Raw genomic sequence first — 121,896 nt, 5'->3', positions numbered from 1 at the left:
TCTCCCCTCTCGGCAGGGCCTGCAACATGAGCATCCCTGACTTCGTGCAGTGTGCTGAGGAACACCAGACGCTTCCCGTTGTGGTCAAACCCATGGGGATCATCTCAGAGGAGAATTTCTTTTGCATCAATAAGCGAATCTCCTTGGTGAGCCATATCAACCCTTGTGGCCCCCAGTGGGCATTCTGTATCCACTAAAAGTACCACTATGCACCCGAGAATGTGTGGAGTGGCTTCCAGAATCACCGCAATGTCGTGGGCCTTGTCACCATTACCGACTGTCTCTCGACCAGGGCCTTTGAGAAGCTCCACATGCAGACGAGCTTTATGGCACCACGCTTAATGACTCTCAGCTCTTTGTCTTTGTGCTGCATGGGGAGGTAACCGAGCAGCCACCCACCGACTTGTCCTTCAAACTACGAGGACTGCAGGGTGGTGGAGAAGAGGGTTGAAGACTTCACTGAGTCACTCTTTATCTTGCCCAAGTCCAAGTGGCTGGATGGGGCCCCCAAGAAATCTGAGGAGAAGATCCCCCTCGTCTACATCCCGTTCGAGAAGGAGGACGTCATGGGACTGGACACAGACAGCAGGTAAGTCTACCTGGAGGCCAGTCCACCCTGGCTGTGTTCCGGATTGCTTCCCTACATCTAGAAAGGAATCAGCAAGGAAGAGAGCTGTCTTGTAGCCAAGGGGGGAGGGAGGTGCAGCCCGCCGGTTTACAGACATTTCAAAGTGAATCCGCCTTTGTTTCAGAGAGATTCTATTAGGGTTAGTGTGGACACTTAATCCCGCTTTTCAGCCAGGACCATGATGGGACCCCTGGAGTTGCTGTCCAATAGAGTAGCCACAGCCACTGATGCTAGGAGAGCTGGGGACGAGGCTGCTCTGAGCTGAGATGTGCTGTAGTTCAAATGCTCATCAGACGCTGAGGCTTGTCTAGTAAAATTATATAAACTATCTTGTTACTTCCTATATTGATTACATGTCAAAATAATAGAATTTTACATACAGTAGATTAAGTAAGATCTGTTCTTAAAATCAGTTTCTAGTATTTTTTTTTTTGTTGGTTGGTTTGTTTCTTTGTTTACCGTTTTAATTGTGGCAACTTGGAAACTTCCTTTACATGGCTCCCATTTCATTTCTCTTGGGCAGCCTGTCCTGAGACAGTCTCATCCCTTTGCTTATAGATGAGATGCTGAATCCCGAGAGGCAGCGCTGGTTGAGCTGGGGATGGAGCTGGTGTCTCCTGCCTCCCAGGTCCAGAAGTTGATTGGCTCAGGCCCTCTCTTCCTGCCCGACAGCCAGCATGCCAATTTAGGACATCAGAAACACCACCAGGGACTTCCGAATGAACTCCTTATGCAGGGAAAGGCATATCATGAAGTATGGGACAGAGCAGGGAAATGTTCATCCTCACTTTGTCCCTGTGATTAAGTCAACGGCCCCACTTTGCCTCTGAAATACAGAGGAGCTCTTCTGGGCTGCCTAACCCCCACCTTCTGCTCTGTTTCCCCGTGTGTCTATCATGATATTCCTCGGGAAGAAGAGGGTGAGATGCCTTTGCCAACTGTTTGTCCCCCTTTGCTGTAGAGAGTGAGGGAAGCTGTTTCCCCCCGGCCTACGGCCTCGGGACTTGAGTCTGGAGAGCGCTCATTGCGGTCCCACAGGTGACGGTCGGAGGACCTGGCACGTGCTGCCTGGCCCGCTGTGGAGGCGGTGCTCTGTGATTATTGAACTTACCTAGGATCAGATCCTACTTTCTGGTTGTTGGTAAATTGGAGGAGAAGATGCTAGAGAATTGATAAAAAGAAAGTCCAGAGAAGCCCTGTGTGTGAGAGGCACAGGGTACCCAAGTTCCACCTGTGAGAGCCCACCTAGCGGGCTCTGGATGAATTTTCTGTTCCTCCCGGACATACCTCTATGGCTTAAGGAAGGGGCAAGGCTTGTCGTGACCATGATCTGTACTTGTCCACACAGGGCCCTGTGATCTACATGCCCGCACTCCCGTTCTGCTTCTTGGAGATGAGCTGGCATGTTTATGAGCCTGGGCACTGCTGAGGGAATAGCTGCCAGCACTGTGCTACACCGAGGCTGGCTCTGTTCACCTCTCATGTCACCTCCTGCTGAGGCCCCAGGCATTAGTCAAGGTAGGTGCATCAGTGCAATGTAAGCAGCGACTGCCATCTTCCCCTGGACAGGCTGGTGGTTGAGCAGTGGAAGCCTGGAGCCCTGCCCCAGTCCCCTGGCCAGTGCCTCGTCTTTTATCATAGGAGGTACTGGTGACATTTTTGCTCAGCAACTGCTTGGCTCTGAGTCTACAGACCCACCAGAGAATGACAGCTTGTTTTTGCCTTTTGAAGTCTGCCCTTTGGATTTGGCTTAGTAGCTGGATGTGTACTTAGCCCATAGTGGTTGACAGTGTCACCATTGTTTACCAAGAACCTCGTGTACCAGGCATGGCTTCCAGCATCAAAATACAGCAGCGCATTAAAACTCCTTCCTTGTGGGACTGTCTGTTCTGATACCATAAGGGCTCAGACAGCATCTAAATGTCAATGAGATAACGAGGCCAGTGAGCTCGGGTCAAGCACATTCTCCTCCAGTCTCTTTTACTTCATTGTTGCTTTTACTATTCCACAGTCATTAATTTTTTAAACAATGCTTTGGTGCAGGAGAGGAGACTAATTCTCTCCTGCTACTCTTGGTGGAAGTGAGTTCAACTGTCAAGCCTGAAATGCGACCATAATTTGTAGCTCTAAAGCTGCCTAGACGCATGTAGGTGGAGTTTTGGTTAGGGGTGCTGAGCACGTTGGGGTCCCCGGGCAGCACCGCTCCCCTCAGGCCCTTGCCTTCCCTGGAGCAGGAGGTGAGGTTGGGTCTCATCGTCCCCGCGTCCCTGGCCTCACACACCCACGTAAATCTTGTACATGCTGTGAAAATCATTTTTGTTCTTGTGTGTTTCTAATTTTCTCTTGTTCCTCTTTTCCTTTTTCTTTATTCCTTTTTCTCTTGTACTGCCCAGTGAGCATGTTGTTGGGTCTGAAAATGTGGGCTGTTCACACCCTGCATATGAAATAGCCAGATTTCCCTCCGTACTGTCTCCATCTCTTTTAAAAGTAAAAACTTAACAGCTGCCTTGATCCATGTATTATCCTGGTCATCTTTTTATTTTCTAATTTTTTGGAATATTTGTTTTGTTAGCCCATCACCCACTGGAGATTGATACCTGTTAAAATCCTTGCTTTGAGGAACCTGTTTGGTCCTCCTTATATTTGGTGACAAATGCGCCCTTATTAAATTTGTTTGAATGTTTTGAAAAAGTGAAATGCGAATTGGTTTAGGCAGCTGCTGAGGAATTCTTTTCATGAAGTATTTAAACTTGGAAAGTCAAAGTCTGCAGGATCTTGCTGTATTCCTGCTTTTACACAAACGTGCTCGGCATGTGGTTCCTGGCTGTCGCTGTGTGACGTGCGTGACGTGCGTGACGGAGCTTCCTGGCCGGGGGTCACTGGTGAGAAAGTGGCTGGATCGGGGGTGAGCAGCTGTAGGGGACGCTGTTGGAGGAATCAGTCATCATTTTGTTATTTAATGTTTTTTTTTGCGTTCAACTTCCCCATGCCATTTACTTTACTTTGCCTTCATAAAGGGGCAGAATTGTGTCTAAAATCCATGCCACTCTTTTGTTCCCTTTACGAGGCTTGTTTTTCTGAGTATCAGGACAACATGGCCTTCTCCTAACTAGCTGGCTCACCTGGATCTGGTGGACACAGGGACCGCTAAAAGGGACCGTAGCTTCCTCTCTGCTTCAGCCAGTGGGCATTCAGAGCCGGGTCTGTGGTTTGCCTCAGCAGCCGTGCAGGCCTCCCTGCCCCAGCCTTTACTTTTAACCCATGGTGGCAGTAAATAGCTGTCTCCGTGTCTGTTGCAGCTGACGTCCACCACTGTCTTGTCATTAGTTTCCGGTAGTGAGTCTCCAACACCCCAGTCAACCGTGAAGGAAGATGGTTTGACCGACCTAGGAACTTGCATTCTCACCTCTACCCTGGTTCATCTCACCCGGGGGAAGGGTTTCGCCACCACCATCATGCTGTCCATGAGGCCTTGTTTGTCCTTTCATGCTCTGGTCCAAAAGTGGACACTTCATTTTTCACTGAATTTGCCTCGCTTGAGTCAGGCCAGAATATCTGAATGAGTCCATTCTGGGTGGGGAACAGAATAGAAGTAAATGTCTCAAGTAGATGGAGTCTAGGCTGTCCAGGTTGGCAAATGAAGGCTGGGATCTGTGATGGCCAGGCTGCACCCTGGACACAGGCCTTTCCCGTTGCTCCCGAGAGTCCAGGGGTCGGATTGAGAACAGACTTTCCTGGGATCCTCCATCCTCATCTGCTCACTGGCAATTGTGTCTGCTAATTAGGAGCTCCCCCAGACCTCAGGCCCTTCAAAGCTCAGACCACGGGAGAATATTGAGTCCCTTCTCCTGGGCCTCCTTTGTGAGAATCCAGTGCTTTTTGAGGTGACCCGTGCTAGGAGATGCCTCCCCCTCCAGGGAGCTCCCTTCGGAGGACTGTGACTCAGTGCTGTGAGCTTCTGGGGTTCCGGCCGTTGTCCCTGCAGAACCAGACTTGATATGGGCTTAGCAATGGAAAAAATAGGACTGATTCCAGGGCAGGGCTTGGGGGAGGGAACAGTGAAATTGAATGTGACCTCAAACAACTAGGTGGGTGCTGGGGCTGTTACTAAAATGGGGAGCCTGGGAGGTACCTGCCAGGATTCGAATTCCAGAGTAAATGGTGGACATGAGGCATTTTTAAGATGCCATTTCTCATTCAAGTTAGGACTTCAAAGAGGCACTCGTGTCTATGAGACTGGGGCTCAGGTGAAGGAGCCGGACTGGAGATTCACGTTGGGAGTCGTCATTCTCAACTGGTGTTCACAGCCTTGCATGTGAATTAGATCATCTCGAGAGGTACAGACTTAGGCTGAGGGAGGGCAGGGCTGTGCCTGGGTTGGAGGAAAGCCCAGGCCATGCAGCTATGGTGTGTCAGTCAGCGGCATTTGCGATTTTCAGACAAAAGCCATTTATCTTTAAGGGGACGGGGGAGGGCAGGGCCAGCCAGGAAGAAATCTGAAGGGAAGGTTGTGGCCACGTGTGTGTCTTGGGAAGCTGCAGAGGCTGCAGGGTCTGGGAGGGGAGAATCCTCAGAAGCTGGAGTCGGAGTGGGGTGAAGGTAGTCACACTCACCTATGATGGGGGGAGTCCTTGGGAGTCCCCACCCTACCGGACTCGCTTTCCCATGAACAGAAGCAATCATGCAGAGTTTCTGAGGTGAGAAAGGATGGGCGCTGGGAGGGGAGCCAACCTGGAGAATGGTGCTTGGAAATTTCTGGAATAGTCTCATTGAAAAATACAGTTAAAAATACCCAGACTTTTAAGAACATTGATAGTGACTGGGGACGAGGCTGTTTTTCTGGCCTCCTAAGCGTAAGGCATGTATCCGGGGATACACAGAAGATACGGGCAGTCTGTTCCGGGGGCTTGATCCTTACTGGGGGAACAGTGCAACTTTAAAGGGGGAGAAGGTCAGCGGAGATAAACTAGCCAGGCCCCGTGTCAGGTACCAGTCGGCCGCCCTACTTGCATGTTGCATTCACATCCATGCCTCCCAGGTGGGCGGTGGCAGCCCCCTTTTGTGGATTGGGAAGCCTTCTCAGAGGGGTTAAGGAATTGGTTCGTTTAGCGGCTAGTAAATGCTGTAGCAGAATTCAAGCAGGGCCTTGTCAGACTTCAAGGGCGTGTTTTCTCTACTAATTCCAGTACTTCCCTATTGTACCTGGAATGGTGAAGTGGATCACTTTTGGAACCTTTCAGAAAAAGTGCGATTTAAGTGCCTCAGGACTGTTGCACAAAGCGCAGTATTCTTTGATGATTCTGAAGCACCGCAGTGCTTTTCACCCCACAGATGTAAGGTCTCACTCCTTTGATGATGACGTGGTTGCAAATGACGTACAGGTGCAAAACCAGACTTAGCAGCTTCTGAAGGGAAACTCTCCAGTTCTCCCTTGATCTGCTTTCTTCCACGGGATGTAGCTGTGCTGCAGCATAAGGCTGAGCTTTACTTACGGAGTCAGGGTTAAATATCCAAAGTTAGCAGAAAATGGTCAGATGGAGAAAATCGACGTTGACAATTTATTTTGGGTTTCATTAGTCAAGATATACAATCAGTTAATGGCCCATATAACAAATGTTATTGAGTACAGAACATTGCATTTCTTACTTTCTAGTTAGAGTTCTCTTACAACATATGGTTGCCCGCTTTGGAACATCAGCTCCACCACAAGGGCTCCTGTCAGTGTGTTGGTGTGATTGCGTTTACACAGTGAATATGATCTGGGCTTCCTCAGCCCCAAACACTCCAGTGTAGAATCACGGTCTGTAGCCACCTCTTAGTCACGCAAATACTTCTAAAATTATATGATGCCAGAAAAGAAAGAAGAGAGAGAAAGAGAGAGATTGCCTTTATCAAAGTTCCTTTCAATTCTAACTGCAAACTGTTGTTGAGCATCTCTGGTTTCCTTTGGATATGAATATATACATTTATTTGCATGTAATCTGGGCTTTGGACTAGAACACCAAGTTCTTGCTGTCCAGAAGCCACAAAAATAGGAGCCAAATTGCACAAGTGTGAAATAGTTTATACTTTTTCCTGAGAAAGTATCCTTGAATTTGGGACTTGGGCTGTGATTTTTGCTTTTTGCTTTCCCCACCTCTCTTGTAATCTCTCACTCCTTCCCACGTGGCCCCCAAGATTTCGTGGTCTCAACGTAGCGGGCAAAGTCCCAGTTGGTCACCATGTACTGCTACTATACATAGAGCCCAGCCAAGACCTAAAGGACATTATCAGAGAGGACTTCCTGAAAGAAATGGGCTCTACATTCAGTTGTGAGGACAGAGTAAGAGTCAGCCAGGAGAAGGAGTCAAGAATGTGGCTCAGGTCACAGGTGCAGCCCGGGCAGAGGCCTGCAGGCTTTTGTTGTGGGGACCCGGGGAGAGTGCCCTGTGTGGTCCAGGGTGGAGGGAGCCCCTTCTGGGGAGGACACTGGAGAGTGTCTGGGGTGTAGGGCTTTGGAAGAATTTGGGTTTTTCTAGAACTGACATAGTAGACAGTGAAGGGTGTCATCAGAAATTGACCTTCAGGAAAGGTACTTCTGGTTTTGCTTCTGATATTCTACAGACAGAAGGGTCGGGACGGGCGACAGCAGGTATGTCTGTCCCTTTGAGACCCACCCCGTCATTCATTTATTCATAACACGCACACTACTGTGAGTCTAGGGGAGAGAGTGTGTATCCACATTAGTAAGCAAAATATATTTGCTTCTTGAGAGCTTAGCATTGTCAGAAGTTGACTTAGCCTAGAATGTTCTAGGAACAGGGGAACAAATTGTGGAGTTTGGAGGGAAGGAAGTCTTCCTTGGGAAACAGTCAAAATAATCTTGGAGGCAAGTGTCAAGTAGGAGCAGGTCAGGGGGCCCCTCAGTTCACTGGGGACCTGGGTACTGATGTGAGGCTGGGCGAGCAGGGTCAGTGGTGGGGCTAGAACTCCACCAGGGAGCCTCTGAAGGGTTTGAAGTGGGGGTGATGTAATCAAATTTGTGATTTGGGAAGGCTGCCGTGGCTCTGTGTGTGTGTGTGTGTGTGTGTGTGTAGCGGGGAAGAGGGGGTGGGTGCCACCAACTGGGGTGTCATTAGAAGACCATTCACAGGCTGGGAGAAGGGCGTCGGGGCTGCTTGGGGAAGGCAGGGGCAGTGTGGATGCTGGATTTCCTTATGGGGGCTTGTTAGCAGGGCCGCCCTAGAGGCACCTTGTGGCTGGAAGAAAACCGATGGAGGCCACCAGGTGGACTTTCGTCTTCTCTCCTTCCCTGCCTTGTGCGATGATCTTAGCTCAGCCAACATTTGGAACAGAAGAGCTAATTTTCAGTGTAGCCCAGGACTTTGTTGAGCTCGTTCGAGTGAGATCTGATAGGATATAGGTTTGTTTTCAGATCTGGATGTTTACTTAGCTAGAAACGTCCTGTCATTTTGATTTCCATAGTGGTTTTTATTCTTGATAAAGATTGCTTTCTTGCTGAGAGGAAATTTAATACAGCTGTTGTCTTTTTCAAAAAAAAAATCATATCTTTTAAGAACTTTAATACTCAAAAGAACAGAAATATATAAAATTGTTAAAGTAAGTGTTTGGTGTAGTTTCTTTGCTTTCTGAGCTAATGCGGAGTTAGAGCCTTTGCATTACTTAATAGCACATCCTTGTCAGTATTTAAAGAGCTGTTACTGAGCGCCCTAGGCCCCACCTCTCAAAGAATCATTAAAGTTTGCTGTGAAATAGTGAGGTCATAAAGGTCTTGTTTGCAGAAATCAAAGAGTTGGTTTATAATCCGCAGCATAACTCCATTTACAAAATAATAATATGTTCAAAATTAAGAAAGTGGAGGACAATTAATTTTTTTAAAGCTGAAACATAAACTTTCTTGTGATAATGTTGCAACTGGAGATTTTGAAAAGAAAAATCCTACTGCAATATCATCTACGTGGTATACATATATGAGTTTCAAGTTTGAAAAGTAACTGCGCAGTGGTTTTCAAAGTCAGGAGCATTCCAGCTCAGATACTGGCAGTGATGGTTGCTGGTTTTCAACGGTAGAGCCTAAATTTGCCTTCTTAGCTTTTTTTTTTTTTTTGTAGTGAGCGGGTTGAGTAGTGCTTTGCCAGCATGATTTTGAGACAATTTGAGGGCAGATGTCGTGTACCAGCAGTGAGATATTTCCATACATTTTATTTTCTGGACATCATCAGGGCACATGTGGGGTTTGTGCCTGCAGGCTGGAATGCTGCAGGACTCCCTGATCCATCACCGTTATGTCCTGGAGCTACTCCGATTAGTGAATGATTTTCTGTGGGTTGGGGTTAATGCGGTCTGATGGAGATGATCAGATGTGCAGTTAAAGTGCTATTACTTGAAATAACAGTAACCTAGAAACATGGCTCTAACAATACAGGATGAGGGAGGAGAATTGGTTGAGCTGCTTGCAGTGGGGAGTCTTCTCAGGTGTCTCCCTCACCGTGATTCCTGCCAATATCCGCCCCAGCCCTGCACGGAAGTCCTGCCGAAGCAAGCACGCACTTTATTCAGAAACGCACTGAATTTCCTTGTGTCTCTGTTGCTGGCTTTTTTTTGAAAGCACATCTTGCCCTTTGCTTAAATGCCATCCATGCTAGTCACCCCTTAGAGTCATTCTTCTGGACTTCGTCCATTCATAGCTGCTGAATGGATGAACAGAATGTAGTATCTCCATGAAGTGGAACATTATTCACACGTAAGAGTGAATAAAAAAGAAAAAAAAAGAGGAAAATGAAAAAGGCCACCTGTTTTGGGAAGTCCACCCTGACAGTTCAAACCGCCCTTTTCCCTTTGAAACCCAATCACTTATGCTCCACTCTACTCTTTTTGATAGTAATTACCACCTTCTAATAATCTTTAACGTTTTCAAAAAAAATAAAAGAGAGAGATACTGATACCACTTCAAAATGGACAAACCTTGGTAACAGCATGTTAAGTGAAAGAAATCAGACACAAAGGGCCACATATTGTTGATTTCAGTGATCTGAAATGCCCAAAATAGGCACATGCAGAGGCAGAGAGTAGGTGATAGTTGGAAGAGGCTGGGTGGAGGGGTGTTAGGGAGTGACTGCTAATGACAGGGGGATTGTTTTGGAGTGATGAAGTGTTCTGGAAATAGATGGTGGTGAGGGCTGCACAACCGTGAGTGTGCAGAAGACTGCTGAGCACTGTCTCTGGGAGGGCCTGTTGTAGGGCGGCTTTATTTTGTTCTCACCCTGCAATGTGAAGAGTCATCTGCTGTGGCCGTTCTACTCCTGTGAGAGGTGAGGTTCAGAGACTTTGTAGAGTCATGTTTCTTTTTTCCCCCTTGCTGAGTGTAGGCAAAAAAGGTTTAAGCCTGAGAAAGTGCTCCATCTGCAGAAATGTCTTTTAGTTTTGCATGGTGTAAAAATCTTAAGAACTTTTAATCGTTGAGGCCAGTCTGTGGGGGTAATAGCCCGTGAAGCCTGGGTGAACCCGGGAAGAGCCGCGCTTCCCTCCTGGACACGGGTGGGGATTTCACCCCCGTTTAGGCAGTGAAGGACCCAGACCCGTGAGCGGAGTTGACAGTTGTGAATATTTATGTGTATCCGCTGCTTCATCTTGGATATTAATTTCAAGCTGAGTCAGTTTATGTCGGCAGCATCATCCTACATCAGGAATTTATAGTATCTGCTCTTTGGGGTGAAGACCTGACAGACTTGATTATTTAACAGTCTCCCTTGAATTGATATCTCAGATTCCTTTGTCAAAAGCAAAACAGCAGTAATACAGACATCCTTTAATGCCGATGTGACCTGGAACTGGTTTAGTCTCTGTGCCTCAGTGACCTTATCTGCGGGTGGGGAAGATGATAACAGTGCTTCCCTCAGAGGGGCTGGTGAGGGGAGAGTGAGGAGCACAATGGGAGGACTTACACGCGATGCTCATGAATGACCGAATTTAGTGCTGTCAGCCTGGTGAGGCCTCAGGGGCAGAGATGTCAGAACAGAGCAGTCCTAGACGGAGCTCGATCCGTGATGGCAGCTGTTATGATCAGTATCACCACTGTGCGTTATCAGGTAGTTTTAAGGCTTGGTAATATGAATTCATGAATAATGTTAGAAGACTAGACATCTCAGATCCAGTTTACATAGTTCTCAAGGTTTCTTCTCAGAAATGGATGGTTTCTTCCCCATCATAAATCTGAGATGAGTCTCTAAAAAATTCTGTATTCCTCCATCTTTTTGCTTTAATTCTTCACTTCTTAAAAAACAAAGCTTTTAAATGGAGTTAATGGTGACTGAACTGAGGGCCTCATGCATGCTAAGCACATACTTTCCCAAATGAGGTATTATCTCCCCCTTGATTTTTTTTAAACTTTATTTTCTTAGTATTCAGAGGTTAGAGGCCTCTAATTCTTTTTCTGGAGACTTGTCCATGAAACTGTAAATCTATAATTAGTTTACAAAACTTGGTTTATTATAAAAATCAAAAGAATATCCTGCAATCCATCCAAAAAGAAATGCTCATGGACTTAAAATGTTTCTCCTTTAAGGTGATTTCTCCTTTTTGGTCTATCTTAATTTATTAACAGCTATCCTCATCATCATAATGACCAAACTCGCTCTGAGTGGACACGTACCTAAGGCTAAAATGCTTTCCTCACGTTTTACTTCATAGCAGGTGTTTGCGGGTTGGTATCTGTGTCTCCTTTTTTGCAGCTGAGGGATTGTGAGATGGAGCAGCTTGTCCCAAATCACACGGAGCTGGCGGTGGCTAGCTTGGTGCTGGAACCCAGGCTGCACAGGATGCATTTTTAATTGCTCCTCTAATCAGCCTCCCGTTGAGTGGTTACCCGAACTCCTGTGACTCCATAAATGGCCGATTATAGTGATCTCAGCTTGATGAGGCCTTCAAAAGAGAGACACCATTGAGAATGTGAGACAGAGTGGCATAAATTAAAATTGTACAGTTTCACAAATATTGCATTCTCAGGTAATTATTTAAAAAGTTAATTTTTTTTATTTTAGTGCTCTGTAAGCACTAAAAACAAAATATTAAAAATAATTATAGTGCAAATGAGAAGTGGGCTTTGAAAGTCCAACCACTTCTAATGATGTTACATGTTTTTCTCTAGTGGCCCTTATTGACAGAAATACTTAAAAAGACTGAATAGGTTTTATGTAGCCTTAATAGGGAAGAAAGTTTGTCAGTGAATATTGTAAGTAAAATCTTTACTCTTTTGTTTCCTTTTGATGAAAATGTAAGTTGTTTTCATGGCTTAAGTACATTTCCTCATTTGTGAAATTTGAGTAATATCGTTTAAAGTGTCTGACTGTGAGAGTTAGACGCCTTGTATACAAAGAACCCAAGAGGTGCTTAATAAAAATGTGCTGTCACAATGAGAGATATTTTAGAAGTATCAACTCTGAATACTGAAGAATGTCGCTTATTTCTGATGCATATTCAATATGTATATATATGTTATATTTGAATATGGTTTAAAGTAACAAGGATTCATTTTTTTTTAGTGTAGTATGAAGTTTTAATGAAATCTGTATCATTCTACTGAGACAGGGAATAGTTAAATAGCCTTAATCAGATGACCTTGAAGATTATTTACACAGAAAATGTGTTGTTGCAACTCAGAATTCATGTTGCCGTGTAACTATCCACTCAGACATTTAAATTCGTGGGATTCTGACCAGATCCATTAAGTTTGGTAAAATCCATATTGATCATTTTCAGGGAATAAGCTTCTCTCTTTTGTGATTAAAGAAAATTTTGATTTTTTTTCCTGCATTCTTAACAGGTTTAAAATATCAAAAGATTGATTTGACATGTCACTTTTTTAATAGAAAGAAGCTCATGCTGTTTTATTATGTAAATAAATATTTCTGTATTTCAACAGACTTTTATGATATCCTGGCTCTTTGAGAACTATTTTGCAAGATACTTAGATAACCTACTGTTGGAAAAATACAGACGTGACTTTTATGAATATAGGTCTAGTACAAATCTGTTGGTTTTTGCTACAGTACAAGACATGAGGCCTAGGAGAGCTTTGCTGCCGATTGCCAGGAGGACAGATTCCATGTCTCAGTTTCCCCTCCTGTAAAATAAAGTGGCTGGACTGTATTCTTTCCTCTTCTAAGATGAGTTTCCATGAGCCTATGTCTTCTGTTTATATTCAGGAGTATTAGCAATATGAGATTAAATACTGAACACCCCACCCTTCCCCGAAGCAAAGTGCAGTATGTGCTACATAAGCTTTTAGTTATCTGATTCTCGTTTCTGATCCTACAGGCAATTTTTGTGTTGCATGTTTCCCGGCAACCTGGAAGGTCATTTTAGCCATAGGTGGCGCTGTTGCACCTTCTTACAGTCTTAATTTACCTATTTGTAATAGAAGGTTTAAACAAAGTTATTTTATTTTGATTTCTTTGCTTAATGCTTCAGAATAGCACAATGTCCATTACGTATGTCTTCCTCAAAAAATTATTCTGCTTATATGTTAGTTTTATTCTGTTATGTCACTGGGAACATTTCAGACTTGTTGTGCAAACAATGGAAAACTTGGAGTTTTCTTCCAGTGTTAGAAACCAGTGAGCTGGGATTTTATAAAACAGCTAGAATCGGCCTCTGGAGCACCTTAAAGCTGAGAAGTGTATTGAGTTCCCTGAGTATTGACCCCGCCGCTGTGCGTTAATTGGTCGTAGGAGATTTGGTACATATACGAAGGTGTGTAGTTTTTTGACTTGGGTTTGCGTGCACGCACTGCCACTGAGCCATGTGAGCCTGAGTCAGTTCGTTTGAGATTTTCCCTCGTCTGTGAGACGGGGACATTCGTATCTGCTTTGTAGAATTGTGAGAATTAGAAATCATGTAAAGTGTTTACCTCAGTGGGTATGTCAAGAGGGCTCATAAACTTTAGCTGCTCTTTGGTGTGAAGTCATCATTTGAGAGTCTTTGGCAATTACTAAGAAACAGGAAAATAAGAAAAGCTGGTTTTATGATGAAAGATATTTGAGGAGGTTCCATAGTTCCTATACACATAATTAAGAATCAGCAGAGTAAGAAATGTTACACAGTCGCCCTGAACCAACGTTAAGCCACAGAATTATTTGTTACTTCATATATGTTGGGGCCTAAGGAGATCCAATACTTATACACATGTTGTCTCCGGCAGCCAACTGAGAGATGGCACAAAATAGTAGACAGTTGATAAATGTCTTCTTTGTTACTGATGAAGCCACGTTCTCCATGAACTTCAGGGCTGTGCGAAATGCGTGTCATGATAATGTGTCCCAGAATTAGAGATTCACCCTATCCCATGTAGCTCTGGGCCACAGCGAGCCTTCCCTTGAGAGGACCTGCCCCTTCAAGCACAGGGCTTTCCTGCCATGGAGCTGAGCATCCCGGGTGCTTCCCACTGGTGACCAACACTGGAGGGGAAGGAAGGGTTTCAAATACCCTGCTTGTCTCCCCGGACTCACACCTCACTCTGTTAGTGTGATGAGTGCTAGGTGTGGGCCAGGGGCCAGAGGTGTGAAGGGAGAGGCACTCTCGATGGCCCAGAGGAGTGGTTAGGAGGCATCACCTCCCTTGGTTTAAACAGGTGGTGGGATGGAAGAGAAGGGTGCTCCCCAAGAGTTTATAAAAGTAGAAATAAGGATTTTCTTTGGGACTTAGACTAGCCAAGAAACACATAAGATGATTAGAAGGGAGACTTGTAAATCACTTTGATATTAAGTTGACATTCGTCGAGCACCAAAAGTGTGCTACATTCTTTTCTGGGAGTTTTACAGAAATGAATCCTTCAATCTTCTCAACAAGCGAGTAAGGAAGGTTTTATTGTTGTCCCAGGTTTACAGTGTGGAAATTGAGGCACACAGAGGGTAAGTAAGTTGGCCAAAATCAGAACCAGCAAGTGGCACAGCTGGTATTTAAACCCTGGCTGTCTGGTTTTGAGGCTCCCAGAGATGGGCTTTGGGTGTTTAGATGTATCTGCATCCCAGAATCTCTGTACCTCTGTGCATCAGTTAGCCCAGAAAGGACAGGGAAAGGAGAGTTACACAGGTTCTCATAGTCGTGTCTCGGCCACTGTCCACGGATAGTGCACCGTGATTGGTGTTAATTGTTTTCCAGGCAGTATATCTGTTCTTATAACAGAAATTTAGTCCATTGAGTTAATCTAGAAACCCTTCCTGTTTTGCTTCTGTCCATGCTTGCCATGTGACTGCCTGCCCGTGATTGGGAGGTGGAGGAGAAAATGTACTCATGGTTGAACTCTGATATTTCAGTCTGGTTCATAGTTTCACATCTTCTGTTACACTAATATGTTAAGTTTCTGGTTTCCTTTCATCAGTGTGTCATGAGTTTGGTTAATGGGAAACCAGTCAATGGGAGCCCAGGGGTGCTGACGGTATAATTTCTGAGCACGTTTGGCACTTCTACCCATGCAGACCTGGCTGGAGGATTTCCACCATCCGCACTGATTTTCCCCAACTGCAGGGTCCTCTCCCAACCCCGGATGTGAGGCTGGGAGCTCTCTGAGTAAGCCAGTCAGAGGCCAAGTTCACCAATCAGAAAATGATGAAGTACCTGGAATTGGGTTTAATAGAAGAAAAGGGCTTCCAGGTAGTCCGATGGGCTGTTCGAGTCCGTTTGGTGAAAAGCTGTTACTGTCTGTGGTTGAGCTACTTCTTTGCTCTTGAAATGTCTGGATTAGATGAAGGGATTTTAAATAGAAGAAAGGAGTGATTTCAGGTGGTACGTCAACACCGGTGAGAAATGATGGATGACCGCCTGTGTGAGGCATAGACAGAGTCTTACAAACTTCATAAAATAACTTTAAAAGCTCTTCCATCTGAGTGCACTTCATATGGGGTCTAGTTCATCACTGGTCATGCTGAGAGGGCAAATAATTGATGATGGCAGAAAGGACACGGAGGCATCAAAAAAGTCTCAGTCATGTTCCCTTTTTAAAGGATGAGACACAGTGTAATATATTTGAGCTGGTTTTTCACTGAAAAATTTTTAGTGTTTTCTAGGACTCCACAGTGCCCCAAGGTTCCATGCAGCTGGGTGTCCCCTCAGAGCAGCTCCGTCAGCGCTTGCCCTGAGCTGACGCGGTGTCACAGGGAGCAGGACGGTCAGCGTCCCCGGCTCCTCCGAGGTCCATCTCCTCTTCCGCAGTGCCAGGTTTCTCATCCGTGTCTACGTAGTAGGGTTGCTGAGAATCACACGTGATGGTTGTCAGGTGTGATTTGTGGTTGTCTCTGTGATTGGCATATAGTCAATATTTGATAGAAACACTTGTTTTTTTAGTATAATTGTAGCACCTAGATTGCAGTGGTTTTAAGTCTGCATTTTTTTATAACTGTATTCTTGTTTTTCAATATGCACTTATTTTTATTAATTTTTTTGGAGGTACTGGGGACTGAAGCCAGGACATTGTGCATGCTAAGCAGATGCTCTACAACTAAGTAATACCCACCCTCCTTGTCTGCACTTTAAAATAAATATTGCTATACACAAAATAGCTCTTAAACACCCTCATGGGATCTAGTCTCTGTATAGACTGTTGAAAACGTATGCTATTTCAATAAGAATAGATGTTGTTGGGACATACATTTCTGAATCTGTTAATGTGCTTAAAAAAAGATCATAGGTAGTGATAAACACGAATCTTTGATCCAGTACTTCTTAGGGTCCCTTTTGCCATCAAGGGAAATTACATTCTACAGAGAAGGCTAATTGGGTCTCTTTGATGTTTGGATGGTTTAGCAGATGATCTAGGCTTTCAAAAGCTGACAGTTTTGTATTTTAAACTAACTACAAAGTTATCTTCTAGAAGTTGTAAGTACTAAGCTTGTGAAGTGCCCAGTAATCCAGGGTGTATGTGTCTGTGTCTGTGTGAACGTTTTTGTGTGTGATTTCAGGAAGGTAGAAATAACTTCCATAAAGACTTCTGATACCTTTCTCCTCCAGTTCATGGTGTAGTCATATATTTACACAAATAAATTGATATTCTTTTGTCATTTGGCATATTGGGAATAAGAGGTTCTCATACTTGTTTCAGAAGGGTTGGGGAGCATGAGCTTAGAAAATGGGAGGAGATAGAGGCAAGGAGGCACTTCACACTTTGTGCAGGATATGAGAAACTGTAGCTTTTCTTTTCTCTTTTCTTCTAAAGCAAACTGGCACTGAATTGTAACCTACTATTTCTCAGAATGGCTTTTCTGATCAGATACAAGTGCCTCAGATTTTTCAAGGCAACATGAATGATGAAATGTGTTTCAGCAGTTATCATTAAAAGTAGTTTTATTTTTCAAGTAAAAGCTGTAGACTGTTCTTACTTCCAGCCGTACAAGAAATTCTCATTGATATATGTACATGATCTATGTGCTTAGTTTCTCTGTTTTTTTTTTTTAAGTGCTGGTTTCATTGTGGTTTGAATGAATGTTTAAAATTTCTGGATGTTGATCTTTAGAACATGCTGAATTATCAGAACTGTTAAAAACCTGATTGTTGTTTGGTCCTTGTTTGGTGGGGCACCCTATTGATTTCTGTTGTCGGTTAAAGAGGAAAATTCTTCCTCTAGCCTGCAGATCATTAAGTGAATGCTTTGCAGTGTGCCTTTAAAATTCTTTGAATGCATTGAGCATGTTTGTCCAGTGAATTTTTTATTGACTCATAGTAATGACGTTGCATTGATTCTTTGGATTTTCCTCCTCTCCACAAGAATTTGAATTCTCTGTTGCATTTTGTATACGTGTTCTTCAGAGGGGAAGAACTATTGTTTATTTACAGAGGTGGATTTTCCTATCACCTCTGAATGCCTTCTGTAATTAATACAGCAAATATCTGTTTTTGCAGTGCTTAATTATTTCATAAACTATTTATTGGCTTAAGGAGAAACAATGACAAAGAGTGATAATAAAAAGTATGAGAAACTTCCTTCCTTTGAAAAATAGAAATGAGGTGGTCAGCCTCACCCATGCTTTGTGCCTGACACACTCTCATGTCATTGTGCATCTTGATTCTTAGATGGAGTTGCTTCAGGTTTGTAGATTATTGTTTGAACACTTTTGTTGAATTCTTTCTCGAGGCTGATGTATCCTGTTGGGTGTGTGGAAAGAGTAGAAGGGAAACAAATTCTTTGTTTTGTTTTCAGGAGGCGTGAGTTGATGAGAAAAGAGTTGAGGGTGGGCTGAAAAACAGAGTGACACTCCCTCTCCTCCCAGCTGAAATTGATAAACAAAAAAATCAATTAAGTGTATCAGTAGTTGACCAACAGAAGTTAGTGAGCCCAAACTGTCTAGATATGCCCAAAGGAAAGTACTGAATTCAGCTGCAGAATTATGTGCTTTACCAAGATGAAGCAGCTTAGAGCAATCAGAAAAATCAGTAATATGCTGAAATATAAAAAGGAATATTATATTTTTTATTTCTGAAACTTTTCTACGATAAGTTGTGTAGAGCTAAAATTAAGTTTCAAGCACCAGGAGTTAAGAGTGTGGGTGGTTCTGTATGATCGTTATTCATGGATGTGCCTAGACACTGCTAGAGTGGCTGAAGCTGGCAGGAAAAGACCCACAATAAGGATTTGTCACCCTAAGTTGTCCTCCATAATGGTTCCATGTGGGAGCCCATGATTGGGTTAACAAATTTTAACACACCCCAGTCGCCTGTAATCTTTAAGAAGAAAAAAATATGCTTTGAAACTGCTTTGCAAGCAAGTGCCTGTGCATCCTCTCTCCAGCCTCCTTGCCTTAAAAAGCAGAGACAATGCTTCTCTTGCATAGTTGAGGTTTTAGATAGCACTCTGCTGGTTGCAAAGCAAGGACCGGGGCCCTAAGGTATAAACGCTGGGATTGTGTGCTGTTAGATATTCTATTATCCTGAAAACAAGGACCTGGCTGGTCTGGTAGTCTGCTTTGTAATTCACATATCTTAAAATATATCTTGTTCCCCTCACCCCATGACTTCCCTAAAGATACAATAATCCTTTGTACTCATTGTGTATTCTACAATCTCTGCCTCACCCTGTCTTTCCCGGAGTTCCTCCTTACTATCACACAACTGTTAATGAATATTTCCTTTGATTATACACAATAAATATGGGAGAATTTGAGAGGCTCTTGGAGTTGGCTCCCTAATCCCTCTCAATTTCTTGTCTTTTTCCACAAAGTCTGGAGTAATCATTTCCTGTAGGTAAGACTTCTGCCAGCCAGAACCCACAGTTCCAGGTGAGAACGATGCAGGCTTTATATCTCCTACCTGAGGGAGAGAGAGAAGGTAATTGAGATATGCTCCCCTGTGTTCCCTTCCTGCCCCAGGGCCACAGCAGTTCACCTGCAGACTTCTGGCCTCTGCTCTCAGGGCCTCTGTCCCAGGACTGACTGCAGCCTTTTCTTCCCTTGTTAACATATTCTGTGCCTTTCAGAAGTTGGTCTCTTCTTTGCAATTCAAACCTGGCAGATGTGATGGTGGTCAGCGTGCTGGTGGGCAGTAACTTGGGGACTCCCAGGAGCCATGCTGACTCTCCTGAGTCTCTCAATCGGGGTTACAGAACAATCGAGCACCGAAGGAAGCCCATTCACGTGAGGTCAACAGAGCATTTCATCACTTTCATTTTATTTTTAAATTTTCAGTGGAGAAATTATTTGTAACAAACTGTTCCAGATATTTGTCCGCCTGCTTTCCTCAACACCATTTCCTTGTTGGCTCTGGTGCTTGTTTTTAGAAGCAGGTTTCTTCTCTGGCCATTTCTAGCAGCTGCGCTTGCCGAAGCCTTGATCTGCATTTGAAGCAGAATGCTTCTCCTTGATGTGAAATTGATTTTCCTATTTCTGAATATTTCGTTTACACTCAGCAACTGTTTGAAGTTAAATGCTCTTGTCCAATTTCGGTTTACTCACATTTGCTGATCTCCTGCTTTCATTCTGAGGGCAGTTTCTTCTTCCTCTAATAAAAATTAGCAATTTGCATTTACTATGGAAGGTACTCACCCGAGGTGCTTTTTTTCTTAACAGTTTTAATACAATTCACCCATTAAAATGTACAGCAGTTTTTACTCTATGCCCAGAATTGTGCATCCCATTCAATCTTAGAACATTTTCATCCCCTCAACAGGAAGCCCCGTATGCATAAGCAGTCATTCCCATCTTCCCAATCCTCCCCCAGCCGCAAGGATCCACTCTTCTCTCTCTGTGGATTTGCCTGTGCTGGATATTTCATGTAAATCGAGTCACTTTATGTAAGTGGAACCGTCTATTGTGACTGACTTCTTTCACACTGAGTAACGTTTTCAATGTCTGTCAACATTGTGGCCTGGGTCAGTGTTCTATGCTTTGCTATTGCTGAATAATATTCCACTGTATGGCTGGGCCACATTATTTACCCATTCATCAGGTGTTAGGCATTTGGGTTGTTTCTGTTTTTTGGCTGTGATGAGTAGTGTTGCCGTGGATATTCTTTTAGGAGTTTTTATGTGGACATTAGTTTTCCGTTCTCTTACGTGTGTGCCCAGACAACAGAATTGCTGGGTCATTCAGAAACCAAATGTTCAACTGTCTGAGGACCTGCCAGGCTGTTTTCCAAAGTTGCCATGCTGTGTTTCGACCTCATCAGCAAGGGCTGCGTGCTCCGCTTCCTCTGTGTCCTCGTTAGTGCTTGTTATTCTTTTTTTATTATAATCTGTTTTTGTGAGTGTGAAGCGGTTTCTCCTAGAGGTTTTGACTTGATTTCCCTTATATCTAATGCTATTGAACATCATTTCATTTTGCTTATTGGCCATTTGTATATTTTCGTTGAAAAATAAATTTTCAGATACTTTATTCACATTTTAATTGAGTTGCCTTTTTATTGTTGAGTTGTAGAGTTGTTTGGTTTTTTTTTTTATTTGGAGATACAAATTCCTAGTCAGATAAATGATTTTAAAAAAATTTCTCCTGTGTGCTGTTTTTTCACTTTCTGGATGGTGCACTTTGAAGCAAAATTTTAAATTTTGATGAACTCCAATTTATCTGTTTTCTTTGTTCCTTGTGATTCTGGGGTATTATTTAAAATCTGAGGTATTTTATTTAAACTTTTATATATAAAATAACTTAATTTGTAGGACCATTCTCGTAAATGGGTGCAGTTGTTGTCACCAGTCTATGGATAGGAGACTCAGATGCAGAAAATTTCACTGAAATATCAGTGTCACAGCTACCCAGTGCTGTGGGAATTCAGACCTTCATGTTTGTCCCCAGCATCTGTGCTCTTCACCAACATGCTCCACTACTGCCTGGAATCGTTAATGAAAACATCTGTCCTTTTTTGATTTCTTGTTAGTTTGTTTTCTCATTAGGGACCTCATCTCCTTATTTGCATTTCAGATATCAGTGTTGATTTATTTTAGGTCTCATGTAGGCAGAAGCATTGCTATCACTTAACTTCTTTATTACTCACTCTCCAGTGATGATTGTTGCTAGTTGACCTAATCAAGTCATGCTTAAGTCCTTCCTGCTCATGACACTAAAAACAGTCATGACTTACAGAATGCTCAAAGAAGAAAGTACTTGATTGATTTAATTTTGATAGCCAATCAAAACAATCAAATAAAAACGAGGTGTTGACACGGCTTATAAGCCCTCCAGAACAGGGTCACTGTCTTCCCTGTGTTTCATTTGTTTGGTCACAGTGTCTGGATAGTGCCTTGCTGTCCAGCAGTTTTGTGAGGATACGGTGCTCGTGAATCATTGTAAGGACTGAATATTTACAACAGACTGTGTTGTTCATTTCACGGGGGAAAAGATAATATAGAATTTCTGCTCAGATGTATTTTAAAATTAAGCTTGGAATTTTTAAAAGAATTCAAGAAACCATACAAAGAACTTTGTCACTAATTTTAGACCTATTTTAGACACTTTATGGTTACATAGCAGGGTAACTTACCAAGTAGTTTTGACAACAGGAGTGTAGTATTGATTTTTTGTTTTAGTTGAAATATTCTATTTGGTATAAAGTAATCAGTGCCTATAAATGAACAAATATGTTTGTATTTCTATGCAACATGGGAGCAGGCTTCATATGTTTCTATGTAATATATCTGACTGTGTGTTTTAATCTGTCTGTCAGTGTTTTTATGGTTTTTCAGCAATGTTGTAACTTTAGAATTCTTCTAAGGAATTCACGCCCGATACTACTGCAGTTTGTACTGTGTATCCTGTCTTATGCATGGGATTCCACTGTCCCCTCAGTGAGGAATTTCCTCTCCTATTGAGTTAGTAGCAGAGGTAAAGGAACTGTGATTTCTAGGCCTTTGCTCTCCATGTGTTTCCAGTTGGTTGTTAATCACGAATTTCCCTTTCTTGAGTTTTCATTGTTCAATTAGAATTTTTGAAAATAGCTATTAATATGTTTCACCAGTCTCCCTAGAAACTTGATGTATTTGTGCTTTTCAGTTTTCAATTAATGAAAATTGTAAATGCACACTTGTTTTTAAGTACTCCTTTTTCACTAGATATGTTTTTACCTCTTTATAGTTAAAATAATTTTTTCCCAATGAATGAATCGGTGTGCATGTTTTAGAAGATACTTTACTTTTTATTTTTCTTATTCTAACAGATATATTCATTGTACACAATTTAGAAAATAAGGATAAACACAGTAATAACTTAAAAATGGCCTCTAATCTCACCTAGAGATACAGTTGTAAGGTTTGAAATTGAGAATTACAAGTCCTCTCAAATTGTTCTTGTTTTTCAAGTACGTTTTAGTTACTGAGACCCTCGAATTCCCATATGAATTGTAGCAGCAGCTAGTCAGTTACTGCAGAGGAGCCCGCTGGGATTGTGATCGAGACCACGTTGAGTATACGGATCGCTCTGGGGAGCACTCCCATTCCAAGAGTGCTGTCATCTGATCCATGAATGTGCATGGTGTGTCTGTCCTGGTATTTAGGTCTTCATTAATTTTTTGTCAACAATGCATAGAGTTTACATAGTATTATTTTACTTTATATTTTTACCTTTATACTGAGTACATTTGTGCAAGGTACCGGGATCAGAATTGTATTATAGCCCCTTCACTTGCTGTCACGATGGACGCTGCGGTCTTTCTTTGCCCTCTGTAAAATCTTGCACAAAATAGGACATCAGTAACTCTCTCTTGAATGATTGATTATATGATTGCTGGATGATGCTTTAGAGTCCTTTTGATGATGTCTTTTTCCCAGCATTTCCCCTCTTCTTAACTATGCCCTTTCTCTTCCTTTCCTCCAGCCTGGGTTTCAGCCTGCCTGTGGCATTGATTTTCCCTGTCTGTGGACTCTTCCTTACACTAGTTTACGATAATGTTACATGTGGGCTGTGGAAACATGTTAGATATCAGGAAAGAGCAAATACATTGCATGCTAGTATTTTTAGACTGTGGTATTCTTTTATAGATTCAAATTAAATCAGACTGACCCCCTGAGCCATCCCCTGAGCTCTTTTCACCTACCTACAGGTGATACTGCTCTGGTTGCTGCATGTGCCCTTCCCCCAGACTTGGTTTTGGAGTTGAGTAAGTCACCATCAGTGGAGCACTCTCTTTAAAAGATGAAGAGAATGTTTGCTCCTTCTCCCTGGTTCAGGACTTGAATGAGATAAGGTAACAGTTAAAGAATGGAGCCCCACCTTATTCTGACCCCTGCTCTTTCCGTTCCTTTCTCCAGGGGAAAAGTGTACAATTCAAAAAACATAAAGATTGTGAGCTAATTGGATAGACAAGACAACTGATCATTTATTAAATATCCTTTCATGCCAAAAACAAATGTATTATGCACACAAAAAGCACATGATGTACGGTAGTACTGTGGTTGCAAATGTGGGTTTGAGTTCGATTCCTGCTCTGGAGTGACCAGTCTTGTGAGATGGAGAACTGGTAGGTTGGCTTATCCTTTCCCGGACTTGTTTTTGGTCCTGTAGAGATGGGCTCGCTGGGCGTCCCCCTCCCGTAGCAGTGCTGTGGGGTGTAAATGACACATGTGGGCAGCCCGAGCACAGCTGTTCGTTCCTCGTAAGTGCAGGATAGCATAGATTTTCAGGTGACGGCTTATGACCGCACTGTGTAGACACTCAGTGCTCCGAATGGATGCCTTGTGGTTTGGAGATAGGATTCTCAATTCTGTAAATACCCAAGGATTGTGTTATTGGGCCCTGCTGAGTTGAATCTATTCTTTAGAAAGTACATAGTGTAGATATATTTTTCAAGCATGCATGCTTTTTTTCTTTTATTATTTATACTTCTACCTTCTCATCTCTTGGTGTGACTTTTCATGGAATCCAGGAAACAGTCCTAAGCCACCTGCCTCTTCATACTTCTCTGTGGTGGTTTTCTTCCCTGAGTAGAAGACGGTTTTGCATAGGAAATTTTCTTTGTTCCCCTTTCCTTGGAGTCTCTCTGTTTGTCTCCCCATCTCTCACCTGTCCATCTGTCCATTTCTCAATCCACTGATCCTTCTGACTTGTTCCAAAAAGCACTTCAGGCAGCTTACAAAAGAACAGATACCAAGTAAACAGGTGAGAAAATGGGGCCAAGTTCAGACAGTGAGTCTAGGAGGTAAGCCTGTGTGAGAGTTGCAGGCGTGAGACACAAGCCTCTGCCATATGACTGATAAGATTGACAGCAACAGTGTGCCTGAGGCTCCCAGTAGACACAGGGAAGCAGAGTTTGTGTGAGATGCTCACTGGCTGTGAAATAAATAAGTGGTTTAGGACAAGCTCAGCCTTTCCAGCTACTAAGGCTCAGGAGAATATTTTTAGTGTGTTCCAAAATCAGAGTATTGCTTCTTTTCTTTTTTCAGAGTTCTATGTATAGTTGGTTACATTCTATACCTGGAAATTTCTCCAAAACTGCTTCCCACGTGAGTCCCATGGCTCGGGAATGCGGTGGTTCTGCTCATTGATGGGTGTTGGCCAGAAACAGAAAATGACAGCCTCAAAGGAGACTAGGATTTTATGCTTTGTCAGTGTTGTAGATTTCAAAAAAATGCTTTCACTATTTCTCTCCATCTGAGGTGGCAGCGTGCTTTCTTACCAGCATCAGAAGCTCAGGGCCACGGGATGGTGGAGGCTAACTTCACTGCCGTCAAGACAGCTAAAGTAGTCACTACAGGCGTGGTGCTTTTAAGTAGTGCAATTCATGTTCTTTAATAGGTTTCAACAGGTTGTTAATTAACTGAGTTAATTAACATTTAATAAATATGATGCTTTTTTGAAAAGAGAGTTATATGCAGAATATAAGTTGTGAACACTTTAAAAACAGTTTCATTACTGAAATTTCAGTAGGGAAGATTCAGTTTATCTTATTTACGCCTCTCTTTAAAAGTAACAAAGAAAGAAGACAGAAAAAGCAGAGGATGATTTCTGTTCTTCCTCTCGGCTTGCAGGTGCCCTCACCTCCAGTGGCATCCATCCAGACACCAGCACTGACACTGGCCGTGCTCAGAACTGCCTCAGCCCTGAAGACATTGCTGACAAATAGAAGGAGGCTGCGTCCTGTTACAGCAGGTGCTCTCACTTTGTGGGTCCTTATATAACTGTGCGGTGTTATTCAGGATCGCCCGTTCTACATTGTGTGACGCTGCTACGGTGTCTCCTAGTTATTTGTTTCTGTAAGTACTTGTGTATTTTTTTCACTGTGTGGTAATACACATCTAAAAATGCTTTTTTTAGATGAAAAATAATGTGCATTTAATATAAAAGTCTGAAAAAAGGGCAAAAGGATCTTCCTGATCCCACTACTCAGAGATAATAAGTAACATATTAACATCTACTTTCTGTTCTTTTCATCAGTGTGTATTACCTCTGTCATAAAAACCAGTGAGCAATCTGTGCCTGTTTATTGTGTGGAGACCTCCATTTTCCATTCGGTTTATTACACGTTTTTCTACAATATTCTATCTCCCCTGGCATGATTTTTAATGACCAGTATAGCATTCTGTCTTTTGGAGGCATCGTCCATTTTTCTCCGGACTTAAATAAACCTTTAAATTCCAAGTATACTTAACTGAAATACTGAAAAGAGTACTGTGGTGGTGACGAAAGGCCCATACATCCCTTCCCATTTTTCCTGAGAGTAAAAACTGCTGACAATGTGGTGTATATATTTCATGAATTTTATGCCTATGTGATATATATATACACATACATACATACACGTATATGAGAAATCTATGTATATCTGTGTGTATATATGCTTTATTGAAAAATAAGGCAATACTATATGTATTCTGCAGCTCGGTTTATTCACTCAAGTGTATATCAAAGACGTCCTCCCACACCAGACCCACCCGGTCCTTTCAGATAGAGTAGTGGGGTCTCCTGATGTGCAGGTTTGGTCTCTTGTGTAAGGACACCTTTCGTGGGAGAGTACTGTGGACAAGGCATTGGACTACGCCAAAACGCCGGACCCTTAGTGCCCACAGCTCCCCTTGATTTACCACATCATTGTCTTGATGGTAGACACATAAGTTTTCTCCATTTTCCACTGTCAGAAAGGATGTTTGACTGGCATCCTTCTCGTACAAACATTCTTGTGATCTTGTATGAGTATTCCTTTAGTTAAGGTTTCTGGAAATTTAGTCCCTGGATGTGACAACTGCATACATCACAGGCTCCTTTCAAGTGACTCTAGAAATTCCTTCTCCTGTGGGGAATGAAAAGATGTAGAATAACTTATGTAACCAATTCTCTATAGCTGAATATGATTTCACTTCAGCTTTTCTTCCCACCATTGTAAACAGTGCTGTGTAAATGCTCTGATGAGTACATCTTTTTGAACTGATTTTTTTTCTTAACGAAATGATTCCTAAAAGTGGAGTTCAGTCTGTGTGTACACACGTTTTTCAGAGTTTACATATCCATTGACATGTCGTCCTCCAAAAAGATCACTCACAGTTTGTTCTATGAAAGATGTACACTAGCTAGAATATCTTTTAAAAATATTTGCCAATATGCTGAGAAAAGTGCTTTTTCATTGTTTTAGTTTGCACTTGATGACCAGTGAGGTATTGAGCATTTTTCACTCATTAGCCTTCTGACTTTTAAAAGTGAATGATTCCTTTTTACTTTTGCACACATTTAAGTGAGGGAGCGTCTTGTTTCTTTGTGACAGCTCTTTGTATGTTATGAAAATTAACCCCTTGTCTTCATCAGCATGTATCACAGAGCTTTTCCTTGTCATTTCTTGCCTTTCAATTTGTTCAGTAGGTTTATCTTTGTTGTGGCCCAAAATAATCTTAAGATAGTAAGTGTCAACTTTTTGGGTTTTATCCTTGATATTATTCTTAGAAATACTTTCTTATAATGGTATAAATCTCTTCTGTAGTTTTTTTAATCTCTAAGATGGAGGTGATAATAGTACTTGTCATAGTGAGGAGAAGTTGAATTAATATGAGCAAATGGTTGTATTTTCTGTTATTAGTACTTTCTGAAATTTACATCACTATCTGTAATTTTTCTTGTGGTCATTATGACAGGAATAGAATTTGTTTTTTCCAGGTGATTCCCTGATCATCCCAGGACTATTATTGAATTCATACTTTGCTCTTTGATTTGAAATCCCACCTGTACAAAATACTTATGTACTCTAGAGTCTCTTTTTGAGCTCATGGTTTATTTCTATCAATCTTACTTTCTTACTCCAGTGCTATTTCTTACATATTGTAAAAATTTACATAATATTTGACAGTGTGATTTTTTTTATTCTTTTTTCCATCCCTAATTTTCTTGGCTAGTATAATGACTTTATTACTCCTGAAGAATTCTAAAATACTATTTTCAAGTTAAAAAAATAGATAAGTGTTGTCATGGGATTTTTTAGTACGTTTTGAATTATCTTTAGTAGAACGTACATCTTTACAAAACTGCTTTCCTCCATAAAATATGTTGATGTCTCTACATTCACACCTCTTACTTTACCCCTCAGTACAGTCCTGTACTTTCTCCATGTACAACATGGGCATTGTTTTTGAGTTTATTCCAGATTATTTTTGATGTTTTTGTTAATTTTGTAAGTGAGAAGTTTTTGCTCTTATATTCTGTAACTGTTAAAACTGACACTTAGGAAGGCAGATTCGGTTTGTAAACACTCACTTTGTAACTTGTCATTTAAAATTGTAAGTATTAAGTACTTGTTCAAGAATCCTTTCTTTTCTGTTTTTAAAAATTTGTTTCCAACATTATCAAAATGGTCACAGCTAAGTAGTATAGGTGGGGAGACACAAGGAGAGAGGTAATGTGGCTCATGTACAAACTGTGAGCAGTTTTATGGCTGCCTTTATGCTGGAAAAGCCACTGAAGAGGCCAGGTCAGAACAGGGGTGGCTTTGTATGCACTTGAAAGCCAGCTTTCCTGCCTGTATTGTGAAGCCTGTTGGGCGAGGCAGGTAGACGATCAAGGTCGAATGGAGGTTATTGGCTGCACAAAGTGCTGTGTCTGAGAGCTGGAGACCATCGCCATGGGAAATGCTTGGTGCCGGGAACAATGCAAGGGTGCTGGGGAGCCTGTAAGTTAAGGATTTTCGAGCCCTGGGAGTGGGAAGATTAGACTCTGCATTCAGATCTGAGTTTGAATTCATCCTCTTTAGTTTACTTGTCCTCTGACTTTTGTCAAGTTATATACACTCTTTCAACTCCTGTTTTCTTGTCTCTCAAAATAGGAGAATTACAGCCTGCTGCTTGAGTGTTTGATCAGGGTAAATAATTTCTGTCTATAAGATGCCACGTACAGTCACAATCTCAGTGAGAAATGGGCTGTCGCCTCTTCTTCTGCAAGTTAGTGCTTGACAAGACATGGAGAAAGCCAGTCCCTAATTTGTGTGTAATGCAAGTCGGAACAAAATTAATGTCTTGCCTTTCCGTAGCAGTATTCTTACTCCTATGCTTCATTTACATCTTTCCTCCTTTCCTTTCCCCTTTCCCATCCACCACCAAAAGAGCCTGAGACTCTTTCAGAACACTAGATTCAAATTACTTTAAAGGTTTGCTCATCCTCATTAAATGACAGTAACATAAAAAAAATCTGTACACATCCCAGAATACATTGTATTTGGTTTACACACATACACACGCACGCACATACACACACACACAATCAGGCTACCTCCCACCTGCAGAGGGAGAAGGACTACTTTTTCTGACTTTTCATTCACTGAGCGTGAGAACAAAGTCTCTTATGCAGATTTTCACCAGGCTTCGTGCATGGTGTTTTTAATAGGATTTCTGCTTTGTGGTCATAGATATAGTCCCCTAATAGAAGAGAGAAAGTGAGACATAGACATTCTGCTGTGATATTGGTGTCATCATATTTGAGTTGGAAAGACTTAAGACAGCATGGAGTCGTAACTTTTTATGGGTGAGAATCCATGTTGTTGTAACTTGGAGAAGAAACTGGGTCTTCTGCCATCTTGTCCACGCGGGTGAAAAGGCAACTGGGAGGGGATGGCAGGGATCCTTCTTGCTTGAATTCCATGGTCTTGCTAGTTTTCATTGCTCAGCTGCATTTAGTTTATGTCCATGAGGACTCTCATGGGAAGGTCACTCTGTCCTGATATATTGAGTGCTCACTCATATTTCCCAGAGTTTTCTGCTGACCTGCTGACACTATATATAAATGAGACCTAAGAAACTACTCAATATAAAATCCTTACTGTTATTGTTTCCCCTCGACTTCCATAGGAATGGGGTACGGTCTCAGGCTGTCTAAGGCTAGATCTGAACGAAGATAGGGTGATAGGCTGTGCTGCTGGACCTTCCCCAGTCAAATGGGATTTCCACCTTAGTTTTTAGAATCAGGCAGATGAGTTCAAATCTTGCCTTTACCAGTTATTATCTTTGTGATGTGGGGGAGAAACTGTTCTTTTTGTGTCCAATTTTCTTTATCTGAAAATAAGTTCAGTATTTATTTTAAGGTTTCGGTTTTAGAATTGAATGAGCTAATTCCCTCATGTATACCTAAAATAGTGATCGTGTGGTTCTATGCTGGTGCCTTGGTAGTTGATTACTAAGGGACTCGGCAGTGAGAATGGGGGTGGGGGACCCCTGGATAATAGAGCTTATATTCCAGAATATGCTTGTAAAAGACTGGATGTGCAGTGGATTTTTAGTAAATATCCACTCATTTCCTAATCTGCATTGATTGTGTATATATCTTTATGCTAATATATGAACAATTTTAATTGCATTTTAAATCTTTGTAGTAGTTAGATTATGTAGCTATAAAAAATACGTGAAATAAAATGATTTGACTTGTATTTTCTTTTCAATAAGCAACAAAATAAAATAGAAAAGAAAAAATAAATTTTGAAAGAGTAGAAATAATTTTATTTCCGTGGAATCAATTTCATATAATAGGTTTTTGGTCGTGTTGTTAAACAGCATATAAAATTGATAGGCTGTGACATACTGGAAATGAGGAAAAAGTGGAGACATACTACCTCCAGTGCATTCATTTTGTTACCAAGTCCAAACTCGTTCTGCTTGCTGCCTGACAGGCCAATAAATCGGGAGATGAGGTGTTGGAGTAAGGAATAGTGACTTTATTTTAAAAGCTGGCAGACCCAGAAGATGGCATACTGATATCCAGGTGAACTCTCTTCCCCAAGTCAGAATTCAGTCTCCTCTTATAGTAAAAAGTGGCGGGAATGTGGTCAGTTGTTGCAAACTTCTTGCTGTACGAAGTGTTTGTCCTTGGAATCCTTTGTTCTAGCAGCTGTCCATGTGTGTCAAATCATGGTGCCCCCGTAATACCTCCAAAAAAACAAAGGTTATTCTCTATTTTGCAATTTGCCATCTCTACATAAATGTAGAAGAGCTAACATCCTTCAAGAATAGGCCCTCCTGGATATTTCAGGCTACAGGCAACTTTCATTAACAAAAGCTGCAGAGATAGCAAGTCTGAGCCTAGAAAACAGGGTACATGTATAAAGCCAAACGAACACATTTAACATGTAGTCAAATTTATTCTTTTCTGTTACAATTTCTTTTTAAACCTCATAAATGATTTTAGTAAGAAATATGAGAAATTTTTTTGTTTTTGCTTCTTAATAACGGATGAGTGGGCCAACTACAGTTTTGTGAGCAGGTATGCTGTGCGTGCCTTGGGGTCACAGCAAACTCTTGTTGGGGGTGGTCAACCCTGCAACATGCCTGATGCCCCGTGAGTGTTGGTGAGTGCCCCCTAACCATGGGCTCTCTTCAGGAACCGCCATATGTTCATTGACCTCTGGAGACCTCTTTTCCAGCAGCAGGAAATTGTTTCAGATACTGTGATGGAAAAATCACTCCAGCTGGGGATAATCAGGGAATAAAGGAAGAGGAAAAGGGCTTGGAGTAGAGTAGAAGAGAAGGACAGAAGGTCAGGGAGCCTGGGGGCTTGGAAGCGGGGCCTCGGGAGAGAGAGGAGCAGAGGTGTGGAGGGACTCGGATCCAGAACCAGCTCCTGCAACTTTCCCCGCACCCAAACCACACAGCTTTTAATTGGGTCGAAGACTGTCTCCGGTCTGGATGTCACCCTGGGCAGAACCTTGAGAATTGAAGGTAAGGGCAGCACTCACCTAGGGGTTCCCTGAGAACTTTGGTCAAGTCCACAGTGCCTTTTCTAGTCATGTGCCTTCACCTGTTCTTTATCTCAGGATCTGAGAAGCAGGAGGAAGGAACTCAGGGAGAGATCCAGGAAGACATCTGACTGTGTTAAAAGACGACAGTCACAGTGACACAGGGAGTGAAGACACTTGAAGCAAAGAAAAATAACTTCACAACTATTGCATCAGAGATGCAGGTGTGAGAGAGCCTACGCCTGTCTCAGAGTGCAGGGAACAAGAGGAAAGGAATGGTAAAATTAACACTGACAATTGAAATTTTGTTAAATATCCTGCTACTGTTATTTGTATCACTTGAATGTATGCAGGTGTATTTCTATGAGCATTTATAGGTTCACACAACCCCACCAGCCCCTCTTGCTCCCATCGGAGATGGGATTTCTCAAGCACAGTGCCCCTCCTGCTTGTGTGGGCTACGCTGCGTGACCTCGCCTGGGGCCGGATGCTGCAGGGCACTGAGTCCCCGAGGAAAGCCCTGGGAGACATGACAGGAATATCTCTGCTCTTGAATGGGGGCCTCCTTATCCCCTTGCAGTGTAAGAATGCCGGTGACTCAGTTAGAAGCATGCATCCAAGCCGTCCTACCGTGTCATCACCATCTTGAAGCTGTGACGGAATCTTCTTAATTTCAGCAGAATGTGGTTTACAATCACTTTCGACAAGTGAGTGCGTGTCCTCTTACAAGTGGAGGAATTACTGCCATTTTCCTGGAAATTACTCACCACTTGTCCTTGTGACTTTTCTGTGCTAGGATTCAGTATGGCATGTAAAAATTCTGCAGTCAGACCTTGAAATCATGATGAAGAGGATTACTTATTTCATTTCTTTATATGATATTATTTTACTTTCAAAGTTCAGATTTTTCGGTTCTTGTAGGAATTTTTTCGGGGGTTGGAGAAATAACTTGCTTTTACCATCTTTATGACCTGTTGCTATATGTCTCTCACCTGTCTCCGGTCACTTGTGAGGCGGTTCCTTTTGTGACCCTGTCCGGGTTGTTCATGTTATAAAACAAAAATTCTGTAAAAGTACAGTCCCCTTTAATCCGAAGATATTCCACAATTACTCCTTTAAACTGGGTGTGGTTTTAAGAAGACAGAATCATTGAACATGTCCTTGCCGGTTGCTAGTACAATATCTTCAAATCAATAGTCTAGCTCAACATCTAAAATCTTTCTAATCTACCTTGGATTTGTATGGATAAGTGAAGCAGTTTGCTAAGAACTCAAGACCAGGTTTAGAATACAGGCTGGTGTAGTTCAGCAGGTCCTCCCAAGCTGATGCTCTGACAGAGGGCGGGACCGAGGGGAGAGGGCGTGTCCTGCCCTCCCTGAGCTGACAGTTTCATGGCAAAGAGTTTCACCAGGTAAAGAACTTGGAGTTTCTTCTAGGAACAGTGGGTCTGAAAAGAGTCCAAAAAACGCGGATGTAACACAATCCCATTTGTCTCAAGTAGGGGAGAGTGGCTGTGGGGCCACTTGGGAGACTCTTGTGTCCAGGTGGTCAGTGTTGGTGGCTTCCCCTTGAGCGGTGAGATGGTCAGTGGGTAAAAGCGAACAGATTGAAGGCATGTTTCGATGGTAAAAAGGAAAGGATGAATGTTGTCTGTGAATGTAGGATGGAGTAAGGCCAAGGTTTCTGTGTGGATTAACGAGGTAAATGATGGTCCTGCTTTGCTATGATTAGGGAAAGCTACAGAGGGATTTCTGGGGGAAAACTAATGAGTTCAGCTGTGGGTAAATTTAAAGGCTTTTGAATGTGTGGTCTGGGAGCTCAGGTGAGACCCAGTAGTGAGTAGGGGGAGGGGAGAGTTACATTCAAATCATCTTGTCTTGTGAACATACAAATAAGTCTGAGTAATTACACACTTAACACCTCTATATTCTGGATTTAAAGCCCCCAGTAACATTTTGCTCTATTGACTGCAGAGGTTCTTAATTTTTTTTAATAGAAATAAATAGAAACAAAATAGTGGAGTTAATGACCATCTTAGAGTTGATGTGTGTCCTTGTATGTATTTTTATACCTCATCTGTTTATAACCATAATCTACAAAAAGTTAGCTTGCTTAGCATAACAGTTAAACAGAGGGACTTGACACACACTGTTGGGGGTTGAAGCTGATCTTCTTGGGCAAATTATGTAGCCTCTCTGTGCCTTAGTTGCATCTTCTGTGACTGCCCCCGGGCCCCTCATCACAGCTGATTTCCTAGACTAGATGTTGGGAGGGAGGCTGCTGAAGTGACTAAGAAGTGGCAACTGCTAGGGAAACTGAAGGGAGAGACAAAAACAGATTAAAGCTGATAAACTGAGTACAAATTCCCTCAAAAGGGAAAGAATCCCTCAGTGTTTTGAGCCACTTAGCATAAGGGAAACAAAATTACGTGGATCCAAAGCTCTTGAGCATGAGAGTATTGTGGGTGGGAGGGTGTCATCAGAAAAGGGTTGATAAAAGGCCTCTTGGTTTCCCTTAACGTTTGCAGTAAGAATGGGGCACAGAAGCGAAAACCACCCGCTTCACAGTAGAGGGTGCTGTTTTGTGCGAAACTGACCAAAGGTTGGAAACCTGTCATCAGTGGTGCTGGCAAATGAAGAGACTCCTGTATCGGGTGGGGCACTTAGTGTGACTTCCATATGACCTGCTGGCTGGGGGCTGTGAGGTGGGCAGTAGGTTTGCAGGATGACCTGGGCATAATCCCTGGGTCTTAGGCTGCTGGTCTGACTAGCAGGCCTGGGCACCCACAGTCCTAATGGGGCTCCTCGGGGTGTGGCCTGGGACACCTGCCGTGCTGAGGGCGAGAGTAGGGCTCCCCGGAGTGGGTGTCTCTGTGGAGAGTGGAAACATCCTCCTGCATGGGAGAAGAGTCTCTGAGCAGGGGGCCGGATGCACAGGCAAGACCAGCTTGAGCACGGAGGTTTCGGGGAGCCGGGATTCATACAGTGGCCCGAACAGCCTTGTTCCTGTGAAACTGGAGGGAAAAGATGCTGAAAATGCATGCTAATTTCAGACCCTGTGTTGGGTCATGAGTGATGGGAAAGACTGATCAGGCAGGCACGAGAGAGCCCTGTGTGTATCCCAGTTGGGGTGGCATACCGGAGGGAGGAGCAGAGTTATAGACTTTGTCACTTATTATCTGTGTGACATTGAGCAAGATCACCCCAACTCTCTCTATATATATCTTCATCTGTAAAGTGACAGAGTGACAAGCTCGTGTCATCAGAAGGCTTAGTTAAGCTCTGATCCTCTTTGTCCAGTCCTGTCAGTGCTGCCCTGCAAGGTTCTGCAGTGGCTGCTCTTACCCTGAGATGGGAGGGTGTGGAAGGACATTGTAGCACCCGAGGGCAGTAAGGGGTTGCTTTAAAAGCAGACATGTAGCCTCCTGCAGCTGCAGACCTACAGAAGTTTGGTTGATGGTCGTGGAGAGGACTTTGTAGGCCTTAGCATTGTCTTAAGACTTATTTTCCCTTGGGGACTGGAATTGCCTTTGCAGATTAATGTTGAAGATTTGGGCTTCTGGCAAAGCTGTTTTCAGAGATGGGTATATATGTAATATATCGTATAAAGTAAAATGTTTTTATTTAATATGTGGGACTTCGCAGCTGTTGTGAACAGCTATGTTGGCCTGGTCTCCACGGAGGACACTAGGGGTCAGCAGAGCTTGCGGGAGGGCAGGCAGCCAGCCCTGCTTCTGCGGGGTTTCTCCCCAGCAGGGCGCTCTGCAGAGCTAACTCTTCTCTGAGTTTGGTTGCCAGATGAGCAGACAGCAAACTAATGAGTTCTGGTGGGATTGTATAATGACAGGAAGAAAGAGGGAGCCGTAGATTTTCGTGACTAATACACGCTTTTGGTTCCTGATCCAGTGTGTCCCTTTACAGATTTGACGATTTGTGTCTATTCTTGGACTTGATTGAAATAAACGTGGAGCCTAAAAGTTAAGAGTTATGTTTCATTTGTCGGGAGGACTCGAGCCAGGATGACTGCCTCTCAGATCACACTGAGGGACTACTCCCAAGAGAAGGGGAGAAGCTAGGATTATATAGGAGCTTTACAACAAAGACCAGGTAGTTGAAATAATAAGATTGCTTGTTATCTAAAGAAAGCCAGGTATCTCAAGTTCAAGTACTTAGTGCTTATCCATGTATGGATAAAGCAATCATTTGGGTCTTTGAATCCATATATTTGACAAGCACCTAGCTTTCTAGGGCCAGTATCCTGTTCTTTCTTATTCTGAGTCCTCTCAGGGGCACCACTGTGAGTGGCTGAGAGGCTGGGCTACAGGCATGTCCTCGCTGGGGGATGGCGGCAGCTGCTGATGACTTGGTTTCAGCATCCTTTGTTTACTGACATGGTTGCAGTATTTTCATTCACATTGTAGTATTTTCATTCACAGTGCTCCCCCTTGTTCCTAAATTCGACCAATATTTTGAGAGACATTTCAAGACCAATTTTGTCCCACGGTGCTATGATGGCTCATATCCTAGTTCAGGTGAAGAATCTTTTGAGCTGCCATTCAAGGTGTTAGGTTATTTTTCATGCCCTGTTGATACTGAAAGTTCTCTGGATCGCCTGTCTTACTAGCCTATTTTAATCCAGGAAATGTTTTCCCTTCGTTGTTCATTCCCATACCTAGAATCACACTATTATATTTACTTTATGCAGGGTTATAAGTTTTATCTATTTCTTCAAGTGTTTAGCCATCATCAATCTTGTAGGCCTAGTTACACATTGGGAAATGTAAGAGACAACAATTTTATAAAATAGACAGTATATAACTAATACAGCTAGTAACGTTAATAAAGTCACGAGTAAGAATTTAATAGTCGAGAAGTTATATTCTGGGGTAAAATTTTGCTTGTGTTTCTGATGAGTCTGAGTGATCTTACGAGGAAGTTCATATATATGATCAGGCTCAGGGAAGTTATTAATTGGCCAGGTGATGTCTCCCACCATGTAAGATCAACAGTGGCCTAAATAGAACTATAATTTCTTTTTAGAATAACGTTTCTGAGGGCTATCTAGTTAGAGACTTGGAGTAGGGAAACCCACCAATGTAACACAGAAGTAAGAGACATAGTTAATTTACCATAACCTTAACAATTGGAGTAGTTCATAATCAAAGGTAGGAGAAATTATCACAGTAATTGGTATACAGGCCTGGTCCGGTGTCTTGGGTCAGCTGTGTACCTCAGATGTCGTCTTCTTCTCATCCTGGCCTGGTAGCTTTTTCTCCAATTGGGCATTGCTTAAAGGTGAGCAGTGCTCTATTGGCCATTGCACTGCAGGGGATGTTTCTTATAGGAAATGACTCTGAATGTCCGTTTCCTTCAGTTTTGCTGTGTATGGTCTAGTTAAGAGTACCTGAGAAAGGGTACTTCCATTCAGGTTGTAGACAGTTCTTTAAGTCATGCCTGTTCCAGTATGTATAATCCCCTGGCTGCAGGTCATGGGGCTTTGGAACTTTACCCAAAGTTAGATTATTGAGCTTCAGAAACAAAGCTAGGGTATCCTTTCAATAATTCAATTAAACTTTTCAGCAATGTCACATAACAGCAAGGAATGAACTGGGAAGTGTCTTACTAAGTATAGACCTCAATTAACGAAACTAGAGTTTAATATCCACTAATATATAAACTTTTTTCTCTATAAAGTGACCATCATTTTTCTCAAATATAGTCAAATAAGGATTAATTTGTTTACAAGTTAATTCTGATTATTTGATCATATAGGCTTTTTTAAATTGGCTGTGTTGGAACTTTTAATAAGGAGTCTAAGGGTAGAAAGTTAATAAGGTTTTCTAAGGCCAGGAAAGCCACGTCAAGGGCTTGACATGGATTTCTGCCGTACAGATTTAGGTAAATTCTTTTCTCTTTAAAATCCTTAAAATATCTTTAGATTCCTATATCTATTAGGAGATGATCTTCCTAATTTGTCTGATAGAGCCACTGGGGACCTTAGAGTTTTTAGTCTCTTGAGGGATCAGATAGAGAGAAAAGATAACTCTTCCAAGGCTGCTTACATAGGTATAATTTATCAAATTGCTGTGAATCATAACTAGCTTAAGGAGAAGAGTTTCTTTATGTCTGGGAAACAGGTTTAAAGCGAGTAGTATTTCAGACAAAATCAAAAATTATTACCATATTCATCATTTTACTCAGTCCCATGTAACTAATTCTTTTAATCAGAGTTTTCATTAGACCTTTAAAATTTCTTACCCAGTTTAACTCAGTGCTATAGTTTGAAATTTATTAGAAATCAGTAAATCTCCTTGAAGATGATGCATTTTACAAAATCATCAGAAGAAAACAATTAACTGTCTATAAATGACAAAAGATTTAAAAGCATGGTTAAGTGCCATTACACTATAATTGATAATGTAACCTGGTCACAATAACCAGAATTATGAATGGTAACATTTCAGATATACCAGAATTTTAGGGAGTCCATATAATTTCTGTAATACCTATATTAATAATATTTTCTCATACTATATAACCTAGGAAGATTTAAGATTCATTTGACAATACCATGTTATTTAACATGCCAAATGAAACTTAGTTGTTTAAAATCTCTCTTTGGGATGTTTCAGGGGCCCTCTGTAGCATCCCAAACTTAACTGGAGATTAAAAGAACTTTAATTAGAAATTGATATCTGGGGAGCTTTTTGAAAGATTTCAAAACACTTGGTCAGATAAACATATAGATCACTGTAAAGTAGTACTTATTCATTAAAAAGATAATACGTCAAAGGTAAAGGCAGAACAAGTCAGTTAAGTGGTATAAGAAGTTTTACAATTTGTTACTGAAGGTGGATTATCATTTTAAGAAAATTTTGTCCTCTTAACAGTGAGAAAACCAATTCTAGTCTTGTACCAGCTTACTTCTAATATTCATTTACTTTGCCCAAGTTGATTCTAAACTTGGCCAATTCCGACCATGTACAAAACCCTTTCCTCAGGTTTCCTCTTCCACAAGACTTCCACAGCTTTCTATATTCATATTAGGGTGTCCTTCATTTTCTCTTCCATTCAGAAGTAACCAGCTTCAGTACAAAGTCACTATTTTTCATTAACAAAACATAATTCCATTCATTATATCTTGCCTTACACATTTATCTTACTTTCCTAGGATAATGAGATCTTTCCCTTAATAATAGAGACTATTTCAGGATGGCACCAATCATTTATTCATATTTCTAAACAGCTTTAGTTTCTCTGTAAGAGGAAGTTAAATGTTATGTAATTCATATTTCAATCTTAATTTATCTGAAAATGGCATAGCTATTTAATAAAATCCTATCATTTAACTTAATTTAGCACAACTCTAGAATTTAAAGATAGTAAACATTCAGAGATTATGTTAAGCATACATTTTAAAAATGTATTTGAAAGAATTTACCCAAAGTTCTCATCTCATTTGCATTAAATTTACTTAAAATTTTACCAGACCACATTAGTATTTTCTTTTTTGACAAATCTACAATGGATGTAAAAGGATCTTATTTGACTTTCATTAAACCTAGGTACAACAAAGGTATTATACTTATTATTGATGAATTTAAAGATGTCTATATTAATTAGAACATACTTAAACAATACTTAATATCAAATATTATCTTAATATTGAATATTTTCCAGTACACGTGAACCTAAAGGTCAATTTGGTCAGTTTTTATTTTAAAAATACTTAATTTGTAACCTCTTATTTTTTACATCAATTAAGCAGAGCTCTTTGACTTTGTTTTTTGTATTTTTTTTCCGGTGTATAAATATCTCACATCTATAATGTGTACGCTGGCTTATAAAGAGACAAAAGCTAGAGATCTCATAGCTTCACTTTAAAACTTACCTATGAGATAGGGATAATAATAGTTGGAGTAAGCTGAATTTGCTTGCTCAAATCACTAAGGCTTACTATTTATGAAACAGACATAAAAGATTTCTTGACAAATTTGAAGGACCCGTCAGAGTTCTCAGTTCTAAAATGCGGAAATTTCTTTGGCCTTAAGTTTTATCTCGTTGAGCTAATTAGGTTCACACATAGGTCACTGCTGTATTTACATTTCTGATCTGCAAGACAAAGACACATGTGTCCAGTTCTCCAGAGAACTGCTCTGTCACCCAGGCCCAATTCCATCTCCTTAATTTGCTTTTTTGAATCAGTGTGAAGAGCTGTAAACAAAGAATTCCATGTGTTAAAACTTTAAAGTTTACTTTATCTTGTCTTCCAAAGCTTGCATAAGGCATTAAGTAAGGTCTCTTTCCCTTGAGTTATAAATTAAACTCAGGGTAAACCTCTTATTATATTTTTTTATTAGCCACTGAATATTAGTTTTTAGTTTTATGTTATATTAGACGGCTCGTATAACTCTAATGTTTTCCTTTTTTGTTCAGTCAATATTTTCTGAGGGACAGATATGTGCCCAGCCTTATAATACCAAAAAGGGGAAGCGTTTTTCCATTGAAACATATCTATCCCACAACATAATTAAGTAAAAGGTTTATATAAAGCTGATTTAAATATACCAATTTTACAAACTTTTATCTCAAATTTATTAATACTTATAGCTTTAATTTTAATATTTATTAGGTTTAATCAATAATTCTTATTTCTAGAAGGAGTGCCAGAAGCCTTTTTGTTTGTTTTTGTGCATTGTATCTAATTTAATAGAAAAGTCTCTGGAATTCCCAAGTTTGAGCCAAAGGGCTTACACCCTTCTCAATGTTTAATTTGATTAATTGGTCTGTTGTCCCAATCATTGATGAAGTATCTCAGTATATAAATATATATATATATGCTTATTTTAGCCCTATACATTCATACATACATATTAAACTGTGGTAAATAAAACAGACTTGTTTGAACTTTAATGTTGGGGGCAGTAGGTGATCTCTTTGGCCCTTTTTTTTAACTTTACGTAGTGTAGTATCAAAATCTTGTATCTAAATCCAAAATTGTCCATTTTATTTATCTCATTCAAAATAACAACATAAAAATATTTATCCATTTGGGATAAGCCCCTTAACTTTTTCTTTAATTAAGAAAAAATCGAAATTTTTACAATCCTCTTTCCAGTTATTCAACCTAATTAACATTAATTGTTCTAAATTTTTATTAGCATCTCTAAAACCATTGATTGGAAAGGAAAAACACAAATGTAGCTTTTCAAACCAGGCTTTTTTTTATAACTAAGTTCTTAGGTTAAACATTAGGTATATTTTTCTACCTTTAAACTTGATTTTAATACGTACCAAGAAAACAGCTGTTTATATTGGGAGCTCATTCAACTTTCACCAATTTAAAAGTTTTTCCAAATTAAAGGATCCATCATATGGCCATCAATTTATATATATATATATATCTCAAAACCAAAAAGGTGAAGAGGCTTTTCCACATGAGAGTTGGGGTGTTGCCTAAATGAAATTCAAAAGTTTACTCTCCAAAAGCTAAAGGCCTTTGTGGTCCAGGCTGATGCAAAAAAGGTTAAGATGGCAAAATGTCTAAAAAATGGTACAAACAAAGGATTGTTGAGAATCCAAATTCATTTGCGTGGCCACCATATGTGCACAATACTTGTACCTTTCGCATGGCAGAGTCCAAGATTTCCTTTAAAAAAAAAGGAAACACATATTTACATACATATAGACACACAAAATACCCAGAGAAATAAAAACGTTTAAATTACAAGGACACAGGAAGAGAAATCCAAGTTCCCCTAAAGGGGATTTTGTTTTTATAAGTTCAGAATTCCAAAAAATATTTTTATCAGGCCTGCTTAGTTACTTTCAGAGTGAGATTTTTTTTCTAGTTCCCAATTAAAGTTGTAAGTTTTCTACGTATATAAACCTGGCTGGGATATTAGTTGGAGGTTGGCAATCTGTCATTTATTTTTCTTTTCTTTTCTTTTTTTTTGAAAGTTCTATGCCCCATTCTAAGGCCGGGTTGTCAGAATAAAATTGCTAGTAAGATTTCCCGCAGGGACAACTCTGTGGCATGAAGTCTTTTCCTCTACCACTCTTTCAAGTTTCTCTCTCACCCGAGAAAGCTATTATCAGCCAGGAAGAAGGTCCCATTTTTGGAGTTGAACGTTTCTTCATAAGAGTTTTACTTTTATACTGAAAAATTCAATGGAGGTAACCAAACTGAGGAAAACATTAGACCAGCCTCTGACCTAGCCACTTAGTCCTGATCCCAGTGTCTTTCAACTTGGAACCAATCGGGACGTCTCCACTGGTTGAGTATTTTCCAGGTATCTTTCCAACAGCCCCACCTTGGGTGTCTCCTCAAGGTGAGTATTTCCTGTTACCTTTCAACAAGGCCCCACCCAGCATGTTTCCACTAGGTGGGTAATTCCCCCCAGTCTCCTTCAACTGGAGGGCCAGGTGCCTGGATACACCACCAAATAAAACTCAGGATCATCAATCAATATTGGAGATCCGAGAATCAGGACAGACTCACCCAAATTCATCTGGACTCCCTGAGGAGGCAGATGGGCATAAAGGGCCACTGATGGTACCAAGGCCCTGGTTAATCAGAGAGTCCAGGTGGAGAGAAGTCTGCTCTGGGTCGCTTCATGGTGGCCAAAACTGTTGACTGAAATACATGTTCAGCCTAAAAGTTTAGAGTTAAGTTTAATTTGGCGGGAGGACTCTAGTCGGGATGACAACCACTCAGATCGCTCTGACGGACAGCTCAGAAGAGGTTGAGAACAGCTAGGATATATAGGAGCTTTACAACAAAGACCAGGTGGTTGGAACAATAAAACATTGCTTGTTATCTAAAGAAAGCCAGTTACCTCTAGTTCAAGAATTTAGTGCTTTTCAATATATGGGAGGAAGCAAACATTTGGGCTGACTGAATATATTCTTTAGACAAGCACCTAGCTATCTAAGGCCAGTAATCTGTCCTTTTTTATTCTGAGTCTGCTCAGAGGGCACCGTTGTGAGTGGCTGCAGGCCTGTCTTCACTGTGGGGTGGCGGCAGTGCTGATGATTTGGTTTCAGCATTCTTTGTTTAGTGACAAGGTTGCAGTATTTTCATTCACATTGTAGTATTTTTGTTCACAGGAAATTTTGATATTACACTGATTATGTATAATCTGGAACCTTGGAAAGAACCGACATGGAACTACTGCAGGTACCTTCTACTTTAATAAGACGTGTGCAAACATAAACACGGAGGAAGCATACAAAAGGATTCAGTGGTGAATGGGAAGGGTTTCTGCACTTTACAGGAGAAGGCAAGGCAGAATTCCTCTTCTTTGTGGGCAGGGACGTGAGTCCAACATTTCTTTCTGAAGTGATTTCTGAGAACTGTCTATGGTAATTAACCAATATTGACAAACGGAGACACACATTGCATTTAAAAGCTGGCCGGCTTCAAACTTGGGTATTGGACAGGTGGATTTCATAGGCAAGTGGTCAGGTGGATGGGAGAGAGATGGAGCCCAGGCCTGGGCCCATATTCAGGTTGAAATCGCCATTTCTTCACCATAGGGCCTTGGACTAGAATGTAAACTCTCAACCTGTTGGAGAATCTGTGAAATGGGCATGATAATATTCATTTCTTCCAGGGATTTTTGTATGTTCTAAAGAGTATTATAGTATACATGAAGCACTTAAAACACTGGCACTTAGCAGTGTACACTTTGTGCGGCCGCCACGCTTGGCGTGTGTCAGAGCCGGAAAGGCAGTATTTGTCTGTTGAGGATGCACTGGTAGCCCCTTGGCTAGGTTGTGAATTTGGTGATTTCCTTTAACACTTGTAACTCTGTGTGCCATGGACAGTTATTTTCATGGACAGATGAGGAATCTCAGGTTAAAAAGACTGTGTAATTTGCCCAGTCAGACCATAATTTTGGATGCAGGGGCCTCGGTTCAGCATGGGCCCCTGGGCTTTCTGCCCTCTCCGTTCAGCACCAGAGCTAGATGTGGGATCGGCTGTTTCCCAGCCAAGAATATCCGGCAGGCCGCAAGACACACCTGGCCCTGCGCTGCTTCAGCAAAAACTCCGGAGGAAAGGCAGTTACAAAAGGGATAAACATAAAAACAGACGACAGCAAACTGTGATCAGCTCTGAGAAGGGATGGAACAGGTCTCGCCGTTCAGCTCTGGCAGCATTCCCGACGGGGCTGCTCTGGGGGCGTTCATCTCAGCTAAACAAGCTCTGCTGCTGCACCAAGGCAGGAAGGCAGGGCGCGAGTGGCCAGGTAGACAGGGCCTCATTGATCGTAAACATTCCCCATTAAGCGGCAGCTCTCACGGGCACTTACCTAGTAAACAGGTGTCGGCCGTAAACTTCACGCACTTTGCTTCATAGTTTTATTGGCCCCAGCTTTGAGATGAGGTCATTGAAGCTGCGGAGTTTGCTGCATACCCGTTTATACCATGGAAATGTCCCCACTGGTTTTTCAAACTACACTGGTGTGGCTGTCATGTCCCAGCCCTGTGAATGTCATCCTGTAGCTTCTCCCAATCGGCCCAAATGACTGACATTGATATGCTTAATTCGTAGGAAATGATATGTGACAATAAGAGAAAAAGGTAGTAAGAAATTGTTTGGAAAACTAGAAAAGAACCCAATTCTTCCCCAGCTGGGGAAGCGTACCCTGTGTCACTCACCCCACTCACTGTCTGTCACCTCCTCCCTGCCGACTCTGCATTCAGAAGCCACCCTGAGCCTTTGAGGAACATTTTGCCTCATGACACTTTTGACTAGGCCCTGCAACATCTCTGTCCCTGGTTAACTCTCACTTCAAAGCCATTTAAATTTTATGCATACTCCAATCAGATGCAAGAATAGCCTATTTAAACTTCTTCATGCAACTCCTTAATGAAGATCTTGCGAAGGAAACCTTGCCAAAACCTGGGAGGTGTGCACATATTGACTGTAACCTCAGCACTTTGTGAAGTTCAGCATCAGAGGGGTGGGAGACTCAGGAAAGGCTTTTTTAAGGTAACAAGGGGAAAGTGAAAGGACGCAGGCTGTGTGAGAAAGAAACATCTCGGTCCCAGCCAGCAAGGCACCTGCGTTCAGGATGGTTTGTGGAGAGTGCAGAGTTCTCACAAAGAAAGAAATGGTGGGATTGGAGGGAGGACAGTTGGGTATTTAACTGGGGAGGGAAAAAGTGGGCTGAACATTCCCTGGTTGAACAAGAGGATTGTGACATGATGTGCTTGTATTTTGGAGAGAAGGGTTTCGTGGGGACAGGCCTAGGAGAACGCTCACTGGCTGGGGAGTCAGCATGAAAGGGAACCACAGAGAACCGGACAGACCCCAAGGCCCTGCTGGGGGAGAGGCTGCCCGCCAATTGGAGCCCTGGAGGCTGCTTCTGTCCTGTAGCTGGGGCCTCAGAGCTCCCTTCACAACCCAGTCCTGTTGATACAAGAAAAAAAAATATGGGGCATGAGAAGGGCTGTGTCCCAGGCTTTGATTGAGCCCCTGGGATGTGCCCCACCAGAGTTTGTTTCTTGGCTTCATGCATTAAAGAATTCAAGAGCAAGCCAGTGTTGAGTAAAGGTAGATTTATTCAGAGAGATACACTGAAAGGCAAGAGAAACGTCACGAGATTTGGGGGTTTGATGCTCAGATTATAAGTAGGTACACAATCCACAGACAGAGTGTGGGCCTTTTTGGAAGAGGGAGAGAGAGGGGTGCCCGCGAGGTGGCGCTTTGTTGCTTGTTTTCTTGGGCTTGGTGGTTTCATATGCTAATAAGTAGAAGGACCAGCCTAAGGGCAAGGGGCTGGGATTCCCAGGGAGTTGGCCATTTCCCATCCTGTGATATATTGTAGCTAGCCTTGGGACTGCCATTGTGTCTGGGGGCATGTTATTCACCATGTTACTATTACAATGGGTGTTTAATGAATCTCAAGATCTGCTAGAATTTAAATCTCTTCATCCTGAGCCTCAAGGCCTATTGGGGTTGAATCCTTCACCATTTTGATGTTAATTGTTGTGGCCTTCCTTGAATGGCTGTGCTCTGCCCCCTTCCATCCTGTCTCACTGTGATGACACAGAGAGAGCAAAGGCCTGGCCCTGCCTGTGCTCCTGCATTTAACAGCGGGAGGGGTGGGGTGGACTGAGGATGACTATGATTGATGAGAAGGGTGTTTCAGATTTTCCCATGTGAGACATGGGAACCTGCCAGCAGCCACCGCAGATTTATTTCACAGGCATTATCGCTTGTGTTGTTACAGAAACAACACGCTAGCCAAGAAACAAGCACCACACAGAGGGTGGGAGTACTGAGATTTATTACGCCTGCAGGTGCAGAGTGGCTTCTGTTCTGTGGCTCTGAGCACCTCCAAGTCCTGCACATGAGGTTTTATAGGGTTAATTACAAGTACGCGGCTATTAGCCAATAAGACTCAAAGAGCAAAAAGCAAGGAATCAGTACACTGAAGCTTATCAATTTGGAACAGATCTCGTTAATGACAATTGTTGATCTTGGATTTAGGAGTTAGCTTATTAGCCCAGTAAACTGACACTAAACTTCAGGTTTACCAGGTAGCCCAAAAAAACTGAGATCAGTAAACTGACACTTATCACACTTATATTTCTGACTTAGCTTGTTAGCCCAGCTGGGCTTTTCCTTCAGATTGTCACTTATCTTTTCTAGTTTTCTTTTTATTTTTTTAAGTATTTAATCCAAATTTAATATCAAGGATTTTTGGAAAAGAAATTTCTCTTTTTGTTTTCTTTGGGGCTCTTTTTTGCGGGTAGGTAATTAGGTGTATTTATCTGCTAGTGGAGGCCCTGGGGCTTAAACCCAGGACCCCGTGCACGCTAAGCACATGCTCTACCACCCGCCCCATCATCTTTTTCTTTTTGCTTTAGCTGCCAGGAATCTTACAGTTGAATTTCTAGTCGGCCTTTAACACTTGCCCTGACTTCATGGAATCCATTTTTATGACTTTATCTACCCCTTGTTTCATTTAAGTATTGAATCTCCGTTGCCTCTTCACTCTCAGTTTTGCCTTTTTATTGTTATGGTTGTTAAGCTGTGTTAAAAAATATTGTTTAAATTCTCTTTTAGCAGGAGGCTGAAAGTAAATAAATATGTAAACATACAGCACACTTAAATGATTTTATACATTCTAAGTTGTTTATTAGTTATTTAAAATCCGAATTGAATATTAAATTGATGACTTTTTAAATTATTTTTTAACTTTTTATAAAGATATAGCTGATTTAAAATATGTTATAAGTTTCAGGTGTACAATAGATGCTCCATTTATAGTTGCTGTAAAACATTGGGTGTATTCCCGGTGTTGTAAGATACATCCCTCTAACATGTTTACATTACATGTTGCAGTTTGTATAAGAAATTTGGGTAACGCAGAGTCTGGGACGTGGCTGTGTCTGACCCAGTTTCACGCTCACACTGCCTGTCAGAGCTCAAGCCCTCACAACTGTCTGCAGGGGAGCGAGTGGAGGCAGCTCTCATCAGCGCTGGCACCAACCTCTGAGTGGCAGTGACAGCAGTGACTGTGTGTGGACGTGAAAATTGTTGTTCCAAGAGCTTTACATACATTTCTGCATTTAATAATTAAAGCCCTCCTGTGAGGAAGCGTTTTATGTTTTTATGAATAATACATTTATTTTGATATTGATAGACTTCAAATCTCCGGAAAATTTACAGGAGTAGTACAATAAACTCTTAGATACATTTCACCTTAAAGGGGACTATTTGCCCCTTTGTGATGCGCTTATTTTAGCATAAAGTTTCAAGGTTCATCCATATCGTAGCCTGAATCAGTACTTTATTCTTTTTGTTTGATAATATCCTTTTCCTTTTTTTCGTTTTTGTTCAATTTAAAAATATTTTCATTGAAGTCTAGTCAGTTTATAATGTTGTGTCAATTTCTTGTGTACAGCACAGCACTTCATTTAAATAGGAAAATACCTGTATTCATTTTCATATACTTTTCAAACATAAGTAACTATAAGATATTAAATATATTCTTCTGTGCTATACAATATAAACTTGCTGTTTATTCTATACATACTCAGTATCTGCAAATCTTGAACTCCCAATTTATTCCTTCCACACCCTCTCTCCTCTGGTAACCATAGTTTGGGTTCTATGTCTCTGTGTCTGTTTCTGTTCTGAAGATTAGTTTATCTTTTTCTTTCTTTGTTTTTTGTTTCCTTTTTTGTTTTGCTTAGTTTTTTTCTTTTAGATTCCACATGTGAGCCATCTGATATAGTATTTTCCTTTCTCTTTGTGGCTTACTTCACTTAGAATGACATTCTCTATGTCCATTCATTTTGCTGCAAATGGCATTATTTTATTATTATTTTATGGCTGAATAGTAGTCGATTGGACAAATATACTACAATCTCTTTATCCAGTTATCTGTCAGTGGACATTTAGTTTGTTTCCATGTCTTGCTATTGTAAATAGTGCTGCTGTGAACATTGTGGTGAATGTGTCTTTTTGAATTACAGACCCTTTTGGATATATGCCAAGGAGTGGGATTGCTGGGTCTTATGGGAGGTCAATTTTTTGTCTTTTGAGGAACCTCTATAGAGTTTTCCACAATGGCTCCACCAAACTGCATTCCCACCACAGTGCAGGAGTGTTCCCAATTCTCTGCAGCCTCTCCAGCATTTATTGTCTGTGAACTTCTCAATGATGGCTATTCTGACTGGTGAGAGGTGATGCTTGATTGCAGTTTTGATTTGCATTTCTCTGATAATGATATTGAGCATTTTCTCATATTCCTATTGGCCATTTGTATGTCTTCATTGGAGAAATGTTTCTTTAGGACTTCTGCCCATTTTTGAATTGAATTGTTTGCTTTTCTTTCTTATTAAGTGTAAAAGGTGTTTACATAGCTTGGGAATTAAGCCCTTGTCAGTTTCATTTATTGCAAGTATTTTCTCCCATTCCGTAGGTTGGTTGTCTTTTTGTTTTGCTTACTGTTTCCTTTACTTTGCAAATCTTGTAAGTTTAATTACATCCCACTTGTATATTTTTGCTTGTATTTCTATTGCTTGAGTAGACTGCTCTAGGAGAACATTGCTGAGATGTATGTCAGATGTTTTGCCTATCTTTTCTTCTAAGAGGTTTATAGTGTCTTGTCTACATGTTTAAGTCTTTAAGCCATTTGGAATTCATTTTTGTGTATGCTGTGAGGGAGTATTCTAATTTCATTTATTTACATGCAGCTGTCCAGTTTTCCCTACACCATTTGCTGAAGAGGCTGTCTTTACTCCATTGTATGTTCTCACCTCCTTTGTCAAAGATTCAAAGACCAAAAGTTTGTGGGCCTATTCTTGGTAATTTTGTTTATCCATTCATTGATGGATGGATATTGTTAGTAACTTTTGGCTACTCTGAATGATACTGCTATGAATATTGATGTGAAAGTTTTTGTGAGAATAGGTTTTCATTCTGTTGGCTGTTCAGTTGGCCCACCATATCTGTAGTTTCCATTTCATGGATCCAGATGGCTGAGTGTAAAGGGACTTGAACATCCTTGGATTATGGTATCCAGGGTGGGGGGTTCCTGAAACCAACCCACAGAGTGTACTGAGGGATGACTCTATATGTAGGAGTGGAATTGCTGAGCCATATAACTCTAACCTTTAGAGAAAACACCAGACTTCTCCAAAGAAGCTGCACCATTGTCCCTTTCCACTGGCCTCATATGAGGTTCCTCTGCCTCCTGAATGACACTTGTTATTCTCCATGTTTTGATTATAACCATCCTAGTGAGTGTAAAATGAGATCTCATTTTGATTTTGATTTCGCTAGTGATGCTGAGCATCTTTTCATATGCTTATTGGCCAATTGTGTATCTATTTAATTGCTTGGCAAATTTAATAATTGGGTCAATTTTCTTTGTATTGGTTAGTTGTAAGCATTTGTTATATATCCTGGATACTAATCTCTTATTAGACATATGATTTTTAGTCCCTGGATGTGACATTTACATTCATCACAGACTCTTTCATTTGACTCTAGAAATTACTTCTCCATTGGGGAATGAAAAGATGCACAATTACTTATGTAACCAATTCTCTATTGCTGGACATTATTTCACTTCAGTTTTTCTTCCCACCATTTTAAACAGTGCTGTGTAAATTCCCTGATGGGTACATCCTTTTGGACTGAACTTTTTTTTCCTAAAGGAAATGATTCCTAGAAGTGGTGTTGAGTCAGTGTGTACGTAAGTTTTTCAGAGTTAACATATCCATTGACATGTCGTCCTCCGAAATTGTTGCTCATGGTTTGTTCTCCCACAGATGGACACTAGCTAGAATATCTATTAAAAACATTTGCGCATATGATGAGCAAAAGTGCTTTTTCATTGTTTTACTTTGCATTTGATGACCAGTGAGGTATTGAGCATTTTTCACTCATTAGCCATTTGACATTTTTAAAATGAATGATTCCTTTAATCCTTTGCACATATTAAAGTGAGGGAGCTTTTTGTTCCTTTTTGACAGCTCTTTGTATGTTATGAACATTAACTTCTTGTCTTCATCAACATGTATCACAGAACATTTTCTTGTCATTTCTTGCCTTTCATTTGTTCAGGAGGATTTTTATTTTGGTTGTGTCTCAAAATATTCTTATGATAGTAAATGTCTTCCTTATGGGTTTTATCTTTGACATTATTCTTAGAAATACTTTCTTATAATGGAATAATTCTCTTCTGTAGTTTTTTTAAATCTCTAAGATGGAGATGATATTAGTACTTGTTAATGTAGGGGTAAGTTGAGTTAATAAGAACAAAGTATTTTGTTTGCTCTTATTAGTACTTTTTAACATTTACATCACTGTCTGTAATTTATCATGTGGTCCTTATGAGGGGAATAGAACTTATTCTTTCCAGGTGATCCTCTGATTATCCCAGGACAATTATTTAATTCATACATTTCTCTTTGATTTGATATCCCACCTGTACAAAATACTTATGTACACTAGAGCTTATTTTTGAGCTCATGGTTCCCTTCTGTCAATCTGCCTTTCTTACTCCAGCACCATATCTTACATATTGTAAACATTTATTTAATAATTGTCAGTCTGAATTTTTTTTGATTCTTTTCTTCCATCCCAAATTTTCTTGTCTAGTATTATGACTTTATTATTCCTGAAGAATTCCAAAATATTTTGTTAAAGTTAAAAAGAAATCAGATTGGAGTTTTCATGGGAATTTTTAGTAAGTTTTGAATTATTCTAATGAGAACTTACATCTTTAAAAAACTGCTTTCCTCCATGCAATTTGTTGATGTCTCTACATTCACACCTCTTACTTTACCCCTCAGTACAGTCCTGAAGTTTCTCCATTTAGAACATGGGCATTATTTTTGAATTTATTCCAGATTATTTATGTTTTTGTCAATTTTGTAAGTGAGAATTTTTTGCTATTATATTTGTAAATGCTTAAAACTGACATTTAGAAAGGAAGATTCGGTTTGTAAATACTCACTTTGTAACTTGTCATTTAAACTTGTAAGTATTAAGTACTTGTTCCAGAATCCTTTCTTTTTTGTTTTTAAAAATTTGTGTCCAAGATTCTCAAAATGGTCATAGCTAAGTAGTATAGGTGGGGAGACAAATAGAGAGAGATAGTGTGGCTCATATACAAACTGTGAGCAGTTTCATGGCTGCCTTTAGGTTGGAAAAGCCACAGAAGAGCCCAGGTTAGACCAGGGATGGCTTTGTATGCACTTGAAAGCCAGCTTTCCTGCCTGTATGGAGAAGCCTGGTGGGCGTGGCAGGTAGATGATCAAGGTCTGATCAAGGTCATTGGCTGCACAGAGCACTGTGTCTGTGAGAACTTGTGACCATTGCCATGGGAAATGCTTGGTGCCAGGAATACTGCAGGGGAGTTGGGGAGCCTGTGTGTTAAGGATTTTCCAGTCCTGGGAGTGGGAAGTTTAGACTCTGCATTCAGATCTGAGTTTGAATTCATCCTCTTTAGTTTACTGGTCCTCTGACTTTTGTCAAGTTATACATCCTGTTTGAACTCCTGCTTTCTTGTCTCTCTAAACAGGAGAATTACGGCCTGCTGCTAGAGTGTTTGATAAGGGTAAATGATTTGTGTTTATAAGATTCCACGTACAGTCACAAGCTCAGTGAGAAATGAGCTGTCACCTCTTCTTCTGCAACTCAGTGCTCGATAAGTCATCAGGGGAAAGCGAGTCCCTAATTTGTATGTGGTGCAAGGAAGAAAAAAACTAACGTCTTGCCTTTCCCTGGCAGTATTCTTACTTCTTTGCTTCATGTACCTCTTTCCTCCTTTTACTCTCCCCATTCACCTCCTCCACCAAGAGCCTGAGACTCTCTCAGAACACTAGATTCAAATTACTTTAAATGTTGACTCATCCCCATGAAATGACAGTGACATAAAAAAATCTGTACACATCCCAGACTTGATTGTATTTGATTTACACACACACACGTGCACACACACACACACACAAATCAGGCTACCTCCCATTTGCTGAGGGAGAAGGACCACTTTTTCTGAGTTCTCATTTACTGAGAGTGAGAGCAAAGTCTCTTAAGCAGAATTTCGCCTGGCTTCGAGCATGGTTTTTTAAATTGGATTTCTGCTTTGTGTCCGTAGAAATATTCTCCTATTAGAAGAGAGGAAGTGGAGACAAAGATATTCTGCTGAGATATTGGTGTTATCATATTTGAGTTGGAAAGGTCTTAAGACAGCATAGAGTCGAAATTTTAATGGGTGAGAATCCATTATGGTGTAACTTAGACAAAAACCTGGGTCTCCTGCCTTCATGTCCACGCGGGTGAAGAGGCAACTGGGTGGTGGATGGCAGGGATACTTCTTGCTTGTGTTCCAGGGTCTTGTTAGTTTTCATTGCTCAGCTGCCTTTAGTTTATGTCCATGTGGCTTCTCATGGGAAAGTCACTATGTCCTGATAGACTGAGTTACTAATCAGCAAAAAGCTCTGGACCCACTCATATTTTCCAGAGTTTTTCTGCTGACCTGCTGACACTTTATATAAATGAGACCTAACAAACTGCTGGATATAAAATCCTTACTATTATCATTTGCCCTCGTGCTCCATAGGAATGGGGTGCTGTCTCAGGCTGTCTAAGGCTAGATCTAAACAAAGATAGGGTGATAGGCTCTGCTGCTGGACCCTCCCCAGTCGAATGGGTTTTCCACCTTAGTTTTTAGAATCAGGCAGATGAGTTCAAATCTTGTCTTTACCAGTTATTAGCTTAGTGACCTTAGGGAAGTAACTTTACTTTTTTGGGTTCCAATTTTCTTTATCTGTAAATAAGTTCAGTATTTATTTTAGGGTTTTTGTTTAGAATTGAATGAGCTAATTCCCTCATTTATTCCTCAAATACTGATCACATGGTTCTATGCTGGTGCCTTAGTAGTTGATTACTAAGGGACTCAGCAGTGACAATGGGGGTGGGGCCCCCTGGATCATAGAGCTTATATTCCAGGATATGCTTGTAAAAGACTGGATTGAAGTGGATTTTTAGTAAATGTTCATTCCTTTTCTAATCCGCATTGATTGTTTATATAACTTTATACTAATATATGGGCAATTTTTTTGCAATTTAAATCTCTTTGTAGTATTTAAGGAATGTAGCTATAACAAAAATATGTGAAATAAAATGGCTTGACTTCTATTTTCCTTTCAATAAGCAAAACAATATAAAATAGAAAAGAAAAGAAAAATTATTGAAGGAGTAGAAATAATTTTATTTCCATGGAATCAACTCACTATGTTAGGTTTTTCCGTTGTGTTGTTAAACAGCATATAAATTTGACAGGTTGTGACGTCAGTGTTGATAGCTAGGTGAGTATAATTTCTTTTTGTTGTTGTCTTTGATTAATTATTTGCACTAGATCATAAATGATGTGCGTGATACATATTGGAAACGAGGAAACAGTGGAGACATACTACCTCAAATGCAGTCATTTTGTTACCGAGTCCAAACTCCTTCTGCTCGCCGCATGACTGGCCAATAAACTGGGAGATGAGGTGTTGGAGCAAGGAATAGTGACTTTATTTAAAACTCTGGCAGACCCAGAAAATGGCAGAATGATATCCTGGAGAACCAAATTCCCCAAGTCAGATTTCATTCTCCTTTTATACTAAAAAGGGGCGGGGTTGTGGTTGGTTGTTGAATACTTCTTGCTGTATGAATTGTTTGTCCTTTGAATCCGCTGTTCTTGCAGCTGTCCATGTGGATCAAATCATGGTGCCCCTATAAATCCTCCAAAAAAACAAAGGTTATTCTCTGTTTTGCAACTTGCCATCGTTACAGAAGTGCAGATGAGCTAACATTTTTAAAGATCAGGGCCAGGAGAATAGGCTTTCCTGTAGATTCCAGGCTAAAGGCAACTTTCTTTTACAAATAGTGCAGAGCTACCAAATCTGAGCCTAGAAAACAGGGCCCAGGTTTAAAGCCAAAGGAACAGATCTAACATAGGGTCAAAATTTTTCTTTTTTATTTCAATTCCCTTTTCAGCTTCATAGATAATTTTAGTAAGAAACAGGAGCAATTTTGTATTTTTGCTTCTTAATAACAGATGAGTGGGCCAACAATATTTTTGTGAGCAGGGATGCTGTGTGGGCATTAGGGTCACAGCAAACTCTTGTTGGGGGTGGCCGACCCTGCAACATGTCTGAAGCCCCGTGAGTGTTGGTGAGGGTCCCCCTTGCCATGGACTCTCTCCAGGAACCAGCATATGGGCATTGACCTCTGGAGAACACTTTTTCGGCTGCAGGAAATTTTTTCACTGCGATTGAAAAATCACTCCACCTGGGGATAATTAGGGAAAAAAGGAAAAGGAAAAGGGTTTGGAGTAGAGTAGAAGAGTAGGACATAAGATCACGGAACCTGAGTTGTTGGCAGCAGGGCCACACAAGAGAGAGGAGCAGAGGTGGTGAGGGGCCTGGCTCCGGAACCAGCTCCTGTATGTGTCCCCGCACCCAAGCCACATAGCTTTTAATTGGCCTGGGCCACCTCTCTGGGCTAGATGTCACCCTGGGCTGAACCTTGAGAATCAAAGGTAAGAGGTGGGCAGCACTCACCTAGGGGGTCACTGAGGACTTCGTTCAAGTTCACAGTACCTTTTCTGGTCATGTGTCTTCACTTGTCCTTTATCTCAGGATCTGAGGAGGAGGAGCATGGAACTCAGGGAGAGATACAGGAAGATATCTGACTGTGTTAAGAGAGGATAGAAAAAGTGAAACGGGAAGCGAGGACACTTGCAGCAAAGTACAATGACTTCACAAATATTGCATAGAGCTGCAGGTGTAAGAGAGCCTAAGCCTGTCTCAGAGTGCAGGAGACAAGCGGAAAGGAATGGCAAAATTTCCACTGTCAATTGAAATTTTGTTAAATAGACTGCTGTTGTTGTTTGTATCACTTGAATGAATGCAGGCATATTTCTGTGGGCAATTACAGGTTCACTGAACCCCACCAGCCCCTCTTGCCCCCATCGGGGATGGGCTTTCTCAAGCACAGTGCCCCTCCTGCTTGGGTGGGCCACGCTGCGGGTCCTCACCTGAGGCCGGGCTGCTGCAGGGCACTTAGTCCCAGAGGCACGGCCTGTGATACACGATAGAAACATCTCTGCTCTTGACTGAGTGCCTCCGTTTCCCCTGCAGTGTAAGAATGCCGGTGACCGAGTTAGAAGCATGCTTCCAAGCTGTCCGTGTCCTCGGCATTCAGAAGCGGAGCCTGGAAGCTACGGAATTTCTCCAGATTGCGGTCTACATTCACCTTCGTCAGGTGAGGGTATGTCCTTACACAAGTGCAGGAATTACTGCAGTTTTCCTGAAACTTTCTCACCACTAGTCCATCTGATTTTTCTGTGCTAGGATTCAGTATGGCATGCTAAAAACTCTGGAGTGAGATCTTGAAACCCTGATGAAGAGGATTATTTATTTCATATCCCTATATGATAGACTTTTACTTTTAAAATTCAGAAATTTGTTTCTTTCAAGAATGTTTTGGGGGGTTGGAGAATCAATTTTGCTCTTACCACCTTTGCGACCTGTCGCTTTGTGCCTCTCACCTATCTTCTGTCACTTGTGAAGCGGTTCCATTTGTGACCCTGTCCGGGTTGTTCATGTTATAAAACATAAAGTCTGTAAAAGTACAGTCCCTTTTACTCCGAAGACATTCCACAAATACTCCTTAAAACCGGATGTGGTTTTATGAAGACAGAATCATTAGAACATGACATTGCAGGTTGCTAGTGCAAAATCCCCAAATCAATAGTCTAGCTCAACATCTAAAATCTTTCTAATATACCTTGGATTTGTATGGATAAGTGAAGCAATTTGCAAAGAACTCAAGACCAGGGTTAGAATACAGGCAGGTGTAGCTCAGCAGGTCCTCCTAAGCTGATGCTCTGCGAGAGGGTGGGTCCAAGGGAAGACGGCGGGTCCTGCCCTGCCTGAGCTGACAGTTTCATGGCAAAGAGTTTCACCAGGTGAAGAACTTGGAGTTTCTTCTAAGAACAGTGGGTCTGAAAAGAGTCCAAAAAGCGTGCGAGTGACACAATCCCATTTGTATCAAGTAGGGGAGAGTGGCTGTGGGGCCACTTGGGAGACTCGTGAGTCCAAGTGGGCAGTGTTGGTGGCTTCCCCTTGAGCGGTGAGATGGTCAGTGGGTAAAAGCGAACAGATTGAAGGCATGTTTAGTTGGTAAAAAGGAAAGGATGAAGGCTGTCTGTGAATGTAGGATGGAGTAAGGCCCAGGTTTCTGTGTGGATTAATGAGGTAAATCATGATCTTGCTTTGCTGTGAGTAGGGAAACCTGCAGAGGGAGTTCTGGGGGAAAACTGATGTGTTCAGCTGTGGGTAAAGTTACAGGTTGTTAAATGTGTGGTCCGGGAGCTCAGGTGAGAGCCAGTAGTGAGTAGGGGGAGTTGAGGGAGACTTTCAAATCATTTTGTCTTGTGAACATACAAATAAATATGGGTAATGACACACTTAACACCTCTATATTCGGGATTTAAAGCCCAGTAACATTTTGCTATACTGACTGCAGAGTTTCTTAATTTTTTTTAATAGAAAGAAAAAGAAACAAAATAGTGGAGTTAATGAACATCTTAGAGTTGATGTGTGTCCTTGTATGTATTTTGATACCTCATCTGTTTATAACCATAATCTACAAAAAGTTAGCTTGCTTAGCATAAGAGTTAAACAGAGGGCCTTGACACACACTGTTTGGGGTTGAAGCTGATCTTCTTGGGCAAATTTTATAGCCTCTCTGTGCCTTAGTTGTATCATCTGTGACTGACCCCGGGCCCCTCATCACAGCTGATTTCCTAGACTCGATGTTGGGAGGGAGGCTTCTGAAGGGAGTAAGAGGTGGCAACTGCTAGGGATACTGAAGAGAGAGACAAAAACTGATTAAAGCCGAGATGCTGAGTACAAATACCCTCAAAAGAGAAAGAATCCCGCAGTATTTTGAGCCACTTAGCTTAAGGGGAACAAAATCACGTGGATCCAAAGCTCTTGAACATATGAGTATTGTGGGTGGGAGGGTGTCATCATAGAAGTGTTGAGAAAAGTCCTCTTCATTTCCCTTGACATTTCCAGTAAAGATGGTTAGCAGAAGTGAAAACCACCTGCTTCAGAGTTGAAGGTGCTGTTTTGTGCGAAACTGACCAAAGGTTGGAAACCATTCATCTGCGGTGCTGGCAAATGAAGAGGCTTCTGGATTGGGTGGGGCACTTGCTGTGACTTCCAGGTGAACTGCTGGCTGGGGAGTGAGGCGGGCAGTATGTTTGCAGGGTGACCCGGGCATTATCCCTGGCTCTGAGGCTTCTGGTCGGATTAGTAAACCTGGGCACCCCCAGTCCTAATGGGGCTCCTGCCTTGCTGAGGCCGAGAGGAGGGCTCCCCTGAGGGGGTGTCCCTACGGAAAGTGGAAACGTCCTCTTGGAGGGGAGGAAAAGCCTCTGAGCAGGGGGCCGGATGCACAGGCAAGACTAGCCTGAAAACGGAGGTTTCCGGGAGCCGGAAGTCATACAGTGGCCCAAACCACCTTGTTCCTGAGAGACTGGAGGGGAAAGATGCTGAAAAGGCAGGCTAGGGTCAGACAATTTGGTGGCTTATGAGTGACAGGAAATGGCTGGTCAGGCAGGCACGAGAGAACCCTGTGGGCGTCCCAGCTGGGGCGTCACGCCGAAGGGAAGAATAGAGTTATAGACTTTGCCCCTTATTAGCTCTGTAACTTTGAGCAATATCACCCCACCTCTGTCTCTATATATCTTCATCTGTAAAGTGACAGAGTGACAAGCTCGTGTCATCAGAAGGCTTAGTTTAGCTCTGATCCTCTTTGTCCAGTCCTCTCAGTGCTGCCCTGCAAGGTTCTGCAGCGGCTTCTCTTACCCTGAGATGGGAGGGCGTAGAGGGACATTGTAGCACCGAAGACAGGAGGGGGGTCCTTTAAAAATAGACATGTAACCGCCTGCAGCTGCAGACATGCAGGCAGTTTGGTTGTCAGTCCTTGAGAGGACTTTGGAGTCCTTAACGTTGTCTAAAGTCTTGTTTTCCCTTGGGGACCGGATTTGCCTTTGCAGAATAATGTAGATTTGGGCTTTTGGCAAAGCTGTTTTCAGAGATGGGTATATACGTAAAATATCGTATAAAATCAAATGATTTATTTAACGCGTGCGACTTTGCACCTGTTGGGAACAGCTCTGTTGGCCTGGTCTCCACTGAGGACACCAAGGGTCAGCAGAGCGTGCGGGAGGGCAGGCAGCCTGCAGTGCTGCTGCGGGGGGTTCTCCCCAGCATGGCACTTTGCTGAGTTGTCTCTTCTATGAGTTTGGTTGCCAGAAGAGGAGACAGCAAATTAATGAGTTCTGCAGGGTTTGTATAATGACAGGAAGAAAGAGGAACCCGGAGTTTTTCCGGACTAAATCATGCTTTTGGTTCCTGATTCAGTGTGTTCCATAACAGAATTGATGACTTGTGTCTATTCTGGGACTTCATTTAAACAAACATTTAGCCTAAATGTTAAGGGCTTTCTTTTAATTGGCTGGAGGACTCGAGCCGGGATGAGAGCCTCTCAGATCACTCTGAGGGACTGCTCCCAAGAGGTAGGGGAGGAGCTAGGATATATAGAAACTTTGCAACAAAGACCAGATAATTGGAACAATAAAATATTGCTTGTTATCAAAAGAAAACCAGTTTTCTCAAGTTCAAGTATTTAGCTCTTTTCTATGTATGGTGGGAAGCATCATTTGGGTCATAGAATTCATTCCTTCGGCAAGCACCTAGCTATCTAGGGCCAGTATCTTGTCTTTTCTTACGTTGTGTCTGCTCAGAGGGCACCATTCTGAGTGGCTGCCTTGGCTGGGCTGCAGGCCTGTACTCGCTGGGGGATGGCGGCAGCTGCTGATGACTTGGTTTCAGCATTCTTTGTTTACAGACATGGTTGCAGAATTTTCATTCACAGTGTAGTATTTTCATTCACAGTTCTCCCCTTTGTTCCTAAATTCGACCAATAGTTTGAGAGACATTTCATGACCAATTTTGTCCCATGGTGCTAGGATGGCTCATTCCTAGTTCAGGTGAAGAATCTTCTGACCTGCCATTCAAGGTGTTAGTTTTTTTATCAGGCCTTGTTGATACTAAAATTTCTCTGGATCACCTGTCTTACTAGTCTATTATGATCCAGGAAGTGTTTACCCTTCATTGCTCATTCCCATACCTAGAATCACAATATTATATGTATTTTATTCAGGATTATAAATTTTATCTATTTCTTCATGATGTTTAGCCATCACCAATCTTGTAGGCCTAGTTACACATTGGGAAATGTAAGAGACAACAATTTTATAAAATAGAAAGGATATAAGTAATTCAGCTAGTAAGGTTAATAAAGTTACGAGTAAGAATTTAATAGTCGAGAAGTTGTATTTTTGGGTTAAAATTTTGCTTGTGTTTCTGATTGAGTTTGATCTTATGAGAAAGTTCATATTTATGGTCAGGGTCAGAGCAGGTATTAATTGGCCAGGTGAAGTCTCCCACCTTGTAAGATCAACAGTAGCCTAAACAGAACTAAAATTTCTTTTGAGAATAACATTTCTGAGGGCTCTCTAGTTAGAGACTTGGAGTAGGTAAACCCACCAATGTAACACAGAAGTACTAGACATAGGTAATTTATCATAAACTTAACAATTGGAGTAGTTCATAATCAAAGGTAGGAGAAATTATCAAAGTAATTTTTATACAGGCCTGGTCCGGTGTCTTGGGTCAGCTGTCTAGCTCAGATGTCGTCTTCTTCTCATCATGGCCTGGTAGCTTTTTCTCCATTTGGGCATTGATTTAAGGTGAGCAGTGCTCTATAGGCCATTGCACTGCAGGGGCTGTTTCTGATAGGAAATGTATCCGAGAGTCCGTTTCCTTCAGCTTTGGTGTGTATGGTCTAGTTAAGAGTCCCTGATAAAGGGCCCATCCATTCAGGTTGTAGACAGTTCTTTAAGTCATGCCTGTTCCAGTATGTATAATCCCCTGGCTGCAGGTCATGGGGCATTGGAACTTTACACAAGGATAGATTACTGAGCTTCAGAAACAAACCTAGAGTATCCTTTTCATTATTCAATTAAACTGTACAGCAGTGTGACATAACAGCAAGGAATGATCTGGGAAGTGTTGTAGTAAATATGGACGTCAATTAACAAAACTAGAATTTAATATCCACTAAAATATAATCTTTTTTCTCTCTAAAGTTACCCTCAGTTTTCTCCAATAAAGCCAAATGAAGATTAATTTATTTACAATTTAAGTCTGATTATTTGATCATATAGGCTTTTTTAAATTGACTGTGTTGGAAGTTTTAATATGGAGTCTCAGGGTAGAATGTTAATAAGGTTTGCTAAGGCCAGGAAAGCCACGCCAAGCTTTTCATGGGTTTCTGCCTTTCAGATTTAGGTAAGTTCTTTTCTCTTTAAAATCCCTAAAATACTTTTATAGTCTTATATATGTTAGGAAATGTTCTTCCTAATTTGTCTGATAGAGCCACTGGTGACCTAAGTGTTTTTAGTCTCTTGAGGGATCAATTTGAGGGAAAAGATAACTGTTCCAAGTCTGATTACATAGGTATAATTTATCAAATTGCTGTGAACCATAACTAGTGTAAGGAGAAGAGATTCTTTATGTCTGTGAAACAGGTTAAAAGCCAGTAGTATTTGAAACAATATGAAAAATTATAACCATATTCACCAGTTTACTCAGTCCCATGTAACTAATTCTTTCAATGAGAGTTTTCATTAGAACTTTAAAATTTCTTACCCAGTTTAGTTCAGTGCTATAGTTTGAAATTTATTAGAAATCAGTAAATCTCCTTGAAGAGAAAGCATTTTGCAAAATCATCAGAAGAAAACAATTAACTGTCTATAAATGACAAAAGATTTAAAAGCATGGTTAAACACCGTTACACTATAATCAACAAAGAAACCTGTTCACTATATCCATAATTATCACTGGTAACATTTCAGATACACCAGAATTTTAGGGAGTCCATATAATTTCTACAATATTTATATTAATAAAAGTTTCTCATTAAATATAACTGTAGAAGTTTTATGATTCATTTGATAATACCATGTTATTTAAAATGACAATTGAAAATTACTAGTTTAAAATCTCTCTTTGGGATGTTTTAGCGGCCCTCTGTAGCACCCAAAACTTAACTGGAGATTAAAAGAACTTTAATTAGAATTTGATACTTGGAAGCTTGTTAAAAGATTCCAGAACACTTGGTCAGATAAACATATAGATCACTGTAAGTTAGTACTAATTCATTAACAAGAAAATACGTCAAAGGTAAAGGCAGACCAGATCAGCTAAGTGGTATAAGAAGTTTTATAATCTGTTATTGAAGGTGGAATAACATTTTAAGAAAATTTTTTCCTCTTAACAGAGAGAAAACCAAATCTACTCTTGTAACAGCTTACATCTAAGAGTCATTTACGTTGCCCAATTTGATTCTAAACTTAGCCAATTCTGACCATGTACAAAACTCTTTCCTCAGGTTTCCTTTTCCACAAGCCTTCCACAGATTTCTATACTCATATTAGTGTGTCCCTTATTTTCTCTTCCATTCAGATGTAGCCTGCTTCAGGAGAAATTTGCTATTTTTCATTAACAAAATATAATTCCATTCTTATATCTTACTTTACACATTTATATTATTTTCCTAGGACACTGAGATCATTCCCTTATTAATAGAGACTATTTCAGGGTGGCACCAACCATTTATTGATATTTCTAAACACCTTTAGTTTCACTGTAAGAGGAAGTTAAATGTTAAGTTATTCATATTTCAATCTTATTTTATCTGAAAATGGCATAGCTATTTAATAAAATCCTATCATTTAACTTAATTTAGCACAACTCTAGAATTTAAAGATACCAAACATTTACAGATTATCTTAAGCATACACTTTAAAAATATATTTTAAATATTTACCCAAAGCTCTCATCTCATTTGCATTTAATTTACTTAAAATTTTACCACACCACATTACATTTATTTTTTTTTTTGACAAATCTGCAACAGATATAACAGGATCTTATTTGACTTTCATTTAACCTAGGTACAGTAAAGGTATTATACTTAATATTGATGACTTTAAAGATATATCTATTAATTAGAACATACTTAAACTAAACAATATCAAATATTATCTTAATATTGAATATTTTCCATTTCATGTGATGCTGAAAGTCAAATTGTTCAGTTTTTATTTTAAAAATACTTAATTTTAAGTTCTTATTTTTTAGGTCAATTAAGCTGAGCTCTTTGACTTTGACTTTTTTTTAGCAGTAGAAATATCTCACATCTATAATGTGTACGCAGGCTTATAAACAGACAAAAGATAGAGATCTCATAGCATCACTTTAAAAGTTACTTATAAGATAGGTATAATAATAGTTGGAGTAAGCTGAATTTGCTTGCTCAAATCACTAAGGCTTACTATTTATGAAACAGACAGTTAAGATTTCTTCACAAAGTCTGAAGGACCCGCCAGAGTTCTGAGTTCTAAAATGCCGAAAATTTCTTGACCTTAAGTTTTATTTTGTTGAGCTAATTAGGCTCAATTCTTGGTCACTGTTTTTTGTATTTATATTTCTCATCTGCAAGACAAAGACACACGCGTCCAGGTCCCCAGTGAACTGCTGTCATCCATACCCAATTTTATCTCCTTAATTGGTATTTTAGTATCAGTGAGAAGAGCTGTAAACGAAGAATTCCATGTTTTAAAACTTTAAGGTTTACTTTATCATGTCTTCCAAAGCTTGCATAAGGCATTTAGTAAGGTCTCTTTTCCTTGAGTTATAAGTTAAACCCAGGGTAAACCTATTATTATATTTTTTTATTAACCACTCAATATTAGTTTTTAGTTTTACCTTATATAGGACGGCTCATGTAACTATATTGGTATCCTTTAATTTGTTCAATTAATATTTTCAGAGGGACAGATATGTGTCCAGCCTTATAATATCAAGAAGGGGAAGCATTTTTCCACTGAAATTTATCTATCCCACAACATAAGCAAAAGGTTTATTTAAAGACCATTTAAATATACCAATTTCACAAACTTTTATCTCAATTTTATTAAATCTTATAACTTTAATTTTTATGTTTATTAGGTTTAATCAATAATTCTTATTTCTAGAAGGAGTGCCAGAAGCCTTTTTTTGTGTGTGTGTGCATTGTATCTGATTTTATAGAAAAGTCTCTAGGATGCCCAAATTTCACCAAAGAGCTTAGGCCCTTCTTAGTTTTTAATTTGATTAATTGGTCTGTTGTCCCAATCATTGATCAAGTATGTCAGTCTATATATACATATATTTTAAACTGTGGTAAATAAAACGGACTTATTTGAACTTTAATGTTGGGGGGGAAGTAGGTGATCTCTTTGGCCCTTTTTTTTTTTTTTAAGTTTACGTAGTGTAGTATCAAAACCTCGTATCTAAATCCACAACTGTCCATTTTATTTATCTCATTCAAAATAACCATATAAAAATATTTATCCATTTGGGATAAGACACTAGTCTTTTTTTTTTGACATTTTTACAATGCTTTTTCCAGTTATTCAAACTAATTAAGATTAATTATTCTAAGTTTTTATTAGCATCTCTAGAACCTATTATCGGAAAGGAAAAACACAAATGTAGCTTTTTAAAGCAGTTTGATTTTTTTAATTAAGTTCTTAGGTTAACCATTAGATATATTTTTCTACCTTTAAACTTCATTTTAATAGGTACCAATAAAACAGCTCTTTATAATGAGATCTCTTTGAACTTTCACAAATTTAAATGTATTTCCATATTAAAGGATCCATCATATGGCCATCAATTTATATATATATATAGTGATTTTAAACCAATAAGATGAAAAGGCTCTTCCACATGAGAGTTGGGGTGTTGCCTAAATAAAATTCAAAGGTTTACTCTCCAAAAGTTAAAGGCCTTTGTGGTCCAGGCTGATGCAGAAAAGTTTAAGATGGCAAAATATCTGAAAATTGGTACAAAGAATTGCTTAGAATCCCAATTTATTCACGTGGCCAACATATGTACAGAATACTTGTAACTTTTGTATGGCAGAGTCAAAGTTTTCCTTTTAAAAAAAAGTATGCATATATACACATACATACACACACTTAAAACAACAAGAGAAAGATAAAACATTTACATTTCAAGGACACAGGAAGAGAAATCCACGTTCCCCATAAAGGGGATTTTGTTTTTATAAGTTCAGAATTCCAAAAGATGTTTTTATTAGGCCTGTTTAGTTACTTTCAAAGTGAGTTATTCTTTTCTTATTCCCAATTAATGTTGTAAGTTTTGCATGTAAATAAACCTGGCTGGGGTAATAGTTGGAGGCTGGCAATCTGTCATTTCTTTTTCTTTTCATTTCTGTTTTTAATTTTTTTTTGAAAGATCTATTCCCCTTTGTAAGGTCGGGTTCTCAGAATAAATTTGCTAGTAAGATTTCCCACAGGGACAACTCTGTGGCATAAAATCTTTGTCTCTAACACTCCTGAAAGATTCTCTGTCACCTGAGAAAGCTGTTACAAGCCAGGAGGAGGGTCCCAATTTTGGAGTTGAAAGTTTCCTCATAAGAGTTTTACTTTTATCCTGAAAAATTTAATTGAGGTAACCAAATTGAGGAAAACATTAGACCAGCCTCTTACCTAACCACTCAGTCCTGTCCCCAGTGTCTTCCAACTTGGATCCACTCGGGACGTCTCCACTGGGTGAGTATTTTCCTCATATATTTCCACGAGCCCCACTTCAGACATCTCCTCAAGGTGGGTATTTCCCGTTATCTTTCAACCAGGCCCCACCCAGTATGTCTCCAGTGGGTGGGTAATTCACCCCAGTTTCTTTCAACTGGAGGCCCACGTACCTGGATACACCGCCAGATAAAACTCAGGATCATCAAACAATATGTGAGATCCGAGAACCAGGAGAGACTCACACAAATTCATCTGGACCCCCCGAGGAGGCTGATGGGCACAAAGGGCCACTGCTGGTACCAAGGCTCCGGTTACTCGGAGAGTTGAGGTGGAGAGAAGTCTGTTCTGGATCCCTTCATGGTGTCCAAAATTGTTGACTGTATTACATGTGCAGCCTAAAAGTTAAGAGTTATGTTTTATTTGGCAGGAGGACTCGAGCTGGGATGACAGCCTCTCAGATATCTCTGAGGGACTGCTCCCAAGAGGATGAGGAAGATCTAGGATATATAGTAACTTTACAACAAAGACCAGGTTGTTGGAACAATAAAAGATTCCTTGTTATCTAAAGAAAGCGAGGTATCTCAAGTTCAAGAATTTAGTGCTTTTTTATGTATGGGAGGCAGGAAATATTTGGACTCACTGAATTCATTTTTTAGACAAGCGCCCAGCTATCTAGTGCCAGTAGCCTGTCCTTTCTTATTCTGAGTCTTCTCAGTGGGCACCATTGTGATGTGCTGCAGCCGCTGTGCTGCAGGCCTGTCCTCGCTGTGGGGTGGCAGCAGCCTTTAATTACTTGGTATCAGTATTCTTTGTTTACTGACATGGTTGCAATATTTTTAATTATATTGTAGTATTTTCATTCACAGACTTATTATGGATAATCTGCAACCTTGGAAAGCAACCGAGATGGAATTACTGCAGGTACCTTCTACATTAATAAGCCGTGTGCAAACATAAACATGGAGGAAGCATACATTTGGATTTGGTGGTGTAGAGAATGGTTTCTGCACATTACAGGAGAGTGCAAGGCAAAATTCCTTAAGTCCACCTTTCTTTACTGTAGTGGTTTCTGAGAACAGTTTATGGTCATTAACCAAGATTGACAAATGGTGGCACACATTGCATTTAAGAGATGGCCGGCTGTAAACTTGTGTATTGGACAGGAGGAATTCATAGGCAAGTGGTCAGGTGGATGGGAGAGAGATGGAGCCAAGGCCTGGGCCCAGATTCAGGTTTAAATCACCATTTCCTCACCATAGGGCTTTGGACTAGAATGTAAACCCTCTTAACCTGTTGGAGAATCTGTGAAATGGGCATGATAATATTTGTTTCTTCCTGGGATTGTTGTAAGTTCAAAAGGGTATTATAGCACACATGAAGCACTTAACACACTGGCACTTAGCAGTGTTCACTGTGTGGGGCCACCCCGCTTAGCGTGTGTCAGAGCCTTAAAGGCAGCATTTGTCTTTTGAGGATGCACTGGTAGCCCCTTGAATAGGTTCTGAATTTGATGATTTCCTTTAATACTTGTAACTCTGTGTGCCATGGGCAGTTATTTTCATGGACAGATGAGGAATCTCAGGGTAAAAAAGACTGTGTAATTTGCCCAGTCAGACCATAATTTTGGGTGCAGGGGCCTCGGTTCAGCATGGGCCCCTGGGCCTTCTGCCCTTTCCATTCAGCACCAGAGCCAGATGTGGGGTTGGCTGTTTCCCTGCCCAGAATATCCCGCAGGAACCAAGACACAACTTGCCCTGTGCTGCTTGAGCAAAAACTCCGAAGGAGAGGCGGTTATAAAAGGGATCAACATAAAAACAGACGACAGCAAACTGTGATCAGCTCTGAGAAGGAAAAGAACACGCCTCGCCATGCAGAGCTGGGGGTTTTCCCGTTGGGGCTGCTCTGGGGGCGTTCATCTCAGCTAAACAATCTCTGCTGCTGCACCAAGGCAGGAAGGCAGGGCGTGAGTGGCCAGGTAGACAGGGCCTCATTGATCGTACACATTCCCCCTTAAGCAGCAGCTGTCACGGGCACTTACCTAGTAAACAGATGTTGGCCATAATCATCACGCACTTTGCTCGGTAGTTTTATTGGCCCCAACATTGAGATGAGGTCATTGAAGCTGCGGAATTTGCTGCATGCCCGTGATTACCTTGGAAATAACCCCACTGGTCTTTCAACCTAGACTGGTGTGGCTGTCATGTCCCAGCCCTGTGAATGTCATCATGTAGCTTCTCCCAAGCGGCCCAAATGACTGACATTGATATGCTTAATTCGTAGGAAATGGTATGTGAAAATAAGAGAAAAAGGTAGTAAGAAATTTTTTGGAAAACTGGAAAAAAACCAATTCTCCCCCAGCTGGGGGAGCGTACCCTGTGTCTCTCACCCCACTCACTGCCTGTCACCTCCTCCCTACCGACTCCACGACTCCACGTTCAGAAGCCACTCTGAGCCTTTGAAGAACATGTTGCTTCATGACACTGTTGACTAGGACCTGCGACCTCTCTGTCCCTGGTAAACTCTCTCTTCAAAGCCATTTAATTTTTTGCAGACTCCTCAGCTAAGATGTAAGATTAGCCTCTTTAAACTTCTTGATGCAGCTCCTTAATGAAGATCTTGCAAGGAAACCCAGCCAAAACCTGGGAGGTATGCACACAGTGGCTGCAACCTCAGCACTTTGTGAAGTTCAGAATTAGAGGGGTGGGTGACCCAGGAAAGGCTTTTTTAAGGTAACAAGGGGAAAGTGCAAGGACGCAAGCTGTGTGAGAAAGAAACATCTCGGTCTCAGCCAGCAAGGCACCTGAGTTCAGGATGGTGTTTGGACAGTGCGGAGTTCTCGCAAAAAAGAAGTGGTGGCATGGGAGGGGGGACAGTTGGGTACTTTACTGAGGAGGGAAAAAGTGGGCTGAACATTTCCTGGTTGAACAAGAGGATTGTGACATGATATGCTTGTATTTTGGAGAGAAGGGTTTTGTGAGGACAGGCCTAGGAGTACACTGTCTGGCTGGGGAGTCAGCACAACAGAGAAACACAGAGAACCAGGCAGAGCCCCAGGCCATTGCTGGGGGAGAGGCTGCCCGCCAATTGGAGCCCTGAAGGCTGCTTTGTTCCCTTAGCTGGGGCCTCAGATCTCCCTTCACAACCCACTCCTGTTGATACAAGAAAAAAAAAAAAACATTGGGCATGAGAAGGGCTGTGTCCCATGTTTTGGTTGAGCCCCTGGGATGTGCCCCACCATATTTTATTCCTTGGCTTCGTGCAGTAAAGAATTCAACAGCAAGCCAGTGTTGAGTAAAAGTAGATTTATTCAGAGAGATACATTGAAAGGCAAGAGAAACGTCACGAGATTTGGGGGTTTGATGCTCAGATTAAAGGTAGGTACATAATCCACAGACAGAGTGTGGGTCTTCTCCGAAGAGGGAGAGAGAGTGGTGACCGCGAGGTGGCGCTGTGTTGCTGATTTTCTTGGGCTTGGTGGCTTCATATGCTAATAAGTAGAAGGACCAGCTTAAGGGCAAGGGGCTGGGATTCCCAGGGAGTTGGCCATTTCCCACCCTGTGATATATTGTGGCTAGCCTTGGGACTGCCATTGTGTCTGGGGGCATGTTATTCACCATGTTACTATTACAATGGGTGTTTAATGAATCTCAAGATCTGCTAGAATTTAAATCTCTTCATCCTGAGCCTCAAGGCCTATTGGGGGTTGAATCCTTCACCATTTTCATGTTAATTGCTGTGACATTCCTTGAATGGCTGGGCTCTGCCCCCTTGCATTGTGCCTCACTGTGATGACACAGAGAGAGCAAAGGCCTGGCCCTGCCTGTTCTCCTGCATTTAACAGCAGGAGGTGTGGGGTGGGCTTAGGATGACTCTGAGTGGTGAGAAGCTATGTTTCAGATTTTCCCACCTGGGACATGGGAACCTGCCAGCAGCCACCGCAGATTTATCTCACGAGCATTATCACTTGTGTTATTACCGAAACAACAGGCCAGCCAAGACACAAGCACCAATCGGAGGGTTGGAATACTGAGATTTATTACGCAAGTGGGCTCAGAGTGACTTCTGTTCCGAAGCTCTGAGTACTACCAAGACGTGCACAGGAGGTTTTATACGGTTAATTACAAGTATGCGGCTATTAGCCAATATCGCTCAAACAACAAAAAGCAAGGAATCAGTACACTGAAACTTATCAATTTGGAATAGATCAGGTTACTGTCAATTGTTGACCTTGGATTTAGGAGTTAGCTTATTAGCCCAGTAAACTGACACTAAAGATCAGGTTTACCATGTACCCCAGCAAAACTTAGATCAGTAAACCTACACTAATCACAATTAGATTTGTGACTTAGCTTGATTGCCCAGCTAGGGTTTTCCTTCACAGTGTCTCTTATCTTTTCTATTTTTCTTTTTATTTTTTTAAAGTATTTAATCCAAATTTAATATCAGGGTTTTTTGTGAAAGAAATTTCTCTTTTTCTTTTCTTTGGGGCCCTTTTTGGGGGGTAGGTAATTAGGTGTATTTATCTGTTAGTGGAGGCCATGGGGCTTAAACCCAGGACCCCGTGAACACTAAGCACACGCTCTACCACCCGCCCCATCATCTTTTTCTATTTGCTTTAGCTGCCAAGAATCTTACAGCTGAATTTCTAGTCGGACTTTAACACTTGCCCTGACTTCATGGAATCCATTTTTATGACTTTACCTCCCCCTGGTTTCATTTAAATATTGAATCTGCATTTTCTCTTCACTCTCAGTTTTACCTTTTTGTTGTTATGGTTGTTAAGCTGTGTTTAAAATAATTGTTTAAATTCTCTTTTAACAAGAGGCTAAATGTAAATAAATATGTAAACAAACAGCACACTTAAATGCTTTTATACATTCTAAGCTGTTTAATAGTTACTTAAAAACCAAATTGAATATTACAGTGATAACATTTTTAGATTAGTTTTTAATTTTTTATAAAGATATAGCTGATTTAAAATATGATATATGTTTCAGGTGTACAATAGATGCTCCATTTATAGTTACTGTAAAACATTGGCTGTATTCCCTGTGTTGTAAGATACATCCCTCTAGCATGTTTACATTACATGTTGCAGTTTGTATAAGAAATTCGGGTAATGCAGAGTCTGGGACGTGGCTGTGTCTGACCCAGGTTCACGCTCACCCTGCCTGTCAGAGCTCAGGCCCTCACTACTGTCTGCAGGGGAGCCAGTGGAGGCAGCTCTCATCAGTGATGGGACCACCCTCTGAGTGGCAGCGACAGCAGTGACTGTATGTGGAAGTGCAAAGTGTTGTTCCAAGAGCTTAACATGCATTTCTGCATTTAATAATTAAAGCCCTCCTGTGAGGAAGAGTTTTATATTTTTAATGAATAATACATTTTATTTTGATATTGATAGACATTAAACCTCCGGAAACTTTACTGGAGTAGTACAATAAACGCTTAGATACAGTTCACCTTAAAGGGCATTATTTGGCCTTTAGTGTCTGGCTTATTTTAGCATAAAGTTTCAAGGTTCATCCATATTGAAGCCTGAATCAGTTCTTTATTCTTTTTGTTTGATAATATCCTTTTTCTTTTTTTTTCATTTTTAGTCTATTTAAAAGTATTTTCATTGAAGTCTAGTCAGTTTATAATGTTGTGTCAATTTCTTGTGTACAGCACAACACTAGTTAAATAGGAACATATCTGTATTCATTTTCATACTCTTTTTAAACATAAGTTACTATAAGATATTAAATATCTTAGAGTATGAAAATGAATATGCTATAGAGTATAAACTTGCTGTTTATTCTTTACATACTCAGTATCTGCAAATCTTGAACTCCCAATTTATTCTTACCCACACCCTCTCCCCTCTGGTAACCATTGTTTTGTTCCTATGTCTCTATGTCTGTTTCTGTACTGTAGATAACTTTATCTTTTTGTTTCTTTGTTGTTTTTTTTTTTTTTGGTTCCACATCTGAGCGATCTCATATGGTATTTTCCTTTCTCTTTCTGCCTTACTTCACATAGAATGACATTCTCTTGGTCCATTCATGTTGCTGCAATTGGCATTATTTTATGGCTGAATAGTAGTCTATTGGACAAATATGCTACAACCTCTTTATTCAGTGATCTGTCAGTGGACATTTAGGCTGTTTCCATGTCTTGCTGTTGTATATTGTGCTGCTGTGAACATTGGGGTGCAAGTGTCTTTTTGAATTACGGATCCTTTTGGATATATGTCCAGGAGTGGGATTGCTGGGTCATATGGGAGTTGAATTTTTTGTCTTTAGAGGAACCTCTATACAATTTTCCACAATGGTTCCACCAAACTGCATTCCCACCACAGTGTAGGAGGTTTCCGTATTCTCCACAGCCTCTCCAGGATTCATTGTTTGTGAACTTCTGAATGATGGCTATTCTGACTGATGAGAGGTGATACTTGATTGCAGTTTTGATTTGCATTTCTCTGATAATGATATTGAACATTTTTTCATGTGCCTTTTGGCCATTTGTATGTCTTATTTGGAGAAACGTTTCTTTAGAACTTCTGTCCATTTTTGAATTGAATTGGTTTTTTTTTTCTTTCTTATTAAGTATAAAAGCTGTTTACATATTCCGGGAATTAAGCCCTTGACAGTTTCATTTATTACAACTATTTTCTCCCATTCCATTGGTTGGTTGTCTTTATGTTTTGCTTTCTGTTTCCTTAGCTTTGCAAAAGCTTGTAAGTTTAATTAGATCCCACTTGTATATTTTTGCTTGCATTTCTATTGCTTGAGTAGACTGCTCTAGGAAAACATTGCTAAGATGTATGTCACATGTTTTGCCTATGTTTTCTTCTAGGAGGTTTATAGTGCCTTGTCTATATGTTTAAGTCTTTAACACATTTTGAATTCATTTTTGTATATGCTGTGAAGGAGTAGTCTAATATCAATGATTTACATACAGTTGTTCAGTTTTCCCTACACCATTTGCTGAAGAGGCTGTCTTTACTCCATTGTATGTTCTCACCTCCTTTGTCAAAGATTCAATGACCAAAAGTTTGTGGGCCTATTCTTGGTAATTTTGTTTATCCGTTCATTGATGTATGGATATTGTTAGTAACTTTTGGCTACTCTGAATGATACTGCTATGAATATTGATGTGAAAGTCTTTGTGAGAATAGGTTTTCATTCTGTTGGCTGTACAGTTGGCCCACCATATCTGTAGTTTCCTCTTCATGGATCCAGATGGCTGATTGTAAAGGGACTCAAACATCCTTGGATTATGGTATCCAGTGTGGGGGGTTCCTGAAACCAACCCCCCAAGGATACTGAGGGATGACTATATAAGTAGGAGTGGAATTGCTGAGTCATATAACTCTAAGCTTTTGAGGAAATACCAGACTTCTCCAAAGAAGCTGCACCATTGTCCCTTTCCACTGGCTACATATGAGGTTTCTCTGCCTCCTGAATGACCCTTGTTATTGTCCATGTTTTGGTTATAACCATACTAGTGTGTGTAAAATGAGATCTCATTTTAATTTTGAATTGGCTAGTGATGCTGAGCATCTTTTCATATGCTTATTGGCCATTTGTATATCTACTTAAATTCGTGGTAAATTTAAAATTTGGGTCTATTTTCTTCTATTGTTTAGTTGTAAGCATTTGTTATATATCCTGGATACTTCTCTCTATTTAGATACATGCTTTGCAAAATTTTTCTTCTATTCTGCACGTTGTCCTTTCACTATAGTTTTTTTAAACTTTAAAACAATTTCTTTACAGGGGAGGTAATTAGATGTATTGATTTACTCTATCTTTCTTGCTAAGCACGCACTCTATCACTTGAGATACCCATTTCCCCTGTCATTTCACTTTCTTGATGATGTCTTTTATAGGAAAAGGGTTTTAATTTTGATGAAGTCCAGTTTATCTGCTTTTTTCTTCTATCACTTGTGCTCTTCGTACTGTATCTAGGAAATGAAAGCCTGTCATAAGACCACAAAGATTTATAATTTGTCTTCCATTAGAAAGATTATAGTTTTAGTTTTTACGTTTCTGTCTGTCATGTATTTTGAATTAATTTTTATTTTTTATATAAAATACAGGAGTCCAGATTCCACATTCATTCTTTTGCCTGCAGATACCCAGGTGTCCCTGCACCATTTGTTGAATAGACTATTCTTTCAATGGAGAATTTTTGGCACCCTTGTGGAAAACTGTCTGTAAATGTAAGTTTTTACCCCCTGGGTTTTTATTGTGTCTCATAGATTTATTTATCCAAACTTATGCCAGTACCATACTGACTTGTGTACTGTAGCTTTTTAGTTCCCTTTAAAGTGAGTCCTCCAACGTTGCTCTTTTTTTTCAAGATTGTTTTTTGATGTCCTGGGCCCCTTGCACGTCCATATGAATTTTGAGATCAGTTTTTCAATTTTTCCAAAGAAGTCAGCTGGAATTTTGATAGGGATTCCACTGAATATGTAGATCACTTTGGGGAGTCTTAACATTTTTAATAATATTGTCTATCATTCCATGAAAATGGGATGTCTTCTATATATGTAAATCTTTTAAAACTTATTTTGGTGATACTTCAAATTTTCAATGTACAAATCTTGTAAATTTTTGTTAAATGTATCTCTCATTTTATTTTTAATGCTGTTGTAAATGGAAAGGCTGAGTTTCTTATGGGTGGGACTATATATCAATCTTCTTATTTCTAGTATTCTTTCACAGCAAATACCCTAGGTTTATATTGCTACATAAATCTATCCACAACTATTCCCTGCCCCGTGTTATAAGAAACCAAGACCCAAGTTAAGCTACCTGAAGCCCTATGTGGAAGTGAGAAATGAGATCCTTGGGTGGGGCTTTGTTCAGATGATACTTAGAGCTTATTCAGGATGGCTTCTTCTTAATTCCTTTTAAACAACCCTTTTGGTGTATTTAGACAGATACATTAAGAACATGCCCTTTTGATGTTCAGAGGAGCTAAGACTATCATTTTAAAATAATTTCTAGTGAGAATGTTGTACTTGAAACCTAATTTGCATCAATCTTTGAAGATTTATGTTTGAGGAGCTTTGACTAAAGAACAGCTGTCTTTACTCAATAACGACAACTAAATGCTCAGGCAACATGTAAGAGTTGGAGCAAACTGCCCCCGCCCCGTAGTGCTGGGTGGCTGCAGCTGTAACTGGAGTCAGCGCTTACCTCTCCCAGTACGCTTGTGCTGATCTGCTCAAAGGGGTTCGTCCAACAGTTTGTCAGTAGTCTGTTGGACAAAGTCATAAAACATTGATTGAAGGTTGCTGGAATGCAATATATTCTTATTAATATTAAGTAAGCACAAATTGAGTGCTTACTGTATGATGGAATTGTCCCTCAGCCTCACATGTATATTATTTCTCTTAAAACCTCACATATTTCCTTGTTATTCTCACTTTACAGATAAGGAGACTGAGAATTATGTCTTCTCTCTTTTGTGGGGAGCTCATTATCAATGATGGGAAGTTGTAAGGAAAAAGATATTGATTCATCCTGAGAAAACATTTTTCTGAGAGTCAGCAATGATGAAGATGAACACTGAAGAAGGTGATGATTTTTCGAGTGAGACAAGCCCTGGGTTGTACGGATTCAGCATCCCTGTCCTGGACACGTCACGTGTAGAAATGCATGGAGGGTGAGGCGGGGCAGCCGCGCAGGGAACGCGGATGCCGGGTCATTTGGCTGTGCTCAGGCCCAGTAGGGCTTTCTCCTAAGGGCAGTGGACCATCATTGACAGATTTTATGTAGGGGAGTGTGGTGCTCTCGTAGTTCACTTTTGACTTGTAGAGTGCTTGGAAACATTTAGAAGGCTTGGCAGGAGGTGATGTGATGAGTCAGAGTAGGGTGGCTGTGAGGTGTAGCAGTGTTCAATTTTCAAGTGATTTTCAGTCCCAGGCTTGTGGCTCAGTTGCCATGTCACTTTGGATGACGCACTCAAGGAAGAGAAACAATTTATCTAATCAATTAAATCTGTGATGTACCCAATTCACAGGACTGTTGTGGAGATTCAGTGAGATAACGTGTGCACAGTGTGCAGTGTTGTCTCCAGCACAGATTCAGTGCTGAGTGAGTGCCAGTGAGTAACTGGTAGGTCAGGTGAGGGTGGTGGGACTCGGAGACTTAGGATATCTGGGCCCTGAAGTAGGGGTACATTCACATCTGTGAGTGATGGGCCTGATTTGGGAGACGCAGGGAGTCTTTATCCCCCACCAGGTGCCCTGGGCAAGACGGCTATGTGAGGAGCACCGTGAAGTCAGCTCTTTGCTGCTGGAGTTGGAGGTGCCCTTGAGACAGCAAAGTGCAGTGTCACGAACTCAAAGAGGAGGTCTGTGCTCGGGCTGTGCATTGTCCTATAATCTCAACCCCTGAGGAGGCCGAAATATTAATCACTGAACATGAAGGCATACTTTACAGGACAAATGAATAGTAGTATCGTCTCTGTCATCAATGCTCACGTCTCTTTATTCATCATTCACTTTGATAATTGGGTGCTTACAGAGCTCACTTCACCGTCCTCCCGTGGGCTCAGACTCCACAGAAAAGAGCTGATGAGGCTCCCTCTTTTCCAGAAGAAGACACATTTAGCTGGTTGACTTCTGTACCTCGCCAGACTTAGGATGTGAGTTTTTTGGTTTAATTCTATTTTCTGTTGGCCATGTCCTGACAGGAGAGACATTTTACCTCATGGTTATGTTTCAATTAGCTGTTACTGAGAATTGCTGATCTGATCCATAGTGTATGTATTATATTAACTTTGTAGGGTAGTTATCATTTTTCTGTCTTTGCCCTTTAATTTTGTTTGCCCCTTCAATGATCTATAGTATTTGGGGCTTTATTTTTGTTAATTAAGAAGTGTCTGTTAACAATTAAGAGAACAAAAGCAAAGAAAAAATGCACATGAGAGCTAAATTTAGAAAATGTCTAGTTTGTTTTCTGTCTTGGCAATGGAGGTTTCTAGAAACTAGTGAAAACATTCATTACACAAGTTCCTTAAAATGCAGATTAAGAAATAAAACCTTCCTTACTCATCTATCAAGCTGCACAGCTAATTGTCAAGAAATTGAGGGGAAATCCTCAGAAACCAAGACAAACAAGAAAGCAGGGATTCTAGGAGATACGCAAGCCTTAGAAGCCCTGGGGTGCCAGTTGGCTCCTGAACTGAATTTCAGTTGCCTTGACAGGAGTGCGGAGGGGAGCCCCAGGCCTCTCACACTGGGAGTTGTATTGCTGATCATATTATCAGCCAAGCCCATACCGAAAATCTTGGTTTACTAAAGGGTGAAATAGAAAAAAAATAATTCCTCAAGGCAAGAAAGTAAGGAAAGTCAATTATGTTGGAAGAGGGAAAAAATAAGAAATCCAAAGTAAGCATATAGTTTAAAGCTGTTCTGGCATGAGAGTGACCCCAAACTCCTGGCAGAAAAGCAGAGCTACTCCTTGATTGAGAAGTTGTGTTATGAATGAATCAGTGAACAGCCATTCCGAAAAAGTCCTCCAGATTCTAGTGGATCAAGATATTGGACCGCAAACACCTCTCTTCCAAGGTCTCATTTAAATAACCAGAAAGGTTTTAAAGGAAAGAAGCCATAAACATAGTTATATTTATTGACATTACTATATGCTAGGAACTCAGAGGTGACTATGTAGTTGTCTCCTGTTTTATGGACTTTACTTTCTTTTTTGGGAGACAAAGTGACATAGTTGGGTATCTTGGTGGAGGGAGGTATTAGTCTGTTGCAATTAGCCAGGAGAGGAGATTAGGAAAACAGTGAAGGGTGGGTGATATTTTTAGCTGAGGACAGTCTTGTTCACTTGGCTTTTAATTACAGGCTCAATGAGCTGTCACTGTAGGGAATAGATCTTACGGAGGATGGACTTAGCTCAGGCCTCTTTGGAATGGACAAGTGAACCTGGAGAAGGACAGTCAAATCTGTGCAGACATTAAAATTCACTTGAATGTGCTCCATCCCTGAGCCAAAGATAGGACAAATATGCAGCACTTCTTGAGGACAGAGGAGTGGCTTTTAAGGTTCTCCAAGAATGAATCCCAGGGAACCTGGATGGCCAGTTGTCAAACTGAGACTTTGCTCTTTGGACGGTGTACCCAGCAAGGGTATTGGCCTTTTATATGTTTCCATTTCTCTTTAATACATGTCTGTTGATGAGGACGTGGGCACAAGTGTTTGACACCTTGTCGAGGCGACTTTGGGTACCTGCCTAGAAGCACGGGCACAGTTGTGGCTGTGTCATACATCTTGCAGCCCATCCCGTTCCCCGGATCCGTGATCACGGCAGAGTGGTTCCTTGTTGACCTGTCCATCTCCTTTGTGACATCATAACCCATGAAAATACCGGAGCGTATTAACTTGGCTTTGTTAAAATCAAAGGAACAGATGAAATATGGAGTCAGATTTGTTCTTTCCTATTTCAGTAGTGCCATGGAGAAGGCAGTTTGGGCAGCTTTTTGTAGTGTCCTGGAGTCTTTCTCTCTCAGCTTCTGGACGACTCTATTGAAAACCCTTCATAGCTGTCTGGCCTGCTGGAGAAGCACTCCGCCTGTTTTGCCCTGAAGATGTGTTCTTTTTATAACTCATCTCTACTCCTTGGAAAACAACTCAATAAAACTCAGTTGGTTTTCCACGAGCCATGGGCAGGTGTGAGGTATACCATGTTATTATTTCATAAAATAATAATAATAGTAATAAAAATAATAACTGAAAAAGAAATACAAGCAAATGGTTAAAAAACACTCAGAGTACAAAAATACACAAGTGAAAGAAGTTTTCCCTCATCCTCTGTTCTTTCAGCCCTCTCTGGAGATGCCACTGTTTACTATCCTTTGGGTGCTTTTCCAGATATGCTATGCACATTCCCACCTATGTATGTAAATTCCTTTAACGTTTTACTTATTTTTAACTTAAAGGGATTTAAACCCTCAAGTGGCTTCTGCCCGGATAATAGAACAGAACAAATCTGACTCCATAATAGATCTGTTCCTCTGTCTCCTGGGCTTCATCTTACTTGTAAAACAATGTTGCTTAGAGCCTAAAATATACAGAAGAGCCTATTCGGAACGCTCTGACCTTTAAGGATATTTAACACTTTTTCATTCATTAAAAGATAACAAATTGCAGAATAGAAAATAACGTTTGTTTTGTTGGAAGTTTACAGGGATCTGACCCAGGCAGATAGCTGCAAGAACAAAAGAATCTAACAAGAAGGAATTCCTACACCAAGAAATTTGCAACAACCAAGCACGTAGGAAAGGAGCCTGAATTGGGACTTGGGGAGATGGTTTTCCTGGACAATAGTTTGCCATCTAGGTCTACAGAAACTTGCTATTCCATGCCCCAACACCTGGTCTCCCAAGTTATTGGCCTGTCCTGTACTGAGGAGAATGAATTTGGAATTGGTAACACTCCTATCTACCTAGAAAGCTGGGCACTGTAGCTGAGTGTTACGGAAACAGGCCAGCCAAGAAACAAGCACCACTCGGATTGTTGGAGTATTCAGATGTATTATGCTGGCGGGCTCAGACGGGCTTCGGTTCCGAAGTTCTGAACACCTCCAAGACGTGCACATGAGATTTTAAAGGCTTAATTACAAATAAGGGGGTATTAGCCAATAAGGCTCAAAGAACAAAAAGCAAGGAATTAGTTCACTCGAGATTATCAACTTGTAATAAATCACATTACTGATGCTTGTTGAACTTGGATTTATGTGTTAGCTTGTTAGCCCAATAAACTAACAATAAACTTCAGATTTAGGAGTTAGCCCAGCAGAATTTAGATCAGTAAACCGACACTTATCACCCTTAGATTTGTGACTTAGCTTGTTAGCCCAGCTGTATTTTCCTTCACATGAGGACAGCTCTCCCACACCCAGGGAACATCTATGAGCCCTTGATGTTTCCACTTGGGTGGGGTGTGGTTTACCCAGGAGGGATGGGGACTATGCACCAACACTCAGGCAGTCTGCTCTGTCTGGGGCTCTGATCTTGTACCACCCTGCTCCCCGCCAGCCCAACACCTGTGACAGTGGAGCTAAGACTGAGATCGTGCCTGCCTGTTTCCCGGCGTGTAAAAGGGGAGTATGTACTCTTCCCAAGGTAGTTCTGAGCGACAACACCTGCGGGTGCTTGGTTCCCAGAGCAACAGGAAACCCAGCTCCGCGTGGGGGCAACGGGTGTGATACCGGTAGGGGTTCGGCAGAAGCATCGGATGGCGGGCTGGATCTGGGATGTAAAACTTGAGCTGCGGGCCTTGAAGGGTTACAGATGGGTACAGAGGCAGGTCTGCAGCCTCCTTCGGGGTGCCCCAGAGGTAAATCTTTTTCTCTCCATCTCCGCTATGACCCTCCCTTCTCCAGATCCTTCAGTTCTCTCTGCTCTTCCTGTCCATCTGTCTCCCACCACTTTTCCCCTCCTCTCCACCTGCTCCCATCTTCTCCCTCCCTCACTGCCCCACCTTCTCTCGCAGATCCCAGAGCGGATCGCTGGCCCTCCTGTGCATGCGCAGTCGGTGCCAGCTGATCAGCTGGTTGAAAGCTCCATCTTCAAGCTGGGGATCTGCCCAAAGGCTTCTCAGCTCTGTTGCCCGGTAGGCTTTTGGCTCCTGCCTGGGGCCGGGGCCTCTGGCTGTGGAATTGCAAGGTGGGGGGATCTCAAGAAAGGGTTCAGGCGGCTGAGGGAGGGCGGTCCGCCTGTCACAGCCCCCCAGGGAGCCAGTCAGCATCTGTTCAGCTGAATTGCTAGGGCCAGGCCCCCAGGGCACCACCTGCCCCTGCGCCCCAGCCACAGCTGTCCAGGGCCAGGTGTGCACCTGCCGCCTCTCACCCAGCCAGGTTACCCTCAGTCCGTGGCTGGCGTCCCCTCCCCCTCTCCCTCTCCCACCCGCGAGTCATCTCTTCCCGGGCTGCCTGTCCTTGGCCGCCTGCCCGTCCCCGCCCCTGGGCGGGCTGCGTCCCGGGCGCGCGGGGTGTGCGCACGCAGACGGGGCTGGGGCTGGGGCTGGCCTCCGAGCGGAGATGCAGCCCGCGTTTCCACCCCCCCCCGCATTCCCTGCCCCGCGACCCCGGGGCTGCACTCCTCTCCCTTTCCCGCTCCCTGAGGACCAGCTCAGCGGTGTGGGCACTGCTCCCTGGGCTGGGAGCCTCAGGCTGTGACGCCCAGCTTCTCCTGGTGGAGTCGGAAAAAGGGAGCATCAGTGCTGAGCGAGCTTCTGTCTCCTTCCTCAGAAACACTGAGGAAGGTAAGTACCTTGAACACTTTCAGGTGTTATGATGGTGGTCCTTGTTGATGTCACGTGTTTTTGTAGTGAGAGGGATTACAGTGGTGAAAGCAGGGCTTGGTTCAGTTAAAAATGAGCTGAAGGCATGAGGCTGTGTCATCCTCCTTCCTTCCCTCTCCCAGGGTGAAACTTGTGACTGTCGATTTTAAAAAGATAGTTACATTCCCTAAAGAGCCCAGCCCAGTTTGGGTGTGTTAACAGGAACAGCGCCACCAGAGGCGTTGGAGACCTAGGGACATTGCAGTCCTAAAGAGCTCCTGGCACAGTTTGGTTTGTTTTGGTTTTTTGTTTCCCTTAAATTGTGGGGCAGACAAGTGGTATAAAGGGAAAAATAACTGTCAAGAAATATTTTTTCATATAACAGCTTTATTGTGATATTGTTCACACACCATGAAGTCCATCGTTTAAATGGTACAATTCAGCAGCTTTTAGCATATTCACAGTTGTGCAACCATTATTATTCCAGAACGTTTTCTTCACTTCAGAAAGACCAGTGGAAATGAATGACCTATCCACCCCTTCCCAGTGGTGGTTCTTAAGAAGTTTCTTGGCTATTCCTGACCATAAATTAACTTGTTACATTCCATGAAAAATCTGGTAGGAATTCTAATCAGAATTGCAATGAATCTGTCTATCAAAACAGGAAGAATTAATGTCTTTATGGCATAAACTTCTTCTACCCATGAATATATCTGGGACCCTATCTTTTCATCTGTCCAGAGCCAGGCCCATGGGAAGTCCTCACTACTTGTTGGACTTGTGAATGATGGGGTTCTATACATCATTAGTTGCAACTGTAGCCTTTCACAGAAAAGAAAATTAACCTCAGTGAAGCCAAGTGATTCTCTGATGGTCAGAAAGAGTGACAGTCAGTGCTGGAGTGATTCAGTGGACTTGGTGCTTGGAACCAGAATGCTCCACCAACTACAGCTAAGGGGATTGGAGTGTTCCTATATTTTTTTTTAATGGCGTTGCTTTTATTTTTACTTATTTTTTAAATTATTTTTTATTGAAGTGTAGTCAGTTTACAATGTTATTTTCATATGTACAGCAGAGAATCAGTTATAAACATATGCATATGTATATACATATGTTTTAGATTGTTTTTAGTACAACTAATTACAAGTAATTGAATATAGCTCCCTGTGCTATATAGTAGGTCCTTGTCATTTATTTTATATTTATTAATGTGTATCTGTTAATCCTCCCATTCCTGTCTGCTAACCACAGTTTGCTTTCTATGTCCATGAGTCCATTTCAAGGAGCACCATTTTTCCTAGTAATATATGCTCTTTGGCTTCTTTCAGTTTCAGTAATTCCATCTTATCTGTGGGCACTTTTCTTCTGGTGGCCTTTATGTGGTTTTCACACGGGGTAATAGAGATCTGTATTTAGGAGAACTCCAGGCCTCGTGTAGTCCCTGGTAGAGAGTGCCCACTGAGTTGATGCTTGAACTGGGAAAAAAGCACAGTAAATGTTGGAATTTCCACTATGGTTGAGAATTCCAGGTTTCTATAACCTGTTTAGCCCACCTTAATATTGGCTGCACCCATACTGGGTAATTTGGTGGAATTTCATGGTATGGTGGTGTAGAGACAGGGCCTTTTATGCTTCTTGTCTTTCCTTTTTCTAACTCTCATTCTCCTTTGCCTCCCAGATCCTTCCCCAGAAGTGCCCAGGGCTGGCTTGATGCTGCGCTGAGGGAATATTTGTTAATAAGGCCCTTTCCTCATCTCTTCTCAGCCTCCGTTTCTTTCTCTGCACAATGACGGCTTAGACTAGATAAGTGCTTTCAGTTTCTTTCAAAGCCGTGGTCCCTTTGAGAAATGGAAAATGCAAATCTCTCGTCTCAACACAACCCTTTAGACTTTGATAATTTCTCCAAGGAGTGACATAGCTCTTTGTGGGAAATTGATGTGATTGTGATTCCAGGTGGCACAGAAAAGACTTCAGAGATTTATTGCAGGGAGAGGGCAGGAAAGGGGCAGTATGTCACACTTTCTAGTGTGAGCATTGGAGCAGGGGCTTGGATTTAAATACGGTGTCTGACGTGGCCTCTCTCTAATCTTGTACAATGTGATAAACTTCTCTACCTCAGTTTCTTGATGTGTCAAGTTGGGGTGATAATATTTTAGGGCTTTTGTGAAACATTATACACAGAATCCATTTGTGTCTCGGTAGAAACAAGACCTGCTAGGGATTCAGGGATTTGTTTAAAAATTAATCTTGTCCATAGCACTGTGTCGGTGTGTATTTTGAAGTTCCTGGTGGGTGAGGGTTGAGTCTAAAGTCCATCGTGGGACAGGTGGCCCATAGTTCTCTTTGCCCCAGATTGCCCCCTCCTCCCCAGCCCTCTTCATCAGTCCAGGATGAAGTTCCATAGTAGATTTACACAGAGGTCTTGTGGAAATGGCTTTTCATTTTATTGTTTCACCAAGGAGGGCTGCCTTCATGATCTCTGTTGTCAGGTTTTGAAGGGCTGCCATCATGATGTCTGGTCAGATGAAGGCTATGCAATTGGGAGTTTCTATTTAATAAAAAGTAAAAAATTACAAAAAGAAAGTTAGAACAAGGGTGGTGACAGGGCTCTTGGATGTGGGCACTGTTAGCTTTCTTAGCTTCAGTTGCAGTGTCCTATTGCCACGAGGACCCATCCTTGTGCTCTGAAGTTGGAGGTACCAGTGGGTTCAGTGGGACTATTAACTGAGTGTATCTCATGGGCTGGGCATTGTCCTATTTGTACTGTGTGTCCCTTATTTGAGACAGTGAGCTCACTTAACCTCAATAAACTCTTTAAAAAATTAAACCTTTTATTTTGAGATGTAATGTAGATTCCCATGTGGTTGTAAGAGATTATATGGAGAGGGCCTATGGACACTTTGCCCAGTTTTCCTGAATGGTTCCATCATGCAAAGTTGAGGTACAATTCATTACTGACTCACTAAAAATTTGAGGTTTGTGTTATTGCCCTCATTTCTATTCATGATTTAACTGGCGCTTAGAGAATCACTCAGGACTGCCCAGGTCACCCACATGGTTAATGTAGAGACGGATGGAACGTGAGCTTGGGATTTGCAGGCAGTACCATTATGATGGTCTGTGGCAGGGAGCAGCATTCAGGTTGCTTGTTTATTCATTCATTCAGCAAACATTTATTGAGTAACCTCTGTGGGTCAGATGCTTTCACAGGGTTATCTGATTCTTCAGCAGTACTGAGAATCAGGTAATTTTTTTTTAATCTGAGAAAATTAGCTCTGATAGGTTATAACACCCCAAAGGAAATATAGCTCATAACCAAGCGATAGTAAATTTGCAGTCACCTCTTTTTCTGCAGGTGGTACCCTAGGCATTTTACATTTGCAAACTTCCTTAATCCAGATATATTCTTGTAAGGCTAGAATTTTTTTTTTAATTGAAGTATAGTCAAGTTTACAGTGTTGTGTCAATTGCATTTTGTTTTTTGAATTTTGAATTAAAAAATATTTTTTGAGGAGGGTAATTAGGTGTATTTAGTTGTTTCATTTTTTAAAATGAGATAGTGGGGTTTGAACCCAGGACCTCGTACATGCTAAGCACGTGCTCTACCACTGAACTGTACCTTCCTCCCCAAGGCAAATTTTCTTATCCATTATTATGAAGCTTAGGGATTCAAATAAATTGAATAGAAATCTAGATCTTTTGATCCTACTCCAGTACTTTTCTTTATCTTCTGCTGGAGGGGGTTGGGGAAAGCAGATCCTTTGTTCATTTCTTTATTCAGCATTTTTGAGCAGTGACTTTGCATCAGGGACTTGCTCAGTGCTTGGAAACAGAAAATAAGAAATGACCCTTCTCTGCAGGGGCAGGAAGCCGAGGCCAAATCTGGGTAGTGTGATCTGAGCTACAGTAGCCATGTGCAGACTCTGAGGACAAACTGTGTCCCCGGATTTGCTTTGGCTTCCCTTGCCTTCTGGCTGGTACACACCAGGTCACCACAACCCAGTGAGGCCCGCAACCCACAGCACATTATGTACCTCAATCTCTTCTCCCCTCTCAGCAGGGCCTGCAACGTGGGCATCCCTGACTATGTGCAGAGTGCTGAGGACCACCAGACACTTCCCGTTGTGGTCCAACCCATGGGGATCATTTCAGAGGAGAATTTCTTTTGCATCTATAAGCGAATCTCCTTGGTGAGCCGTATCAGCCCGTGCGGCTCCCAGTGGGCACTCTGTATCCACTACAGGCACCACTATGTGCCCGAGAATGGATGGAGCGCCTTCCAGAATCACCGCAAGATCGTGGGCCCTGTCACCATTACCGACTGTCTCTCAGCCACGGCCTTCGAGAAGCTCCACGTGTAGAGGAGCTGTATGGCACCACGCTTAATGACTCTCAGCTCTTGGTCTCTGTGTTGCATGGGGTGGTAACCGAGCAGCCACTTACCGACTTGTCCTTCAAACTACGAGGAATGCAGGGTGGTGGAGAAGAGGATCGAGGACTTCACTGAGTCACTCTTGATCTTGCCCAAGTCCAAGAGGCTGGATAGGGCCCCTAAGAAATCTGGGGACAAGATCCCCCTCCTCTGCATCCCGTTTGAGAAAGAGGACTTCATGGGACAGGACACAGACAGCAGGTAAGTTTACCTGGAGGCCAGTCCACCTAGGCTGTGTTCCGGATTGCTTCCCTACATTCAGAAAGGTATCAGCAAGGAAGGGGGCTGTCTTGTAGCCAAGGATGGAGGGAGGTGAAGCCCGCCAGTTTACAGACATTTCAAAGTGAATCCGCCTTTGTTTCAGAGAGTTCCTTTTATGGTTAGTGTGGACACTTAATCCCGCTTTTCAGCCAGGACCATGGTGGGACCCCTGGAGTTGCTGTCCAATAGATTAGCCACAGCCACTGATGCTAGGAGCGCTGGGGAGGAGGCTGGTCTGAGCTGAGATGTGCTGTAGGTCAAATGCTCATCAGACGCTGAGGCTTGTCTAGTAAAAGTATATAAACTATCTTGTCACTTCCTATATTGATTACATGTCAAAATGATACTATTTTACATACAGTAGATTAAGTATGATCTGTTCTTAAAATCAGTTTCTAGTATTTGTTTTTTGGTTGTTGGTTTGTTTCTTTGTTTACCGTTTTAAGTGTGTCAACTGGGAAACTTCATTTACACGGCTCATTTCATTTCTATTAGGCAGCCTGTCCTGAGACAGTCTCATCCCTTTGTTTATAGATGAGATGCTGAATCCTGAGAGACAGAACGGGGTGCTGGTTGAGCTGAGGCTGGAGCCGGTGTCTCCTGCCTCCCAGGCCCAGCACCTGTTCGGCTCAGGCCCTCTCTTCCTGCCCGACAGCCAGCATGCCAATTTAGGACATCAGAAACACCGCCAGGGACTTCCAAATGAACTCCTTACGCAGGGAAAGGTTTATCATGGAGTATGGGACAGAGCAGGGAAATGTTCATCATCACTTTGTCCCTGTGATTAAGTCAACGGCCCCACTTTGCCTCGAAAGTACAGACGAGCCCTTCTGGGCTGCTTACCCCCCAACTTCAGCTCTGTTTCCCCGTGTATCTATCGTGCTGTTCCTCTGGCAGAAGAGGGTGTGATGCCTTTGCCGACAGGTGGTCCCCCTTTCCTGGGGAGAGTGAGGGAAGCTGTGTTCCCCCGGCCTACGGCCTCGGGCCTTGAGTCTGGAGAGCGCTTATGGCGGTCCCACAGATGACGGTCCGAGGAATTGGCACGTGCTGCCGGGCCCGCTGTGAAAGCGGTGCTCTGTGATTCTTGAACTTACCTAAGATCAGATCCTACTTTCTGGTTGTTGGTAAGTTGGAGGAGAAAATGCTAGAGAATTGATAAAAAGAATGTCCAGACCAGCCCTGTCAGTGAGAGGCACATGGTACCCGAGTTCCTCCTGCGAGAGCCCCACTAGCGAGCTCTGGATGAATTTCCTGTTCCTCCCGGACATCCCTCTATGGCTTAAGGAAGGGGCAAGGCATGTCGTGGCCATGATCTGTACTTGTCCTCACAGGGCCCTGTGATCTACACGCCCGCACTCCCCTTCTGCTTCTTGGAAATGAGCTGGCATGTTTAGGAGCCTGGGCACTGTTGGTGGCATAGCTGCCAGCACTGTGATACACCGAGGCTGGCTCCGTTCACTTCACATGTCACCTCCTGCTGAGGCCCCAGGCATCAGTCAAGGTAGGTGCAACGGTACAACGTAAGCAGCGACAACCTTCTCCCCCTGGACAGCCTGGTGGGTGAGCAGTGGAAGACTGGAGCCCTGCCCCAGCCCCCCAGCCAGTGCCTTTTCTTTTGTCATAGGAGGCACTGGTGACATTTTTGCTCAGCAACTGCTTGGCTGTGAGCCTGCAGACCCACCAGAGAATGCCAGCTTGCTTTTGCTTTTTGAAGTCTGCCCTTGGGATTTGGCAGAGTAGCTGGATGTGTGCTTAGCCCATAGTGGTTGACATTGTCAACACTGTTTACCGAGAACCTCGTGTACCAGGCATGGCTCTAGGCATCAAATACAGCAGCGCATTAACCTCCCTCCTTGTGGGTCTGTCTGTTCTGGTTCCATAAGAGCTTAGCCAGTTTCTTAAAGTCAGTGAGATAACGCGGCCAGTGAGCTCGGGTCAAGCACATTCTCCTGCAGTCATTTTTACTCCATTGTTGCCTTTACTATTCCACAGTCATTAATTTTTTAAACAATGCTTTGGTGCAGGGGCAGAGCCTAATTCTCTCCTGCTACTCTTGGTGGAATTGAGTAAAACTGTCCAGCCTGAAATGCGACCACAATTTGTAGCTCTAAAGCTGCCTCGATGCATGTAGGTGGACTTTTGGTTTGGGGCGCTTACCACGTTCAGCTCCCCCGGCAGCGTCGCTCCCCTCAGGCCACTGCCTTCCCTGGATCAGGAGGTGAGAGTGGGTCTCACCGTCCCTGCGTCCCTGGCCTCACACACTCACGTAAATTCTTGTACATGCTGTAAAAAGCATTTTTGTTTTTGTGTGTTTCTAATTTTCTCTTGTTCCTCTTTTCCTTTTTCTTTATTTCTTTTTCTCTTGTACTGCCCAGTGAGCATGTTGTTGCGTCTGAAAATGTGGTCTGTTCACACCCTGCATTGGAAATAGCCAGATTGCTGTCTCCAACTCTTTAAAAAGCAAAAACTTAATGACTGCCTTGATCCATGTGTTATCCTAGTCATCGTTTTACTTTCTAGTTTTTTGGAATTTTTGCTTTGTTAGCTCATCACCCACTGGAGTTTGATACCTGTTAAAATCCTTACTTTGAGGAACCTGTTTGGTCCTCCTTATATTTGGTGACAAATGCGCCCTTATTAAATTTGTTTGAGTGTTTTGAAGAAGTGAGATGCGAATTGATTTAGGCGGTTGCTGAGGGATTCTTTTCATGGAGTATTTAAACTTGGAAAGTCAAATTCTGCAGGATCTTGCTCGATTCCTGCTTTTATACAAACGTGCTCAGCATGTGGTTCCTGGCTGTCGCTGTTTGACGTGCATAACGGCACTGCTTGGCTGGCGGTCCCTGGTGGGGAAGTGGACGGCTCGGGCGTGAGCAGCTGCAGGGGACGCTGTTGGAGGAAGCAGTCATCGTTTTGTTATATAATTTTTTTTTTGCATTCAACTTCCCCATGCCATTTATTTTACTTTGCCTTCCAAAAGGGGCAGAATTGGGTCTAAAATCCATGCCACTCATTTGTTCCCTTTACGACGCTGGTTCTTCTGAGTATCAGGACAACAAATCCTTCTCCTTAGTAGCTGGCTCACCTGGATCTGGTGGACACAAGGACTGCTAAAGGGGACCGTAGCTTCCTCTCTGCTTCAGCCAGTGTGCATTCAGAGCCAGGTCTGTGGTCTGCCTCAGCAGCCGTGCAGGCCTCCCTGCCCCGGACTTTACTTTTAACCCATGTTTGCAGAAAATAGCTGACTCCGTGTCTGTTGCAGCCGATGTCCACCACTGACGTCCTTGTTGTTAGTTTGTGGTAGTGAGTCCCCAACACCCCAGTCAACCATGGAGGAAGATGCTTTGGCCGACCTAAGACCTTGTATTCTTACTCCTACCCTGGTACATCTCACCCGGGGGAAGAGTTTCGCCACCACCATCATGCTGTCCATGAGGCCTTGTTTCTTCTTTCATGCTCTGGTCCAAATGTGGACACTTCATATTTCACTGAATTTCTCTCACTTGAGACAGGTCAGAATATCTGAATGAGTCCATCACATTCTGTGTGGGGAACAGAACAGATGTAAGTGTCGCAAGTAGATGGAGTCCAGGCTGTCCGGGTTGACAAATGCAGGCTGGAATCTGTGATGGCTGGGCTATGCCCTGGACACAGGCCTTTCCCGTGGCTCCCGAAAGCCCAGGGGTCGGATTGAGAACAGCCTTTCCTGGGATCCTCCATCCTCATCTGCTGACTGGCAATTGTGTCGGCTAATTAGGAGCTCCCCTAGACCTCGGGCCCTTCAAAGCTCAGACCACAGGAGAACCTTGAGTCTCTTCTCCTGGGCCTCCTTTGTGAGAATCCAGTGCCTTCTGAGGTGACCCGTACCAGGAGATGCCTCCCCCTCCAGTGAGCACCCTTAGGTGGACTGTGACTCACTCCACCATGCTGTGAGCTTGTGGGGTTCCGGCCATGTTCCTTGCAGAACCAGACTTGAGATGGGCTTAGCGACGGAAATAATAGGACTGACTCCAGGGCAGGGCTAGGGGGAGGGAGCAGGGGAAATTGAATGTGACCTCAAACAACTAGGTGGGTGCTGGGGCTGTTACTAAAATGGGGAGCCTGGGAGGTATCTGCCAGGAATCGAATTCCAGAGTAAATGGTGGACATTTGTCATTTTTAAGATGCCATTTGTCATTCAAGTTAGGACTTCAAATAGGCACTCGTGTCTATGAGCCTGGGGCTCAGGTGAAGGAGCCAGACTAGAGATTCACGTTGGGAGTCGTCATTCTTAGCTGGTGTTCACAGCCTTGCATGTGAATTAGATCATCTCGAGAGGTGCAGACTTAGGCTGAGGGAGGGCAGGGCTGTGCCTGTGTTGGAGGAAAGCCCAGACCATGCAGCTTTGGTGTGACAGTCAGCGGCATTTGCGATTTTCAGAGCAATGTCTTTTATCTTTAAGGGGCTGGGGTATGGGCAGGGCCAGCCAGGAAGAAATCTGAAGGGAGGGTCGTGGCCAGGTGTGTGTCTTGGGAAGATACACAGGCTGCAGGGTCTGGGAGGGTAGACTTCTTAGAAGCTGGAGTTGGAGTGGAAAGTGGGGAGTGGGGACAAGGAAGTCACACTCACCTGTCAGGAAGGGGGGAGTCCTTGGGAGTCCCGATCCTACCAGACTCGCTTTCCCATGAACAGAAGGCAATCATACAGAGTTTCTGAGGTGAGAAAGGATGGGCGCTGGCAAGGGAGCCAACCTGGAATATGGTGTTTGGAAAGTTCTGGAATAGTCTCCCTGAAAACGAGAGAAAAAAATACCTAGAATCTTAACCACATTGATAGTGACTGGGGAGGAGGCAGTTTTTCTGGCCTCCTAAGGATAAGGCATGTATCCGGGGATACACAGAAGATACGGGCAGTCTGTTCCGGGGGTTCACCCTTACCAGGGGGAACAGTGCAAGTTTAAAGGGGGAGAAGGTCAGCGGAGGGAAACTAGCCAGGCCCCGTGTCAGGTACCAGTCGTCCGCCTTATTTGCATGTTGCATTCACATCCATGCCTCACAGGTGGGCGGTGGCAACCCCGTTTTGCAGGTTGGGAAGCCTTCTCACAGGGGTTAAGGAATTGGTCCGTTTAGTGGCTAGTAAATGCTGTAGCAGGATTCAAGCAGGGACTTGTCAGACTTCAAGGGCAAGTTTTCTCTACTAATTCCGGTACCTCCCTGTTATACCTGGAATGGTGAAGTGGGTCAGTTTTGGAGCGTTTCAGAAAAAGTGCGATTTAAGTGTCTCAGGACTGTTTCACAAAGCTCAGCGTTCTTTGATGCTTCTGAAGCACCGCAGTGCTTTTCGCCCCACAGAGGTAAGGTCTTACTCCTTTGATGATGACGTGGTCGCAAATGACGTACAATTGCAAAGTCAGACTTAGCAGCTTCTGAAGGGAAACTGTCCAGTTATCCCTTCATTGGCTTTCTTCCACGGGATGTAGCTGTGCTGCAGTGTAAGCCTGAGCTTTACTTATGGAGTGTGGGTTTGATATCCAAAGTTAGCATAAAACGGTCACATGAAGAAAATCGACGTTGACAATTTATTTTTGGGTTTTAATATTCGAGATATACTATCAGTTAATGGCCCATATAACAAATGAAAATGAGTACAGAACATTGCATTTTTTACTTTCTATTTAGAGTTCTCTTACAACATAAGGTTGCCCGGTTTGGAACATCAGCTTCACCAACACAGCACCTATCAGTGTGTTGGTGTGATTGCATTTACACAGTGAATATAATCTGGGCTCCCTCAGCCCCAAACACTCCAGTGCAGAATCACACGCTGTAGCCATCTCTTAGTCACGCAAATACTTCTAAAATTATATGATGCCAGAAAAGAAAGAAGAGTGAGAGAGAGATTGCCTTTATCAAATTTCCTTTCAATTCTAACTGCAAACTATTATTAAGCAGCTCTGGTTTCCTTTGGATATGAATAGATACATTTCTTTGCATGTAATCTGGGCTTTGGACTAGAACACCAAACCCATGCTGTCAACAAGCCACAAAAATAGTAGCCAAATTGCACAAGTGTGAAAGAGTTTATACTTTTTTCTGAGAAAGTATCCTTGAATTTGGGACTTGGGCTGTGATTTTTGCTTTTTGCTTCCCCCACCCCTCTTGTAATCTCTCACTCCTTCCCACATGGCCCCCAAGATTTCATGGTCTCAAAGAAGCGTGCAAACACCCTGTTGGTCACCATGTACTGCTGCTATAGATGGAGCCCAGCCAAGCCCTAAAGGACATTATCAGAGAGGACTTCCTGGAAGAAATGGGCCCTACATTCAGTTGTGAGGACAGAGTAAGTGTCAGCCAGGAGAAGGAGTCAAGAATGTGGCTCAGGTCGCAGGTGCAGCCCAGGCAGGGGCCTGGAGGCTTTTGGTGTGGGGACCCGGGGAGAATGCTCTGTGTGGTCTAGGGTGGAAGGTGCCCCTGCGGGGGAGGACACTGGAGAGTGTCCGGGGTGGACGGCTTTCGAAGAAATTGGGTTTTACTAGAACTGACACAGTAGGCAGTGAAGGGTGTCATTAGAAAGTGATCATCAGGAAAGATACTTCTGGTTTTGCTTCTGATATTCTACAGACAGAAGGGTCGGAACGGGCGAAAGCAGGTGTCTGTCCCTTTGAGACCCACCCCGTCATTCATTTATTCATAACACGCACAGTTCTGTGAGTCTAGGGGAGAGAGGTTCGAGCCACATTAGTAAGCAAAATGTATTTGCTTCTTGAGAGCATAGCAGTGTCAGAAGTTGACTTAACCTAGAATGTTCTAGGAACAGGGGAACAAATTGTGGAGTTTGGAGGGAGGGAAGGCTTCCTTGGGAAACAGTCAAAATGAGCCTGGATGCAAGTGGGAAGTAGTAGCAGGTCAGGGGGCCCCTGAGGTCACTGGGGACCTGTGTACTGAGGTGAGTCTGGGTGAGCAGTGAATGGGGTGGAGCTAGAATTCCACCAGGGAGACTCTGAAAGGTTTGAAGTGGGGGCGATGTAATCAAATTTGTGATTTGTGAAGGCTGCCGTGGCTCTGTGTGTGTGTGTGTGTGTGTGTGTGTGTGTGTGTGTAGCAGGGAAGAGGGGGAGGGTGTCACCAACTGGGGGGGTCTTTAGAAGACCATTCACACGCAGGGAGAGGGGCGTTTGGGCTGCTTGGGGATGGCAGGGGCAGTGTGGATGCAGGATTTCCTTATGGGGAGGGCGTGATAGCGGGGCCGCCCTAGAGGCACCTTGTGGCTGGAAGAAAACTGATTGAGGCCACCAGGTGGACTTTCCTCTTCTCTCCTTCCCTGCCTTGTGTGATAATTTTAGCTCAGCCAACATTTGGAAAAGAAGAGCAAATTTCCAGGGTAGCCCAGGACGTTGTTGAGCTCGTTCGAGTGAGATCTGATAGGATTTAGGTTTGTGTTCAGATCTGGATGTTCACTTAGCTAGAAACGTGGTGTCATTGCGATATCCATAGGGGTCTTTATTCTTGATAAAGATTGCTTTCTTGGTGAGAGGAAATTTAATACAGCTGTTGTCTTTTTTTAAAAAAAAATCATATCTTTTAAGAACTTTAATATTCAAAGTATAGGAATATATACAATTGTTAAAGTAAGTCTTTGGTGTAGTTTCTTTGCTTTCTGAGCTAATGTGGAGTTAGAACCTTTGCATTACTTAAGAGCACATCCTTGTCAGTATTTAAAGAGCTGTTAGTGAGCGCCCCAGGCCCCACCTCTCAAAGAACCGTTAAAGTTTGCTCTAAAATAGTGAGGTCATAATGGTCTTGTTTGCAGAAATCAAACAGTAGGTTTATAATACGCAGCATAGCTCCATTTATAAAATACTAATAACTTCAAAATTAAGAAAGTGAAGGATAATTGATTTTTTTTAAAAACTGAAACATAAACTTTCTTGTGCTAATGCTGCAACTGGAAATTTTGAAAAGAAAAATCCTACTATAATATCATCTATGTGGAATTCATATATGAGTTTCACGTTTGAAAAGTAACTACGCAGTGGTTTTCAAAGTCAGGAGCATTCCAGCTCAGTTATTGGCAGTGATGGTTGCTGATTTTCAATGGAAGAGCCTAAACTTGCCTTCTTAGCTTTTCTTTCTTTTTTTTTTTTTTTTTTTTGGTAGTGAGAGGGTTGAGTAGTGCTTTGCCAGCATGATTTTGGGGCAATTTGAGGGCAGATGTCGTGTACCAGCAGTGAGATATTTCCATGCATTTTATTTTCCGGACATCACCAGGGCACATGTGGGGTTTGTGCCTGCAGGCTGGGATGCTGTAGGACTCCCTATACATCACCGTTATGTCCTGGAGCTGCTCCGGTCAGTGAATGATTTTCTGTTGCTTGGAGGTTATGCGGTCTGATGGAGATGGTCAGATGTGCAGTTAAAGTGCTATTACTTGAAATAAGAGAAACCTAGAAACATGGCTCTAACAATACAGAATGAGGGAGGAGAATTGGCTGAGCTGCTTGCAGTGGGGAGTCTTCTCAGGTGACTCCCTCACCGTGATTCCTGCCAATATCCTCCCCAGCACTGCACAGAAGTCCTGCCAAAGTAAGCACACACTTTGCTCAGAAACGCACTGAATTTCCTTGTGCCTCTGTTTGCTGGCTTTTTTTGAAAGCACATCTTACCCTTTGCTTAAATGCCATCCATGCTAGTCACCTCTTACACTCATTGTTCTGGACTTCGTCCATACAGAACTGCTGAATGGATGAACAGAATATAGTATCTCCATGTAGTGGAACATTATTCAGACGTAAGAGTGAATAAAACAGAAAAAGAAAAAGAGGAAAATGAAAAAGGCCACCTGTTTTCGGAAGTCCACCCCTACTCTTCAAACCGCCGTTTTCCCTTTGAAACCCAATCACTTATGCTCCACTCTACTCTTTTTGATAGAAATTACCACCTTCTAATAATCTTTAACGTTTTCAAAAAAAAAAAGAGAGATGCTGATACCACTTCAAAATGGACAGGCCTTGATAACAGCACGTTAAGTGAAAGGAAGCAGACACAAACGGCCACATATTGTTGATTTCAGTGATCTTAAATGCCCAGAAATGGCACATGCAGAGGCAGAGAGCAGGTGATGGTTGGAAGGGGCTGGGTGGAGGGGGGTTGTGGAGTGACTGCTAGTGACAGGGGGAATCTTTTGGAGTGATGAAGTGTTTTGGAAATAGATGGTGGTGAGGGCTGCACAACCGTGAGTGTGCAGAAGACTGTTGATGCTGTATCTGGGAGGGCCTGTTTTAGGGCGGCTTTATTTTGTTCTCATCCTGCATTGTGAATGGTCATCTTGTGCTGTGGCCGTTTTACTCCTGTAAGTGGTGAGGGTCAGAGACTTTGTAGAGTCATGTTTCTTTGTTCCCCCTTACTGAGTGTAGGCAAAAAATGTTTAAGCCTGGGAAAGTGCTCCATCTGCAGAAATGTCTTTTAGTTTTGCATGGTGTAAAAATCTTGAGAGCTTTTAATCTTTGAGGCCAGTCTGTATGGGGAAATTGCCCGTGAAGCCTGGGTGAGACCGAGAAGAGCTGCGCTTCCCTCCCGGACTTGGGTGGGGATTTCACCCCCGTTCAGGCATTGAAGGGCCCAGACCCGTGAGCAGAGTTGACAGTCGTGAATATTTACATGTATACGCTGCTTCATCTTGGATATTAATTTCAAGCTGAGTCAGTTTGTGGTGGTAGCCTCATCCTACATCAGGAATTTATAGTATATGCTCTTTGAGGTGAAGACCTGACAGACTTGATAATTTAACAGTCTATCTTGAATTGATATCTCAGATTCCTTTGTCAAAAGCAAAACAGCAGAAATACAGACGTCCTTTAATGTCAATTTGGCCTGTAACGGGTTTAGTCTCTGTGCCTCAGTGGCCTTATCTGCTGGTGGGGAAGATGATAACAGTGCTTCCCTCAGAGGGGCTGGTGAGGGGAGAGTGAGAAGCACAAATGGAGGACATACACGAGGTGCTCATGAATGACAAAATTTAGTGCTGTCAGCCTGGTGATGCCTCAGGGGCAGAGATGTCAGAACAGAGCAGTACTATCCGGAGCTCGATCCGTGTTGGCATCTGTTATGATCAGTATCACCACTGTGGATTATCAGGTAGTTTTAAGACTTGGTAATATGAATTCATGAATAATGTTAGAAGACTAGACATCTCAGATCCAGTTTACATAGTTCTCAAGATTTCTTCTGAGAAAAGGATTGTTTCTCCCTCATCTTAAATCTGAGATGAGTCTCTAAAAAATTCTGTATTCCTCCATCTTTTTTCTTTAATTTGCCATTTTTTAAAAAACAAAGTTTTTAAATGGAGTTACTAGGGACTGAACTGAGTGCCTCATTCATGCTAAGCACATACTCTCCCAAATGAGGTATAATCTTCCCCCTGATTTTTTTTAAACTTTACTTTCTTAGTATTCAGAGGTTAGAGGCCTCTAATTCTTTTTCTGGAGACTTGTCCATGAATCTGTAAATCTATAATTAATGGACAAAACATAATTTATTAAAAAAATCAAAAGAATATTCTGCAATCCATCCAAAAATAAATGCTCATTGACATAAAACGTTTCTCCTTTAAGGTGATTTCTCCTTTTTGGTCTATCTTAATTTATTAACAGCCATCCTCATCATCATAATGACCAAACTCACTCTGAGTGGACACCTACCAAAGGCTAAAATGCTTTCCTCATGCTTTACTTCATAGCAGGTGTTTGAGGGTAGGTATCAGTGTCTCCTTTTTTGCAGCTGAGGGATTGAGAGATGGAGCAACTTGTCCCAAATCACACGCAGGTGGTGGTGGCTAGCTCAGTGCTGGAACCCAGGCTGCACAGGATGCATTCTTAATTGCTCCTCTAATCAGCCTCCTGTTGAGTAGTTACCCGAAATCCTGTGACTCCATAAATGGCCGATTTTAGTGATCTCAGCCTGATGAGACCTTCAAAGGAGAGACACCATTGAGAATGTGAGACAGAGTGGCATAAATTAAAATTATACATTTTCATAAATGTTTAATTCTCAGTTAATTTCTTAAAAAGTTAATTTCTTTTATTTTAGTGCTCTGTAAGCACTGAAAACAAAACATTAAAAATAATTATAGTGCAAAAGAGAAGTGGGCATTGAAAGTCCAACCACTGATAATGATGTTACTTGTTTTTCTCTAGTGGCCCTTATTGTCAGAAACACTTACAAAGACTGAATTGGTTTTATGTAGTCTTAATATGGAAGAAAAGATTGTCAGTGAATATTGTAAGTAAAATCTTCACTCTTTTCTTTCCTGTTGATGAATATGTAAGTTGTTTTCATGGCTTAAATACATTTCCTCATTTGTGAAATTGGAGAAATATCGTTTACATTGTCTGACTGTGAGAGTTAGACGCCTTGTATACAAGGAACCCAAGAGGTGCTTAATAAAACTGTGCTGTCACAATGACAGATATTTTAGAGGGATCAACTCTGAATACTAAATAGTGTCGCTTATTTCTGATGCATATTCAATGTGTATATATATGATATATTTGAATATGGTTTAAACTAAAAGGATTCATTTTTTTTTAGTGTAGTATGAAGTTTTACTGAAATCTGTATCATTCTAGTGAGACATGGACTAGTTAAATTGCCTTAATCAGATGACCTTGAAGATTATTTACACAGAATATATATTGTTACAACTCCGAATTCATGTTGCCGTGTAACCATCCACTCAGAAATTTAAATTCGTGGGATTCTGACGAGATCTATTAAGTTTAGTAAAATCCACATTGATCATTTTCAGGGAATAAGCTTCTCTCATTTGTGATTAAAGAAAATTTTGATTTTTTTTCTGCACTCTTAACAGGTTTAAAATATCAAAACATTGATTTGACATGTCACTTTTTTAATAGAGATAATAAAGCTCGTGCTGTTTTATTATGTAAATAAATGTTTTTGTATTTCAAGAAACTTGTATGATATCCTGGCTCTTTGAGAAGTATTTTGTAAGATACTTAGATAACCTAATGTTGGAAAAATACAAACGTGACTTTTATGAATATAGGCATAGTATAGATCTGTTGGTTTTTGTACAGTGCAAGACATGAGGCCTAGGAGAGCTTTGCTTCCGATAGCCAGGAGGACAGTTCCCATGTCTCAGTTTCCCCTCCAGTAAAATGAAATGGCTGGACTGGATTTTTTCCTCTTCTAAGATGAGTTTCCATGAGCCTATGCCTTCTGTTTATGTTCAGGAGTATTAGCAATATCAGATAAAATACTGAATACCCCACCCTTCCCCAGAAGCAAAATGCAGTATGTGCTACATAAGCTTTTAGTTATCTGATTCTCGTTTCTGATCCTACAGGCAATTTTTGTGTTGCATCTTTCCCGGCCACCTGGAAGGTCGTTGTAGCCATAGGTGGCGCTGTTGCACGTTCTTAAGTCTTAATTTTCCTGTTTGTAAAGAAGGGTTAAACAGCGTTATTTTATTTTGATTTATTTGCTTAATGCTTCAGAATAGCCCAATGTCCATTATGTCTGTCTACCTGGAAAAATTATTCTGCTTATATCTTAGATTTTTCTGTCATGTCACTGTGAACATTTCAGACTTGCTGTGCAAACAATGGCAAAATTGGACTTGTACTTCCAGTGTTAGAAACCAGTGAGCCGGGATTTTATAAAACAGCTAGAAGAGGCCTCTGGAGCACCTTAAAGCTGAAAAGTGTATTGAGTTCCCTGAGTATTGACCCCGCCACTGTGTGTTAATTGGTGGTAGGAGATTTGGTACATATATGAAGGTGTGTAGTTTTTTGACTTGGGTTTGAGTGCACGCGCTGCCACTGAGCCACGTGAGCCTGAGTCAGTTAGTTTTGAGTTTTTCCCTCATCTGTGAGATGGGGACATTCGTATCTGCTTTGTAGAATTGTGAGAATTAGAAATTATGTAAAGTGTTTACCACAGTGGCTATGTCAAGAGGGCTCATAAATTTTAGGTGCTGTATTGGGTGAAGCCATCATTTGAGTCTTTGGCAATTACTAAGAAACAGGAAAATAAGAAAAGCTGGTTTTATGATGAAAGTTATTTGAGGAGGTTCCATAGCTCCTATACCCATAATTAAGCATCAACAGAGTAAGCACTGTTACACAGTCGCCCTGAACCAACGTTAAGCCACAGAATTATTTGTTACTTCATATATGTTGGGGCTTAAGGAGATCCAATACTTATACACATGTTGTCTCCAACAGCCAACTGAGAGATGACACAAAAGAGTAGACAGGTGATAAATGTCTTCTTTGTTACTGATGAAGCCAAGTTCTCCATGAACTTTAGGTCTGTGGGAAAATCCGTGTCATGATACTGTGTCCCAGTATTAGAGACTCATGCTGTCCCATGTAGCTCTGGGCCACAGCGAGCCTTCCCTTGAGAGGACCTGCCCCTTCATGCACAGTGCTGTCCTGCCATGGAGCTGAGCATGCCGGGTGCTTCTGAAGGGTGGCCAACACTAGAGGGAAAGGAAGGGTTACAAATGCCCTGCTTGTCTCCCCGGACTCACACCTCACTCTGTTAGTGTGAGGAGGGCTAACTGTGGGCCAGGGGCCAGGAGTGTGAAGGAAGAAGCACACTCCATGGCCCAGAGGAGTGGTTAGGAGGCATCACCTCCCTCGGTTTAAACAGGTGGTCAGATGGAAGAGAAGGGTGCTCCCCAAGAGTTTATGAAAGTAGAAATAAGGATTTTCTTTGGGAATTAGACTAGCCAGGAAACACATAAGATGATTAGAAGGGAGACTTGTAAATCACTTTGATATTAAGTTGACGTTTGTTGAGCACCAAAAATGTGCTACATTCTTTTCTGAGTGTTTTACAGAAATGAATCCTTCAATCTTCTCAACAAGCAAGTAAGGAAGGTTTGATTTTTATCCCAGGTTTACAGTGTTTAAATTGAGGGAAGCAGAGGGTAAGTAAGTTGTCCAAAATCACAGAACTAGCAAGTGGCAGAGCTGGTATTGAAACCCTGGCTGTCTGGTTTTGAGGCTCCCAGAGATGGGCTTTGGGTGTTTAGCGTTATCTGCATCCCTGAATCTCTGTACCTCTGTGCATCAGTTAGCCCAGAAAGGACAGGGAAAGGAGAGTTACACAGGTGCTCATAGTCGTGTCTCGGAGAGTGCACCGTGATTGGCGTTAATAGTTTTCCAGGCAGTATATCTGGTCTTACAACAGAAATTTAGTCCATTGAGTTTATCTTGAATCCCTTACTGCTCTGTTTCTGTCCACGCTTGCCATGTGACTGCCTGCCCGTGATTGGGCCATGGAGGAGAAACTGTACTCATGATTGAACTCTGATATTTCAGTCTGGTTCATAGTTTCACATCTTCTGTTACATTAATAAGTTAAGTTTCTGGTTTTCTTGCATCAGTGTGTCATGGGTTTGGTTAAAGTGAAACCAGTCCATGGGAGCACAGGGGTGCTGACGGTATAATTTCTGAGCACTTTGTGGCACTTCTACCCATGCAGACCTGGCTGGAGGATGTCCGCCTTCCGCACTGATTTCCCCCAACAGCAGGGTCCTCTCCCACCCCCGGATGTGAGGCTAGGAGCTCTCTTATTTAACCAGTCAGAGGCCAAGTCCAACAATTAGAAAATGATGAAGTACCTGGAATTGGGTTTAATAGAAGAAAAGGGCTTCCAGGTAGTCCGATGGGCTGTTTGAGTCCGTTTGGTGAAAAGCTGTCCAGTGTCTGTGGTTGAGCTGCTTCTTTGCTGTTGAAAATTCTGGAGTAGATGAAGGGATTTTAAAAAGCAGAAAGGAGTGATTTCAGGTGGTACGTCCACACCGGTGAGAAGTGATGGATGACCACCTGTGTGAGGCATAGACAGAGTCTTACAAACTTCATAAAATAACTTTAAAAGCTCTTCCATCTGAGTGCACTTCATATGGGGTCTAGTTCATCACTGGTCACACTGAGAAGGCAAATAATTGATGATGGCAGAAAGGACACCGAGGCATCAAAAAGGTCTCAGTCATGTTCCCTTTTTAAAGGATGCGACACAGTGTAATATATTTGAGCTGGTTTTTCACTGAACAATTTTTAGTGTTTTCTGGGACTCCCCAGTGCCCCAAACTTCCATACAGCCGGGTGTCCCCTCAGTGCAGCTCCGTCAGTGCTTGCCCTGGGTTGACGTGGTGTCACGGGGAGCAGGACGGTCAGCGTCCCCAGCTCCTTCGAGCTCCATCCCCTCATCCGCAGCACCGGGTTTCTCTTCCGTGTCTTCTTAGTAGGGTTGCTGAGAATCACACGTGATGGTGGTCGGGTGTGATTTGTGGTTGTCTCTGTGATTGGCATATAGTCAATATTTGATAGAAACACTTGTTTTAGTATAATTGTAGCACCTAGATTGCAGTGGTTTTTAGTCTCCATTTTTTATAACTTTTTTCTTATTTTTATATATGCACTTGTTTTTATTTATTTTTTTGGAGGTACTGGGGACTGAAGCCAGGACGTTGTGCATGCTAAGCAGGTGCTCTACAACTGAGTAATACACACCCTCCTTGTCTGCACTTGAAAATAAATATTGCTATACACAAAATAGCTCTTAAACACCATCATGGGACCTAGTCTCTGTATAGACAATTGAAAATGTATGCTACTTCAATAAGAATAAATGTTGAGACATAAATTTCTGAATCTGTTAATGTGCTTAAAAACGATCATAGGTAGTGATAAATACGAATCTTTGATCCAGTAATTCTAAGGGTCTGTTTTTTCATCAAGGGAAATTTCATTCTTCAGAGAAGGCTAATTGGGTCTCTTTGGTATTTGGATGGTGTAGCAGATGATCAAGGCTTTCAAAAGGTGACAGTTTTGTATTTTAAACTAACTAAAAAGTTATCTTCTAGAACTTGTATGTACTAAGCTTGTGAAGTGCCCAGTAATCCAGGGGTAAATGTCTGTCTGTGTGAACGTTTGTGTGTGTGATTTCAGGAAGGTAGAAATAAGTTCCATATAGACTTCGGATACCTTTCTCCTCCAGTTTGAGGTGTAGGCATATATTTACACAAATAAATTGATATTCTTTTGTCATTTGGCATATTGGTGGGAATAAGAGGTTCTCATACTTGTTTCAGAAGGGTTGGGGAGCATGAGCTTAGATAATGGGAGGAGAAAGAGGCAAGGAGGCACGTCACACTTTGTGCAGGATATGAGATACAGTAGCTTTTCTTTTCTCTTTTCTTCTAAAGCAAACTGGCACTGAATTATAACCAACTATTACTCAGAATTGCTTTTCTGATTAGATACAAGTGCCTCAGATTTTTCAAGGCAACATGAATGATGAAATGTGTTTAAGCAGTTATCTTAAAAATAGTTTTATTTTTCAAGTAAAAGGCTATTGCCTTTTCTTTCTTCCAGCGGTACAAGAAATTCTCATTGATCTATGTACATGATCTATGTGCTTAGTTTCTATGGCTTTTTCTTATAAGGGCTTGTTTTATTGTGGTTTGAATGAATGTTTAAAATTTCTGGATGTTGATCTTTAGAACATGCTGATTTATCAGAACTGTTAAAAACCTGATTTTTGTTTGGTCCTTGTTTGTTGCGGCAACCTACTGATTTCTGTTGTCGGTTAAAGAGGGAAATTCTTCCTCTAGCCTGCAGATCATTAAGTGAATGGTTAGCAGTGTGCCTTTAATATTATTTGAATGCATTGATCATGTTTGTCCAGTGAATTTTGAATTGACTCATTGTAATGACTTTGCTTTGGTTCTGTGGCTTTTGCTCCTCTGCACAAGTATTTGAATTCTCTGTTGCATTTTGTATACGTGTTCTTCACAGGGGAAGAAATTTTGTATTTTTTACAGAGGTGGGTTTTCCTATCCCCTCTGAATGCCTTCTGTAATTGATACAATGAAAGTCTGTTATTGCAGTGCATAATTATTTCATAAACTATGTTCTGGCATATTCAGAAACAATGACAAAGAATGATAATAAAAAATATGAAAACCTTCCTTCCTTTGAAGAATAGAAATCAGGTGGTCAGTCTCCCGCATGCTTTGTGCCTGACACACTTACTCTCATGTCATTGTGTATCATGATTCAGAGATGGAGTTGCTTCAGGTTTATTAATTTTTGTTTTAACATTTGGGTTGAATTCTTTCTCCAGGCTGATGTTTCCTGCTGGGTTTGTGGAAAGAGTGGAAGGGAAACAAATGCTTTGTTTTGTTTTCAGGAGGCCTGAGTTGATGAGAAAAGTGTTGATGTTGGGCTGAGGAAAAGAGTGACACTCCCTCTCCTCCCGGCTGAAATTGATAAACAAGGAAATCAATTAAGTTTATCGGTATTTGACTAATAAAAGTTAGCGAGCCCAAGTTGGCTAGATATGCCCAATGAAAATTACTGAATTCACCTGCAGAATTAGGTGCTTTATCAAGTAGAAACTGCTTAGAGCAATTTGAAAAATCATTAATATGATGAGATAAAAAGGGATTATAATAACTTTTATTTCTAAAACTTTTCTATGGTATGTTGTGTAGAGCTAATATTAAGTTTCAAGCACCAGGAGTTAAGAGTGTGGGTGGTTCTGTAGGATCGTTATTCACTGATATGTCTAGACCAGGCTAGAGTGGCTGAAGCTGGCAGGAAAAGACCGACAGCCAGGATTTGTCATCCTAGGGTGTCCTCCATAATGGTTCTATGTGGGAGCCCATGATTGGGTTAACAAATTGTAACACACCCCAGCCGCCTGTGAACTTTAAGAAGAAAAAAATGTGCTTAGAAACTGCTTTGCAAGCAAGTTCCTGTGCATCCTCACTCCAGTCTCCTTGCCTTAAAAAGCAGAGACAATGCTTTGCTTGCATAGTTGAGGTTTTAGATAGCACTCTGCTGGTTGCAAAGCAAGGACCGAGGCCCTTAGCTATAAACGCTGGGCTTGTGTGCTGTTAGAAAGTCTATTATCCCCAAAACAAGGACCTGGCTGGTCTGGTGGTCTGCTTTGTAATTCACATATCTAAAAATGTATCTTGTTCCCCTCACCCCATTACTTCCTTAAAATTAAACAAATCCTTTTTAGTCATTGTGTATTCTACAATTTCTGCCTCACCCTGTCTTTCCCGAAGTTCCTCCTTACTATCACACAACTGTTACTGAATTTTTCCTTTGATTATACACAATAAATATGGGAGAATTTGAGAGGCTCTTGGAGTTGGCTCCCAAATCCCTCTCGATTTCTTGACTTTTTCCACAGAGTCTTGAATAATCATTCTGTATCGGTAAGACTTCTGCCAGCCAGAACCCACAGTTCCAGGTGAGAAGGATGCAGGCTTTATTTCTCCTACCAGATGGAGAGAGAGAAGAGAATTGAGATCTGCTCCCTCGTGGTCCCTTCCTGCCCCAGGGCCACTGCAGTTCACCTGCAGCATTCTGGCCTCTGCTCTCAGGGCCTCTGTCCGAAGACTGACTGCAGCCTTTTCTTCCCTTGTCAACATTTGCTGTGCCTTTCAGAAGTTGGTCTCTTCTCTGCAATACAACCCCGGCAGACTTGATGGTGGTCAGCGTGCTGGTGGGCAGTCCTTTGGGGACTCCCATGAGCCATGGTGATTTTCCTGAGTCTCTCAATCGGGGTTAAAGTACAGTCGAGCACCGTAGGAAGCCCATTCACGAGAGGTCAACAGAGCATTTCATCAGTTTCATTTTATTTTTAAATTTTCAGTGGAGAAATTATTTGTAGCAAACTGTTCCAGATTTTCGGCCGCCTACTTTCCACACCACGATTTCCTTGTTGGCTCTGGTACTTGTTTTAAGAACCAAGTTTCTTCTCTGTTCTTTTGTATCTGCTGGGCTTGCACAACACTTGATCTGCATTTGAAGCAAAATGTTTCTTCGTGATGTCAAACTGATTTTCATATTTCTGAATATTTCACGTACACTCAGCAACTGTTTGAAGTGAAATGCTCTTGTCCAATTCCGGTTAACTCACATTTGCTGATCTCCTGCTTTCATGCTGAGGACAGTTTCTTCTTCCTCTAACAAAAGTTAGCAATTTGCATTTACTATGGAAGGTCCTGGCCCGAGGTGCTTTTTTTCTTAACAGTTTTAATACAATTCACCCATTAAAATGTACAGCGGTTTTTACTCTATGCCCAGAATTGTGCATCGCAGTCAATCTTAGAACATTTTCATCTCCCCAACAGGAAGCCCTGTACGCATAAGCAGTCTTTCCCATCTTCCCATCCTCCCCCAGCCCCAAGGAGCCACTCTTCTCTCTCTGTGGGTTTGCCTGAGCTGGACATTTCATGTAAATCGAGTCACTTCTTGTAAGTGGAGCCGTCTATTGTGACTGACTTCTTTCACACTGAGTAGCGTTTTCAATGTTTGTCCAGGTTGTGGCCTGGGTCAGTGCTCTATGCTTTGCTTTGCTGAATAATATTCCACTGTATGGCTGGGCCCCACTGTTTACCCATTCATCACGTGATAGGTATTTGGGTTGTTGCTGCTTTTTGGTTGTGATGAGTAGTGTTGCCGTGAACATTCCTTTAGGAGTTTTTATGTGGACATTTGTTTTCAGTTCTCTTACGTGTGTTCCCAGACAGCCGAATTCTGGTTCATTCAGAAACCAAATGTTCAACTCTCTGAGGACCTGCCAGGCTGTTTTCCAAAGTGGCCACGCTGTGTTACATCCTCACCAGTAAGGGCTGTGCGCTCCGCTTCCTCTGTGTCCTCATTAGTGCTTGTAATTCTTTTTTTTTATTATAACCTATTGTAGGGAGTGTGAAGCGGTTTCTCCTAGTGGTTTTGACTTCATTTCCCTTACAGCTAATGATATTGAATATCGTTTCATTGTGCTTATTGGACAATTGTATATTTTCCTTGAAAAATATCTTTTTAGATCCTTTATTCACCTTTCAATTGAGTTGCCTTTTTAGTGTTGAGATGTAGGAGTTTTTTTTTTTTTTTTTTTACATTTGGAGATACAAATTCCTAATCAGATAAATGATTTCAAAAAATTTTCTCCTGTGTGTTGTTTTTTCACTTTCTGGATGGTGCCCTTCAAAGGGCACCTGCTCAGAGGGCTTCTGTCCCAAAGTTCTAAATTTTGATGAACTCCAATTTATCTCTGTTTTCTTTGTTCCTTGTGCTTTTGGGGTATTATTTAAAATCTGAATTATTTTATTTAAACTTGTATATCTAAAATGACTTAATTCGTAGGACCGTTCTAGGAGATGGGTGTGGTTGTTGTCCCCAGTCTATGGATAGGAGACTGAGATGCAAAAAATTTCACTGAAATATCAGTGTCACAGCTACCCACTGCTGTGGGAGTTCAGACCCTCATGTTTGTCCCCAGCAACTGTGCTCTTCACCACCATGCTCCACTACTGGCTGGAATCGTTAATGAAAACGTCTTTCCTTTTTAGATTTCTTGTTAGTTTGTTTTCTCATTGGGGACCTCATCTCCTCATTTTCCTTTTGGAAACCAGTGTAGGTTTATTTTAGGTCTCATGTAGGCAGAAGCATTGCTATCAGTTAACTTCTTTATTATTCACTCTCCAGTGATGATTGTCGCTAGTTGACCTAATCAAGTCATGCTTAAGTCTTTCCTGCTCATGACACTAAAAACAGTCATGACTTACAGAATGCTCAAAGAAGGAAGTATTTGATTGATTTTATTTTGCTACCCAATAAAACCAATCAAATAAAAACCCCAGTGTTGACACAGATTATAAGCCCTCCAGAATAGGGTCACTGTCTTCCATGTGTTTCATTGGTTCGGTCACAGTGTCTGGATAGTGCCTTTCAGTCCAGCAGTTTTGTGAGGATACACTGCTCGTGAATCATTGTAAGGACAAAATTTTGACAGTAGACTGTGTTGTTCATTTTATAAGGGAATAGATAATATAGAAATACTATATTATTATAGTATAGAAATACTGCTCAGATCTATTTAAAATTAAGCTTGGAATTTTGAGAAGAATTCAAGGAACCATACAAAGATCTTTTTCACTAATTTTAGATCTATCTTAGACACTTTGTGGTTATATAGCAGAATAACTTATCAAGTAGATTTGACAAGAGGAGTGTAGTATTGATTATTTGTTTTAGTTGAAATATTCCAACTGGGATAAATTAATCAGTGCCTATAAATGAACAAATATGTTTGTATTTTTATGCAACATGAGAGCAGGCTTCATATGTTTCTATATAATATATATGACTGTATGTTTTAATCTGTCTGACAGTGTTTTTATAGTTTTTCAGCAATGTTGTAACTTTAGAATTCTCCTAAGAAATTCACTCCCCTAATACTGCAGTTTGTACTGTGTATCCTGTCTTATGCATGGGATTCCACTGTCCCCTCAGTGAGGAATTTCCTCTCCTATTGAGTTAGTAGCAGAGTTAAAGGAGCTGTGATTTCTAGGCCTTTGCTCTCCATGTGTTTGCAGTTGGCTGCCAATTAGGATTTTGCCTTTCTTGAGATTTCATTGTTCAATTAGAATTTTTGAAAAGAACTATTAGTATGTTTCACCGGTCTCCCTAGTAACTTGATGTGTTTGTGCTTTTCAGTTTTCAAATAATGAAAATTGTATATGCACACTTGTTTTTAAGTAGTACTTTTTCACTAGATATTTATTTACCTCTTTATAGTTAAAATAATTTTTTCCCATGAATGTATTGGTGTGCATGTTTTAAAATATACCTTACTTTTTATTTTTCTTATTCTAACAGGTATATTCATGGTACAGAATTTAGAAAATAAGGATAAACTCAGTAATAACTTAAAAATGTTCTCTAATCTCACCTGGAGATACAGTTGTAAGGTTTGAAATTGAGAATTACAAGTCCTCTCACGTTGTTCTTCTTTTTCAGGTATGTTTTGTTTACTGAGACCCTCGAATTGCCATATGAATTGTAGCAGCAGCTAGTCAGTTACTGCAGAGGAGCCCGCTGGAATTGTGATCGAGACCACGTTGAGTATATGGATCGTTCTGGGGAGCACTGCCATACCAAGAGCACTGTCATTTCATCCATGAATGTGCGTGGTGTGTCTGTCCAGGTATTTAGGTCTTCTTTAATTTTGTTTCAAAAATGCGTAGAGTTTACATAGTATTATTTTACTTAATTCTTTTGCCTTTATACTGAGTACAAGTGTGCAAGGTACCGGGATCAGAATTGTATTATTGCCCCGCCACTTGCTGCCACCATGGACGCTGTGGTCTTTCTTTGCCCTCTGTAAAATCTTGCACAAAATAAGACGTCAGTAACTCTCTCTTGAATGAATGATTATATGATTGTTGGATGATGCTTGAGAGTCCTTGTGATAATGTCTTTTTCCCAAAATTTCCCCTCTTCTTATCTATGCCCTTTGTCTTCCTTTCCTCCAGCCTGGGTTTCAGCCTGCCTGTGGCAGTGATTTTCCCTGTCTGTGGACTGTTCCTTACACTAGTTCACGATAATGTTACATGTGGGCTGTGGAAACATTTTTGATGTCAAGAAAGAGCAAATACATTGCATGCTAGTATTTTTAGACTGTGGTATTCTTTTATCGAATGAAATTAAATAAACCTGACCCCCTGAGCCCTCCCCTGAGCTCTTTTTGCCTTCCTACAGGTGATACTGCTCTGGTTGCTGCATGTGCCTTTCCCCAGCCTTCGTTTTCGAGTTGAGTAAGTCACCATCACTGGAGCCCTCTCTTTAAAATGAAGAGAATATTTGCTCCTTCTCCAAGGTTGGGGACTTGGATGAGATGAGGTAACAGATAAAGAATGGAGCCCAAACTCATTCTGACACGTGCTCTTTCCGTTCTTTCTCCAGGGGAAAAGAGTACAGTTCAAAAATATAAAGATTGTGAGCTAATGAGATAGACAAAACAACCGAACGTTTATTACATATCCTTTCATGCCAGAAACAAATGTATTATACACACAAAAAGGGCATAAAGTACGGTAGTACTGTGGTTACAAACATGGGTCCGAGTTCGAGTCCTGCTCTGAATTGACCAGTCCTGTGAGATGGAGAACTGGTAGGTCGGCTTAGCCTCTCACGGACTTGTTTTCTGTCCTGCAGAGACGGGGCTCGCTAGGCGTCCCCCCCCCGTAGAGGTGCTGTGGGGGATAAATAACGCGCGTTGGCAGCCCGAGCACAGCTGCTCGTTCCTCGTAAGTGCAGGATAGCATAGCTTTTGTGGTGATGGCTTTGTGACCGCCCCGTGTTGACTCTCTGCTATGAAGGGATGCCTTGTGGATTGGAGATGGGACTCTCACTTCTGTGAATAACCAATGACTGTGTTATTGGGCCCTGCTGATTTTAATCTATTCATTATAAAGTACATATTGTAGATATATTTTTCAACCATGCATGCTGTGTTTCTTTTATTATTTATAATTCTACCCTCTCATCTCTTGGTGTGACTTTTCATGGAATCCAGGAAATAGTCCTAAGCTACCTGCCTCTTCACAATTCTCCGTGGTGGTTTCCTTCCCTGACTAGAAGAGGGTTTTGCATAGGAAATTTTCTTTCTTCCCCTTTTGTTTCTTCTTTCTGTTGACCTTTCCTTCAGTCCATTTACCTACCCACTGATTCTTCTGACTTGTTCCAAAACGCATTTCAGGCAGCTTACAGAAAAACAGATACCAAAATAAGCAGGTGAGAAAATGGGGCCAAGTTCAGACAGTGAGGCTTGGAGGCGACCCTGTGTGAGGGTTACAGGCATGAGACACACGCCTCTGCCCTGTGACTTATAAGATCGACAGCAGCAGTGTGCCTCAGGCTCCCAGCAGACACATGGAAACAGGGTTTGTGGGAGATACTCACTGGCTGTGAAATTAATAAGTGGCTGAGGAGAAGCCCAGCCTTTCCATCTACTAAGGCTTAGGAGAATATTTTGAGTGTGTTCCAATACCAGAGTATTGCATCTTTTCTTTTGTGAGAGTTCTATGTATAGTTGGTTACATTCTATACCTGGAAATTTCTCCAAAACTGCTTCCCACGTGAGTCCCATGGCTCAGGAATGGGGTGCTTCTGCTCATTGACGGGTGTTGGCCAGAAGCAGAAAAAGCCTCCAAGGAGCCTGGGATTTGTCAGTTATGTTTTGTCAGTGCTGTAGATTTCAGAAAACGCTTTCACCGTTTCTCTCCATCTGAGGAGGCAGCGTGCTCTCTTACCAGCATCAGGAGCTCAGGGCCACGGGATGGTGGGGGCTGACTGCACTGCCGTCAAGACAGCTGAGCTAGTCACTGCAGCGTGGTGGTTTTACATAGTGCATTTCATGTTCTTTAATGGGTTTCAACAGATAATTAACTGAGTTAATTAACATTTAATACATATGATGCTTTTTTGAAAAGACAGTTATAGGCAGAATATAAGTTGTGAACACTTTAAAAACGGTTTCATTACTGAAATTTCAGTAGGGAAGATTCTTTATCTTATTTACGCCTCTCTTTTAAAGTAACAAAGAAACAAGACAGAAAAAGCGGAGGATGATTTTTGTTCTTCCTCTCGGCTTGCAGGTGCCCTCACCTCCAGTGGCATCCATCCAGATACCAGCACTGACACTGGCCGTGTTCAGAACTGCCTCAGCCCTGAAGACAACTGACAACTAGAAGGGGGCCACGCCCTGTTACAGCAGGTGCTCTCACTTTGTGGGTCCTTATGTAACTGCGTGGTGTTATTCAGGATCGCCCGTTCTACATTGTGTGATGCTGCTCTGGTGTCTCCTAGTTATTTGTTTTGGTAAGTACTCGTGCATGTTTATCAATGTGTTTTACTAGACATCTAAAAATGCTTTTTTCAGATGAAAAATAATGTGTATTTAATATAAAAGTCTGAAAAAAGGGGCAAAAGTGTCTATCCTGGTCCCACTACTCAGAGATAATTATTAACACTTTAACATCTATTTTCTGTTCTTTTCATCAATGTGTATTACCTCTGTCATAAAAACCAGCGAGCTCTCTATGCCTGATTACTATGTGGAGACCTCCATTTTCCATTCAGCTTATTACACGTTTTTCTACAATATTCTATCTCCCCTGGCATGATTTTTAATGACCAGTATAGCATTCTGTCTTTTGGAGGCATCGTCCATTTTACTTCAGACTTAAATAAACTTTTAAATTCCAAGTATACTTAACTGATATACTGAAAAGAGAACTGTGGTTGTACCGAAAGGCCCCTACATCCCTTCCCCTTTTTTCCTGAGAGTAAAAACTGCTGATAATGTGGAGTATATATTTCATGACCTTTATGCCTATGTCATATACATATACACATACATACAGACACGTATATGAGAAATCTATGTATATGTGTGTGTATATATACTTTATTGAAAAATAAAGCCATACTATATGTTTTCTGAAGCTTGGTTTATTCACTCAGGTGTATATCATAAACGTCCTCCCACTCCAGACTCACCCGGTCCTTTCAGATAGAGGGGTCTCCTGGTGTGCAGGTTTGGTCTCTTGTGCAAGGACAACTTTGGTGGGAGAGTGCTGTGGACAAGGCCTTGGGCCATGCCGAAACGCCGGCCCCTTAACGCCCACAGCTCACCTTCATTTGCCGCATCATTGCCTTGATGGTGGACACTTAAGTTTTCTCCAATTTCCACTGTCAGAAAGTATGTTTGACTGGCATCCTTCTTGTACAAACATTCCTGTGATCTTGTATGAGTATTCGTTTAGTTAAGGATTCTGAAAATTTAGTCCCTGGATGTGACAATTACATACATCACAGGCTCCTTTCAAGTGACTCTAGAAATTCCTTCTCCAGTGGGGAATGAAAAGATGTAAAATAACTTATGTAACCAATTCTCTATCGCTGGATATGATTTCACTTCCGCTTTTCTTCCCACCATTGTATACAGTGCTGTGTAAATGCTCTGATGAGTACATATTTTTGAACTGATTTTTTTCTAAACGAAACGATTCCTAAAAGTGGAGTTGAGTCTGTGTGTACACACGTTTTTCAGAGTTTACATATCCATTGACATGTCATCCTCCAAAAAGATCTCACACAGTTTTTTCTCCCACAGATGGACACTAGCTAGAATATATTTAAAAAATGTTTGGCAATATGATGAGCCAAAGTGTTTTTTCATTGTTTTAGTTTGCATTTGATGACCAGTGAAGTATTGAGCATTTTTCACTCATTAGCCATCTGACTTTTAAAAAGTGAATGATCATTTTTGTCCTTTGCAAACATTTAAGTGAGGGAGCTTCTGGTTGCTTTGTGACAGCTGTTTGTATGTTATCAACATTAACCCCTTGTCTTCATCAGCATGTATCACAGAGCTTTTCCTTGTCATTTCTTGCCTTTCATTTTGTTCAGTAGGTTTATCTTTGTTGTGGCCCAAAATAATCTTAAGATTGTAAATGTCTTCTTTTTGGTTTTATCCTTGATATTATTCTTAGAAATACGTTCTTATAATGGTATAAATCTCCCCTGTAGGTTTTTTTAGTCTCTAAGATGGAGATGATAATAGTAATTGTCATAGTGAGGAGAAGTTGAATTAATATGAGCAAAGGTTTGTATTTGCTGTTATTAGTACTTTCTAACATTTACATCACTTTCTGTAAGTTTTCTTGTGGTCAATATGACTGGAATAGAATTTCTTTTTCCAGGTGATTCTCTGATTGTCCCAGGACAATTATTGAATTCATATTTTTCTCTTTGACTTGAAACCCCACCTGTAAAAAATACTTATGTACACTAGAGTCTCTTTTTGAGCTCATGGTTTATCTCTGTCAATCTTACTTTCTTAATCCAGCGCTATCTTACATATTGTAAAAATTTATTTAATATCTGACAGTGTGATTTTTTTTGATTCTTTTTTCCGTCCCTAATTTTCTGGGCTAGTATTATGACTTTATTATTCCTGAAGAATTCTAAAATACTTTTTTCAAGTTAAAAAAAAAAGGATAAGGGTTATCATAGGATATTTAAGTAAGTTTTGAATTATCTTTAGGAGAACGTACATCTTTACAAAACTGCTTTCCTCTATAAAATATGTTGATGTCTCTAAATTTACACATCTTAGTTTACCCCGCACCAGTCCTGTACTTTCTCCATGTACAACATGGGCATTGTTTTTGCGTTTATTCCAGATTATTGTTGATGTTTTTGTTAATTTTGTAAGTGAGAATTTTTTGCTATTATACTTTGTAACTGTTAAAACTGACACATAGGAAGGCAGAATCGGTTTGTAAATACTCACTTTGTAACTTGTACTTTAAAATTGCAAATATTAAGTAATTGTTGCAGAATCCTTTCTTTTCTGTTTTTAAAAATTTGTTTCCAAGATTCTCAAAATGGTCATAGCCAAGTAGTATAGGTGGGGAGACAGATGGAGAGAGGTAGTGGGGCTCATGTACAAACTGTGAGCAGTTTTATGGCTGCCTTTTCACTGGAAAAGCCACGGAAGTTCCCAGGTCAGTCCAGGGGTGGTTTTGTATGCACTTGAAAGCCAGCTTTCCTGCATGTATGGTGAAGCCTGGTGGGCAAGGCTGGTAGATGATCAAGGTCGAATGGAGGTTATTGGCTGCAAAATGTGCTGTGTCTGAGAACTGGAGACCATCGCCATGGGAAATGCTTGGTGCTGGGAACAATGCAGGGGAGCTGGGGAGCCTGTGTGTTAAGGATTTTCGAGCCCTGGGAGTGGGAATTTCAGACTCTGCATTCAGATCTGAGTATGAATTCATCCTCTTTAGTTTACTGGTCCTCTGACTTTTGTCAAGTTATATCCCCTCTTTCAATTCCTGTTTTCTTGTCTCTCAAAATAGGAGAATTACGGCCTGCTGCTAGAGTGTTTGATCAGGGTAAATAATTTGTGTCTATAAGATGCCACGTACAGTCACAATCTCAGTGAGAAATGGGCTGTCGCTTCTTCTTCTGCAAGTTAGTGCTTGACAAGACATGGGGGAAGCCAGTCCCTAATTTGTGTGTGATGCAAGTAGGAACAAAATTAACGTCTTGCCTTTCCCTAGCAATATTCTTACTCCTTTGTTTCATTTACCTCTTTCCTTTTCTCCTTTCCCCGTTCCCCTCCTCCACCAAAAGAGAATGAGACTCTCAGAACACTAGATTCAAATTACTTTAAATGTTGGCTCATACCCATGAAATGACAGTGACATTAAAAAAAAAAACCTGTACACATCACAGACTTGATTGTATTTGATTTACACACACACACACACACACACACAATCAGGCTACCTCCCACTTGCAGAGGGAGAAGGACTACTTTTTCTGAGTTTTCATTCACTGAGCGTGAGGACAAAGTCTCTTATGCAGACATACACCAGGCTTCGTGCATGGTGTTTTTAATTGGATTTCTGCTTTGTGGCCATAGATATAGTCTCCTAATAGAAGAGAGAAAGTGGAGACATAGAGATTCTGGTGAGATATTGGTGTCATCATATTTGAGTTGGAAAGGACTTAAGAGAGCATGGGATCGTAACTATTTATGGGTGAATATCCATGATGATGTAACTTTGACAAGAACTTGGGTCTTCTGCCATTGTGTCCACGCGGTTGAAGTGGCAACTGGGCAGGGGATGGCAGGGTTCCTTCTTGCTTGAGTTCCAGGGTCATGCTACTTTTTATTGCTCAGCTGCCTTTAGTTTATGTCCATGAGACCTCTCATGGGAAGGTCACTCTGTCCTGATAGATGAGTTTCTTATCAACAAAAAGCTCTGGACCCACTCATATTTCCCAGAGTTTTCTGCTGACCTGCTGACACTTTAAATAAATGAGACATAAGAAACTACTGAATATAAAATCCTTATTGTTATCATTTGCCCTCGAGTTCCATAGGAATGAGGTGCTGTCTTAGGCTGTCTAACGCTAGATCTGAACAAAGATAGGGTGATAGGCTGTGCTGCTGGACCACTCCAGTCAAAGGGTTTTCCACCTTAGTTTTTAGAATCAGGCAGATGAGCTCAAATCTTGCCTTTACCAGTTATTATCTTTGTGACGTGGGGGAGAAACTGTTCTTTTTTGTGTCCAATTTTCTTTATCTGTAAATAAGTTCAGTATGTATTTTAAGGTTTCTAGTTTAGAATTGAATGAGCTAATTCCCTCATTTATACCTAAAATAGTGATCGTGTGGTTCTATGCTGGTGCTTTGGTAGTTGATTATTAAGGGACTCGGCAGTGAGAATGGGGGTGGGGGACCCCTGGATAATAGAGCTTATGTTCCAGAATATGCTTGTAAAAGACTGGATGTGCAGTGGATTTTTAGTAAATATCAACTCCTTTCCTAATCTGCATTGATTGTGTATCTATCTTTATACTAATATATGAACAATTTTTATTGTAATTTAAATCTTATTAGTATTTAAATATGTAGCTATAAAAATATGTGAAATAAAATGATTTGTCTTTTATTTTCTTTTCAATAAGCAACAAAATAAAATAGAAAAAATAGTTTTGAAGGAGAAGAAATAATTTTATTTCCGTGGAATCAATTCCGTATAATAGGTTTTTTGGTCGTGTTGTTAAACAGCATGTAAAATTGATAGGGTGTGACATACTGGAAATGAGGAAACAATGGAGACATACTACCTCCAATGCAGTCATTTTGTTACCGAGTCCAAACTCGTTCTGCTTGCTGCATGACAGGCCAATAAATCGGGAGATGAGATGTTGGAGTTAGGAATTGTGACTTTATTTGAAAAGCTGGCAGACCCAGAAGATGGCATACTGATATCCAGGAGAATTCTCTTCCTCAAGTCAGAATTCAGTCTCCTTTTATAGTAAAAAGCGGCGGGGGTGTGGTTGGTTGTTGCAAACTTCTTACTGTACGAATTGTTTGTCCTTGAAATCCTTTGTTCTTGCAGCTGTCCATGTGGGTCAAATCATGGTGTCCCCATAAAACCTCTAAAAAAAAATAGGTTATTCTCTATTTTGCAACTTGCCATCTCTACGTAAGTGTAGAAGAGCTAACATCCTTAAAGATCAGAGCCCGGAGAATAGGCTCTCCTGGATATTTCAGGCTAAAGGCAACTATCTTTTACAAAAGGTTCAGAGATAGCAAGTCTGAGCCTAGAAAACAGGGTACAGGTCTAAAGCCAAATGAACATATCTAACATGGAGTCAAATTTGTTCTTTTGTATTACAACTTCTTTTACCACCTCATAAATAATTTTAGTAAGAAACATGAGCAATTTTTTTGTTTTTGCTTCTTAATTACGGATAAGTGGTCCAACTACAGTTTTGTGAGCAGGGATGCTGTGCGTGCCTTGGGGTCACAGCAAATTCTTCTTGGGGGTGGCCGACCCTGCAACATGTCTGATGCCCCGTGAGTGTGGGTGAGGGTCCCCCTAGCCGGGGGCTCTCTTCAGGAACCAGCATATGGGCATTGACCTCTGGAGGCCTCTTTTTCAGCTTCAGGAAATTTTTTCAGATACTGTGATGGAAAAATCACTCCAGCTGGGGATAATCAGGGAAAAAAGGAAGAGGAAAAGGACTGGGAGTAGAGTAGATGAGAAGGACAGAGGATCAGGGAGCCTGGGGGCCTGGGAGCGGGGCCTTGGGAGAGAGAGGAGCAGAGGTGGGGAGGAGCCCGGCTCCGGAACCAGGTCCTGCACCTGTCCCCGCACCCAAACCACACAGCTATTAATTGGGCCCAAAACTCTCTCCCGGTCTGGATGTCACCCTGGGCAGAACCTTGAGAATCGAAGGTAAGGGGTGAGTAGCACTCACCTAGGGGGTCACTGAGGACTTTGGTCAAGTCCACAGTGCCTTTTCTAGTCATGTGCCTTCACCGGTTCTTTATCTCAGCATCTGAGAAGCAGGAACAAGGAACTCATGGAGAGATCTAGGAAGACATCTGACTGTGTTAAGAGACAACAGTCACAGCGACACGGGGAGTGAAGACACTTGCAGCAAAGTAAAATAACCACAACTGTTGCATCACAGCTGCAGGTGTGAGAGAGCCTAAGCCTGTCTCAGAGTGCAGGGGGCAAGAGGAAAGGAATGGTAAAATTAACTCTGACAATTGAAATTTTGTTTAATAGCCTGCTACTGTTAATTGTATCACTTGAATGTATGCAGGTGTATTTCAATGAGCATTTATATGTTCACACAACCACACCAGCCCCTCTTGCTCCCATCGGAGATGGGATTTCTCAAACACAGTGCCCCTCCTGCTTGGGTGGGCCAGGCTGCGGGTCCTCGCCTGGTGCCAGGCTGCTACAGGGCACTGAGTCCCCAAGGCACAGCCTGGGAGACATGACAGGAACATCTCTGCTGTTGAATGGGGACCTCCTTTTCCCCCTGCAGTGCAAGAATGCCGGTGAGTCAGTTAGAAGCATGCATCCAAGCCGTCCTACCGTGTCATCACCATCTTGAAGCGATGACAGAATCTTTTGAATTTCTCCAGAATGTGGTTTACAATCACCTTCGTCAAGTGAGTGTGTGTCCCCTTACAAGTAGAGGAATTACTGCCGTTTCCCTGGAAAATACTCACCACTAGTCCATCTGATTTTTCTGTGCTAGGATTCAGTATGGCATGCTAAAAATTCTTCAGTCAGATCTTGAAACCCTGATGAAGAGGATTATTTATTTCATTTCTTTATATGATAGAATTTTACTTTCAAAATTCAGAGTTTTCGGTTCTTGGAGGAATTTTATCGGGGGTTGGAGAAACAACTTTTCTCTTACCATGTTTGTGACCTGTTGCTATATGCCTCTCACCTGTCTTCCGTCACTTGTGAGGCTGTTCCATTTGTGACCCTGTCCGGGATGTTCATGTTATAAAACATAAAGTTTGTAAAAGTACAGTCCCTTTACTTGGAAGATATTCCACAAATACTACCTAAATCTGGGTGTAGTTTTAAGAAGACAGAATCATTAGAACATGTCCTTGCAGGTTGCTAGTGCAAAATCCTCAAATCAATAGTCTAGCTCAACATCTAAAATCTTTCTAATCTACCTTGGATTTGTATGGATAAGTGAAGCAGTTTGCTAAGAACTCAAAACCAGGTTTAGAATACAGGCAGGTGTAGCTCAGCAGGTCCTCCCAAGCTGATGCTCTTCGAGAGGGTGGGTCTGAGGGAAGAGGGCATGTCCTGCCCTCCCTGAGCTGACAGTTTCATAGCAAAGACCTTCACCAGTTGAAGAAATTGGAGTTTCTTCTAAGAAGAGTGGGTTTGGAAAGACTCCAGAAAGCGTGGGAGTGACACAATCCCATTTGTCTCAAGTAGGGGAGAGTGGCTGTGGGGCCACTTGGGAGACTCGTGAGTCCAGGTGGGCAGTGTTGGTGGCTTCCACTTGAGCGGTGGGATGGTCAGTGGGTAAAAGTGAACAGATTGAAGGCATGTTTAGATGGTAAAAAGGAAACAATGAATGCTGTCTCTGAAGGTAGGATTGAGTAAGACCCAGGTTTCTGGGTGGATTAATGAGGTAAATGATGGTCCTGCTGTGCTCTGAGGAGGGAAAGCTGCAGAGGGATTTCTGGGGGAAAACTGATGAGTTCAGCTGTGGGTAAAGTGAAAGGTTCTTAGATGTGTGCTCTGGGAGCTCTGGTGAGAGCCAGTAGTGAGTAGGGGGAGGGAGAGAGACCTTCAAATCATTTTGTCTTGTGAACATACAAATAAGGATGAGTAATGACACACTTAACACTTCTATATTTTAGATTAAAACCCAGTAACATTTTGCTATATTGACTGCAGAGGTTCTTAATTATTTTTTAATTGAAATAAAATAAATAGAAACAAAATAGTAGAGTTAATGAACATTTTAGAGTTGATGTGTGTCCTTGTATTTATTTTGATACCTCATCTGTTTATAACCATAATCTACAAAAAGTTAGCTTGCTTATCATAAGGGTTAAACAGAGGGAAGTGACACACACTGTTGGGGGGTTGAAGCTGATCTTCTTGGGCAAATTATGTAGCCTCTCTGTACCTTAGTTGCATCTTCTGTGACTGCCCCCGGCCCCCTCATCACAGCTGATTTCCTAGACTAAGATGTTGGGAGGGAGGCTGCTGAAGGGAGTAAGAATAGGTAACTGATAGGGATACTTAAGAGAGAGACAAAAACAGATTAAAGCCGATAAACCGAGTACAAATACCCTCAAAAAAGAAAAAATCCTGCAGTACTTTGAGCCACTTACCGTTAGGGAAACAAAATCATGTGGACGCAAAGCTCTTGAGCATGTGAATATTGTGGGTGGGAGGGTGTCATCAGAAAAGTGTTGAGAAAAGGACTTTTGCTTTCCCTTGACGTTTCCAGTAAGGATGGGAAGCAGAAGCGAAAACCCCCGGTTCACAGTAAAAGGTGCTGTTTTTTGCAAAACTGACCAAAGTTTGGAGACCAGTCATCAGCGGTGCTGGCAAATGAAGAGGCTTCTGGATTGGGTGGGGCACTTGCTGTGACTTCCAGGTGACCTGCTGGCTGGGGGCTGTGAGGCGGGCAGTAGGTTTGCAAGGTGGCCCGGGCATAATCCCTGGGTCTGAGGCTGCTGGTCTGGCTAGCAGACCTGGGCACACGCTGTCCTAATGGGGCAGCTCGGGATGTGGCGTGGGACACCTGCCCTGCTGAGGGCGAGAAGAGGGCTTCCCTGAGGGGGTGTCCCTGCAGAGAGTGGAAACTTCCTCCTGCAGGGGAGGAAGAGCCTCTGAGCAGGGGACCGGATGCACAGGCAAGACCAGCCTGAGAACAGAGGTTTTGGGAAGCCGGAAGGCATACAGTGGCCCGAGCAGCCTTCTTCCTGCCAGACTGGAGGGAAAAGGTGCCGAAAAGTCAGGCTAGGATCAGACACTGTGGTGGGTTATGAGGGATAGGGAAGGACTGGTCAGGCAGGCAGGAGAGAAATCTGTGGGCCTCCCAGCTGGGGCATCACGCCAGAGGGAGGAGCAGAGTTATAGACTTTGCCACTTATTAGCTGTGTGACTTTGAGCAATATCACCATCACCCCACATCTCTATATATATACCTTCATCTGTAAAGTGACAGAGTGACAAGCTCATGTCATCAGAAGGCTTAGTTTAGCTCTGATCCTTTTGTCTAGTCCTGTCAGTGCTGCCCTGCAAGGTTCTGCTGTGGCTGCTCTTACCCTGAGATGGGAGGGCTTAGAGGGACATTATAGCACCCGAGGGCAGGGGGAGGGGTGCTTTAAAAATGGACATGTAACCGCCTGCAGCTGCAGACCTGCAGTCAGTTTAGTTGACGGTCGTGGAGAGGACTTTGGAGGCCTTAGCATCATCTTAAGACTTGTTTTCCCTTGGGGACCGGATTTGACTTTGCAGATTAATGTTGAAGATTTGGGCTTCTGGCAAAGCTGTTTTCAGAAATGAGTATATACGTAACATATAGTATAAAATAAAATGCTTTTATTTAATGTGTGGGACTTTGCAGCTGTTGGAGCAGTTCTGTTGGCCTGGTCTCCACGGAGGACACTAGGGGTCAGCAGAGCGTGCGGGAGGGCAGGCAGCCCGCTGTGCTTCTGCGGGGGGTTCACCCCAGCAGGGCGCTCTGTTGAGTTGACTCTTCTCTCAGTTTGGTTGCCAACTGAGCAGACAGCAAACTAATGACTTCTGGTGAGATTGTACAATGACAGGAAGAAAGAGGAAACCGTAGTTTTTCTATACTAGAACACGCGTTTGGTTCTTGATTCAGTGCGTTCCGTTACAGAATTGATGAGTTGTGTTTATTCTGGGACTTCATTGAAATAATCTTTCAGCCTAAAATTTAATAGTTATGTTTTATTTGGCGGGAGGGCTCGAGCCTGGAAGGCAGCCCCTCAGATCACTCTGGGGGAATGCTCCAAGAGGTATGGGAGGAGCTAGGATAAATAGTAGCTTTACAACAAAGACCAGGTACTTGGAACAATAAAAGGTTGCTTGTTATCTAAAGAAAGCCAGATATCTCAAGTTCAAGTATTTAGTGCTTTTCTATGTATGGGATGAAGCAAACATATGGGTCATTGAATTCATTTCTTTGGCAAGCACCTAGCTGTCTAGGGACATTATCCTTTCCTTCTTTCTTCTGAATCCACTCAGAGGGCACCACTGTGAAATGCTGAGAGGCTGGGCTGCAGGCTTGTCCTCGCTGCGGTTTGACAGCAGCCGCTGATGACTTGGTTTCAGCATTCTTTGTTTACTGACATTGTTGTAGTACTTTCATTCACATTGTAGTATTTTCATTCAGAGTACTCCCCCTTTTTCCTAAATTCGACCAATATTTTGAGAGACATTTCATGACGAATTTTTTCCCACGGTGCTAGGATGACTCATTCCTACTTCAGGTGAAGAATTTTCTGAGCTGCCATTCAAGGTGTTAGGTTTTTTATCAGGCCCTGTTGATACTAAAAGTTCTCTGGATCGCCTGTCTTACTAGTCTGTTCTGATCCAGGAAATGTTTACCGTTCATTGCTAATTCCCATACCTAGAATCACACTATTACAGTTATTTTATGCAGGGTTATAAATTTTATCTATTTCTTCAAGATGTTTAGCCATCATCAATCTTGTAGGCCTAGTTACACATTGGGAAATGTAACAGACAACAATTTTATAAAATAGACAGGATATAAGTAATAAAGCTAGTAACGTTAATGAAGTCACGAGTAAGAATTTAATAGTCAAGAAGCTATATTTTTGGGATAAAATTTTGCTTGTATTTCTGATTGAGTTCGAGTGATCTTATGAGAAATTTCATATTTATGGTCAGGGTCAGAGCAGATATTAATTGGCCAGATGAGGTCTCTCACCTTGTCAGATCAACAGTTGCCTAAATATAACTATAATTTCTTTTTAAATAACGTTTCTGAGGGCTACCTAGTTGGAGCGCTGGAGTAAAGAAACCCACCAAGGTAACATAGAAGTACTATACATAGGTAATTTACCATAAACTTAACAATTGGAGTAGTTCATAATCAAACTTAGGAGAAATTGTCAAAGTTATTGTTATACAAGCTTGGTCTGGTGTCTTGGGTCAGCTGTCTACCTCAGATCTCATCTCCTACTGATCCTGGCCTGGTAGCTTTTTCTCCATTTGGGCATTGTTTTAAGGTTAGCAGTGCACTGCAGGGGCTGTTTCTGATAGGAAATGAATCCGACAGTCCGTTTCCTTCAGCTTTGGTGTGTATGGTCTAGTTAAGAGTACCTGAAAAAGTGTCCTTCCGTTCAGGTTGGAGACAGTTCTTTAAGTCATGCCTGTTCCAGTGTGTATAATCCCCTGGCTGCAGGTCATGGGGCATTGGAACTTAACCCAAAGATAGATTACTGAGCTTCAGAAACAAACCTAGTGTATCCTTTTCATAATTCAGTTAAACCGTACAGCAATGTGACATAACAGCAAGGAATGACTTGGGAATTAGTAAATATAGACCTCGATTAACAGAACTAGAATTTAATATCCACTAAAATAAAGTCTTTTTTTCTCTCTAAATTTACACTCATTTTTCTCAAATACAGCTAAATCAAGATTAATTTCTTTACATGTAAAGTCTGATTATTTGATCATATAGGGTTTTTTAAATTGGCTGTGTTGGAAGTTTTAATACGGTGTCTCAGGGTAGAATGTTAATAAGATTTGCTAAGGCCAGGAAAGCCACGTCAAGGGCTTGTCATGGATTTCTGCCTTACAGATTTAGGTAAATTCTTTTCTCTTTAAAATCCTTAAAATACCTTGAGATTCCTATATCTGTTAGGAGATGATCTTCCTCATTTGTCTCATAGAGCCACTGGGGACCTAAGAGTTTTTAGTCTCTTGAGCGATCATATAGAGAGAAAAGGTAACTGTTTCAAGTCTGCTTACATAGGTATAATTTATCAAATTTCTGTGATTCATAACTAGCCTAAGAGGAAGAGTTTCTTTATGAATGGGAAACAGGTTAATACCAGTAGCATTTCAAACAAAATCAAAAATTGTAACCATATCCATCAGCTTACTCAGTCCCACATAACTAATCATTTTAATCAGAGTTTTCATTACACATTAAAAATATCTTACCCTGTTTAGTTCAGTGCTATAGTTTGAAATTTATTAGAAATCAGAAAATCTCCTTGAAGAGCAAGCATTTTCAAAGTCATCAGAAGAAAACAATTAACTGTCTATATATGACAGAAGATTTAAAAGCATGGTTAAACACCATTACACAATAATCTATAAAGAAACCTAGTCACTATATCCAGAATTATCACTTTTAACATTTCAGATATACCAGAATTTTAGGGACTCCATATAATTTCTTCAGTATCTATATTAATAATATTTTCTCATTCAATATAACCTTAGAAGATTTATGATTCATTTGACAATACCATGATATTTAACATGGCAAATGAAACTTACTAGTTCAAAATCTCTCCTTGGGATGTTTCAGAGGCCCTCTGTAGCATCCCAAAATTAACTGGAGATTAAAAGAACTTTAATTAGAAATTGATACTTGGGGATCTTTTTAAAGATTTCAGAACACTTGGTCAGATAAACATATAGATCACTGTAAAGTAGTACTT

The 121,896-nt window shown here is 41.6% G+C and overlaps 2 long non-coding RNA genes across 2 annotated transcripts; both read left to right on the top strand.

Moving 5' to 3' along the window:
• Positions 1 to 408: 408 nt before the first annotated feature.
• On the top strand, positions 409 to 106,387 carry LOC140690696 (uncharacterized). Its single transcript, XR_012065956.1, has 3 exons — positions 409 to 589; positions 1,977 to 2,146; positions 106,308 to 106,387. It is a non-coding gene; the product is annotated as an uncharacterized lncRNA (long non-coding RNA).
• LOC140690695 (uncharacterized) lies at positions 106,378 to 109,169 on the top strand. The gene is made up of 3 exons (XR_012065955.1): positions 106,378 to 106,494; positions 107,049 to 107,104; positions 108,947 to 109,169. It is a non-coding gene; the product is annotated as an uncharacterized lncRNA (long non-coding RNA).
• Positions 109,170 to 121,896: the final 12,727 nt, after the last annotated feature.

The sequence above is a fragment of the Vicugna pacos genome, chromosome 31, assembly GCF_048564905.1.
Source record: "Vicugna pacos chromosome 31, VicPac4, whole genome shotgun sequence".
NCBI lineage: Eukaryota > Metazoa > Chordata > Mammalia > Artiodactyla > Camelidae > Vicugna > Vicugna pacos.
This window is presented reverse-complemented; position numbering and strand designations above follow the sequence as displayed.